This window comes from Sturnus vulgaris, chromosome 3 (genome assembly GCF_052056855.1).
Source record: "Sturnus vulgaris isolate bStuVul1 chromosome 3, bStuVul1.hap1, whole genome shotgun sequence".
Classification (NCBI taxonomy): Eukaryota; Metazoa; Chordata; class Aves; order Passeriformes; family Sturnidae; genus Sturnus; species Sturnus vulgaris.
In genome coordinates this window covers 43,203,503-43,342,041 of record NC_142245.1, presented here as the reverse complement: position 1 = coordinate 43,342,041, position 138,539 = coordinate 43,203,503, and the positions used below count along the sequence as shown (strand labels likewise).

Genomic DNA, 138,539 nt, shown 5'->3' with positions numbered 1-138,539 from the left:
TAGAGATAGTCCCTCTCACTAGGGCTACAGCCTTCTTTTGATCACTGAAAATCAAAAGCCAACAGAAGTGTAGTAATAACTAGGAAGAAAACATTTCCCATTGAGAACATCCACTGGATAATGACATACCACATACCAGCACCAGAAAAATGTCTTGCATTTTGCAGGACAGAGACCAAAAGTGAATGCATCACATGAAGCATACACCTTATAAATTTATCCAAAGCAGGAATCTGTTTCCCTCTAAGGACATTTATCCTACTTAATAGTGTGAAAATGGCAGATGGGTTGCAGAGCAAGGAAAGCACAATCCATCTCCTACTCATTTTGTCATGGGAGAGAGCAAAATGAAAATAAAACACATGATGATTCATGAAGAATTTTTTCAGGAATGGTGGACATTATTTGAACCCTTTTCTTTAGAGAAGCAAATTAACTTTGCTGTGGACAAACATAATGGCAGGTATTAATTTCTATACACAACCACATGACAAGACTTAGTTTGTACTAAAACTCTCATCTTTTCAAATGTATTTTGCACTTCAAGTGGATTTTTTCCTAAAATAAGTTTTCTGCTCAAGTGAATTGTGCAATTTATGTAAATTATGTGTGTGTGTGGAGATGGAAAGAGAGAGAAGGTCAATCCTGTTCCTATAGCCTGAGCATTTTCTGCCTTATCTATGTATGAAATGGTGCAGCTTCTGTCTGTTTAAAGGTTCTACAGTGAAGGAAAAGGCCACCAGCAATAAAGGGACCTTCCTCCCACAATAGTTGGAGTATTGTGCAACAGAACAGATTGTATCAGTTTAAAAAAAAAAATCATGTCCCTGATAAAACAGTATCAGAAGCATGCAGAGATCACGTCTCCCTTCTCTCATTGTTACTCAGCTTCTTTTATGTAACAAAATGCCAGCATGGTGATTCTAATCTAATTCAGCTGCACAAGCACTTTGACTGAAAGTTCAGAGAGGTGTTTTTAATCCTCTCCAACACGACCTAATAGAGGATGGCAAAACAGGAAGCCCTCGTGCGCAGATCCTTCCTCACTATAATGGCAGGGTGGAAGGTGCCATCTGTCACTTCATGCCATTATATTGGAAAGTGCTGTCTCCCCTAAACTCCTTGCAGCAGCTGCTCCTGAAGGCTCAGCTCTTTGTCCTGAGCAGGCAGCTGCCTCTGCCTCCCCCTTGGGAACCGTTTTGTTTTCACAGAATCAGACAGGGCTAGAAGTGATCTCAGAGGTCACCTGGTCCTTCCGCCAGCCACTGGGATGGATAGGCACTCCTGACAGATGTTCTCCCTGGCAGGCAGAGATTCTGGCTCTCAGAGACCAAACCTAAACTGCCTTTCCTAAATTAGGAGACCTATCAGTTCGTATTGCATGTAGTAGCAGTTTGATGCCCAGTTGTTTTTCAACTATGACCATTTATTCAAGCAATATGATGTTGTGAAAATACAGGATTTTACTTGAGGAATCGATTGTGAAGATGGTGGCTTGGTCTTTTAAAAAGTTTCTGTCCTCCAATTTTATTATCCAGGTTGCATTCTTCCTATTCCGCTACCCTCTGCTTAGCCTTGCTAAACCAGTGACACAAAAATCCATCAAATTCCTTGGCTGCAGGACCACAAAGCATTAAAGATTTAATTTTAAATGAATAAGGCAGCCTGCACCTTTTTAGATGTACGACAGACTTTTTGTAAGGACACGGGCACTGGTTAACACACCATTACGCTGAAACAAAAATACAATCAGTGCCTACAAATGAAAGTAATTCAGGGAATGAGAGAATGGGCATGGTGCATTGAGATCTCTGCTCCTGGAGAATAAATGCATCATACAAACTCCTTCCTAATTTGCAAACGAAAATGTAGGGTAAATTTTCATTAGTGGGCACACTTTTTAGCAGGTGCTTATATAAATAAATGTCTGTGGTAATAACGAGATATGCTTGGCTTCTCTAACACTGATTGATGTATTCTGCCTCTACACACCTGCATTCGAAAGCACAGAAAAGAGTATTATTCTCTATGAGAAGAAGGAACATTGAAAGCCTCACAGTCCTGCATTTGCAACAGAAACAGAAAGGACTTTTTGAATGACTGGGTAGTGATAAGTGACAAAAAGTCCTATTGTGTAACCACACAAAGCACTGGAGACAAGACAAGCCTATTTACATATGAGAACTCAGACCTCAAGCAAATCCTATAAGAAAGGACATGAAATAGGATAAAAGATATGCAAAACCAGAATTCCTTCTTCCCTACCGAGATTACTGCAAATTTATATTTCTCTCATTTATCCTTAGGGGTTAATCCTGTATGCAAGCAACTGTGCAATGATGGTCTCCAAAAATACACTAGAATTCTGTTCATAAATGTCTTTCCTCTTCTAAAAATGCACACAAATTATACGTTGAATAGGTGCTATATATTCCATTCTCTCTACAGGTTATATCTATGATACAAGGTGTTTAAGGAAATGCTTCTCCAATTTGAGCATCATGACTAAGTATCAGAAAAAGCAAGGTTATTTTAAAGATACAAGTCAAGATTGTGTATGATTTGTCCAATATTAACAGAAGAAAAAGGAATAGCAAGAGCCTTGGAAAGAATATAGACATGTTGTATCCATATAGGACAATAATCAAATGGTAACACAGCTTTGATATTCTAATGCTATCAGAAATTAATTTTCTGATTTGATATACTATTTTTTTAGCTGATTCTGATAAAATGTCCTTCCTCTATACCGAACTATTTTAATATTTCAGTCATTTGCCTTTAGTGCATCATAGCATATAAGAAGTAATTTTATTCCACAATACAAACAACTTTTGATGTTCTTTAGGAGTAATGGAATAGGTTAAGATGTGGTTCTGTTTAAGCTTGTACTTTACCTGTTCAAAACTTCTCTTGTTAGCTCACCTGTGTATGCAATGTTTGAATTTTCCACTATCCATGAGGCCTTTCAGTACAAATAATTAGTGCTTTGTTATAATCAAGATTCAGGTAACCAGAGATACTGTAAAGGGTTGAGAGAAAAACCCCCAACAAAATGTACTGTCCCTCTCATCCAGATGCTTCCATAACTGAAGTAACGACCTTATTATACCACCTGCTTGTAAATTATTTAAAAGGTTCTGCTGTTTGACAAGTCAGAAGAGCTTAGGCAAGAGCTGGTAGAGCTCAGACAGGCAACTTTATTGTTTGTGACAGAGCCTGGTATCCTGAGCCAAAAGGAGCTCACAAACTCTTGCTCATGTGTCTAGCCAGATAATCACAGGGACATTTCTGACCTGTGGAAGAAATGCTTGTGATTTCTGAAAGTGAGTAGTTAGCACTGCAAGGAGGATTGAACTGCTAACATGAATTTAAGGCAGTGGTTTGACATAGAACTGAGCTCTCTAAGTGCTAACCATTTCAAACAGTCTGCTTCAGCCACTAAATTCTAACAATCCATTATTTGCATGGGATTTCTCATCTCATATTAAACTGAGGAATTCTGAAAGATTACATTCTCTTGAAGACATTATCTTAATAAAGTCTTAGCACAAGTGAGTCTAGAATCTGTGGCAGAAGTTCAGACAAGAGCCAAAATAGTCACAAGTCTCTGTATTTCAGTAGCAGATGGCTTTGTCTTTTTAACTTGCATACCAACCTTATCTGAAAAATGTAAATTCTACTGCTAAAAGCACATTCCTCTGAAATCAGATGCAGGCTTCATTACTTAGGGCTGGTTTTTTCCACATTCATTTAATTAAGTTTTGTGAATAGATGAAATAGAGGGGGCCAAAAATCTAAGGGAAAGAGACTTTTGCAGTTAATATTCATCCCCTCCAAAGTTCCTCTGTCATTAAAACCAAATAGCCAAGCTCACTGCTGAGTGAGTCATGTCAGTGAGAACCCCTTGCTAATCCTCTTCATTCCTTACAAAATGCAATTGCCCCACAAGCTGCAGATACCAGTCGAGCACACATCCAGCCTCACCAAGGCTTTAATCCCTAAAGCACATCTGGTTTCTGTGGGGCCACCTCGACTCCTCCAGACCACCTCAGCTCAGGAGACCGTGCCCCTCCCCGGGTACAGATCCCCCAGGCTCTTTCTGCCATGGCAGAACCCAGCCCTCACAGCAGATGTTGGGTGTTTGTAAAGCTACCTGCAGAGTTAGAGTGGCCAGGATCATAGAATAAGCAGTTAAGAGGCTTTACCACTTAGGGAGCTTGGAAACTCACAGAAAATGTTAAAATCAATAGAAGATGACTTTGCAAATAAGGGAAATCTTTTAACTACTTTGCTAAGAAAACAAACAAGTTATTTCCTTGGGTCATGCAGTGTTGTCCAGAGTTAAACGTAGTGACTTCAAATAAACCAAAGATAATGGATGGAAAAATGTACTTTTGTGGAGTTGTTTTCTGAGAAAATGCATGTAGTATATGAAAAGGAATATGAACCTCAAACTGCTGTGGTAATGTATCCTGTACAGGCAGGCATCACAAAAACAGAGTAAATTCTTTCGAAGTGGCTGAAGGTCACAGAGCTGTACATTGCAGAGAAAAGACCTGTTGTTAGGGTTCCTTTTGGCATGTACCTGATTAATCCTTCCATTTCACACTCCTCCCCAGCAGCCAGTTGAACCCCAGAGTAGGGGCATTATTTTCCTTTGCCCTCAGAGCAATCTAATTCCTCAATGAAAACGGATGGCTTTAGCTAGGCAGTTAAGTAAAGTCAAAGAAAACATGTTCTTTCCAGTTAAGCAAAACTGGGTACCTGCAACAAGTAACTGTTACATTAAAAATACATGATGAGTAGTGTAACCTCAGTCTCTAAAACAGATCAAAAAAGGACATGAAACCCCCCCAAGGTGTCAGCAGCAGAACTAATCAAACATGGGATTTTAAAGAACTCGTGTCCCAGGACCTCAGCATCTTCTTCCAAACTGTGCCAAGCTCCCGCCTCCAGAAACTGTAACATTCCTCCCCACTGCTCTTCCCTTCCATCATCCCACTGAGTCCTGAAGGCAGCACCTGAGGGTTTCCCATGGCCCCTTGACCTATCTGCAGCTTTCCTCCTCACTCCCCAAAAGATGTGCTGAGACTCACCTCCTTCCCACGTGCCCCTCTGGCACCCAGCACCACAGTGCCTCAGCTACTGCAGAGCTACCAGCAGCTGCGTGGCCAAACAGAAGCCAAAAGGGGACTTGTACCTGTGATCCTGTCCAGGGAAGGAGCAGTTAAGTGTCTCTCCTCCTCCAGCTTCAAATTCTTACAAGGTTTCTAAGAACAGAGCAACTTCTGTACTATTAGACCTAGTTTATAGCAAGCAGACTGACAAAATGCCTGGACAGATTTACTGCATATGCTTTGCTTCCTTAGAATGAAGGCTAAATGTGACACAAAACCTTAGGCTTGTAAGTAAGTACTAAGTGTATCAATTATAAACACTATGGGGCCTTTGCTACTCTCTTCATTGCATTTAAAATTTTGCAAACTGTCTTAATTACAAGAAATGGTAAACATATTTTAAAAAAATAAACTTATTCTAGAAGCCACGTAAAATTATTTGGTTACCTATGATTAAGAACTAAATTAATTACAAGTACTATAATAATTTTTGCCTAATTCTTCTCCTACTCTTCCAATTTCATGACTACACCAAATATTGTACCTGAAGTCTCAACTTCAACAAGCATCTAAACTATGCATAAACTGAGTGCAATTTTGCCCCACCTTTATTGGAAAACTCTTCCTTTGAAGCAACATTCATCTTTTTACAAGTTATTCTAGTGATTGCTTACTGCATTTCAGTGCATTAAAGCAGTATCTTTTAGTAATACAATTGTAGTGTGTATTTGAATATCTCCTGTATCTTAGCATGCAGCTGTTCCACAGTCTTGGAAATAACAAACAGTGATTCTGATTTAAGGAGAAGGTCCCTGCTTTGAAGTCAATCTACACTAAAGTCAATACAACTAACAGTGACTTCACCAGGAGCTGAAGCTGAACCTAAACACTCATCTGTTATATGAGCCATAGTATCAGTCACCCATTACTTTTTGGCACCCACTTTCTCCAAAGTGGAGCACTCCTTCCAGACTCTTCTCTTTTTGTAGACTAAGGAAATTTCCAGGGAACTAAACTGTAATGTAATTATGTAGTATGACTCTGCAGTTGTCATAGCAATGGAATGAGGGTGATATGCTGTTGAAGTAAAAATAAAACTTCAAGTATAGCTAGTGGAGAACTAACAATTATTTCTAACTGCTTAACCACATTTATAGGCCCTTTGGAGAAAGGCCAGTGAAGTTACCCAGGGTAGGTTGCCTTCTGAACTGCTGTACTCAGTTTTCCACCTCCAGGCAGCGGGAGCCTCACTGTTCTTGTTTCCTTGTAAACCTGTCTTTTCCTGGGCCTGCTCATTAATGTGTGTGCTATGTGGGACTGGAAAAGTTCCACAGTGCTCACTGGGTAGAGACATTTCCAAGAGTTTCTTTCATTGTGTCCTTAAAAGGTACCCTTAAAAACTTGGGAGTTCAGATGAACTGGGGTTATTGAGTCAAAATGGGAAAGCTGTGTTGGGATGTGGTTTGGAGCACGCATAGGAAGCTTTTGTAGTAACGTGACTCTATTCCGTCTGTGCACACCAAACTCAGACTTGAAGCTGCCTGTAGCAACTACTCAGTATTTAAGCTACACTTTCCTACCAAGCACCTCCCTTTCAGAGCAATTACCCTGCTTCGTGCTGTTATAATGTGGTAAAGAGATACAGCTCAAAACTGCAACACCAGGCATAGAAATCAGTCTCTGGAACAACTGCTCATTGACTCAATAACAAATTTATTCTTTTGAAAACCTTCATCTGGCTAGCCAGCCCTTACGGCATTTGAGTTTTCCTTAGGAATACAGACTATAACTTCTCTCCCCCACAAGATGGTGTTACTAAAAGGGACAAGGTGCTGAAAACTTAAGAAGTCCTTATAATCCAACCTGGTTTTCAGTCCAAATTTTGTGGAGTGATGCTTTATGACTTTTATTCTTTCCTTGGTACAGGGGATATCAGCCAAATGCTCCACGTTGCCCAAATCATGAGCATGATTAGAAATTTAATAAATCATTTTGCTTTTTAATTTATGTAAGAGAAATTACTGTGAATTTTGCTCAAGTCCATTCTCACCACTGATACTATTAAGGAATGGCACTGTCTAAAGATCAGAATCACCAGTTTTAGTAGTAGAAACAGGATTTTCTTCTGAATTCAAAACCAAGTAAAATCCAGTTAAGACAGAGAGGCAGGAAATTCCATTCCAAATTGAGGTAGGTGGAACCTTTTCCAATGTAATTTAAAAATTGCTTTCTTTACTCCAGGGTGATGACTAGTCTTAGTTTTCTTATGAGACGGTTGGGAAGGGGGGTAGGGTTTGTATTCACTGAAAAAGTAAATTAAAATACACACAACATTAAAAAGTTATGCTAAACAGCATGCTTTTTATTTTTAGAGAAAGAGCAAGAAAATAGCAGTACTTCAACAGACTAGAAAAAGCCTCATGTAAATACTAAAAGCACAGCAAATTATACTAAAAGCTTATACATTCTTAAGTCAAAGCATAAAGTTGCATGTAAATATGTGTGTGTATATATATTTATACATGTATACACACATAGGCACACAACTTTTAAGTACAGATGGAACTATCTGAATTATCTGTGTTTTCCTTATCATTCAGTTTAGTTTTGGGTGAATTAAGCAATTAGACCAGAATTAATATTTTAAAAAAATCCAACCACTGCCACAAACTAGATTAAAAACTACACACATACACGATTACAGCACAGTTTTTACTCCTGTGGCCTTTGAATTCCACTAAAATAAGCCAGTTTTAGAGGGAATGCACCCTGGAAATCTCTTGGCTTTTATCACTGAAACATCCTAGCCTTTGTTAAAAACTAACAGAGGAGCTACCCCAGAATGTGATCTCCAATTCTTCCTGCAAACTGCATGCATGCCAGACATGAACCATGCAAAAACCCTTTGAGGTTTAAGCCCTTAATTATTACCTTGTGTCAAGATTCAGGCACTGTGCTTTACAGCAATCTTCAGAATTAAATTTAAGAAACGAGAATTGCATTAGGAGTTGATTTTACTTAAAATAGAGAAGGGTGAAAACTCAGATAGTTGGCAACTCTCAGCTGAATAAGCATTTCACACTGAATTAATAAAAACTTAACCAAGTGCTTTAGTAAGTTCCGAAAACAAAAATAAGTTATATTTCAAAGAACAAGTTAGTATAAAAAGTTTTAACATATGCAAAGTATGTGCTCAAAATACTTATTTTGCATTTTTAAAAAGAGCTGTCATCTACCTTACAGCAACAAAGTTCACCCAGTATAAAATATTGCAATTTGTCCCATTGTGTCATATGAGAGGTTTCCTTATTCTTCATATGATCAAGAACACTTGCACAAGAGTTCATTATTCCAAGCCACATAGTGGCAGACAGACTATGTTTGAAAATGTGCTTTTACTATGCAGTGCAGTAAAAGCTAAGCAAACCATTTCAGAGCAGCGTTTAGCAGGTCAAAGAGCTATGTCGATGCAAGAAATCCAGAGAAGAGTATAAAAGTTAATGCCAGGTGGCAGTACCAAGAAAGTGAATTAGATCAACAGAAAAAAAAAAAAAACCCCTGCTGATAGCATTCACTATCACATGTACAGCTTGTAAGCTAGGAATAAATTAGCTTAAGGAGAAAAAAAATTATCTGTGTAAACAATTCACCCAGTACAGAACTGGATGCAGCCGGTAAGAGCAGAACTAGCTTAGTAGTGCTGAGGATGTGCGTGCATCCAGATGCCTGTTCAAAATGCATTTATCAATGCCACTGACCCCCCAAAAAATCACCTAGAGCTATGTACACCACAGTGGAGGCTTCCCTCCCCCGTTACGAAGTTATTACAACTCAGGAAGTCGCTGCTGTCTTCTACGATTAAAATTCCAGTTATAAGCTACCAATGTTTGTAAGATGAAAACACCCACCTTCCAAATTAAATTGAAAACTCTTGTCAAGCATGTCTGAGGACTCTTCAAAAGTTAAAGTACAGCACTTCGCTCAAGTGGTATTTGCATGAGTAACTTGTACTGACAGCCTGTTAAAATAAGAGAATTTAACACAACTCAGGGTAGCTGGGTGTTCCTCCTCAGAAAGAGGGATCCATACAAATTCCAGTCGTTCTTGTTGAGGTGTGTTACAGAGAGAGAAGGACGAAAGAACCTCAGTTCAATCAGCCTCGAGGGGAATCTTGTTGCTTCTAGAAGTATTCCTCCTCTTCATCAAAAAATCCGTTTTCCAGGGCATATGAGCAGTCTGCATTAGAGTCAGCTTGGCAGGCACCTTTGTATTCTTGAATGGATTCGTACAGGGAGTAGAGCTGACACAGAAGTGACATATCCAGCTGCCGAAGGCCAACCTGAAGGGGGAACAATTCAAACAATCATTATTACAATTGTCTTCCTATGGCAGTATGATGCTGTATATCTTTTGTTGCTAAGCAGGAGGTTCAAGCTTCTTTCCACCTTGAATAGTTGTGAAATACGGAAGTAAAATTCATTTTCTAAGGTGACATATGCCCCATAGGACAAACTGGACAAAAGAACAAGGAACAACGTGATGCAATAGAACAGAACAAATGCAAAGTGTTCTTCAAAATGTTGTATTACAACAGTATGCTTAACTTCCAACAATCACTGCTATCAGAACCATAGCAGATAAAATCATAAAGTCTATATTCCTCATCATGCAAGGGAGATATTATGCAGGGATTCTAATCTCTCTCTAAAAGATTCAAAGAAACTCCTGACTTACTAACTCCAACACAGAAACACTGTGTGTCTTCCACACATCTTTCTCCCACACCATCACAGGCGCTCTCTTTTTGTTTGAAATGGCCTGGAGTAGAAGTTTTAAATGGGACTCTGACTGGTTTTCCTGCTTCACAGCTAATTATTTCTACTCTAATTTTCTTTTCTACATTGACATACATAGGCTTCTGACAAAGCCAGGTATATCTAGCACAATACAGCACACTGCTTTCAGGCACCAAAACTAAAGCAGAAGTGACGCAAGGACAAATGTCGTATCTTGCAAATCTCCAGAGTATTTTCATGTGCCACTCAAGCATAGGCTTGATTATAATTAAGCACCTAATATTTTGGTCCTTAAGCTTCTCAAATATTAGTTCCAGAACAAATTAAAATTTTGGAGAACCACTTAAAAAAAAGGCTGCATCTTTATGTCAGGTACAAAATCAGTATGTTGCACTACAGAGTGAAATAAACCTACTCATTTAACTCAATTCAGTCTCCCTCTCTGACAACAAAATGGAGAGTTCCCTTGACATTGTCACCTATCCAAGTCAGATCAAATTAAAACTAGGTTTTATCTTGCAGCAAATTTAAACCACTACACAATTAGAGATTTTAGAGAAACAGCCATTTCAGCCTTATTTTTCAAGAAAGTGTTAAGCCAACAGACTGCTCCTAGTGAGCCTCAGTTTCATCGAATAAAAAGTTTTTGCCACAACTTATGATAAGAGGAAATAAATAAATAAATAAAGTAAGTTAGCAGCCTTTACTGCAACATGAACACCAGGCTATATTTTACTCAGAATGAGAACTCCTACCTCTCCTTATGTTTCTGAATTCTCAGGACAACACAGTCAGCACACAAGAAAACCACAAGAAGCTATAGATAGCATGAAAACCTTACTTTGACATTGCTGAACTATCCTACCAGTAGCTCTTTCTGAAAGTGAAGAGAAAAAAAAAAAACCAAACTTCATAAAGCACAATGCCACTGAGAAAAACAGGATATGCCATATTTCAAGAACAACACAAATTAGTTGGTGACATCACGAAGCCAAAACATGAAGTCCTGCACAGGCAAAACGGGAAGACTTTAGGACAAGACACGGAACGCTGTGCTAGCTGCCAGGATATTAGAGGTACATCTTTCCACCACCTCAGATTTATGCTACTTTTCTCACCCATTTTCCTTTATAACCTAAATAAACTGTTCACCTCAAGTAAGAAAGGATGCTGTGAAGTTGGACTTAACGCTATGACATACAAACAGGAGATCCACCTGGCACACCTGCATGAGAGCTAAATGTTTGAGGGACAAGACTGCAGTCCAGAACTGTTCCAATAGCAATCAGGAGTGAGTTGAGCCACAAAAGTCAACCTGGACACAGGTGAACTTTGTCTCCCAAGGAAAGTGGGAGCATTTTCACCAGCTGCTCTCCTGTTTCAGCTCCATAAAGGACTTCAGCACTTGCTGTGAAGTAAAATCCTACTGACTGCCAAGCACAAACTTTAAGCGAAAAACTGCTCAGCAGAATTAACATAATAGATCTTTAAACCAAGTGATTATGTTTAATACCTTATTTTTCTGCCACTAATATTGAACAATAAGTCTACTGAGAAAAATGCAGCCTCTTCAAAACTTTCAAGTATGATCCCTGAGGTAAGAAAAGCCTGAAGAAATGTCCAACCCTGATAGCATTAGCACAGTTTTTAATGCCTGCCAAGCTGCGTTGGACTTTTGATAAGACAACCTATAGAATACAATTCCATATAATAATTCTGTTCCTCACAATCACAGCTCTGAAATGACCTCCCCTTTCCTCCCTCCCCCTCCAAAGCATGCAAGTTCATCACTTTCTCAGCTTTAAAAACTTACATACACAGTACCTTGCTTGGTCATGCAGGGAAAGATGCCCTGTGCATTTCTTCCTCACTCACTATGGAAAATTGAAAGCAAACCCATAACTCAATAAAAATATCTTTGACTGCTGCCAAGAAAGAGTGTTCAATATCAGTAATAAAGTGCTTTTATCTTCTTGATGAAAGGCAGCCTATTAGTATACAAGAGTCTCTATAATTTGTACAGGCCACAAAAAAGTACATCTGGAACCAAGGAGCCTGTTGCTTGAAAGGCTTTGATGTGTTTAGAAGCATCTTTTTCTTCAGAAGTATTTTATCAAATTATCATCAAGGATAACAGAGTAGTAAAGGAAAGTTTAAAGGGTAAGTCTGGTTATCAAATGACTTTGAGAAGTATCTCATTTGATTTTCCCATTAGGAAAAAAATAGATTAGACTTGCCTAATAAGTTATCTTTGCTTTTCTGGAAAGGCTTAAGACGACTAAGACCATATGTCCTTGTTTCCTTTTACAGCATTGCAGAAGAAAGCCCCAGCAGTCAACAGACACCCATCCTGAGCTTTAATGCAAACTGGCAATTCTAATAAACAGTTTTAAGAATTATCTCTAACTGCTGAAACACCAGTGGCAGACTAAGATTTCACACTACACTGTCCTTCTAAATCCACAGAAGGACCTTTCTTGTCCTCAATCACCTTTTTAGCCTGAGAAAAATAGTCTTGAACCGGGAGGATTTTCAGCAATATCATATTTTACATGCTTCATTGAGTTATTAGAGGTGGAAGACACCTCTGGAGATCATCCAGTCCAACTCTCCTGCCAAAGCAGGATCTCCTCAAGCAGACGACACATGAACACGTCCGAGTGGGTTTTGAATGTCTCCAGACAAGAAGACTCCATGAGCTCCCTGGGCAGCCTGTTCCAGTGCTCTGCCACCCTCAATCTAAATAAGTTCTTTATCTTATTGAGGTGGAACTCCTTGTGTTCCAGTTTAGGGCCATTGCTCTTCATGCTGTTGCTGGGCACCACCAGAAAGTCTGGCACTACCCTATTGAGACTCACCTTACAGATATTTCTATATATTAATGAGATTCCCTCTCAGTCTTCTTTTCTCAAGACTAAACAGGCCCATCTCCTGCAGTCTCTCTTCATACGAAAGATGCACCAGACCCCTAATTATCTTTGTGGCCCTCCGCTAGACCCTCTCCAGCAGCTCCTTGTCTTTCCTGTACTGATTCTACAGAATCCTCAGCGCGCAAGGCTTAGGCTATTATTAGTCATTACAGCTGCAGCTTGCACCAGCCAAGCACCAACACCCAATTAGTGTTTAATCAAAAGGTGCGCCAGGTCGCCCGGAAGAATTTCGCTCTAATACCGCCGTGCTACAGGATGCAGAGTCCTGGAGAAAACTACACCGAATCACTGCCACTCGGGCTGCACGGATCAGTGCCGACCCTGGGGGTAATTTTTAACGCCAGCCGTTCAGCGTGAGTGCCGGTCCCGGTGCGTGCCGCAGGGCGCGGTGAGCGGCTCCTCGTCCGCACCGGCCCCGGCCCTCCCCCGCCACCGACGGCCAGCCCGGGTAACGGGGGCTGCACCCGGGGCCGGGTAACGGGGGCTGCACCCGGGGCCGGGTAACGGGGGCTGCACCCGGGGCCGGGTAACGGGGGCTGCACCCGGGGCCGGGTAACGGGGGCTGCACCCGGGGCCGGGTAACGGGGGCTGCACCCGGGGCCGGGGCGCCGCTCTGGCCCCCGGGAGGTGGCGGTGCCCCAGCCCGCTCGCCACGTCCGCCGCCCCCGCCGAGCCCCGGCCCGCCCCGCTCACCATCTCCTTGCGGAGCAAGGCCAGCGCCGCGTCCAGGTTGGGAGGCTTGGGCGGGCGCGGCGAGCCCCGGCCGCCGCCGCTCAGCTCGTCTTGGATGCGGGACTTCTGCGCGTAGAGCCGCTCCAGGTCCCGCCAGCGCCCGCTCTGGCCGCCGCCGCCGCCCGAGGACGAGGAGTTCAGCAGCCCGCTCAGGCTCTTGGGCAGCGGCGGCAGCCCCGCACCGCCGCCGGGCCCCAGCAGCCCCGGCCCGCTCATGCTGCAGCCGCGGCCACCGACGGAAGGAGCCGCCTCGGCCCCGCCGCGGGAGGCGCCGCCCGGAGCCCGCCCCGCCTCCGGGCCGGGCGGGGGCGGGGGAGCCGCGCGGGGCCGGCTGAGGGGAGGGAGGGCAGGACGGAGAAGGGGGGTAGCGGGGTGAGGATGGGGATGGGGATGGTGATGGCGAGGGGCCGCTCCGCAGGTGCCCCCGGTCGGGGCTGGGGCCGCTTTGTGTGAGGCGAGGCCAGGCGAGGCCGTGCGGGCGCGGCCTCAGGCGGTGCCCCCCGGGAACAGCCCCGCGGCAGCGCTCCGGCTCCGTCCCCGGGCAGCCGCAGGCAGGAGGGCCCTGCGGCAGCGGGGCTGAGCCTCCCGGCTCGGCCCAGGGAGGGATGGAGCGCAGTGAAAGCAGGCATGAAAGCAGATTAACTCCTACAGCAGGAGGGTGACCAGTTCTTCTGCGGCCGTGGTGTTACAGCAGTCGCCTGATAACGCGACACTGCTCTCCCTTTCCAGCAAGATGTTTCTTTCTGTCCCGGTTTGGGCAGGGATATATGTCTGCTCGGTAGCCTGTACAGTGCCGTGTTGTTGATTCAGAATGAGAACAATGTTGATAATATACTGATGTTTTGATTTTTGCTAAGTCGTGCTCGTCCTAAGGGCTCCTTTTTGTCTCTGTGTGTCTGTCTCATGCTCTGCCGGGGAAAAGATACACAAAAGAAACTGGGAGGGAGCATAGCGGTGACAGGTGACCCAAACTGGCCAAAGGGATATTCACCTTTTTTATTTGTACTTTGTTTTCAATTATTAAACTGTTCTTATCTCAACCTACATGCTTTATTTTTGATTCTCCTTCCCATTCCACCGTGGGGGGAGGGCGGGGGGAAGTGGCTGAGCGAGCAGCTATGGTACTTAATTTCCAGCTGGGCTTAATCCACGACACTTTCACATCCCCATAGCCAAGTTTTGTACCAGAAGTGCTTTATCTTCAAGCATTGCAACTACACAAACCTAGGTCTATCTGCTTTGTGAGTCAAATTTCTCAATCTGGGAGTTAGCTTACTGTGTGTCTTCCAGTGTTATTCACAGAGAGGATTATTGCTGTGCTTTACAGAAATACCCAGATGCTTTCCTGAGAGGACTGTGGAGAGGGAACCATGCTCCAGGCACGGGAATCCCCAAAACTGCCAGTGCGGCCACAGCAATACAACCTCAATGTGCCAACTCTGATTTTGTGCCTTTTATGCTTTCCCCCCTTTCTCTTTGACATGTTTGTATCTCTGGAGTCTCTTAAAAAAAAAAAAATAGGGCAGTTTTGGATTATTCGAAATCCAAACGAAAGCAGGGTATAAAACTGGAGTTCTGGGAATATGCTGCTATGCAAAGCCAGATTATTTAGAGGTGCATTCCTATTCCCATGACCCTGCTTTGTTTGTGGAGTTTTCTCTTCAAGAAATACCCAGATATGGTGATTTTGACTTAAGCCTCTACATACTTTCAGTTTTGTTCCCAGCCTCACATGGCTTTTTCATGGTTTAAATGTCATCAGACTCTGTGACAATTGTTTTCAAACTACTTACAGTTGAGGAAGCTTTTGTAAATCTTTGTTCATGTTCACATGCCACTTTAGGGATTGATTTTTTCAGGCAACCTGTGTTTTTTGATGCTTTTTGCCCTGGAATGAAGAAGATTTTTTTTTCCCCTGTTAGGCATGATGCTACTTCTGTCCAAGTTGATTGTGAAAAGTAAACTAAAGGCATTTAAAACCATCATTATTGTAGATTAACAGTGTCAACCAAGAGTGCCTGACTGCAAAAACTTTGTTGCACTGTACTATCTTTCTGTTAATTAGCAAATACATTTAATTGTTCTCCATTCAACACCCTCCTTTTTTCTCCCAGAAGACAGCTATTTGAAAAAGCTTGTATTATTTTATCTAGACCACCTTAATTTTTTTTTTCAGTTTACCTGATCTCATTAAATTCTGAGTGCATTTTGTTTACACTTGTGTCCTTTAGGCACTTCTTTGCAATGTTTACCATAGTAGAGACTTTTATGCTGTTTTACTGCTCAGCTTTGTAATCTGAAAAAGGAAAAAACAACCACTTTTTGGGTTTTCAGTGACCCTTCTCTCAACTGGCAGCCTTATCTAGCCTTCATTCATACTAAATTCATAATTATCCTTTAAAATCTAAACCTACTGCTTTATTTATACTGGCCTAGTTGTAACAGGGTGATAATGGAAGCTGGAGTCTTTTGCAGTTATGTCTTTTGGTAATGAGGCAAGCTTTTGTTAGCTGTATAGACCTCTTGGTCTTTGTTGGTTCCCAGAATTGAACTACAGAAACATGTTACTTGTCAAAACTGATCTTTGCTAAGGACGTTACCTCAAAAAACCCCACATTAAAAATATATGTTGCTATGTCATAAAAAATTAGGAAGTTCCACGAGAGTGGTGTCCCATAACATCTCCTTATGGAAATGCATTATGGAGTGGATTTAATTTACATTTTCACATATGATGGTTTTCCTTTCCTAATTCACTAGGAGGATACACAATGCCTGTATATCATTTGTGCATCATTTACTAACAACCCTCTCTCCAAATGTGGTGATCTATATGCATTATAGCGTACCTTGAACTGATACATTAAGACTGTTCCCTACAGCCTTTTCTCGAATGCTTTCCCCTCTAATAACTGAGTTATCCACAGATGTTAATGGAATTCCTCGTTATGACAGCCCTGTGTTAGAAGGTAGTATTGTTATTCACATTGGAACGAGGACACGGGGAGCTGAAGGTAGGTTGTGGGTAAAGAACATCAACCTATTTTAAATGCCTGGTTTGTGATTCCTAGGAATGACTTTTCCAGCCAACAGAACTGACGAAAGGACATATGCCTCTGCTTCAAGCTACCCTGCACAGGGCAGGACCTTTACTTAAAGCTACCTTCATTAGAAATTTAAAGTAATATTCCAGAGTTTGCAGCAATGTGGCACGTGTCACATTTGTCAGCTGTGCATCAGGGATATCTTAAAACTTGCTAAACAAGATGCACCAGAGATCATCTGTCAGTATCCTTTTTGTGTTGGGAAGATGTCTCTCATTGGGTTAACTTGCAGTCAGAATTACTTGTCACAGGCCAGTCAGGATCCAGATATCACAAACTGGGCATAAGCAAGACAAATTAATAATTAGTTACACATGCTTTACTCTTCCATTTGCCCCTGTAGTTAAAGTGCCTGCACACACTGTTTCTCATGAGGCCTATGGCTTTTATCACTGATGTGGAGGAACAGAGATCAGACTGTTCTGCAGTGCTTTGGGAATGATGTGAATCTCAGCCACTCGGCAGAAGAGAATTTAGGATTTCCGGGGTATATTTGGAACCTGATACATGATGCCATATAATGGTATATCCAAACAGAAATTAGATTTTCAGCTAAAGATCATTCAATTCTTAGGCATCCCTTTTAATCCGTTTTAAATAAAAATTGTCAGGTCCTAATTATGACACTTTTTTCCCAGGTATATTTTTATATCTCTGCCTAAAAAGGTGAAAACCCAAGTATATTCTAACACCTTTCACAGGGGATTCCAACTAGGCCCCTAGCAAAGTGGTATCCTCAGATCTAGAGCAGAGATCCTCCTATTTAAGCTACCTGAGTAAACAGGAGCAATAGACAGCTTTTACCTTTTTTATAGGTCTGCTACCTCATAGATACCCAAGAAAGACACTTCAGCCTTTACAGGGTTCAGAACAAAGTGCTAAAAACACAAATATGGAGGTTTGGGGATCCGGGCTCCAGCTTAAAGTTCTTGATGAAATGTATTCTTGTGGCTATAAACCCTGGTTCACACCACTTGCTCTCTCAGCCTGCTGCTGTTGCCCTTGTCGTTGGTTTTTCACCAGATCCTGTCCTTGTCCTAGCACAGACCCTGTTCCAAAGCAATGTCCTCTATCTGTGGTCTCCAATGCCACAGTTCCTATCACTGCCTTTTCTTGCTTCAGCTGTCATGCATGGATGCTCGATCTGTGTCTCTGGAGAGGGATCCTGGACCAAGAAATCCCTGGCCTTTTATACCCTCACATTCTGTGCCCCAGATCTTCACCTGCCCTGCTTCTCTGGTCCATTGTCAATTTATGGGGTTCACCAACACCTCATTGAAGTCTTTCTCCATGCCCCCATGGGCAACTCTTATCTTACAGCTTGGGCCAGCCTTGGGGCCCTCCAGGGTCTCAGCCTTATTTGAAGACAACCAGTCTTTGTTTATCCTCTGCTTAGCCATTCATGTTAACAAACAGAGCTCATTTAGAGTTCACCTATGCTCATTTTTGAGCAAGACCCACTCATGCTTAGCTGTAAGCAAATTACAGTTAAACTTATGCCTTTATGCCTACACAATTAATTTCTAATATTCTATACTTCAGTACTCTTGCTGCTGCCTTCCTCAGCTTCTCTGCCATATCTGATGCTACCCTTTAGCCTGCTGCAGTGAGGTCGGACTGCTAATTCTTCCTTTTTCATGGAGAAACAAAAAAAAAAAAAAAAAAGAAAATTTTGACAACAGGAGAATGTGCTTAGGGCATGGGGGGTAGGTGTAACAGAAAGGTGGTTAGGACAATAGATCCAGCAGGAATCAGAGGTTACAGGGAGTGATCTGTAGAGCTCTAATAGTGTGTGTTAGTAACTGTTTCATCACCGATGGCAACTCCCAGCCAGCAATAATGCACATGTAGAGTTTTGTTTTTCTTGTGAGGTTTGGTTTTTTGTTGTTGGTTTGGTTTGATTTGGTTTGGTTTTGGTTTTTTAAGTGTCAGCAACTCAAAACAGATTTCTCTTTCCTCTCTCCTTTTCACAATGAGGATGGTATGGATTTTTGAACTAATCTATGCCCACCATTTAAAGCAGTGAGAAGCAGTATGGAAATCTGAAGAGCATGTGCATGTGGCAAACAGGCAGTTACATTTCTGCAATGATGAGTGGTCTAATTCTCTCTCACTGTATATTTTTTACACTGCAGTCATTTCCAAGTTCTGCTGGTTTTTGTTGTGAAGGGGGAAAAAAGGCTCAAAGTGTGTACTTTCATATCAAAAATTCTGGTTTAGGATTATAGGAAGGATCATGCTGAGGATAAATAAGGACTGGATCTGAAAGTCAAGTTGATGGGACCTCCAGTTGAGGTATCTAGCTGTTTGTTTTCCTGATGATGCCAAAATATGTTCATATCTCTGTTTAACCTTAGATCAAACTACAAATTTTCTCCACAGTACATCACTCAATACACTGCAACACTGGTTTTAAAATCTCCTTATTCTGTGCCCTCACTTTATTAAATTAGATGTAGTGGTATCAGTCTTTTTTTTTTCCTCTACCTCTTCAGCCTCATAGAATCTTCCCCCTTATGTAAACCCTAGGAAAAAAAAAAAAAAAAACTAAAACCCTGCAATTTAGACCAAATTCATGATCCTATTATGTATCCTTGTTTTCAGGATTTCTGTTGTAATTAAGAAAGCAAGCTATTTTAGTACTTCTTATCAGCTGGTAAAAGTAAATCCCCCAAAATTAAATGAGAAATGGCAGGCTGTAGGAATTTATCATTTCAATATTATATGAAAATCCATAGTCATGAAAGAATCCAGCAGTTTGTGAGACAACTGGGCAATAAACTTGCTTCATGCTCAAAGCTCTTAGTGGCTCTGAACATCTTCCTTACATCTCCTTTTGCTATGTCAAAAAAAGCTAAAAAAACCCCAACCAAACAAAAAAAAAAGATACCTCCAACAAACAAACGAAAAAGGAAAATAAGTGCTTTAGGATAATTTTGTCCTCTTTCCCATGAGTTCAGTACAGTTCTGATAAGCATTTGCCTCTTCCAAAAGATGGTTTGAGGAGGCATTTATTACCTGTCTCTGTGGTTAGTTCAGTTTGTTAGCCCCACAACAACTCAGTTCTTACTCTCAACAGTCCGACTTGACTTACAGTAACAGCTTTCCAGAATCTGATTACTGAAAGCAGATCGCCAGGGGATCAGAGCTACAGGCTTTAAGGGTATTTGTCTTATTATCCCACTGACACTGAGCAGACCCTTTCCTTTAGCGAGATCTGCATTGGGGTCAGATCTGGAGGATGCTGTCTAAGCTGGGCTGAGGTCATGTGAGGTAAAAATGATGGGAGTTCTAAATCTGCAGGCAAAACAGCACAGCGGGAAGCAAGCTGCTGAGCAGGAATGGCTGCGGGTGCACAGAAGTGGGAAGGACTTGTGCTTGCAAATTGCAGTGTATTGCAGATTTTTTTGCAATTTGTATCTGCCTCAAAGCCTTTTTGAGTGAGGAATGGTCATTGGTAATTTCTAAAAGAAAGAATTCTTTATTTCTCTGTGAAATGGTCATTTGGAACAAACATGGAAGTTTCTATGTACTATTATGTCAGCTGATGTTAGCAAAGAGATCATATTTCTTGCTTCTTTCTTCTGTGTTCTCCATTAGCAAATGTGTATATGAGATTTTTTTTCCAGGCTGAATATAGAAATCTGTTAGATAACATATTTTCACTAGATAGACTACACTGCTCAGGAGATAAACATTCCTCTCAGCTGTAAATGGCTATAATGCTGGCTGGGGGGTCATAATTTAATATTCAGATGTACCTCTATTCTTTTAAAATGACCTTTCCCCTCTGCAAAACCAGTAGACAGATTTGTGGCTGAACTGAGTTGCTGAATAATTAAGTTCAAAACTGAGGCTGTGAAAAACCCCAGCTTGTCCCCTTCAGCTCAGCTGTGCCAAATGCCATTGTCCCATACTGCCAGCCTGGAGCTCTGCCTGCTGGTTCAAAAAGGCTGCACTCTTCTGCAGCCTCTCAGAAGGGAGAGTGATGAGCAAATTTCATCAGGGCCACTTCCTTGCAGCAGCTGGGGTTGCAGAGGATGGATGAGGCTGTGGTGATGCCTGAGAGCACAGCAGCCAGCCAAATTGAGGCCAGGCCAGTGCTTGAGGGGAACATCCTCGTGTGGACCTGGATCTCCTTGTCTTGTGCTGAAATTGAGCCACCTCTGCGGTGGGACAGGGGAAATCATTTAATGGTGCATAACATTATTTCTAAGCAGTTTAGAGGAGAAAGGTACTCTATGTAATTGAAAGTTCATTTAGGTAGAGAGAATGTAATTACCTGGCACAGTTAGAGGAGCAAAGCTACTATGAGTCTGTGATGAAAGCTGTCATCAGTTGTTTAATGGCCAACAAGTGACTAGAATTTTCGTTTCATATTTCATACAAGAACAGCACATTCAGCAGCCCCAGTGACCCCTAAATTCACTGCAGGGACACTCAGCAATTACTGACTCAGAGGCAGATGTTCTACTAGCTGAACTACAGTCATTGCTTCTTTAGTATGTAGCATCCAAATGGAAACAAGTTTGGGCTTTATTTTGTATGGGCAACCTACTTTTGTAATGGTACAGACAAAGGAATAGCTTTGAAATACTGTCAGTTTAAAAAAATGAAATACATTCTATGCAGCAAATATAATGCTTGAAAATAACTTCTTGATGTAAGTACATGATACCAGATTTTTACCTGGTGTGAACCTGGTAGAGAAATTGTAGCAAAGTTTACTTTTCAAATAGCGTGGAAACAATCTATCCCTTTCTTCCCCCCTTCTCTATTAGAAAAGCCCCTCTCAGGCAGTGCAAACTGTGTGGCTGTTTCTCTGTCTCCTGCCCAAGAACTGTGTGTGCCTGCCAGGAGGGAGGGTGATCCTTATCAGCATGTGCTGAGCTCATGCACCTCTCAACACAATCATGCTTTTCAATTTATTGCAGACAGACACGATTGTCCCAGGCTGACGCGTGGACTGAGAAACCCATCCAGCTCACCAGAGAATCCAAAGGTTCAGTTAATCTTCCCTCTTCGAAGTCCCTCCAGTTTTTCAGAGTTGTCCTTCATTGGTAGAGAACTTGAGGAATAACTGTAATGGTAACAGCTGTCATTGTCGGGTAGGAATTGTGCTGGAGTGCAACAACTCCTGCACACACCTTAGGCACCAGCTGCAACATTGGAGACAACTCACATGTGACGGGATCAAACCATGTAATAATCCAGTCAATTCTTTCTCATTTTACAACTTGGTGCCATCTGGAGCATGGCACAGACAGAGCCTAACCCAGAAAGCAATCGACAGTAAATGTTGAGGTTGCAAAAGGAAACAAAAACTTAAAGTAAAACAAAAGACTAAAACCCCTGCAGGGGGAAATGCGACAGCAAATATCCGCAAAGAGGGGAAGCTGCTAAGTCCAAACATCAGTGCTGGAAATGAGATCAGATCAAGCTGATCCCTAATCAGTCACTGACAGAAACAAACAGGTATACAAATGAGCTAGAGGGAAAAACAAGGATTTATGAAGTATTTTTGGCAGTATTTGGGAAAAAGAAGTCATTCCATTTGGCAAATGTAATCTAAAGGATTCTTCGCTTTTCTCTGTTGAGTTATCCAGGGAAGATGGAAGCCTAGAGAGACAAAAATAGGATTGCTATCAAGTTTATTTATTTATTTATTTGTTTTCACTTGCTGTCAGTTTTAAGGCACATCAATCATTTTATTTCCACTCGCATCTCTAAAGAATGCTAAGGAGATAGAAGTGGTGGAGATCTTTTGAAGATCTTGAGTTTACAGGTTAGGCAAAAGCAACTTCTTCCTTCTTAGTCTCCTTTCTCTCTCAGCTTCTTTTTTAAAACTGTGGCAGGATAAACAAAATGTAATTTATACAAGGCTGCAAACACCTATACTATGAGAAATAAGATTTGGAGTGCAAGGTATAAATGCATTGAGTTCAACTTACTGTTTTTATATCACTTTCAGAGTGCAATTGCTCTTTAACTAATTATGAGTTTTCAGAACATTTGGAATACCAGTGACTTGGAATAACTTTTAGATATCTCACAATTATTGTCAATTTTCAACTGTAAGAAAAAAAAAATAACAGGAACCATCTCTTTTATTTTTCAATGATTATGAAAACTTTTTGAATAGAATGAACATTACTTTGTCAGTGCTTCAAAAATAGGTTATTTGCATCCTGTGGCACTCACTCTTTTGATGAAGACATTTATATTTACCAACTTTATTCTTGTCAAGTCATGCTTTTCTCTGATATTGCTTTGAGGTAGAGAGAGAAAGAGGTAAAGTGATAATTTGATAGTTCACTTTGGTGAACTATCATAGATCAGAAGATAAACAGTAACTCATAAATACAATGATTTTTTAATATTTTCAGAACTGAAATATCTTGCTGTCTCTGCTCTAGCCTTGATTCTGAAAATGAATTGAACCTCTGGCATTCTTAGAATAAGCCCCACGAGGCTTGATCCAAATCTCATGGAATTCAGTGTCAGTCTGTCCACTGTCTTCAGCTGTAGAGAGAATTGGGCTAGAGCCTGTGTCTGAAACAACAGGAGGCCTGTGGTGTTTGAGTGTTGGATGTTTCAGAGAAGAACTGACAAACAATCTTGCTGTCAAGCTTTTCCTTAGGGGACCTCAGTCTTCAGAGCAATACTGATTTACCAAATAGACCTAGGAGGTTCATTATAGTCACATAAACAAGGATGAAGAAAGATGGTGTTATTGGTACACTAGCCTGTGTAAATGACAGTCAGTTTTATAAGGAAAAATGTAGGGAACTTGAAGAAGGTTTTCATTAAGCAGTATTAATAGCAAAGTTTTATCACATTTCACAGACAGACACTAAATGTGTGGGGTTTTTTTTAAGCTGAGGGCAAGAACTTAATGTGTGATTTAAAAATGCTACTTTTGATACTGGCAGCGATATGAGACAATCCAAAGAACTGCAGGTGACCATGTCCTGGGTTACTGATGGACAAGAACATCAGTATTTCGCTGCCAATGGCCCAAGTTGTGCAGGTAAGGTGTTTTTACTCTTGTCCTCACTGGTTTTCACACTATTGCTCCATCTTGCTGATACATTTGAGTGTAGTTCAGCCTTTCTCAGTTTTAATCTTCATCTTCTCAGGAGTTTGTTTTGGGTTGGTGTTGGCTTTCTGGTGTGTTTTGTGGGGGTTTTTGTTTGTTTCTTCTAACAGCCATATAGCATTACCTTTACCATGGCAGACTGAAAGGCCTGGTTTTATGTAATCACTCCTTTTCCTCAAAACATCTCCTAGAAGTGTTAAGTGCACTGCCACACTCATTTGAACCTCAGCATAGCAGTTAGGTTGCATAATGCACTTCTCTAAATCAACTTGAGCAGATGGGAAGGAAAATAGCTTGAGCTAGCTCAGCACAACTCCCCTTGGGCACTTTTCAGATGGCAGTGGAAGTGCAGCCTGGCAATGCCCTACTGTCTTTATTTTGTCCTCTTGAATGACAAAAGCAGCCTAACCTGAACAAAGAATTATCCCCCCTGGCTTTTCCTCTCCCCCCACTGGGAGCACTGTACAACTACACTCTTTTAAATATTGCTTGTATGGTAATTTTCTCAGCCATCACACATTGCTTCATTTCTACTGGTATTTAGGCAAAAAAGAGAGAAGATAAATAAAAAAATTAAGTAAGTGGGATATAAACAAGAACAATATAGGTTAAAAGGTGATTTAAAATAGTGGCATTAGTAAGTCTTTTTCAATGCTTATCAGGTAAGAAGCTCACAGCTCTAAGAAGAAATTAAACCTTGTCTGTTTATTAAAACTCCATGATCATCACTGGTTAATTTATCAAAACCAGAAGGAATGGAACACTACCAAGTGAGGCTAAATGCATTACTTAATTCAACCTCACTGTAATCACTGAAGTAATGAATTTGTGTTTAGCTGGCATCATCTGTTCTCTGGTTATATAAGAACAGTGCAAAAATCAAGTTAGAACTGACTGTTTTGAATGAACCATTAGAGAAAACAGGCTCCATGTTAAGACAGTTGTAACAGAATCCACTGGTTTTGATCAAAAGCTTCACCTGGAAGATTTGTTAATGTGAAATTAATTGCATACATAAGTGTCAGTGGTGGTGTCACAGGTTTTTAAGTACCAGGTCAGCTATTCAGTGAAGGAGGGACACATCCATGAGCTGACCAGAGGTGCTGCTTATTCATGGTGCCCCATGAACAAGCAGCAGGAAGAGCTCAAATCTGTAGTTTAGTACCCTTGCCCCAGAGTAAGCCACAGCTGTACCTCAGAACCTGCCCCAATACCCACAAGATCAGACTTTTCTCCTGCCCTTGCTCTGATAAGCCAATAGAAGTCCCTGTCCTCTTTTTCTTGTACTCCATCCAAGGATTCAGTTCACTTCCAGCCTTCTTCCCTCATATAATTTATTGATGTCTGTGGTTGGGAAATTGCTACTACTTTAAACTTTTACAATTTTCAAAAAGACTACAGCCCTGTGTGCAGGAGTATTCCCTTATGTACGTCCTCTGCAACTTAAATAGTGCTAGACCTAGTTTAGGATGACAGCAAAATGGGCCAAAGAACTGAAAAAGCTACAGAGAGTTTAGGTTGTCAGATTCTTTCTAGTATGGGGACAAACACTGTTAGAAGAACCTGCAGCAGCAAGGTTCTGAGACAGATTTAAGCCCTTCTAAGCCAAGTTGGTCCTGATTTTCCATATATGCAACAGTTGGGTTACCTTGGAATTCACCGGCCCCAATTCCTCCTAGTCCCCTTCTTTTTCCTTGATGTTTCCTTGAAGTTTTATGCCACCCTGCTCTGTATCACGCTTGCATCTTAACCCAGCACTGTCTATTTCCTTCACACTTCTCAAACTCTTTTAAATGAGTCGTTCTGTAACATTTTGCTGTGCTTCTTTGTCTTGCAAACGTTGAATGTATTTTTTCCTACCTCTTTGAAGCTTCAGTGTAATGTGAGGCACCGGGGAGCCCTTCCAGCTTTTATTTTCTCTACAGGAGTCTGTGTTTGGTTTACTGTCTTTGCAGGAGACCACGTGAGCAGCAGAGTTCACAATTGACGTGAGAGGCTCAATTGTGCTCCCACTCTCAGCACAGGTAGAGCCAATGCATTTTTCATCACTGTGGCAGGGCTATCTATGGGTCTTGTGGTTGTTACAGGGTTCCTTTTGGGAAATCCAATGAGGAGAGTCAGAGGAGATGCTGGTAGATGATAAACACAGGGGCAGCTTTGAGGGGCTTGTTTTGGTTGTGGGAAAGAGAGATAATGACATTGAAAAAGAAGCAGTGAAATAAGAAAAGAAGTAAAGAGAGAAGAAAATCCTCTTTTGAGGCTAGGTTCTCAGCAGGGAAGGAGGAGCTCAGTCTAAAGGTCATTGGGGGCTTTTGCTGGAGCAAAATAATGAGGAAGAATAGGCAATTTTGAAGTGTGTATTTGGGGGACTGCCTCAGTGGTATGGTGAGGTGTGTAACCAGTGAGACAATAAAGAAAGAAATAAAAGAAAATGTGGAAAAAGGAAATAAATGTTTCCTGGAAACAGTGCTGAGAAAAATATCACCCTTAAAACAGTTAGTAAAATTGTGAGCACAGTGAAAAGGAGAAGCCAAAGAAAGTGGGAAAAGAGAAAAACAAGAACATCTATGCTGAAATGCATGTAGTGGAGAGGGGGTTCTGCTTCCTCTGTTTTTTCTCAAGCTTCTATTAATGTATGTAGTAAAGAGCTCTTATTATTCCATTCATATGTTTCTTTGCACCTTTCCACATAACTTTTCTATGTTTATGGATATATATCACAGAATCACAGAATATGCCAAGTTGGAAGGAACCCACAAGGATGACCGAGTCCAACTCCCAGCCCTGCACAGGACATATCCAAGAGTCACACCACATTCCTGAGAGCACTGTCCAAACAATTTGTGAACTCTGTCAGGCTGGTGCTGTGACCACTTCCCTGGGGAGCCTGTTCCAGTGCCCGACCATCCTCTGGGTGAAGAAACTTTTTGTAATATACAAGCTAAACCTCCCTTGACACAGCTTCAGGCCATTCCTTCACTGGTCACAGTCCTGTCACTGGTCAGCACAGAGCAGAGATCAGTGCCTGCCCCTCCACTTCCCCTCACAAGGAAGCTGTGACTGCACTGAGGTCTCCCTTCAGTCTCCTCTGGGCTGAACAGACCAAGAGACCTCAGCTGCTCCTCAAATGGCTGCTCCTCAAGGTCCTTCACCATCTTTGTAGCCCTCCTTTGGATGCTCTCTAATGGCTTAATATCATTTTTATATTGTGGTGTGACTTACAGATGGGGTTATCCCATCTTGCATCACTCTGAGAGTTTCCAGAGAAGTCAGAGCCCCAGCAGAACACAGCTGCATCTCACAGTTCGTAGTGTGAGCTGATGATGAGGAGTAGCTGATGGACATTGCCATCACTCTGATTTTCAGCTGCTGGAGAGGTTTCTTGTTTTCTTCAGCACTTATCTCAGCATTTGATTTTTGGCTGCTCCAGAGTAAAATCTTTCATTAAGAGCTATTGGGGATTTACAGACCATGGCCTAGGTCTACTGTGCCACAGCTATGCAACATTTCGGTGAAGACCTCCACTGTGCCATGTCCTGGGCAGGCAAGGACTTTCAGTGGCTTTCAGGGAAAAGTTACAATTTCATCTCTTTCCCCAGGTGTTTGTCTGCAGGTACATGGAAGGATTGGATAGATGGGTACTGTGTTTATTTGGAGAAATACTGTCTCTTCTGCCTCTGGGCTGAGAGGGAATACATTTGGCCATGAGTTATTGTTAAACTATTTACATGCTCTCTGGAGAGTCTTGTACACAGGGTACTCTGTGAGAGCAATAAACAGGTACATGCTACAAAGCCAGGACCTGTAGCAATAGCTCCTCTCGTCATTGACAAGGAAAATGCAAGGGACATTTACTCAGGACTTCACAGTAGCTGCTCACAAAACATTACACAGAGTGAGAGAAAACATCCCCTGAAGAAGCAGATGAAGATGCATTCCTCAGGGATTACTGTGTGATGAGACTTCAGGAGCAGTGGTTAGCACTGGTAGCCAGTGTCCCAAGAGCAATAACAGTTCTTTTGCCGCAGGCACAGCCATCACAAACAGGTAGTTCTACCTCTCTAAAATTGTGGGGGGAGGGAAACAGTTTTAGGCAAACTTTGACATTTGGAAATTAGTCAGCCATCCTGTGTCACTACTGTTTGCCTGCCTATTTGGCAGCAGAGCTGGCTGGGAAAAATGTTTCTCTGATCACAGACGCCTTGGAAGCAAACTGGCAGATCTACAGCTGGAGCGTGTATCAGCATTAACTTCGATCAAAATTTTTCACTATAGAATTCAGTGTAGTGGCACAAAAATAAAGGCTGGGGTTAACAATTTGTCCTTCTTGGCCTTGTCTTGCTTTTTCCCTGGATGAACCTCACACACACCCCACTGAAGGAGAAGTAGTTTCAACAAGCTGCTTGCTGAAGACACACCCCTCTCAGGACTAGTACCTGCCTCCTCCCTGTTCAGTCCCATTCCACAGTTCTCCAGGGCATCCATCTGTTCAAGATAAATTAGTTCCAATCCCAAAATCTGATTTATGTCCTTCTGTAGCCAAAACAAGAATTTGAGGCTTGCCCTTCCTCAAGTTGTTGCCTAACTCGATGTCAAACGCTGCCTTTGCAGAAATTCTCACCTCAGTTAATCACCTTTTCCTTCTTCCTTCCTGTCTCACTGCTGTCTCTGCCATGCCACATGTGGCTCAGGCTCTTATCAGCAGTTCAGCCTCCTTCCCTGCAGAGATTGCAAGGGCTCAGGATGGAGAAAGCTGCAGCTGAGGGATGAGGAAGAGCTGAGAAACAGTGAACCCTTGCAAATGTGAGCGGGAGAGGGCTCTTCTCAGCCTTCTACTCGTTCTCAGACGTGCTTCTTGTCAATCTCACAGCTCTTGAGAGAAAGTGGCAGAAGAGCTCTTTTTGTCTCAGTTTGGCAAACAGTCAGGTAGGGCAGAGAGGTGCATAGCTACAGACTAACAAGTATCTGAAGACACCGGAATAGAGTTGAACAAAGCCAGAGAGAGATTGTAAAAGACAGACTTTCGACAGCTTTGCTCTGCGGTAACCTGAATCATGTTGAAAAACAGTTTTGTGCTGTTGTTGCAATGGAATTGTTCGGTTGTGACAAATATATTTTTCAACTTCTTGTTTCTTCTTCCTCTGACAGACCTCTTTTACAATATTTCAGATAAATTCTTTTTGCACTTCTGTGCTGGAATAATTAAACTCTGAGATTATTCCCCTGAAGTGTAGGACCATGTGGCATCAATCGTGTCTGCCAGCAAGACTTTCCTCTGCTGTAGCAGCAGGGGTATTGGCTCAGCAGTGGTCTGTGAACAGAAGAGAGGCAACATAGGTAGGGAGACACAACACCTGTTATTACACCAAGTGACAGAGCTGAAGAAAGGCTTTTGTATGAAAAGTTGCCCATTTTCTCCAGTACTATGTGCTGGTCTAATAAAAGACAGGATTTCTTCCTGCTAGCCTTGTGTGCTTACATTACCTGTGCTTTGATCAGAGCCTGCCGTTGACTTCAAACACTTCCCCAGGACATTTGCTTGTTTTAATCACCACTGGCTGTTTCTTTTGCTATCAAAGAAACTACTTTTGCTAGCTTTTGATATGGGGAATGCACGATTCTGTAATCAAAGTGATGTTTAGCTCATCCCTGAGCATCTGGAGAGAAACCTTGAACAGCAGTTACTGGCTAAATGTAAAACACGTATTTGTTAGCAGCTATGCAGACTGAGGGTGGGGTGTATATATAGTATATAGTATATATACATATATCCTATATACTATATATAGTTTGTTGTGCTGTGTTTGTATTGCTAGAAGGTGAAGGAAGCTGCTTTTTTTCTATTACAGATTCAAGGCCTACTGTCTTTCCTTTTTACACAGAGATGTAAAATTAAAAAAAAAATAATACAGAAAAAGATTTTAACGTCTTATTTTATAATACCATTCAATTAATGGAGTGTCTTAGAACATTGCAAACCACAGTTTAAGGCTTACAGTGATCTTGTGATTGTCATTGTAATTATTATTAGTGGACTGACAAATGGCTTAGTAAAAATATTTGAAATTTTAAATATTAAAGAACAAGGGACAGGCGGAAGGTGAGTGCCTTTCTCATCTCACTGGGGTCACCTCAGAAGCCTCTTCCAAAATTCCTGCAGACCTCATTCACCCCTAATTCCCTTACACCCTCTCTGGGTTGTGATGGAAATACAGAAAAGCAGGCTGTAATTACTCAGAGCTGATCAAAAGGTATGTGTTATGTATATAGACCCACACAAGAAATTTACATGTAAATTTACATGAAAAAAAAGAAGTTTACAGAAATTTACATGAAATTTACAGAAAAAAATTTCCACTCCTAGTTCGAGACCTCTGTTGTCTCAAATAATGCTTTCACTGATGATATCACCCCCCCATAGGTAAGTAATAGAGGCCAACCTGTGTATCACCCAATTTCAAGCTTAGACTGTCCAGTCTTTGGCCTGAGCAGGGAATGTTTGTCACGGGCACTTGCACCTCAGATTAGAATATTGGTCATTATGGCTTCCACTGAAGAAATGGTCGAACACGCTGCCCTGAATAACAATCCACAAGTGATCCATCTGTTATCAGTGAGTTACTGAGAAGATGAGGAAGACCAGGGGAACGTTCCTCAGCAAGCAAGAGGCAATAGAGAGGACCAGTGCCCGCAATGGGGCCAGTGCTGGACCGTCTCCATGTGCAGGGGGAAGGCTGATCCTGGCTGTGTGCCTGGGACAGGCACCACGGAGAACCTGCAGTCTCACTCAACCCCTGGGCAAGACAGCAGCAGGGGAGATGAAGGGCTCTCCAGACGAGGGTGAGTGGCCTATTTTGGTGTATTTATAGTGTAGCCTTCCTTTGTTCTGCTCTGTGTCCTTGAGGGATGAGAGTCAATTACGAGTGAACGTCAGAGCTAACATCGCTACCCACAGTCATGGTACGAATGAGAGGACTGTCAGCAGGGCCAGAAACAACCTGACACCCAGGAGCAGGTAGGGCAGTGAGTGGGGCTGGGGACCTGCAGTGCAACCTGGCCTTTTGCCAAAGGAGTGATGCCCCCACCCCTTCTCCTCTGCAGTACCTCTCCAGCCCCTCACTGCAGGTGCTGCTGTCACTTCAGGCAGCATTTCCCACCTGAAGCCAGCTTGACCCACCTGAAGGTGTAATAACCTTGCCAGCTGCCTGGAGCAGCTTGGGCACAGCAGGGCAGTGGGCAGCAGGTCCCTGCAGCCGAATGCACCTGTCCCATGGAGGGATGAGCCACGCTCTCCAGGTGGAATTAATTCCAGTTCCTCCATTTCTTGCTTGGAGACCTGTGCTGTGCACAGATCATGAATGGAGACTCCATTTTACCAAATCAGAAAAAAATAAACCCAACGCAGCAGCGTTTGAGCTGGAGATATTCCAAATAGCAGGAACAAATAGAAATCACAGCGCTCTCCTTGTACAAAACATTTGTGTTGCTGTTAAATGAGCCGCTGCAAATGTTGTAATGTTCCACTGATTCTTTGTTACTCAGCAACTACTGTGGTAGTTGAGCACTGAATAGGCTGAGTTTTTCTAGCAGAAAAATAATGAAAGAAAATTGAAATCTCAAGTTTTAGAAAGAGACTGATGAGACTGGTGATACAGCAGGAGGGAAATGAGGAGCAAATGGAAGTTTGGCAGTCTGGAGAGGTTAGAGGTTCACCGTCCTATTAGGAGATCAAGGGAAGGCAAGTCATGAAGCCAAATGGAATAATTTAAAGGAGGCTAGTGAGAAGGAGAGATGGGGACACCACAACATACCACTAGGTCAGAGATCTGCCTGGTTTGGGACAAAGGAGTTTGGTAGGGCTATTATAATCCTAATTTTCCCATTAACTGAGCAATTACAGAAGACACCAACACATACTTTGAAGATACATAATTTCAGCTTGAAATTAAAACTGGTTGAATCTTAGGGGCACTATCTCAAGTTAAAAGGCAAAACAAATTAAAAATGAATATCTGGCCCAATCCCTGCGGCTCTGCCTGTGCAGGCAGGACAGCTGATCTCCACTGCTGCCATCAGGTAAGGGAGCACTCATGCACAGCCCAAAGCACTGCTCCCTGTGAGCACTGATCCTGCTTGGAGCTGCCTCTCTAGAAATCCATGCGTGCTCATCCATGAGAATACAGCCTTGCTCTAACTAAGGGAATTATTTTAGTTCCTCCACCTGCTTTAATCTATTTTTCATCCTCCTCAAATTCTCCTTAGCATTTTTTCCCCATCTGTTTTTTTGCACTTCTATTTTGCACTTCCCTCTGTTCCCTTTATTGGCTGCTGTCAAAGATAAGGTGGACCAGGTTCATTGTTAGGCTGATGCGATCTGGCCCTTTTTAATGTTCTTCCTTGGATAACAGCTTGCTAAAATTAAATCATTTAGTAAAGGGACAAATTAAATCATCAGCTGGGGTTCTTTTTTCTGCGGGTAACATAAAAGGATGTCTGTTGCATTGCATTTGAATTAAGGATATAATCATATGCACATTGCTGAAACTATTATGTTTCATAAAGTGGTCTTATTATTTTCTGCATATTTTTCTTTGTGCGTGAAATCTTTTTTTTCTATTAAATTGCATATCCATGGAGGATTTGGGGGCACTCAGCCAGTCAATCCAATTTGGAGTTGGGTGGTGGCAGTAGTGGACTAAGTCCCTTATCTGTTCCCTTCAGCTGTTTTATTCCTTTGCTATTGATGGAAACATAAAATTAAAAGTGGAATCAACTCATAGGAAGCACGAGCCCAGCAAGAGACTTAGGAGGGAAAAGTTGAGGAGGGAGATTCTGACTAATCTCTCTACAGCTGGCGTAATGTGCTGACAGATTTGATTTTAAATACACATGCAGTAGATTGGGTATTTTACAAATATTGCCATTTTATTTATCTCAGTGGGCATCAAAGCAAGTACAAGAAGAAAATTGAAATCAGATTGGTAATGGTTTAGGGTTTTTTTGAGGAATGTGATTTATGGAATTCTGCTTTCCCATGTGATGTGTACTGGGAAATTATGAAGCTTGAGGAATGAACAGGAGGCCTGAAAGTGGATTAGCCATTTCTACAGGATGATAGCAGAGGCACGTAGAGGAACTCGCCAGTGTTTATACTTGACTCTGTGCGTGCTTCATGTCACGTACAGGCTATGTATGATGAAAATGAAGCTCAAGCACTTGAAATCAGTGGCTGCAATGGTGCAAAGTTTGATGCAAATAAGAATTAGAATATGATGGACCAGACTGCCTGGTATGTCTGTGGGATTCATAGTTCTCTTTGTACCTTTTGATTCCAGACCAGAGAGGGCCTTGCATTTCTTCTACATTAGAATTTCTCAGTGGGCTAAATGGTGACAGCTTCCTACATCTCTCCATGACCCAGATTGCTGGAGCTGCACAGGAGTCGAGTGATGCTGTGTTCTTTATCTTTATGCAAACCTCTCTGCTATGCTTCTGTTTTGGGCTGGCATTTGGCAATGCACACTGACAAAAAAAAAAATCTCTTATGTAAGGGGTTCTCCCCAGGGAGGATCCTCTGCCTCTTGTATCACAGTGACGTGACAAAGAAAACCTCACAGTCAGCATCATACCCCATCAGCAGGCTGGTCCTTCTGCAGTGAGGGCAGGAAAAGGACAATCCTTTGTGCTCCAGGGACAGATAGGCACATCTTTCTTCTCTTGAATAAGGGCTTCTTGGCATAGCCAGTACAGAGGACTGACAGGATAAACCCCACCTCTTTGTAGGCTTCATGTCCTTCAGATCACTTCCCTCTTGTCCATGGGGCTGACAAAGGTACCCCTAGGGCTGGATTCGGTGTGAGGTGGGGAACAAAAGCAGAGCTTTGGAAGGAGGAGGCCTCTGCTTGTGAGATGAGTAGTGGGCGAAAAGCAGAAAAGCTGCAGAGGAGTCAGGAGGGGAAGGTAAAAGATCAAGGGAGTTTCTCTGATCAAGGAGATGTGAAGAGTAGCAAAGGAAAGCAACCTAAGAGAGAGGGAAGCAGAATCTCTGTACTTATGTAAGAATGTTAAAAGATGCTGTCATAGATGAAAGGAAAATGTAGCAAAGGGAAACAGGACAAAAGCAGAATGTCGGTGTTTTTCAATTCAGGAAATGTAACACTAAATGAAGCAAAAGAACACATTGCTGGTGTGAGTGTGATTGATTTGGTTGACGTCTGTTTGCTACCTCCTACTGGGCAGCTCAATGGGCTGCTGAAGAGAAGGATGCATAAATCTCCTGTAGGTGAGGTGTGTTGATGAAAACAGCTTGGCATCTTGTGGACTTGCCTGTTCACTTGACTGATGCTGATGTCTCAGAGCACAGACATCACTTTTTGGATCTAGTACAAATTCTCAGTGGTGCTGCTAGGGGCCATTCCTCCCCACTCCTGTCCTTGTATAGGCACGGGCACCTCCGAATCAAGATGCTGATGCTGAAAGCTAATTGTCCTGGTCTGGATTAATGCTTGTGGCTGCCTGAAAGCTGCTCTAAGTGCAGGAGAGGTGATGAGAACGGGCAGCTGGGGGTGGTGTCAGAAAGAACCTTCCTCTACAGCGGTGACACAGATTTATGGCGGATTACAGTGCTCATCTCATCACCAACTGGCAGGACATGAGTCTCCGTGCACATAAGAGGCCTCTCCTGTCTTGATTCTCTGGTGCACAGCAATGTGGGAGTCCTTGTTTACTTATCAGAAACAAAACTGAAAAGAGAAGGGGGAGCTCAAGGCATCCTCTGTTTCTGCAACCTGTCAATCTGTTTATAACTCACCAGTTATAATCTCCTACATTTTTCTTGGCTCCTATGCAGCTTCCAAGGCAGCTCATTTTGGATGTTCCTGTATAGCATTGCAGTACATAGAGGAGGCTTTAGTCAAACCCACTAGAACTCATGTAAATTTTGTCCCAGTACCTACAGTGAAGGCAGGTTTCACAGATCTCCTGGTCTTTCAAATGCACATTCAGGGCTCACTTGAGCTGCTCGCAGAATAGAAGAGCAAAGCCCATCTCTCAGGGTATTTATAGATCCTTCACTGCTTCACTGCTCAGGGAGATTTCCTCGCTATTTTTCTCTTGCTAAACAAGGACTGCACTTTTCATCTTTTCTTACATATAGTAAAGGAGAAAAGCTACTTGAGCTTCTCTTCCTCCTAAGACACCTTCTCAGTGAGTTACACTTGGATCAGTTCACTATCCCTGTTCACAGAACACTGCCCACCCTTTCAGGGACAAAACTTCACTACCCTCTTTGTGTAAGTATTTTCTTTACATGGGAAGAGATTGCCACATGGTGGCAATTTACCTCCACTTTACAGTTGTATATACAAGTGCCTAACCCAGTCTGGATTCTTTTCCAAATACGTTTTCCTTCAGCCTTTCCTTTGCTCTTAGGAAGCTCTTAGGTGCTTCAAGGCTGAGATTACTCACTCGTTGTTTGGTTTTGTGGGGGTGTTTGTCCCTCTTGTCTATTCCCTCCCACTCCACAACGCTTAGGATGCCATTACTTTTTTCTTCCTCCTTCCATCCTTCCTACCAAAAGAGGATATTGGGATGGGTTTGGATTTTATGTAATCCTTGACTACTTTCTTAAAAAGCTGCGTGAACTTTTCTTTACAGGCACGAATGGAATGACCATAGAGACAGCTGAGGGATCAGGAAAGCATGCCAGGATAGGTGCAGAGGGTTGAGGCAGACTGCAAGCCCGTGCTCAGAACAGCTTCCTATGACCCTCTCTCCTCAAGCTGGCTCAGGGAACAAATGAGGAGCCCTAACCCAATCTCTGCTGTAATGCCATTGGAACCAAATCATCTCTATGAGAAGTTTACACAGTTAGTTTTTAGAAAGGCAGCAAATGTGACACGAGTGCTCTATAACAATCACTCTGTGGGGATGTTAACCCTTTGGTGCTCTGAAATGTGTCCAAAGCAGGCCCCCATTCCCTTCTGTCCCTTACACGCAGCTGCTCAGGGTCCAGCGCTCTTATCCTCTCCCCTCTCAAAAGAGCAAGCACCCCTGAGGATGCTGCTTGCAAGTTGAACTGTAGCACTGAAGGAAAAGTATCTCACTCCACTGCACAAGAACAGCAAGAAAGAGAGGATTCCTGGCACAGCAGGAAAGCCAAAATGTCCCTGGAGTAATTCCAAAGTCTTGCAGACCAATGTATTTTTACAGCATCACAAAAACATGAGATCTTATTTTTCAAGAGTCCTGATTATAGGTTAGTGCCTTCTGCACTTCCTTTTTGCTTTCTTTTAGATATGAATTTATTAAGAAGTATTGAAACTGACCTCTTACTGAAATTTTTCTGTGCCAACCTACCACTTTTTGTTGGCATATATGTTTAAAGCACTATTTTCCTCCCTCTATTGAATTTCATTCTTAAATGGCTGAAATAAATTTAGAAGTGTGGGTATTTGTTGAGCAATGTTTAAGATCAAGCACTATTTTTTGCCATTTAGCCATCATAACAAGCATATACTCAGCAGACATTCTGAATAAAATTCCATTGTATGGAATTGTCCTCAGCTGTGAATTATATTTTTCATGACAGATTTACTCCTCTGACAGAGAAAATTCAATATGTAGCTGTGTTTCTATTACAGATACAGTCTTCTGCTAGCCAACAGATAAGCTTTTTATCAGCAGCCATGCTTCTGTGGCACTCTTCTGGGCTGCTGCCAAGCTTTTCCACCCTCCCTTTCATGAGCAGATCAATGTGCAAATATTTGAAAACCCTAAATAATATAATAGCTACTTGAATGCATGCTCAAAAAAACCCCAAAAAACCTCAACCAAAACAACACAGAACAAAATCAATTTCAAAACTCTTACACCTACATAGTGTACCTAATGCAAATCTACAAAACCAAGGAGCAGGGCTGCCATTCCCAAAGCTCCCTGACCCACGGACCATATAGATCAGCTTTTCCTCTAAGCCACAGTGGAAGCCTACCTTCCTGTGCCTCTTTGCCACATCACCCCTCAGACAGAACATGCAGTGCCAGCTTCAACTGGAGCTGGTAATATTGGGAAGAGGAGTCTGGGTAAAGAACATGACAAAGAATAAGTGGACAGGAGAGATTATACTGTGTTGTGTTTTTCACTATGCATAGGAGCAATGCTGAGGTGTGTAGGGTGTACAGCCACGGGTTAGAATTCAGCCTAAAATTCAGAGGTGACCAGCAGGTGCAGCTGTGTTGTCTACTGTGGTTGCTGAGGGCATCCTCTGCTGATAATTGAGCACCCTGTGTTTTTAACGAGGCAGTGAATCTTTTCAGCTCACACTACCACACAAGCTGCTGGCTTTAGCCCAGGCGCATTTTATCTCCTCTGCTCTTGTGAACTGTTTCTCTGTTCTCCTTCTTGCAGTGGAATAAGAACCTGTGGAGATAAGATCCTTTTTCTCCCCTGTTGCCCTTCAGATGAGAGGCTGTGTGCTTGGAGTGATGCCCATTAGCGGAAGCGATGCTGGAATGCTGGAATCAAAAAACTCCCCACGGAGAAACAGCAGCGGTAAAAGAAGGCTGAATAAAATGAAGTGACCTTGGTGGACAGATATTAAAGGGGAAAAAAAATGGGAAAAGAAATGAGGAAAACTATCTGGAAATGGGTTAATTTTTGAGGGCAATATAAAATATAAAAAAGTACAAGAAAAGGAATGGGAAGTAAACAAAAATGTCACAACAAGCAGAATGAGAAGGCATAAGCAATAAAACAAGAGAGGCAAAAAGATTAATCAAATCTCTTCTTACTGCAGGGTTGTACCACAACTTGCCTTATGGTTTTTTTTAATGCAAATCTATAAATAAACCTCGTTGGCTTTTTTTCCCCATTGGGAGGATATAAAAGATGCTAATAAGTTCTTACAAAGGGTAAATAGTTTAAGGGGATGATACTAGTGATACTGAAGTGTTAAAATGAAGATCAAAGCTAGGACTGCCTGTATAGGGTCTCTAGGTTATCCATACACTGCTGCAGCTCTAACAGATTAAAGACTCATTTGAACATAAAAAGATGAAAAATCATATGGATCACAGCCATTATAATAATGCCTTGATTACAAAACATAGTTAAGGCACAATTTTTTCAGGCTCAGACCAAATAGCTCTTTATGAATAGCTCCATTAAAATTAGTGGAATCATCTTGGTGGGATCTGTTCCTCATCAAGAGTAAGTATTTCCAAGGTCAGTCTGCTCAAGCTCAGTGACATTTTTCTACTCTTAGACCAATTTCCATTCTGACCCCTGGAGTAGTAAGGGTTATAGTGATGTTTTGACGGTTCACTTCCATCAGCAGCAGTGCAGTTATATGGAGAAATACTTTTCATAAGGAGAAGAATCTGTGCTTTGCAACCTAAATTCACCAGAGCTTTGAGTATTGTTAAAGTAGGTGTTAGTTCCAGCGGCAGTCTCAGGTGCCATGGGGATGAAGGTTTCTGCATTGAAACTCTACAACTCCTTGGCAACAAGGGCTGTTCTGGGACCAGTAGGACAGGTAAACAAGTGTAGCTCTCCCTGCTCTCAAAGCCATAGCTCTCTTGGGCATTAACATTTCAGACTCACTCAGCAGGTTAAAAAAGACACTGAATAGTGTAAAAGTCACACCACAGAACAGAGAAGAACAGATCACCTTTTCAATCTCCATTTCAAATGTCACCTACTATAGTGATTTGCTCTCGAGTCAAGTCAGGTTTGTGGAGAGAAGAAAAGTTGTGTTCGAAAGAGGATGTGCTTCTGAGATGGTTTCTTTCTTGACATCTCCCGTGTCAAGTGCCAACGATTCTAAGATTTTACATAAACTCTAGAGTAGGATTGGAAATGGATATGTAAAATTCAGTGTATTAGAACTCTGGAAGTTGCAAGACCCAGCTAAAAAGCAGCAGGTTTGGTGTTCATACCTTTACATTTCCACCATTTACCTGTCTGTTCATTTTTTCTCTGATGTCTCAGACCTGATGCTACTATTATGCACGTTATGATCACTGTCACCTTCCACACAGGACAGGTAAAGAAAGAAGGCAGAAGTCCATGAAAAAGCTACCGTGCCTTCATAATTACCTTTAGGATTATGGCTTCCAACATAGACTTGAAATTTGTAACATGGATTTCCCTATAGGTCTGCAAGAAATCTTTTAGAGTGCATCCACTCCCGCTGCTGACAGATGGTAGAGCAGAGAACAGCGGCTATGAAGATAACAGCATTTCACCCACGGGTTTTTCATACTATGTAATAGCATAAGGTAGCTGTGCAATCAGTGCTGTTTCAGAACACTTCTTGCAGCACTGAGGTTTCTGGCTGGAGGTAGCCCAAACATACAATCAGTCTAGAAATTCTCAATCTCAGCACAGAGGTCAGCACCTAGAAGAAGAAGATACCTAGCCAGATGACAGGCAGGTTTATGTGGGTCATGGCTGTTTCTACTGTGTGCCAGAGGGCAAACCTGCTGCTTTTCACCCTGAAATGGGGAACTACAAAGCTTTAAACCCCTCGGGAATATTTCCCCCCTCAGCTTGTCATGAGAGCGGCTGGATGAGATACAAAAAGGAACTGCAGAGAAGAAAGACTGAAAAAAATTGAAGCTTTAATGTATTCCTACTCTCTGACCCCATTCCTCCTTTTCTGTGCATCAACAGTTTTAATAATCTGGCAAAAGCAAACCCTGAACCAAGAAAACCCTTTCCTAACCAGTGTCACAAAACATTACGATGTTTTAATACGTTATCTCTTCTTCTCTTTTCTTTTTTTTTTTTTTTCGTTTCATTCGATACCACTTAGTTCCTCATTTTTTAAATAGCTGTTCTGAAAAGACCAGTTTGCATCTTAAAACAAACAAAATTAGGATCTGCTTATGGATTTGAGCTTAATATGGTTAAGCCGCTGTTAAACAAGATAGATGAATAACAATAATAAAAATCAGTAAAATCACTCTTACATATAATCTCTTCACTATGAAGTAAGTGCTACATCCACGCTAAGCGTATGTAAACAAAACAGATGGGGGATTTCCCACTGCTGGTTTCTTTCTTCTAAGGGTGGTTATTTTCAGTTCATAAACTCTCAGCTGTCATCCCTGATTTATCTTCGCGGCAGATTCCTGTTGGGGTCACAGGGCTGGGAGCTGGGGCGATGTGGCACGTCCCCCGCTCGCTGCGCTCTGCCGCCCCTGCCAGCCACAGTGCTCGTAGCTGGGGTTCGCGCTTCCCTTTTAACCCCTTTCTCATCCCTCCCTCTGTCAGTGCCTGACATTTTGTGCATCCTGGTGGTGCTCCAGTATGGTGAGAGCCCTGTGAAGGAGAGGCACGAGCTTAGTTTGTTGGTGAGCATCCTCCTTTAATTCGGTGACGGGAGAGAGGGCTACTAGAGATAACGAAACCCCGCCTGCGTTCAATCTGCTACCCAAACAATGGCTTTATTTAAAGATATTAAGACATCGCTGCGTAGAGATCCTTTAAAAAATGTTTTAGCCTTTCCCAGCCGTAGAGAGAGCGACCACTTTATTTGCTGGGAAAGGGCTCTTCCCGCCCCTTCCTACTCCTGCCCTGCCTCCGCCCCCCGCCTCCCTTCCCCATATATTATTACTCTATGCCACCAACGTTAAAACAGTCCCACCGCGCTGGCTGCCCGCGCCCCGGCGGGCGGCCTTTCCGCCGCTGCCCCGCCGCTGCCCGGGCCGTGCGGAGCTGTCTGTCCGCGCCGGGTGCTGAACCGCGCGGGGCGGCAGCGGCGCCCGGAGCCCTCCCGGCCTCGCCCCGGCGCCCGGAGCGGAGGGAGGCGGCGGAGGGGGCGCCGCGGGGGATGAGGGGAGCCGGCGGCCACCCCGCGCCGCCCGCCTGAGGAGCCCGCGCACAAAGCCGCGCCGCGGCCATGGAAGAGGAGCTGAAGTGCCCGGTGTGCGGCTCGCTGTTCCGGGAGCCCATCATCCTGCCCTGCTCGCACAATGTCTGCCTGCCCTGCGCCCGCACCATCGCCGTGCAGACCCCGGAGAGCGAGCAGCACCTGCCGCCCCTGCTCCACTCGCGGGGCCCCGCGCCGCCCGCAGCCGCCGCCGCGCCGGGAGCGGGGCCGGGAGCGGCCGCGGGCTCCGCCGCCTGCCTGGACTCGGAGAGCGCGGCGGGCGGCGGCGGCGGCGGGGACCACGCGGACAAGCTGAGCCTGCACAGCGAGACCGACAGCGGCTACGGCTCCTACACCCCCAGCCTGAAGTCCCCCAATGGCGTGCGGGTGCTGCCGCTGGTGCCCGCGCCCCCGGGGGCGGCGGCGGCTCCGCGGGGCGCCGGCCCCGCCAGCTCCTCCCTCACCTGCCCGCAGTGCCACCGGAGCGCGTCCCTGGACCAGCGCGGGCTCCGCGGCTTCCAGCGCAACCGGCTGCTGGAGGCCATCGTGCAGCGCTACCAGCAGGGCCGCGCCGCCGCCGCCGTCGCCGCCAAGTGCCAGCTGTGCGACCGCAGCCCGCCCGAGCCGGCCGCCGTGCTGTGCGAGCAGTGCGAGGTGCTGTACTGCGCCGCATGCCAGCTCCGCTGCCACCCGGCCCGCGGGCCCTTCGCCAAGCACCGCCTGGTCCCGCCGCCCGCACACCCGGGCGCCCCCGGCGGCGGCGCGGACGGCGGCGGCGGCGGGAAGGGGGCGGGCGGCGGCCGCAAGCTGCCGACGTGCGCCGAGCACGACCTGGAGAACTACAGCATGTACTGCGTGAGCTGCCGCAGCCCCGTCTGCTACCAGTGCTTGGAGGAGGGCAAGCACAGCAAGCACGACGTGAAGGCCCTGGGAGCCATGTGGAAGCAGCACAAGGTGAGTCCCGACAGCCGGCTGGCAGCTGGAGTGATGCCCGGAGCTGAGGTGATGCTCAGCACTGGGGTTTGTTCATCCCAATGCCCCAACGGCGGGTTGCAGTTTGTAGGACATGAGGTTTTTCATGTCCATCATCCTCTCAGACATTTCTCCCTTCGTAACGGTGCCCTTAGGTTTTTGGTCCTTCCTGACTTCCCACTGACCCCACAGCCTCTGCTCAGGGTTGGAAAACACAGACTCCTTCCCATGTTGGCATCACCTTGACCAGTGAGGTTCAACCAAGTCTCAGGCAGATAGCTGGAATTAGCAAGTCCATCTCACTAGCTTGTTTGCCTTCCACAGGGTCCTTGGCCATCCTGTCCTCAGCCTTCCCGTGCTGTCGCAGTGGCAGCAGCTACGAGTGAGGAGACAGGGTGGTTCTTCCTTCTTTTCACCACCTCCCTTTCATCCAGGACTCAGTGCGAGCTGCCACAACCGTATGTCAATGAGGGAGAGTGGCCCACAGCCACCCAAATGTTTTAGACAAGAAAGCATGGTACAGATGATCATGGACACTGAGTGTTCTCCTGGGCTGTAAAACGGTCTCCTCCCACTCTACTCCCAAAGAAGCCAGGAGTAATGGCTGGAGGGACTTTCATGACACAAAGATAAATAAGGAATTTTGGATGGGGACTAGGGACAAGTAAAGCTTTTTCTGATTCACATATCATCGCTGTCTGATTCATGCTTCCCTGAAAGAGATGCTCCCTACCCCTCCCTGGATTCCTTTCTGGAGACTTCAGAACCATTCACTTGGCTACACTGGTATTTAGTGAAGTCTGGTAGAGCTGGTGGATCACTTGGTCATGCTTTCCTTGCTAAAATAAGGCTTTGCAACCATGTGAATAAAGAGCAAGATGTGGCCTTAGAAGTTGAAAATGTATATGAAGTTATTTCTTTCTTGCTGAGGATGATGGACCCTGGAAAAATGATTAGTTAATATATATGAATGTACAGAGGGGACTTCAATACCTGAGAGCTGAGGACAATCCTTTGGAACTTCCTGCTGTGCTGGGGATAAAGGACTTCTCCCACAGCTATGCAAAGAGCCAGCTCTGCTGGCTGCAGGATTCCCTTCTTTTTACTCTCTACTTGCAGTTAGCAGTAAAGAAAGCACAGAGAAATCCTTTCAGACAGTGCAGGAAAGGTGAAAATCAAGACTGGTGTCTTGTCTTGGTGAAAACCAAAGCAGGTGTCATCACCCTTTGGCCATAGTGTGGCTGAGCACAAGATAGGCTGAGGTATTTGGCAAGGCAAAAAATTGACTTTCTAATTTAAGATCCAAAGAAGATGCCCCTTGGGTTCAGGTGCACTGTTTATCAGTGCAAGAAGAAAGACAAACTTCTGAAGGTGTTTCAGTCTGGATGTTTTGCCAGCAGCTCAGCCATCATTACTCCCTAACACAAGTGTTTGTGCAGAGGAGTTCTCTTGGCCCAGAAGCAGCAGATTAAACTTTTGCAGCTGCTGTTCATATCACAGTGTCAGAATCCACTTCTGAGCAGAATTGTTTTGATGAGCAAGGTCTGAGTTCACAGTTCAAACATGGCTGATGTTTTGGAGAGCATGAGAGACCAGCTTGTGATGTATTGTGGTCTACCTTGAGTTAAAACTGTTTGATGCCTTTTGGAACATTACAGTCCAGCGTAATCAAAGTTCAGAATCAGTAATTTTCTCTCTTTCCTACTGTCAAATATTCAAAGAAATCCTTTTGGCTTGTATTTTTACTGCATTTTTGTCTGTGACTAAGGTATCACAGAACATGATTTTTCTCTTGATTTGCATATTCAATCAAAGTCAAAATTCTATGAAAAGAAACCCTCAAAATTAAGTAATCTGGGAACTCTGAAATTATGCTCTTGTGAATATTATATTTTCCAGAAAAATGTGCTTTGCACAAAATAAATATAATGGAACTGTATAGCCAGGCAGCCTAAATCATCAGCTCACACTCATTCAGATAAATTGTTTTGGAATTGGATACTTCTGCTTAGAAATAGTTCTCTGATACAGCAATTTCTACAAGTTTATTACCTGCAGTTACTTTGGCCAAACCATAAATTGCTTAAATTGACTGATATGCCAAATGTAATTTAAGGTTTATGTGTTCTCTCCAGATGCTCCAGGCATACCTGGTAGAGGCAGCAGAAAGGCTTGTTCCTAGACCAAGAAGCCTTCCTTGTGTTAGCCCTTTGTTTGGCTCCTCCTTTGTCTGGGCCTTATACAGTGGCAAATTATGGAGGGTATAACCTTGTTTAGGCAGGGCCTAGACCCTGCAAAGAAATGTGCACTTACCCTCAGCTGTACTGCAAATACCAAAGCTATACTGGACTGGTTGGCTCTTGTTAGTTAGTGGTGCAGGCTCCCCATTGCACTGCTCTATGTAACTTCTCCTACAGAGAAAGTAAAATTGGTGTAAAATAACAACAAAGCTCCAATGGCACAAATCTATGAAAATCCCTTGGTTTAGCTGGACTTCGTTATATTCACTTGCCTAAAAAGTGCATCTGGACCAGTAGTTCGAGGTTATTAACAAAAACTCTTAGTCTTCTGTTGAAGTTTAATCCTTTCACGTCTTCTTAGCAAGCACAGTGGTACTGCAATCACATTTAGGTAGGACTTCAGACTTCGGAATATGAGGAATGATGGGGGGACACATTTCAGCTCTGCCCATTCTAAAGGGTTAATTATACGTATGTACCAGAATGCTAAAAGCTCCCACAGCTGGATAGGTCTGTGAAGGGCAGGCAGGGAGGGAGTTGCAGGCAAGTGTAGGAGTTCACATTCCTGTTTTTATTTCCTGACCTGAAGACTTGTGTTCCCAAAAACATGTGTGTTTTATGAGAATTCAACGCCAGGACAAGCTTATTTAATCAATAGTCAATTTGCTGCTAAAGAGAAATGGAGGGAAGGCAGGCTAAATGAGCATGAACTGTTTGGTTGAAAAAGGACATGGCCATTATCTGGTTCATTTCTGAAATTAGAGGTCTTCCCTGCCCATCTGGGTTTAATTACTTACCCTTGTGTTCTCTGTGTCCTGTAATTGATGGAAATAGAAACTTGGTATCCATCTCCAGCCCTCACATTATTGGTTGCAAGACCAGGTATTAAAGTAAATACCAGGTGGAATAGTGTTTGTTAGGAGTTATTAATTGTCCCAGTCAATGGAGCTTGTTACGTCTCAGTTCAGGCTTACAATAAATATTTCTGTGGTATGAAAGATTGCTCTGGATGTACAAGGCATTTTTAATGGCTTGGTTGGTTTACTGAGGGCTTAGTCATGTAGCTCCACTTGATTTTAATGAGAAGTGCATGACTAAATTCCTCTGATTTGCAAGGTATCTTTTACAATTGCTTGGAAAAAAACAAAGCTATTATCTCTAAGTGGGTTTCACAAATGGAAATCTGGTCTTCTACTTGGCTTCATGCTGCAGTGGAGTTAATGCAACCACAAGTTTTATTGAACAGATTGATTGCTTATGAGCCCTTTAGACAGTGACATGGGTGAGTTTCTGTTGCAGCTCTCAGTGATGGGAGCGTGCCAGGAGCCATGAGTGACTGTGCTGATTGCCATTGGTGTATATGCTGCTTACAATTCATCTGAGGTGGTTTTCTATAACTGCTATGATGCTCACATACTGCTTTTGTCTCTTCTGATCTGGTGAAATGCACTTTGAGGTCATTTGAGAGCTGGCACAGATGTTGGGAAAGTGGAAGTTTTACTTTTGTCAGGACCAACCACTGATTTTGGTTTGAAAGAAAAGAGCTCTTCCCTCCCTGGGACTATTTGGTCAGGACAGTCAATGACAGAGAATGTAATGCTTCTGCCACATATTTATTTCTTGCTTACACTCTAGCTGTTTGGTCATTTGCTGCTTTCACCTTGTTCTGTGTCATCTTGACAAATCAAATGCTCAGATGTGCCCTGTGAGTGGAGCAGAAAGTGTGATCAGAAAAGGTGGGCCTCAAACCTTGGCAAACATGATCACCCTGTGCAGAGTTGACCTCAAGTCCTGATTTTCTGATCTGGCAGAAAACAGAGACTCTTTCATGGACCTGGAGTTTGTTTCTGTGGCCTCCCGTAGAGTTAATATCAAACATCATCATTTCAAGTTTTTGTGCATTTACAAGGGTTTGTGTAGGAAAATAGTAAAGATTCAAATATTGACAAATAAGCACAGTAACGTGTCTTCCCTTTATATTTGTTATGAAATAATTTTGTAAAGCATATTCTCATTTAGAATTTAGCACTAATGTGCTTTCAAGGGGCCACTTTCCAGCCTCTTGTTCCCCAGTCTTACGTATGTCCAGGGCTGCTCCATCCCAGGTGCAGAACCTCGCAGTGACATCAGCCAGATCTTTGAGTACGCTTAGTGAATCCTATTGGGACTCACAGACTTACAGGGATCCATCTGGAGTAGCAAATCCTGCACAAATTTGGGGTTGACTAGAAGAATCAGTCTCACAGTCACATTCCTCCAGCTCAGGGCACTGGGACCCCCAGAATGCACCACTAGGTCTGTCAGGGGCAAAACTTCCATCCTGTCCTTGAAGTTCATCAACAAGCCTCTGGTTTAGCTTAGAGATCTCAGCTGTTAGCTGAAGAAAGGGAAGGTTAGGCCTAGGGTGTGGACTTAAAAAAGACGTATTCTATGTGCCTTACTGGTCAAAAGTTAGAGGAAAGGTCTTTTCCAACTTTGCTGAAACATTCCTCCATTTGTTGAGTTGGAGCATGGGAAACTGGAGCCCCGAAGGGACATTAGTATGAAGTCTGAGAAGGCAGATTTGTCTTCAAAGTCTTAGTGTATCTCAGGATCTACCACATTGATAAGGGTTTCAGACTTGGATGAAAAAGAAGTGTCATTTTGGAAAGCACTTGGGGATTTTTCAGCATGACAGATGCTACTGTGTAAGTGTAAGACTACTACCTCCTTGTATGTGTGGGTAGCTGTCTTACAAAAAGGTGGGTTGACTTATCAAGTTTTTGCAATAAAGTGGAACGTGCAGACACAATACTTGACTGCCCCCACATGCATATTTCACCCTCATTAAATCTGATTACAGTAAAAATCCTAACTATTCTTTTCTAGCACAAACACTTTGTGGAATTAGGAATACATGTAAGCCTTTTAGCACATTATTAATCATCAAATCCAAGGATTACTAAGAAAAACATTTGCATTTTATCACTAACTTTTTCTTTTTTCTCCTCCTTTTTTCTCCCTTGCAGGCACAGCTGTCTCAGGCTTTAAATGGTGTTTCAGATAAAGCAAAGGAAGCTAAAGAATTTTTGGTTCAACTGAAAAATTTATTGCAGCAGATCCAGGTAACTGGTAATTCTGGAAGCAGAATATTATCTGTTTTGATAATACAGTAATCAATAGAACAGAGTGAATAATTTATTTGATGACTTTGTCTCCTCTGCTATTCTCATCTTTCCTGGAATCATCTGACCTTTCTTGGATGGATTTGCTAGGTAAAAATTATTCATCAAATAATGCCTGCAAGCCCCTCTTAGCTTCTAGATTGTTTGCTGTTTGTTGCAAAAAGCTGATACTCAATACTGGACGTCTGAGCTGTGTTGATTAGTGTTTGATTGAATCCATTAGTCATGCTTCTAGGCTCCTCCCTGGCTGCAACTGCTTGAATTTGGCATTGAGGATAAATTCTCATTTTAACATATTCAAAATTTACTGCTAGCTGTTCATCTTACATTTTCTAAAAATGCACTAATTTCTGCAGAAAATCCAATCAACCTACCTATTGGAGTACTTGTAGGAATGTCTTACACATACTCAAAAATAAAAAAAAAAAAGTAACTGCCGCTAAATCAATGTGTCGTTTATTAGAGCGTAAGTTATTTTCATGCCTGTAATTGTCCAGATTTAATAGTCAGAAAAAGGGCTCATAGTGAGTGCAATAATTGAGGGCACAAACCCAAAATTAAACAAGCCTTAATTTCAATCAAATTTAGACTCGTCAGTGCTGGAGGTCTGATGATCCTCAAGGTCCTTCTCCCCCTGCAGAGTGTACCTGGAAATGTGCCACTGTAGTGTGAGCTGCACAGTGCCCAGGAGGGGACACTGGTTTTCTGCTGCAGCAGTTCTCTACAGCAATGGGATATGCATCATCTGCTCTTCAGCAGCCCACTCTGCTGCTTGCTCATCTTTCATCAACAAGTCCCATACTTGTTAGTAACAGAAAACCAAAGCAGAAGTTCAAAAAGTTTATCATTTATTCATTAAAGTACTCCCCTTAAAAACCCAGAGGATGAATTCGTAGCGCAAGAGCTGCCCAAGCTCATGAGTTGCCTTGGGGCAGCCTAACTACCCACCCTCACAGTCTTCCATGGCCACGTGGGGAAGAGGACACGGCAAAATGAGAAACTGGTAAAATTAAAGGACATTAAATTGAAACAAACAGGTGCAAAGCCACTGACTGGCACCTGTAATGTGCTGTGTTTTGGCTGTAGTGGGAGGTTTCTCTCAGCTGACTTACCCATTTAACAGTTATGTAGCTCAACTAGTCTACTCATTTAGACTTTTTTCACTTCCAAGGAGAAAAGAAAGGCACGTCTAGGGAGCATGTCTTCCTATAGGTATGAACAGCTATTTTAGGATGGGATAACCCATCCAAAACAGCAGTCTATCACCAATCTTTCTTGAGTCATCTAGCTCCATTACAAATGTATTTTTCCCTCCTGAAACCTAGAAGTGGCCCATTATGACTATTTATGACTATGCTGTAAAATCCTTTAATGTGTTTCAATAAAATCACTGCCAAATTGCTCTGCATAAGAGAGCTGCTACAGTTGGATCAAAAGACCAAGCCGTTTATTTGATGCTGCTCATTGCTTAAAATGCTAGAGGAGAGCTCAGAAATTATATCCAGCAGTATCCTCTAACATTTAGCCAAGTCTGGGCACAAATCTGAATCTGACCCTCATCTGTTGAGCCAGTCTTCATCCTGAGCCTGAGTGAAACGTCAAATTTCAAAACAGCAGAACTAATCAGCTGCATATTGTATTCCTGAGTAAAATAAGGGTGAGGCATGCCTCCAAGATAATCACTCACACACTTTAACCCTTAAGGAGCTCCCTGGAATGGTTTCCTCCCATGACAAATTGCACTCTTCTCATGAGATGTTCGAGCAGCCTTTGATGACAGCACATAGCAGGGAATGCTCCTGGTAGTCAGGTTTGGTACAACCACACTCTTCAAGGGGAAAAGGTTTAGATGTGTCATGAGCCAATCTGTACCTTTTAACATTTGGACAAAAACAGTTCTTGTACTGTTATTTTGTAGGGGAACAGATGTAGCCTTTGTGCATGGGTTTATAGCCAGACACACATCTCAGAGCAGGTTATTTACAGTAGAAATCTTATGATGGTTGCCACACTCACATATGGACATTTACCCCTCAGCAAAAATGTATTTTAGTAATACTTTTACACAAAGGAGCAAGCAATATGTACATTTTATTATCCTTTCTCAATGCATGGCAGACCAGACAGCCATCCACACTCTTTGTCTCCACTCTGAGTTTGCCAGAGCTAACTGGAACCGTGCTTTTATCTTACCTGGGGCAGTTTGCAAATTCATAATCTACTTTTCTTTTCCCTGCTTTGCAGATGTATTGTTTCCCCCTCTTTTTTTCTGCCTTTCTCTTCTCTGAGGTCACATTTATATCTCTTGGTCTTTTCTTTTCAGATTCTGCTTGTTCCTCATTGCTCCTGTTGCTTCCTTGCTTCTTGTTGCTGTCATGATCTGATTTTCCCATTTTCCCATCTGCTGTAACAATTTCATACTTTCTCACTCGAAGGAGGCATATCGCCAAACACCCCATTTGATGTGTGAGCAGAAAATGAGGAGAGAAATGATGCACTGCAGCCACCAACTGATTCAGGCTCTGTGCACAAACCTGCACTTCAAGAGTAACGGGATGGAAACGGGCTTAAGGGGGAGCTGGGTGTGGTAAAGCCGAGGAGGGAGAGGTGCAAACAGGAAGAATCCAAGACAAACCTGTGAGCAGGAGCTGAGCCGTCTGGTGTCTCCCCACCATCAGCTAAACCCTCGCCCACATCTCGCTGGCAGGGCTAGGACTGCTAGGACTGGGAGCACCTGCCCTGCATCCATCAGCTGGAGAATGGGATGCACGGGTCACAGGCAGGGAAGGGAGTACAGTGCTGAAAATTTTGAACTCAAAATAAAGAAGATAAAGCAAATGAGTAGAAAATAAAAGCAAAAGAGCTAAGAGATAGTAGTGAGTTAGGGGAGTAGAGTGGCTTAGCAAAGCAGTGCTTCTTCAGTACATATTGAAAATCTCACATTTAATGACATTGTTTTGGGTTTTTTTTAAATTGGGATATTTGGGAGGAAACTTGATAGCAGACCTAAACATCTCCTTGGAAGAGGAGCTTGAAAGTTTTCTCCTTCTATTCTCATGAGCAGAAGAGGTGAGGGAGAATCTTCCTTAGAACGGGTACTACAGCGGCAGTTCCAGGGATTTATGTAATGCTTAATTGTTTCCAGACCCTACTAAAGGCTCAGTGTTACATACCTCATGCTGATTTCTGCCTAGAAAGAATTTTACCAAAATGTGAATAGAAACTTGCCTCTTTTTTTAAAAGCTAATCAGGTACATAGCTCCACAGCCAAGTGCTACCTATTTTTAAAAAAGTACTTGAAGCAATACACAAACCTTAGGGCTTTGTACCTCATTAATTTCCTTGTAATAAGGCAGTAGACCAGATTCTGGTCCATAATTCTGTTCTAATTGCTGTGATACAGAGCCAGTGATTTCAAAGTTGCTACAGTGGGATAATTAAAACAGATTGGACCAGAATCCTCTTATGTATGTATGCACTGTGTATGTTACATTTAGCATTTCCATTATGTTGTCTTACATCTGTTGTCGGGAAAGTGCCAGTAAATCAAGGTTTTGAATAAGACCATTTGTGGTGTGGCATCTTACTGTTTCATTTTATAGCATGCAGCTATTACTGGTACAGCTGTAATGAAATCAGAAAGGCAACAAAAATGCTGAGGGTCTTGAAAGGAAATCTTTTCTGAACAGAAAAGCAGGTATGAGCAATAGCTTAAGCTGCAAGCTATGCTTTCATTGATGAGTATGGCTCTCTCTCCTTGTAGGAGAACGGGCTGGATTACGAAGCCTGCCTTGTGGCTCAGTGTGATGCCCTGGTTGACGCGCTAACACGGCAAAAGGCAAAACTGCTCACAAAGGTCACCAAGGAACGGGAGCACAAGCTGAAGGTGAGCACTCCTCTCATCAGCTCAGCACAGCTGCTGATAGATACCTGGTGTGTTTTGTCAGGTTCCCCAGCCCTTCACACCATGAAATCTAGTAACCAAACCCTAAAGTCCTTTAGCAGGTTCCAGTTCAGGAGTTTAATGGAATTGTGCCTATGCACATTAAATGATGGACATACTTCAGCAATTTGTTTAACCAGGCCATCAATCTTTATTTATCTGATGTTTTGGGGCTGTCTCTTGAGAGGTGTTTATCAGTGAAACCTGTGTGTGGTTTGGATTTTGGGACTTTCTGCCCAAGCAAACAGTTGTGATTTTGATATCTCCTCGAATCTTTAAATTCAGGTAAGCCACCTCCAAAAATATATGAGCTACTCGAAATACAGTAAAGAAATGTAGTAAAAGGGCGTGGCAAGCAGAAATCTAAAATGGTTGAATGAAGTGGCAATCAAGAAATATTTAAATAGACACAGTTCTTAAAATGCTGATCTTTATGTGATTTTGAGGTACTATAGTGCCATTCACATTCAAAGTATCTAGGACATCAGGAAAAAGCGGATTATCTAACATAAGTTTGTTGGGGCGGGCCCTGGGGCGGTGGTGGAGTGCCGTGACCTTCTGAACAAGTGTCCTGGGGAGGGCATCCTCTGGGCACAGGCATGTCCTCCGTGCTCACTCCCTGGCAGAGAGTGATTTCAGCTCTTCTGTGAGCTCTCCGCTTCAGCCACGCAGGACAAAGAGATGGGAGCCAGGTGTGGTGGTCCAAGGCGAAGCTTTATTCTTCTTTCCTTGAAGGGATCCAGGGACGAACAGGCTCAAAGGGACAGAGGGAGCAGGATTGATATAGGAAAGCCAGGGGGCGGGGTAGAGCAGCAAACCAATCATCTGAGGGCTCAGGGGCGGTAGAAAGGGGGAAGGACCAATGGGGTACAGCTAATTTACATGAAACAGGGAGGCATGCTGGGAGGAGGGAGTGCCGAAGGGCATAACCTTCAGGGGAGAGAGGCAGAGTCTTTTGCTGAGAGGCTTTCAGCCTCCATAATAGTTAACAAAATCTACCTTAGATCAGCATTCAGCTTACTTGACAAGAACCAGCACTTAGGACATACTGCTGACAGCACAGCAAACCTTGCAGTTTATTCCTGTCACAAGTTGTCCTACAGAACACAGTGCTATTAGACCTAGTCCACAGCCATGTGGCAGCAGAATCAAGGCCAAAATCTGGAAAAATGGGATGCAGCTATTTTATTTCTCAATTCCAGCAATGTCTTCTCAAGCAGAGCAGGTTCAATGATAAATTGTGAAGAGAATGTTAGGGTATGATCTGCAAGAAACCACTCCAGCAGTTTGCCTCTAAAGTGAAGGACTTTTTAAAAGCTGAGATGGTGGGGAAAGTGTGAGTGGAAATGTGAACACTGCAAATGCAGTGACATGTTCTGTGCCCTCTTCGCCCCAAGCAAGCCTAATCTTTGAGCAATTAATCTGCTCTGAAAATTGAGATTCCCTGTGCAAAACATTTTGCCAAGCTAATTATCAGTATTTACTATACAGAGCAAGTGAGTGAAGCTGATGGAGATACGGCAATGGCCATATGGCAGCTAAATTAAGCATAGATTTAACACACTCTCTCATTCCTTGTCTCTTCTGAAATAATTTTTTACAATTCACTGCGAGCTGAGGCAGTCATAGAACTGTACTGATGTTTGTTTTCCAGGTTGTTTGGGACCAGATAAATCACTGTACACTGAAGCTACGCCAGTCAACAGGGCTTATGGAATACTGCTTAGAAGTTATCAAAGAAAATGATCCCTCTGGGTTTTTACAGGTATTTTTCTTCCTAACGTTCTGGGAAGAAAAGAAAAAACAAACGACTGCATTTAACCTAAGTCTAAAAATGTGTGGCTTTGTTAATTAGCCCCTTCCACCTCCAAGGCAGGTTCACCTTAACTCCTATAAGTACTGTCTAAAAACTCAGAGAGCCTGGTGACTACATGAGTGTCCCAGCAAAGAGGACATTTTAACATCTTAACAAAGAGGACTTTAACATCTGCCGAAGGTGGGGAGTCAGTGGTCACACCACTCCCCTAACTCCTGATGTCATTCGTCTTGCCAGCCCTTCCTTCTGGGCTGAGAGAAAGATGCTATGCAGTTAATTATAGTTTTTTTGCAGAGTATTATTTTATTTTCATCTGAGAAACCCAACACAGGGCCCCACAGAGCTCTCTGATTAATTTGGAGAGGTCAGTGACTCGGCAGAGTAGTACTTCTCCCCCTTGTGCTTCTTCTCTTTGCTTTCCCATGTAAAAGAGTTCTTACAACACCTACCCTGTAAGGAAATCTAGTCTGAAGGGGCTTGCATGTACCTTTGCTTCACTGAGATTGTTGCATCAATACCTGTGAAAGCTCCAGGTACTTTTCTTTGCAAAATATGGCCTAGCCAATAATTTCCATAATTTGCAGGATATTGTTTCTTAGGTGCAAATGGTGAAAGTGTCTATTGGTGAGACAGAGCATACAGTGTTAATTCCCCATAAATTATTTTGCTTAATTTATTCTAATATGTTTATTAATTATTTTATTTTGCCCTAGTAGTTTTGTTGCCTCATTTATTGCCTACAAAGAAAGGTACATCGAACAAAATGACCTGCACACAAATGCATGAGTGTCAGAGGTCTGTCAGAGCATCCGTAAAAAACAGGATGAGAATTAGCCAACCTAAGCCTATTAGCACTCCAGACTGATTGTCACTGTCATGTCTGGTCTCAAGCAAGAGAGGGGAATGTGTAGTGTAGATTAATCTCAAGATTACACGGATTTTAACAGGCCGGTGGTTGGACGCTACAGGACAAACAAAACCTTTAGGTCTTACCTACATGCTATCTAGATATATGCTTTGCTTTCTTTCCAGCTTGCTTTCCCTGTAACTTTTGTGGTGTCAGTTTTTGCAGCCCCCCTTTATTAAAAAAAAACCAGCCAAACAATTTTTGGTTTTACTTTTTCCTGGTTTATCTAGTGATGCTTTTGAGACAGCCAGCAGACACTCAGGCACGGCGTTACTTTGAGCAACTATCCTGCAGCCAGGATATTGAGACATGGCCAAGGGATCCAGAAGCCCAGCGACTCTGAGGTTGCAGGAGGCTCTGGGGTGCTCCTCCACCTACTGCACAGACTGATTAGGAGCTGTTGATGCAGGGGCTCAGACAGGAGTGTCCTCAGTAAAAGTAATGAGGAAAAGTATCCGAATTCCTGCAACAAAGGAAAAGTCTGTTATACCCAGAAAAGAATTCTACTCCCTGTGACTTACAGGAAGTTCATTGTCAGGGACTCCAGATACCCAAATGGCAGCTTCACTGAACTCAAGGACAGTTGAGTTCATTGATTTCCACAGAGCCAGAATATAACTTCCAGAAGCATCTGTTGAGATCATTTTAGTTTGACTTTTGGTCTGATTGTCTGTGGGCTGAGCTAGAGCAAACCTTTAAAAATTAAATTCAGTTTTGTTGTAATGGTAGAAAATCCATCATATATGTGAAAATCTATCTGACACTTTATCACCCTCACTGTGAGTAATACACACCTTCCTTACCATTTGATTTTTTTAATCCCTTAGCTTTCATCCACTGAATCATCTCTGCTGAATGGAGAGACTCAAACATTTAAGCCTCTCTTTGTGCAACTTCTTTTTAAACAGGAGAGCAAAAGTAGACCATGCAGATCAGAGAACAGAGTACAGAATTATACGTGGCATTCAAAGGCATGACACACAACATAATCATAACAGGCTTTATAAATGCAGTTTTTACTTTCCTAGCCTGAGATTTATCTTGAAAAGACAAGATGAAAGGATGCAACATAAATGGACCTTGCCCCAAAACGACCAGATCCCATCTCATCTGTTTTGCTGTCTCAATCCTGTTTCCTTTGTGCTGTATCTCACAGGCATTCTGTCATTTTTAATGTGTGCATCTGCCATTTCATTATAAATCTGATACTCTCTTTCAGATTTCAGATGCTTTAATCAAGCGTGTTCAGGTATCTCAGGAACAGTGGGTCAAAGGAGCCTTGGAGCCAAAAGTATCTGCTGAGTTTGACTTGACTCTGGATAGTGAACCTTTACTGCAGTCAATTCACCAGCTGGATTTTATTCAGATGAAATGTAGGGGTGAGCTTTTATGATTTTCCTTTTTCTGTTTTTCATGCATGTGTTGAAACAGTGCTGGGAGGTATGAGGACACCGAAGGAGGAAAGAGGAATGACTGGAATTTGCTGGATAGTTGTAAAAGGTTTTTAGGCAAATTCAGGTTACTGGGTGTTTCCTGGAAAGGTGTGCTCCCCTCACATGTATAATCTTTAAGTGTGTCTGGTATTTCTATCTGAGCTGAACAAGAAATTTAAAGATTAATTCTTCAGAGTAGGGCTTTGAAGATTAATAAGACATAAGCAGCATGAAACTTCATGCCATTTTGTAGCATTCCTATTCAAGATACCAACTTCCCCTATCTTGTCAGAAACAGCTGAAGTAGAAAATAAATATTACACACATACCCACACACACGCTTGAATAAGGAAAAAAAACCCTTTGACTTTTGACTTGTATCTGGACTGTACTGCAAAAAGTGCCCATCTTAATAAAAAAGTCAGGAGGAAGAGATTCACAAGGGGAAAGTTGCTCCATGGCTGTACCACACAAGGGGAGAGTTGCTCCATGGCTGTACCATTCCATGGTTCCAGGTATCTGGATAATTCTGATGGACAAGCTAGAGAGAACTGAGGTTAAAAAATATATCTAAAAGAAGAAGCTGATGAACAGGACATGACACTGACATAAAAAAAAAAGAAATGTAACATCATGAGCTTGTAATGTCTAGTTTATACAGAGCAGGATGAGAGCTGCATCAGAATTAGATAGATCTGTATGTCAGTTGGGTTGAAAGCCATTGTGATCCCTGGGAATGATGTCATTAGCTTCTCCCAGTGGTGATTCAAGCCTTAATTATATATGTGGGTGACAGGATAGAGGCTGCCAGAAGTCAGTGAATGAGTTAAGGATATCGTGTAGTGATGTCAGATGTGCTTTTTTTTGTTTTAAGCAAGCATAAAGAATTTTGTTCATCTTATGTGTTCTCTCTGCACCTAATTCTGCATCTAAGACACCCAAGATGAAGTAATTAGGGTGGATAATTTGGCAGATCTGTGGAGAAACAATGTACAGACAGTTAAAGGCCAGTCTGCTCACCAAGAGCAGACTTTGCATCTTGGCATAAACAGGCTGTGTTAAAGGTATTCGGTAAACATCTGTGAACTGCTCCTTTGAAATGTTGTCAGACAGGCAAGTGGAGTCAAGAGAGAAGGAATATCACTGATAAAAGTCCTCTGAATGCTGTCTGCACTTGTCTTTTTAACTTCAGTTTATATTTAATGTTAGCCATAGTTATTGAGAAATATATTTAATATTAATCTCCCACCACTCTCCTTTACAAACATATAAAAAATTTAATTAAACTAGTCACACAGATTACTGGTTAACCAGAGGTTACCTGAGGTGAGAGCAACTTCGGTATTTGGCTTGTGGACATTCACCTGGCTTTAAGCTTGAAGACTTAGAAAACTTTAATTGAGCCAGATTCACTTGTGCTTTATGAAAGATAGTGTTATCTGCTATGCTCTCATTTATCCTAAGATGACAGGGAAACTCTAGTAGCGAGTTAGACACAGTCTGAGGAGCAGAGAAGACAGGACTTTTTGCAGCCCAAACCTGTGCAGAGCTTCTAAATACCCTTGGGCTTTGCTCCCCAGAGGCAGGGTTAGCCCTCAGGAAGGGCTTTTGCTTGAGCTTAGTCTTGACCAGGAATTATCTGTTGCATGTCCCTCAGGTTGGTCATGACAACCGGTGTGACCATGCACACACCACGCAAAGAATGGTGGAAAGGATGTTAACCTGGTCACCATTCCTTAAGGTGCATCAGGGATGGCATTATTCCCCTTCACACCTCTGTGTGCCCAAGCAGAGCAAGCCACTGACCAGTTCCAAGCTAGCATTCATAGGCATTGGGGATTGTTTAGTATGTAGACATGTATTTATCTTTCTCCATTTATGACAGCAAGTCTATTTCCATTTGAACTTCTCAGTCTGACACAGGTCTTTTTTTCCCTGAAATTTTACTTCTATGACCTCAACCAACTCTGCATTATTTTAGAAACATGAAATGATCTGGGTTGGAAGGGAGCCTTAAGGATCATCTAGTCCCAGCCCCCTGTCATGTGCAGGGACACCTTTCACTAGACCAGGTTGCTCAGAGCCCCATCCTGTCTGGCCTTGAACACTTCCAGGGATTGGGGCATCGATGGTTTCCCTGGACACCCTGTTCCAGTGCCTCATTACCTTCATAGTAAAGACTTTCCTCCTAATATCTAATCTAAACTGTCCCTCTTTCAGTTTGAAGCCATCTTCCCTTGTCCTATTACTACATGCCCTTGTAAAAACTCCCTCTCCAGCTCTCTAGTGGGTCCCCTCTAGGCACTGGAGACCACAGTTAGGTCTCCCTGGAGCCTTCTCTTCTCCAGGCTGAGCAACCCCAGCTCTCTCAGCCTTCCTTCAAAGGAGATGTGCTCCAGCTCTCTGATCACCTTTGTGGCCCTCTTCTGGACCTACTCCAATAGTTCCACATCCTTCCTATGCTGGAGGCCCTGGAGATGGACACAGTACATTGAGCCATTGACAATAACTCTTTCAGTGCAGCCATCCAACCAATTCCTTATCAAGTGAGAGGTCCATCCATTAAAATTCTTGTCTCTCCATTTTAGAGACAGGGATGTCATGTGGGACAATGTCAAACGCTTTGCAGAACTCCAGGTAGGTGACACCGAATCTTCTTCCCTCATCCACCACTACAGTTATTCTGTCATGAAAGGCCACCAAATTTGCCAGGCATGATTTGCCCTTCTTCAGATGCACTATTTGCATTTTCTCTTGCAGAGTGGTCTTGCATCTAAAAATATAGGTATCACACAGTAATCAACCCAGCATTTCAGGAGCAAGCACCCAAACTAGTTGGGAACATGACTTTGCTGACTGTAAGGAGAACCTGCAGTCGCATAGTGATGTTTTGCTATTTATCACCATGAACACTGGAACAGATTGCCCAGAGAGGTTGTGGCATCTCCCTCACTGGAGATGTTCAAGAACCTTAGCAACACAATCCTGTACCAGGTGCTCTAGGATGATCCTGCTTGAGCAGGGAGGTTGGACCAGATGAGTCCCCTCCAGCCTGACCCATTTTGTGATTCTGTGACTTGAATATTTCTGAACGTCCACTTTCACAAAGAAAAATGTGTATGTCTCTTCACGTCTGCTCCTCTTTCTTCCATCATGCCTACATTAGCACAGCAACAAAGGTCATGTTGAAGTGAGTGCTATTAAGTCATTTTACTGGTTGATCTGAGAAGAGCAGATTCTTTAAAGATGTCAGAAAAGGAAGTTTTGGGGAGATCTAGGAGAGCATGGCTTCTCCAACTGTAAGCTGTTTTTTTTCCAAAAGCTTACAATGTATTATCTGTATTACTGTTATCAGTGCTTAGTACATGACTGAATTTCTATTTTTTTTTCAAACTGGCCTCATTCAACCTCATTGAGCTTGCATGGGTCATTTAGAGTGAAAGCTTGCTTGTAAGTAAACATTGATTCACTGTGTTAGACAAAGAACAAAAATGAGAACAAATCACATTACATTTGCTTTGATGACATGTTCATCATGATGATGACATTACTGATGCACTCTCTATAAGCACAGATCTAAAGCTCATCTCAAAAAATAAAGATCATAGGGTTCTTTTTTTTTTTACAGAAGATGCAATCTGAGAGCAAATTACATGTGCAGAGATGTGATAGGTGCAGAAGGCATGCAGCTTAGGCAGTCATGTTGAACCAAAGGGTCTCACTGTGTCCCACACTCCCTGGGCCAGCTGACCTGAGAGACACTCACACGGCTGTACTAGTTGCTGGCATTTTGAGCTTTCCCAGATAATTTTCTCTGTCCTTGTTTTCTTCTCTCTGTTGCGTTCACTGAGTGCCTTGGCACAAAATTCCTGTCCTCTGATGCCTGGCTTCATGTGTACTTCACATATTCTCAGTTAAAGCTATTGGCAGAGGCAAATGCATGTTCTGAGTTTGTTTTGTTCACACAGGTGTAACTGGCAGTCTTGATTGGTTGAAAAACAGGACTAGATAGAAAATAGGAAAATATATAGCTATTCTATTTTTCTGTACCACCTCTGAACATTCATTCACATACCCCTTCTTCTTGACCTGAGTGACTGACTCCTTCCCTCTTCTGCAAACCATGAAGATTCCCCAGACACATCTGCCACAAATCTCTGCTTCTCCAGGCATAAGCTGTACAGCCCTGATAATTAAAGGACAACTGTTTCATCTTAAGCTTTACCTCTGGTTCTTTCTGCTCTATGTCATGGACTCAGCTCCTTGTGGTGTCTCCTTCTCTCCTAACAGTGTTTGTAAAGCACTTGCTACAGCAGTGACTCATGCCATTCCAAGGCTGTACTGAAGTTGTGGAGGAAGTCAAAGTTTTCATGTTTCTGGGAGTCCCATTCTTTTGGTGCATTTAGTCCTGTAAAAATTAGTCTGGGAAGGTGAATGACATCATTGCATCACTTGCTTGTCAAGAGGACAAAAAATAGCATCTTAGAGAATGTACTTACTGTACCCTATGAGAGAACTACCCTGATCAGCCATGAGATGCATTGAGAAATGTGTTTTGAGAACTGCTCAGTTCACAAGAGACAGTCAGTGTCACATTTCTTATCGAAGAGTGACCTGTGTGAAGCACTTTCAAAATAGCAGGACATCATTCAAACTCATTAATAAGTCCCGCTGTGCCAATGCAGTATCATTTCTCCCTTTATATTTTTAATATTTTCCTTCAAAAAATCCCTTGAGAACTTTAAATTGGTCAAGAAGTGGGACAGAACTGTAATTTAACATCTGAGTCTTTTTTTCCTGGCACTTAGCCTGTATTTTTCTTTTCTTAGTCCTATTACATTGCTTGTTGCTGTGAAGTATATACCAATGTCCCAATTATTCAACTCACTTTGCACTTTCCTATGATTTTTACAAGTGTTTGTCTTTCCTCCTCCCATAGGGAATTTGAGATCAAGGCAAATCTCTGCCCATCCACATCCGGTGGAGGAAGCAGGAGGGCAGGCACAGAGAGCATCATGCAGCAAAGCTGCACAGCTGCTTGGCAGGAGCTTCTTGCCTCTCCTTCAGGAGAGTTGTACAGTTCAGGCCAGAAGCTGCCTCAAAGAGAGCAGGAGGCTGATATGGATTACTCCAAAGCCTTGAATATCCAGCAACACATTAAAGAAGCCACTTCCCCATAATACGTGAGACTCTCACACATTGGGCCAGAATTCACACTTCCACTGGGAAGTGGGAACAACAGCACTCTACTGGATGAAAACATATTTTATTCCTAGACAGCATTCCTGTTTACATAATTAAGAGGGAACTATAAAACACATACCCTCCCCCAAAAATTCTGCTTTTTTTTTTTCAGCATTGTGCATTACATGAACGGTTCCTGAAAGCCTTCTATGAATGTTCCTAGGAGTTAGGAGATTTTTTTCAGAGGTTGAAAAGGTTAGTGGTTAATTCAGAGGTGAAGGGGCATTGTCTACTTTGCATCTTATAAACTTCAGGAATTAGGTTTTCGTCCAGTCTTGCCAGTAGGAGTATCAGAAATGGGGAGGACCAGACAAATGCCCCCTGAGAGGGCTCACCAGCTAGCAAAAGTGGCAGGAATGTGGATGGCTGATAGAGCCCTATCTTCTCCCAGGCTCATCAGTCACCAGGAATACATAGGCTAACAAACACAGACAAAACTCTAAACTTAAAATGGTTCACCTAAAAAATCCCATTACCTCTGAATTCCTCATTTTCAGGTTTTTGACTCTTGTCACATTTCTGTGGCTACTCCAGACATAGTGTCTCCTAGAGAAAAGTCTGAACTTTCCATGTGAGAAAACAAACAGGTTTTTATTTATGACACCCTCTGAATCATCCTTAAATATCAAGGAATAGGAACAAGGCTTCCTTTTCACAGAAAAACCTTCAAGAGCTAATTTATAAAGCTCCTTTGTTTCATTCTTCTGGGCTACCAACCATCTGCGTTCACTGTGGTGGTGGATAATGCCAGCGGAAAGCCGTGGTAGCTTCTGCACTGTTTATCACAAGTGTGATGTTGACTTTCATGTCACTTCCAAAGTGGGGGTGAAGCCTCAGCCCTTTCACACAGTGGCATCCATTTTCCCACAGTCTGCTTGGTACACAGAACAGAACAGTCCTCTTTTATCCAGAAACGTAAAATAGGACGAAAGGAACAGCTCAAGGGCTTAGCTCTCACACAGACAGAAGGAAGAAAATAAACTGCAGGGTCAAAGCAGAGTAGATAAAAGGAGAGCAAACTAATATTGTTTAAGCCAATGAATTCTCAGAGCACTCAGTTTCTTCTACGACTTGACTGAGCTCGGCAGAAATGATATTGAGATATTGAATGGTGAAATTTAGCCTTGGGCAGACCAGGCTCTGTGCATCACTGACATCCTACTTAACCTGTGTGGTTTCAACAGTGTATCAGATGCATGCCAGGTCTATCCAGAAGACTAAATTTTCGCTTTAGAATTGCCAGCAAAGAGTGAACTATGAGAGTTTAGTTGTGTTTAGAAGCAGCTGGATAGAGGTCTCTTTCTCACAGAGACACAGCTGAATGTTTTACTCTGTTTCTTTTTATTTTTAAGATGCCGATCTGGTAAACAGTCTCTTGGTGTTTCTTCTGAGCAAGACACTGAAAAGGCATGTTAGTAGAAAACTTTGCATTTGTAGTTTCCATAAGGAGTGTCCAGTGATGCCGAAGTTCCTTTTGCTACCTGAACCATGGGATTTAGATAAAGTTTGCAAACAGAACAATTTGCTTCAACAGTTTATTTTAAGTATGGTTGCTATAAAGATAACATATCCAAGGTGTTTTTGATGAAAAACTAGGGGGAGAGGAGGGGTGGTAAACTAGATTTTTAAAACCCTCCACAACTGTAGTGAAGAGTTGTTTTCCTGCTGTTGGTGGAGTTCAGGCTGTCTCTGGGATGTGCTGGGAGGAGTGGCTGCTCTGCTTGTTAACAACCCAATTCTTTGTTAATGCATTGGGTTCCCTGGCAGCATTGCATCTGCCATGCCACCCCATGGCCTGAGACACCCCCTGCCCGTCCTTTTGGGGACAACGGTTGTCCTGGTGTGAAAAAGAACTCGTCCAGACAGTGACTCCTGGGAAGGAAACCACACATGGATTGCCCAGATTCTGGTTCTTAAGAGACACGACAATCAAGTCCAGATATGCTTCTGTTTACATATTTCAGTGAAATGATTTGTCTAACTGGGTAACAACATTTTGTTATGTAATTTTACTGCCTTTTGTTTCAAGGAAGAGAATGGACTCTCTTCCTAACAAACATCAGCTCCCGTTCAAGGGGAAGGAGGTGAGCAGTTGCCACACTGCTCAGGGCACAGACGAAGGGGGTAGGGCAGAGTTACACTAACCTGTACCCAGTTCCTGTTTCAGTGCCACCTGTCCCATTACTGCAGCTGGAAAAGTGTTGCACCAGGAACAACAGTGTGACGTTGGCCTGGAGGATGCCACCTTTGAGCCACAACCCAGTGGAGGGTTATATCTTGGAACTTGATGATGGAGATGGTGGCCAATTCCGAGTGAGAATTTCATTCAGCATTTATTTGTGTTTCTTTGTATTGTGAGTTTCCTCCAGATACAGATTTATTTCTGCCCGAGGGTGGGGAGAGGGGTAGGGAAGATGTGGGTTGTCAAAACATCCCTAATTCCATTGTGTTGGTGGAGAAAGCAGTGCAGATGCTGCTTAACAGAAGGACCACTGGCTTAGTTAGGAAGTTTGTTTGAGGTTATTCTCAGGGCTCTTGCAAAGAGGGCCTTGAGGTATCCCCAGTGTGTTCCAGAGTAGAAAATCCCATAGGAAGTGGTTCATTGCATAAACCAGAAATTTCTATGAAGCCCCTACTTTAATCTGTAGTCTGTAGCACCCTGTTTCAGCTACTGACATTCTTGGTCCAGAAATGCAACTCAGTCTTTCCTGATTTTCTGAGTAAAAATATGATCCTGCATAAAAATACAAGATTTCTAAATTTTTCCCCTGGGAGTGGATGAGACCAGGCTGGTGGAAGCTTTTTTTTTTTTTTTTTGTCATGCTGTGATGAGATTGATAAATACAGAAAGGCTTCCCAAGTGCTGTCCTTCCAAATCCTCTGGGTGATGACACAATGTGATGCTCCTGGTTGCAGGTGCAGGGTACTTATAGACTCCCATACTTTTTGACACATCCTGATGAACAAATCAGAGAAGCAATTTAATCAGCTTTCTTCCAGCCATGTCTTCCTAGAAGCTGTGGCACTTCCTCCTCAGGCAGGCTTCATGCTCCTGTTGCTCAGGACCAGGCTGGCCCAATGTTTTCCCTAGGGGCTGGTTCCTCAAAAGCATCTGGAGATCATTGTGGAGTACAGCTGCTCTCTCTTCACAAACAGGGAATTTTGCCAAAAACATGTGATGGCATTTCTTTGGGAGCTGCAAACTGGCTCCTCCCTGGAAACCTAAAGATTTCTCAAGCTGAAAATGTCTTGGCATGGATCCACATAAGGAACTGCCAAACCACTACACCCATAGCCAGCAAAGGTACCTGATTTGGACAACCCTCATTAGAAGAGGCAGCAATATTTGCAGGGCATTTTGAAGAGGGCATTGTGGTTTTTGGAAGGTCTCTTCAGTTACTTGGTCCAAGTAACATTTCAAAGGGATTTGAAAAGCTTGGTTTCCACTACTGAAAGTGTGAAAAGGTACTTTTGTGAATGGCTGCTGAGAGCAGCCAGTGTAGTCAATGTTAGTAGGTAAGAGGGTTATCAGTGTGTGATGAATGAAGAGTTAGAATCAGGTGTTAGAATTCCAGTTTCTTTTATCCAGTTTATCCAGGATAAACCTTTTAAACTGATATTCATGTCTGGTGAATAACAAGATTTCAGGCTGGTGTGTATCCAAGCTCATTTGTGTGGATGAGTTTTGCTACTGCCAAAGGTTTTAGGACTGCCAGCAGTGCCATGTTAAGATTTTGGACTGAAAACAATAAAAAAAAGAAAATCTCAATCCTTAAAAATGTAAGGTGATAACTTCTAAGGGGAATGGTCTGCTTGCTGTGGTAGAAACATCCACAGTTTTACCCCTTAAAAGAGAAAAGGCAGGCTTCTCAGCAATGCTGTTTTAATAAGGGTTTGCTGAACTTTTAAATGCAGAATTCTATATCTGAAAGCAAAGATGTTGACTACGTTTTATCAGCATTTGATGAGTGGATTTAAAGAACATCTTTGTTGTAGCAGAGAACATCAACCTGCATAAACCGAAGCAGTGAACAGTATTAAAAATGAAGTGGATTAGAAAATGTGAGAATTATTCAATAAATACATTTTTTTTTCATGGTCAGCATATCTTATGACATGGAGGTAAACTAATTTATTCTATTAAAACTCTTGTCTCCATGAACAATCACCAGCTAACTCAGGACCCAAGAGATTTTGTTGTTTGTAGCAGCCACCATAGTAGCAAAGAGGACAAACACATCCTGCTGTAAACTTAAGCAATTCCTTTCTTATTCATCACATCCTTTTGGGTTTATATGAAAGAGCCTTAATCATCAGAACTATTCCAAGGCATTACTTAAGTCTTAAATGAACTAGAATCTGAGTGGTTTGCTTAGTGACAGGTTTAAGCACTTTGGTGCCTTTGCTACGATAAACCTACAGATTTCACAGATTCAGGGAAATCAGAGATGGAAAGGAATTACCTTTCAACCTGCTGCCAAGACAGGATTTTCTAGGCTTCTTTCAATTCATCATAGCCTGCATAATCTGATCCTCTTCATTGGTCTGCCTAGATGTTCCTCCCTTTGAAATGTTACACATTACAGAAGTACTTGGTGTATGATAAATATATGAGGACTTTTTGGGTGTCTCTGTTTCTAATTACTGTTTCATCATGTGGTGCATGTAATCCTAATTATTAGGAGATAATTTTCTTCTGGATCTCTGTTTTCAGTTTTCAAAATTCAATTTTAAGCTAGGCATGAAATGACCTTTCCAACAGAATAAAACTGCACTTGTTTTTTTTTTATTCTTATATGCCCCTTTTTTTGTCTTACATAAAATAGTGTGTCAGATACTGGGACCACTTTCCAAAATAGTGGTTTGAAGTAGAGATTTAGGATAAGATCTTTTTGTGTTGCCTTTTATTGCTTTACCCTTCCAGCCTCATCTTCACCTTACTTTGTCCAGTCCTAACCATCTGTGATGTCTCCCATGCTGTGGGTGTATTATAGCAGCCATAACTCACACATCCCGGGAAACAAAGAGAAGCTGTTCACTTTTGGCTTATATTTAGAAGTCTTAACCGTGTTAAACTATGTCCCTCATTCTCTCTCTCTCTGTCTCTCTCTTTTTGGAATGTTTAGGAGGTATATGTTGGAAAGGAGACTCTCTGCACCATCGATGGCCTTCATTTCAACAGCACTTACAATGCCAGAGTCAAAGCTTTCAACTCCTCGGGCGTTGGTCCTTACAGCAAGACAGTCATTTTACAGACGTCGGATGGTGAGCTGGGGGCCTGCCACTTCCTAAATGAAAAGCTGCAGCTCTCAGTGGCAGGACACTTTCATCCCTTTACACTCATTAATGTATTTGACACCTACTGGCATTTTCCATTATCAGTAACACTTCAGGCTTCAAGTTGTGTGATTTTAGTTGGCTGTGAAAGTCTAGGATCTAACTAAGATACTTTCTTTAGCGTACAGAAACAGTTATGCAACTCACGGGATATTTTTTGTTCCGCTCTGTCTCCCTTTCTCCATATATCTTTGGGATTTGTCTTTTTCTTCACTACTGCTTCAATTTCCCCCTGCAAGGTTTGATAATACAGAGATGGGAATTCATGCTTGTTCCTCTGTAATTATACTTGACATCCATACGGACATTATAGGAAGTTCATCTTCATTAATGATATTGTAATGAATCAAGAAGTGCATGCTATTATCACTTCCACTTTTATGCTGTGTTGCCAAAATAGGCCAGTATAAAATATTTATACTTTAAGAGCTTTTGGGGCTTTTTTTGTCTTTTTTTTTAAAAAACCCTTCACTTTGATAAACTAATGAAGTCAATCCTAACCAGCATGGACACAGCTAATCTCCATTTCCATTAAAGGTGATCCTGAATCGATTCACCTACATGAGCAGTTTCCATATCATGGAGAAACCTTTGTCTCCTCAGTGACTTTCTTGTTACTGTGTGTGGACATAACATACTACCCTTAGCAGCTAATTTCAGGGGAACAAGTGCAAATAACGTAAAGCACTTCTGAGCTGAAGAGCAGCAGGGTACCAGCTCAGATTAATCATGTGTAGCTGCCTACAGTAACAAGGAAAGATGGTTTTTATTACCTCAGAGTGCAGTGGGGTCTTTACAAGGACAGAATTTTATCCTTCTTACTGAAGTAAAGCGGATAACACTTGGGCACAGACCCTCCTGGTATAATCCTGCCTTTCCTTTTCCCCTTTCCCAGTGGCATGGTTCACCTTTGACCCCTCCTCAGCTCACAGGGACATAGTGCTGTCGAATGACAACCAGACTGCCACCTGCAACAGCTACGATGACCGGGTGGTTCTGGGCACTGCAGCCTTCTCCAAGGGCGTGCATTACTGGGAGCTGCACGTGGATCGCTACGACAACCACCCGGACCCAGCCTTTGGCATTGCCAGGATTAACGTGGTCAAGGACATGATGCTGGGCAAGGACGACAAGGCGTGGGCCATGTACGTGGACAACAACCGCAGCTGGTTCATGCACTGCAATTCCCACACCAACCGGTGAGTGCTGCCTGCGGGCTCTTCTCCTCACAGACATTTTCTCTGCCCTGCATCACAGGCAGGTGTCTCAGCCGGCCATCTAGTCCAGCTCCCAGCTAAATGTAATTATTTTATTCCTTCTTGAAAGTCACTAGTGGCAGTGATTGCACCTTGACAGTCTGTGTTGGTGTTTGTTATCCTCACTGTAATCAGTTTGTCCCTGAGATCTCGCCTAAATCCCCCCTGCTGCCATTTAAACCCATTATTGTGTGTCCCACCCACCTCAGCAGACAGGGGCACAGCACAGTGGGATGCAGGACTTCTCTCATTGCTGGAGGGAGAAAGGTGGTTGGTTCTCCTCATTAGGAGGAATCTTGGCTGCAGATTGTACAATAATTAGGGCACAGGTGTTTGTTTCCAATTCTGACAGCTATTAAGGGTTTTGCTGTAGGTCACACTGACGCAGATCTGGATACAAGGGACTGTTTGGCAGTGAGGGCTAAGTGACAGCTTTCATGCTACCGAGCCATTGTACTGAAGAGCTTTGAAAAGCACCTCAACTAGTACAGCCAACTTAGAGGAGGATTTCAGAATGCCCCCAAGCCACTGTTACCAAGCCTCTCTCTCCCACCACTCAGAGGCTCTGTGTTCCCAATGCAACTGAGCAGTGGAGACATGTCTAGCTGCAGGTACCTCCAGGGATGGATCACACAGAGAGAACAGCTGTCAGCACAGATCCTGTGTTGTGCTGACATGCTTGCATGACTTTCAGTGCTCAGGATAGTTACCTCTGCCTAGTGCTGGCTTCTGTTTCATTGAAGTGATGCCAGACTGTGCAGGGGAGACATGGTTAACTTTGCTTGAAAGTATCAGAGCAGAACTGAAGGTTTCTGTGTCCCATGAGAGGGTCAGCCTTAGCTGAAGGTCAGTTGGGTACTGAGACCCTTGAGAAGATCTCCTCTGAAGAGCATCCCTTGCTTATTTTGGAAAATGGTGTATTTGTATACCTGTCCTATCACAATGGGAGATTGATGTACAAGTAAAGTGACTGACTAAGGATATGTAGCAGGTCTGTGGCAGAGCTGGAATCAACTTCTGTTTAGTTTTCTACTGACTGTCCCAGCAGGTCATCCACTCACTGTTTCAGGCGTTTTTCTTGTTATACCAAACAATTAAAACAAAATTTTGCAGTGATTTTTAAAACACTGAAATGCAGGTGTCTCCTTAAAAAGATAAGGTTGTGTCGACATGCACTGTATCCTAAGGTTGGTTGTAATATCTCCCACTGAATAGTCATTTATACTCTACAGCACACCAGTGCTTAAAGTAAGTACACTGCAATTGCTGGGAATTTTTGTTTGAAACATGGTTTGATTTTGCAGTTCATTACAGACAGATGGAAGAACCCTGTAGCTGGATCAAAAGCTATCTGAAGTTGCTTGGATTGTTTTCCATGGGTCCAAAGACCTTAGATCATGTCCTAAGACAATATAGAGTAAAATAACTCAGTATAATAAATATACCAGAAAGTTGTCTGTCCCTTTAAAATCTTGATTCGATTCAAGGGCGGAAGTAATGTTAAGCTGTATTAATTTTAATGCTCTGTGGAACAGCTTATGTTTTCTGGAAAAAAGCTGGCAACCATTCTGTGCACCACTGTCCCAGAAACCTATTTTATGGACTTGGTCCTCGGCATGCTCTTCTCAGCAAGCAACACACAAGCTAAGGCAAAAGCTTTTTTCTGGGAAGCACAAACAAAACACTTAGGATTTCCAATCATCCTGCTTAATCAGGAGAACAGAGTGCTTTCTGTTGATGATAGATTCCCAGTTTTTACCTGATAAAACACAAAGGCATGTGCAAGGCATGGATAGACCCATGGAATATCTGTTCAAGGGAAGTACACTCACAAAGGGCATGTAGTCTTATGAAATCACACGCGCTTCAATGAAATTAGGTCTAGGCATTATATTTTTAACTGTGACAGTCAACTAGGTCAGTTTTTTAACTCATTAGTTGTAATAGTCTTGTGGAAACAGTTATTGCTGCCTATTTGTTTTTTTCCCACTGGGCACGAGAGCATGGCAGCACAGTATCACAATCCAAAGTGAATTCACTGTCAACTTTTAACCTCTGGGATGCTGTTGTGATAAAAGTTACACCTTAATAATAGTTTCTTGCTTCCTCATGTTCATGAGAATAAATTAGGATAATTAATAAATGACTAGTTTCAAGGGTAACCTGAGGTAGAGCTTGAAATTAGAAAATCTCTAATTTGTGTGACCTGTCTCATTTAGAGGACTTTTCTGTTCCTTTCACTCACAGCATGCAAAATTGGATCTAGCCTGACTCCTGTAATGCTGGAAGGGGCATTAGAGAAGACTCGAATGCATCCACAGAGGGATGCTTTTGAGAACAGGCTGAGGAAACTAGATAAGAAAATACTTTAGGGCAGAGATATAGGATTGGGAGGCACCTTTAAGTCTTGCTGTTCCCAGAAATCTGAGCCTGGGAAAGTCATGGAACAGATCCTTCCAGAAGCTGTGCTAAGGCACATGGAGGATAGGGAGGAAATTGAAGACAGTGAGCATGGCTTTACCAAGGGCACATCCTGCCTTACCAACCTTTCTATGGCCTTCTATGATGGAGTGACTACAGCAGTGGACAAGGGAAGAGCCATGGGCAACATCTGTTTGCATTTCTGTAAGGCCCTTGATATGGTCCCCCACAAAATCCTTCTCTCCAGATTGCAGACACATGGATTTGAGGGATGGACTGTCTGATGAATAAGGAATTAGTTGGATAGTCACATCCAGAGGGTAGTGGTCAACAGCTGCATGTTCAGATGGAGGTTGGTGACAAGTGGTGTCCTTAAAGGGTCCATACTGGGGCCAGTTCTATTTAATGTCTTCATCAGCGTCATAGAGAGTGGGATCAAGTGCACCCTCAGCAGGTTCACAGATGACACTGAGCTGAGTGGTGTGGTTGACACACCTGAAGGACGAGATGCCACCCAGAGGGACCTGGACAAGTTTAAGAAGTGGGGCCATGGGAACCTCATGGGCTTCAACAAAGTGAAGTGCACAGTCCTGCACCTGGGTCAGGGCAGGATGGAGGATGAAGGGCAGCACCCCTGCCAAGAGGGACTTGGGGATATTGGTGCCTGAGAGGCTGATCATGATCTGTCAGTGTGCACTTGCAGCCCAGAAGGACAACTATATCCTGGGCAAAAATTGTCAGAGGGATGGAACATCTCTCCTTTGAAGGAAGGCTGAGGGAGATGGGGTTGCTCAGCCTGGAGAAGAGAAAGAAAGCTCCAGGGAGATCTGGTTGTGAACTTTCAGTACTTAAAGGGGGTTTATAAGAAAGATGGGGACAGTCTTTTTAGGAGGGCCTGTTGTGCTAGGACAAGGGAAGATAATTTTGAACTGAAAGAGAATAAATTCTGACTAGCTATAACGAAGACATTATTTTACAATGAGGGTGATGAAACACTGAAACTGGTTGCTCAGATAGGTGGTGGATACCTCATCCCTAGAAACATTCAAGGTCAGATTGGATGGACTTTTGAGCAACTTGACCTCGTTGAAGATGTCCCTGCTCTTTGCAGGGGGGTTGGACTAGATGGCCTTTAAAGGTCCTTCCAACCCAAACTATTCTGAGGGGTGCTGTATGCCCATTAACAAGAGGCACTAACATTCAATGCAATAGATTTGTTCCTTGGCAAAGTTCCCAAGAGCAGGACTACCAGGTGCTACAGGCAGTACTCCAGCCACTACAAGTTTATGGAAAGAAAGAGATGGAAATCACATTGAAATATTTTATACTGAAAAACAACATAAAGTTGAAATCTAGGGTATTTGCATTTTAGTCTTAAAAGTCCATTGCAATCAGAAGAGTCTCTTCATTGGCTTCAGAGATCTCAAGAGCAGGTTTTTTCATCACATAAAAATGCTACAACTGAATGAAAAAATGCTATCATTGGCAATAGATATCATAAAGTTAAGATGCTGTAAAGCTAGCTAAGATTTATTTTTAAATAATAGTGAAACTACTCTTCTCAATTCCTCAAGCCCATTCATGCAATCATATTCTGCATATTTTCCAAGCTGTTGCTGAAAGCATCTAGGAATAACAGCCTCTACTGCCACAGGCAATGGCATTTTTCATGGTAGCCAAATTCCCCTTTCTGTACTCTGACCTTCCAGGCTTCTGCACAGAACTTCTGCACTCAGGACTCAGTCTTGCACACAGAAATCAAAATGTGCAGGACAAATGGGATTTAGTTGAAAAAAATGAAACAGTGTTGCCTATTTCCAGATTTGGATTGTCCTTTAATAAATACTAAATATTTATTAAGGGAGCATTGCAACAAAAAAGTTGTATTTTCCTTTTACATGAAAAGTTACTGGGGTTGTGTGGGGCAAGTGTCATTAAGTAGCTTAAAAATGCATTGCAGTAAAAGGAGTAGGTTTTTTACATGGTGCCACAGAACTGTACCAGAAGGGAGCAACATCAGTTTGACTATCTTGAGCTATTTGGCTTCTTTTACTGCAACAAAAGCATTTATTAGAAAAGTTATCCTGTAATGCTGTCTAAATGATGTACATAAGAGTGAGGAAATGTATTGCATAAGTTTTGTCATAAAGCAGACTCTCCCAGCTCTCCTCCTAGAGAAAACAACTGGGAAAATAGTCCAAAAAGTGCTGGAGTCCTCCAAGACCTGTTCCCAAGGAAAGCATGGGATGCTGAGTAAGAGCAGCTGTTCAGCCCCAGAGGAAGTCCAGCCTCCCTTGTAGCAGCGTGGGGAAGAGCTCCTGCCTGCTTCTGTCCTCCCTTAATCCTGACAGAGCCAGTTTCACACTGTGGGGAGATGGCAGGGCAGGAATGGGGCAATCTACCTACTGAATTCCTGCAGAACTTGGGGCAGGAATAAAGGGAGAAGGTCCCCATCCTTCTGCTCTGCCCCTGCACCCCTGTGCCTCATGCAGGGGCCTCAGCTGGGTCCTGCCCTTGCCTGGGCTGGAATGTGCAGGCAGAATCCTTCTCCTCTTTAGTGGGGCTGTCCCCAGGGGCTGCAGAGGAGTCACTCAATGTCACTGTGCAGCACACAGCTAATGAGCCCACAAGAAACAAATTAGCTTGTCATATAGGGAAGAACATCATAATCTCAAACATTCAAAGTTGCTGTTTCTGTTTCCCTAAGAGAATCAATGTCATTTAAAAGGATGTAATAAAATCCATTTTAAGCAGAATTTAAAATGTGGTGTCCTACAATCAAAGCTGTTCCTACATAGAGAAAAAAATAAGTAATCTACTTGTAAATAGCTCCAAATCATAGTACTGTTGCTTCCCACAATCTCACCGTGAGTTTTATGATTGAGGGCTTTTAATAAAAACAGTCTGTGTAGTGAGACACCCAGGGTAGGTAAGCATCTCAAGTTTTGACGGAAAATAATTTATCTTGTGGTTTTGGAGAAGAGCTCAGAGAGAAACCTATTAATGTTTATAGGACCAGAAATCAAATCAAAGGAACCTGAGAAGAGAGAATTTTCACATCTAACACCTGTCAGAGTCAATCCATGATTCTTAGGTATACTATTATTGTTTGAAGAGCTTTAAATGAAGAAGTCAGAACACTTTTGTATAATCTACCTTCAGATACAGTGCCAGGTGCCGCATTTGGTCTAAAGGAAAACAGTTTGTGACACCTAGTGGAGGAGAAGAAAATTTCTTACGCTGCATTTTATTCTTCCTAATCATATTCCAATGCCCCCCCCCTTTTTTTATGTTTTGCCTACCTATTGTGATAAATTTTATGATAAAATACCATTAATCTTGTGAATGTTGTGTGCCTGAGGCATGTGCATGGGACAAAAGACAGCTGCTTCCTTTCCTACTGCAAATTATTTGAAATCTGATTTACCCTGAACAAACTGTGTCAGGCTGTAAATCCATTGCAGAGCCCCATGATATCAGCAGAATAGCAGTGCCTGTGGCCAATCTGCATATCTAGTGGATATTTTTGCTCAGTGTTCTTTAAAGTAATACTGAGTTTGACTAACCCCCAAGTCAAAGTATGTTAATGTCAAATCACTCAAGCGTGTAATGGCTGGCTGAGTCTGTCCTGGCAAGCTCTGATACTACAGTAGCTCTCAGCAGCTGCTCCTGACACAACCAATTATCACTGGTATTAATAACTGTGCCTGCACACTTGACACAGCTCCCAGTCCTATAGCTGAGCACCTTGTCAATCAGAAGCTGCACTTAGGCCTAATCAGTCCCAACTTCCCTTCCTCCCCAAAACCAGTGTCTATTGTAGCTGTGCTGGCTCCCTGGGCTCTGGAAATCCGGGTGTCCTTAGAGCTTGCCAAGGTGAGTAATGGAACTGGAAGTCTCTCTCATGAGCTGTCAGCAGGCATATTGATTAGAAATGAACACCTAGCAAAACAGCTTCCTGCTTTTTCATTTCCTGCCATGCATCACTTCACTGTAACAGGGATACTCAGAGGTGCCATGTCTCCAGGACTCCACTGGCTCACCTCCTGATTTGTCATTAGCTGATGGGACCTGTTAGCTCTGGACTCCATTTTCACCTCTTAAATTGCAGTTGCAGGAGAGGTGGATCTAATTTCTCTTTAGGATCCCGTCATTAAACTCCCATGGATGTGGGATAAAGGTGTGGATCAGTCATCACCAAATGCCTCAGGGATAATCATTTCCGTGTGCTTCTCCCCTTGCTTAGTAAAGCTGGCTTGTCCTAGGGAGAGCAGCACAGTGTAGCCCTCTGCCTTCACCAACAATGTGCCTTCGTACCTTAGGACCGAAGGAGGAGTTTCTAAAGGTGCCACCGTTGGTGTTCTCCTGGATCTGAACAAGCACAACCTGACCTTTTACATCAATGGGCAGCAGCAGGGGCCTCCAGCATTTGAGAACATCGAGGGTGTCTTCATGCCTGCACTGAGCCTCAATCGAAACGTCCAGGTAAATCTGCTGCAGCCCAGCCCCACTTACCTTTTTCCACTAAAGGAACTGATAAAGGAGCTGATAGCATCATCCATAGGTAGTACAGATAGGGGTTCTGTCCTGCTCAGGCTTACATCTAGGCTACTCACACTTTTTGAACTACTTCTGCCTTGCCTGACCAATGTGAAGAGTAATGATGTAAAACAAGTAGAAGTACCTGCACACACTAATTGGAAAGCAGTGTCTCTAAAGTCCTTCCCTGCCACTTTGACTAAAAACTATCTTAATTCCTCCTAGATCTCATGTTTGGAGATAATTAATGTTGGCAAATGACTGATGTATGAGCAGCACAGTAGTAAGGAAAGCAAAGGCAACATAGGTCAGAGAATTAGCACAACAGAGAAGACTCAGTCAGATCATCATTCTTGTGCTCTGTGTACAAGAGGTTTTCCTCTTGGAGGAACTGTCTTTAAATATAACACGTTTTTACTTCAAGAAACTGGATGTGGTATAAGAGAGAACCTGTGGAAATACCCAGGAGCCTGAGGAATGAAGGTCAGGCAGGACCAAGACAGCCAGGGTAGAACACTTACCACGTACATGGGCTGCACTGCGTGACCTCTGTCCTGAAGCACTCGGGGTCCCTCATGCAGAGATCCCACCCACCTTGTCCCTAGCAAGCAGCACTTCTGGATACCTTCAACTGGTGGCTAGGTTTGGGAAAAGATACAGACACCTGGCTTCTCAGTCCCAAGGTATCCAGGATGGAAGGGGGAAAGAGACTTGTTTATTTCCAAGATTAGATATCATCTCCATTAGTAGTTTTGATTTTAACTATGACCTGCAGTCCCACAGCCCTTTCCATGTAATTTACCTGCACTTTGCCTTCACAAATGCTCTTTACTGAGGATGTCTGAGTTTTGAATCTAATGTTATTTCTTCTTTGTGCAGGTGACCCTGCACACAGGACTGGAAGTGCCACAATCTGTAAAACAGCCCAAGTTGCCCAACAACTAGTGAAGCCCCCGTCTGACACTGTGCTGGATTCTGTAAGCTTTTTCAGTGTGTTTTGGCACTTTTCAGTAAGTCAGTAAAAAAGCATCCTCTTCCCTGACTTCAAACACTGTGCAGCATGCTGCTCACCAGCTGGTTAGAGCTAGGCCACTCCATTTTCAATTTAGCAGCCATAGCAAGCACATCCACTGGACTGGCACTCGACTGCAGATGGGTACCTGAACATACCTACTCTGCATTGCATCCATACGTACACTCATGTGCACACACACACACGAACACATCTGTAAAGCAAAAGGTTAAATGAGTGTATTTCCTCTCTCATGGCCGGATTTGTGCTTAAATATTAGGGATGCTGGAAAAAATGGGTGAGGCTGAAGGACAATGGATGTTGGAGCAGTTTACCAGCAAGATGAACTGGATTCCCTTGCCACCTGAAGTCCTTAAATAAAGCAAGCATATGTTTTGACAGCTGAAGCAGAGGTTATATGCTCAAGAATTCGTGGTTGTCAATTACATTTGGGGGCTCAAATGGCCATGAATTATTCCTTCTGGCTCTAGAGTGCAGTAAGCTATAGGATAATGCCCCCTTAGAATTCAGTGGCAGAACTTATTATCTACAATGAGAACAAGATTGGTTCCCAAACGCTGCCATGAAATAGCTGGGCTCATTGTAGCTAACACCATGATACATGCAGAATTCAGGTACAGAAAGTCAGAAGAAAAACATCCTTGATGCATTTTAGTGTTTGTTATTTAGGCATGACTGCGGAGACTCTTACAGATCTGATTGTGGTTATCAGCACAACTCTTGAAAAACAGTGCATGGGAGATTCCTTTGAACTGAAATGATAAGAGATTATTTAAATATGGCACACGCAAAGTCTCCCACATTGAGAAATGCTGCTTTCCAGCCTTGATCCTGATGAAACCTGTGCAGCTGTAGTTCCAATGTAGCTTTGAGATCTGAAGCCTTAATTTTCTATTAGATTACTGTGAGCTAATTAATGTCTTGATCCTAATGAAACACATGAGAAAGATTAATAGCAGTAATGCAAAACCTGTCCCTAAGAATTTTTCTGGACTGGGACATAAATCTTTTGCAAGACTTGACCTGTGCCTGGCATCTCCCACAAAAGTGAGCAGCTATTCCAGGTGCTGCCTGTGACAACTGAAGTCTGACTGACAGTGATCTTTTCTCACAGCCATGGCACTGTCACCTGCATGCAGTTGTCAGAAAACCAAACATTGGTTTGCCTGTGTGCTTAGTTTCCTCTAACCTGGTTAGTGTATGCAAGTGTGTGTGTATAGTGGCAATGCATGAGGACCAGATGCAGCAGACTTGGTGAGCCCATGACATCTTGGACTCTAGTCACTCTAACCCTATAGAAGTGTGGTGCTATCGAACAAGAAAAGCATAAACTCTCAAATCCTATCAATGTACTATTTCCTTTTTTTAAATCCTGCTGCTTATACAAATTTTCCTCTTCGAGCATACATATACGCACACGCATATTGTTATCAGGCATATAATTATTAAACCTGAAAACAAATATTCTAACCAAAACCCAGCTTACTGCTTTGCATTAAAACACAGCCACAGGACAAACAGCCGAGGCCTGCCTTCAGGCGGTCTGCCAGCCCCCAGATATCCTGCTGCAGGCTACTTCTGGTCTCTGTCTGGAGCACATCACTCAGGTAGTGCTGAGTGATGGCAAGGCTTCCCTGTGGCAAAGCAGCCAGAATCCTCACGTGGGTCGTCCCACCTCACAGTCATTGTGGGAAGGGAAAGGCAACCCAGAACAGAACTGGGCTATTGCACAGACACAGAGCAGTCTGCCATCCTGCTGCCTGTAACCAACCAAGCATCCTGTAGCCCACCTCTCCTGCAGAACAGCAGCGCACCTTCAGCAACATCAAGACTGAAATAGGAAATAAAACCAACGATGGAAAAAAAAATAACATATGCTTTTAAGTGAGGAAGCAACAGTGCTTCCTTTAAAGTCTGGAACAGATTGTATCAGTAAACTTGTAGACAATGGAATAACTGTGCTATGCTTATCTTGGTTTTGTAAAGAATGTCAGAGACCAACTGTGTTATAATCTTCGGTTTCATTCAATACCATACGAACTCATGCAAGATTTTCTAATTAGCAGGTCTGTTTTAACCTACCTCAGCTAGAGCGCTACCAGACCCCAAATTTCCTCGAGTGTGCTCTTCTGTGAACCTAACAGTTGTAATCATAACGTTGGCTTTGAGTATTGCCAGTCAGAGTAGTGTATGGGAATATTGTACATAAATTGCACATAGTTTTTTATATTGGGAAACATCCTGTGGTAATTTTAATATGGAAGGCACTCCACTTTCACTTTTATTAAAAAAGCCAGGGCATTGTTGTTTTGGCACAGAACCTTTGTCTTTACTCCCAACTTCTGTAAATGAAACTCAAATGAATTTACATCTTTCTGATCTTCAACCATTGCCAGATGTTTAAAATTAATTCTGAACGGGTTTTAGAAGTGTTTGCAGTACTCAGTTTTTGTTTTCATAGTTGCTTTGACGTCAGTTCCTGGTGTATTTGTATCTTGGGGAGAATACACTGACATGTTGTTAATTTCTAATGAACATATGGACATTAGGTAAGAACAGTGAATAGAGAAGCTCAGTTTTTACCCTCTACACATCTAACACTCACAAAAGTAGGGTAGCTACCATTATACCCTCCTTTTAACCTAGCAGAAATGCAAATAAGTTAAAAGGAATACAGTTAGAAATAGGCTACCTGCATTAGTAAGACTACTTTACCTTAGGTCAAAAACTAAACAAAGTGTTTGCATGTGTTGGTTGTGTACACATCAAGGATTTACATTTGGCATGGCCTGTAGCAATAAACCAGTTATCCTCATAGAGTGCACTCTTATGACTCCAGCTGGATACATTTTCATAGTTTGATTAACAGAAATAATGCTTAAGTAGTTAAAATTACTCTAGGAAACTAACAATTCCACACATTAATATTTATGCAGAGCATGCCGGGGCTGTCTGAACACAAAGCAGAGCAGAATTTTCCCTTTGCAGAGCAGCCTTAGGTGGGGAGAGGTGAGGCACTCCCACTGCTCTGCTCAGGCTGGAGGTACTTTCCTTCTCTGCAGGCAAATTCCCCAAGGTCCATCTCATTATAAACCCAGCAGTTTGCATGTTCTTCATCTATAGTATCTCTTATGCCAGTTTTTGTTTCCTCCAAATCCTTTCTTTAGGAGAGAGTCAGCCTTTAGTCCCTGCAGAAGCTTTGTTGCTGACTGTCAAGGGAGAACCCAGAGAGCAGAAGAGTGGCATAGATACCCAAGGGGACTACTTTGTGTGCTCTTCTTCCTTTTGTTCCCTCAGAGTATTTCTGCAGCTCTCTGGGGCTCCAAGCTCCTCTGGCACCTGGACCCACACAAAGCTGCCTGTCATGGGACTCTTTAGCTCCTAGAGGCCAGGTTGCTTCTTATAAGCAGGAGAGCAAAAGCCTTTTGCACTGGGATAAGTCCCATCCACTATGGTACAGAGCCCACACGAGGTAGCTGTAAATTGACTTAACATTTAAAAAAACCCACCAAAACACAAAACCCACAAACACAATCTCGCCTTATTAACAAAACAAAGTTTGACTTCTGCATACACCAATATGGAACCTCTGAACAGCTGCAAAATTAATACAGCACTTGAACTTTCTGTCCTGCAGAGCAACAAAGGACTCTCAGTTTTCACCTACCCCTGGGAGCCCCAGCCTTAGCCTTTTGTAAACCTTCTTCCTGGCTCTTTCCTCTGTGAATTTCCATTAAGTTCAGAAGCACTGTCAGACTTCCCAAGGCATGCAATGCTATACAAATTCCACTTCCTTCTTTTCCCTCATCAACTTGAAAAATGCTCACAAGATCTCTTACTAAGACTTAATGTCAATATAAGCACACATGTAGCTGACAATCCCTTGCTCCTTCTGCTGTGGAAAGGTATGTGCTATAAAATAAATCTTAGTGAGGACAGTAGCATACTGTGATGTATTACAAATTTGGAAAGCAATTTGGTTTCTAAAAACATAGAAAAGATAGGCAAACAGCACTGTCACCTCTTATTCTTGCCTATGCACTTAACATACATAGAGGAAAATATATTGGACTGAACAAAATAAATTAAATAAGCATGAGCTTACATTTATCAGAGTTTAAGAGGAAAAGTATTAAATGTAATTTATTATATGCATAACGTTCCATCATGTTGTAAATAATGCCATGATAGTGTATTGCTGTAGTTTGTTCTTGGCTGGTGATAGAGTTCTGTGGTAGTGCTGTGTAAGTTGTTTTTATTTTTTTTTTTTCCCTCAAAGCATAGTTAGCAAAGATGGCAGAGACCACCCCACACTCTGGTTTCCCAGTTGTTCTAGAGCAAGAAGAAATGTGAGATGCAACCTGGGAACAGCAGCTTTCTGGTGCCATCTAGCATGTCCTTTGGTCATAAAACAGAAAGATGAGGAAGGAGAGTTGTTAGACCTTATCTCAGGCCTTACGAGCTTTGCAGCATTCTGCTTAAATAGCAAAACCAAGAATTCAATTTTGAACCAGGCAAGATAATATGAAAACACCGAGCATCTTGGCTAGATCAACTTTGGAAGGGAGATTACAGTTACAAATCAACCACATCGGAAATGTAAAGGGCACTTGTCACTGAAAATTACCAGACAAAGATGGAGAGTCCTTCCAGTGTTTTTTTTAGGAAAAAAAAAATGAGCTGCTTCTAGTTTTTACTGACAACATTTCTGGTGGTTCCTCTGCCCAGCTCAACTGAATGCTGCACACACACAGCCAGGTGGAGCAGCAGCCTGAAGCACAAATCCATCATTAGTAAGACACACTTGGTCTTCTCAGGTGCAGAAGCCCATATGCAAACCTCAGAGACTGTATGTGTGGGGCTCCTGCATCTTTGCACAATACAGGAGACAGACGGTGTGTTTCACTGACAGAGGCACTCAGCAGCATTTTCCCCTTCTGTTAAACGACCTTTTTGTTACATTTTTTATTGCAAACAATTCCAAGCAGAATTAATTTAAAAAATTATTTTTATGCTAATTGGAGAATTTCTAACATTTTCTTGTGAAGCAGTAGATAGAAATATTCCTGGATCCTGATTGCATTCCTTTATCCTTTACCTCCCTTAAATGTTGTCAATAAAAACACTAACCTTCCTAGGTAGCATGGTGAGACGACATTACGTGATGAATATTAAAAATAAATGCATGAGGTAAACCTGCTGTTATTTCTGATTGTTATATGAAGCATGAGTAACACTAATTTAAATGTTGGCAACTAAAAAACTGCAAAGGAATCAGAAAATGGTGTTCAATTCCGGTTAAATGAAAGACAAGAAGTTGTTTCTATGTTTTCTTAAGTTTTTTTCTTTATTGGCATTTCCCATAGCTTATATGAATTTGGAGCTGGTGAAATATACATCTCTGCTATATGTGTCTGTCACCAGATCAAGAGGAAAATACAAACTTTTTATAATTTTATACAAACGTTTGTATTTTTTGAATTAGAAACAAACTGCTTTTTGTCTTTTGGTCCAAATATAACTTTGTGTATTATTACTATTATTACCCTTTTGGAAAACCTGACATAAAAGTTTATGCTGTTTTACAGTTTCTAAATAAATTCTTAAAACATTGCCAACAAATCCAGCATCAGTACCCTATTTATTATTACAAATAATGATTTAAAAATATTATGCCATTACATAGCTGAGGCATTCATACAGTTGCATGACTATCTCCTGCTGTTGATACTGCTTTGTTATCTCAGTGAAGAATAATCCAGTAAATGGATTAAAAGCCAAGAGTGTCCTTCCTCAGAGCAGCCATCTGTGCCTCAACTTCAGCCATCTCCTGATTCAGGCATGAAACACTTTCTCAGCACCACTCTGCTAGCTCTGGCTCATGATGGTTACAGAACACCTGGGAAATGACCCGTCTCCAGAAGTTTCTAACACTGGAATAAGCAGAGGCTGGAAAGAACCATAGCATCAGTAGTTTCTCACTAGAAAGCCCTTTGGGTAAGTGTAAAAGACTGGGCAGAAAGCTTGTCGGGGCAGGGAGGACTTTGAGAGCTGGTTTGAAATGAGCAACAGTCTTGGAGCTGCACACAGAGGTACATCAAGGAGATGGTCTGTGAGGGACTCAAAAATGCTTCAGAGGCAGCACACGCAGCCCCTGCAAAATGGCACTCACAAAGCTACACAGCCTCCAGAGATGTCTGTCAGTAAGGCAGAATAAAGCATTCTGACACGGTGCCAGGGTAAGAAACAAGAACCCAGCCAAAACAATCAGGAGAAAGTACAGACAACAGTGTCAAGACACATCAATCACAGCCTTCCTTTTTTTCTCCTGCAAGAAACACACCTTGTCATCAACTCCTTTATGGCAAAGGGTTTGACTGGAAAAAGATTATCACATGTGGCTTAACACATAGGGAAATAGGGAATACAGGTAACTGCAATAGGAAAAGGCATGAGAAAGAGAGCAGATAAGGAGACATCCTTGAGTTCTTCCTTCATACTTCCTCTATGCAACTGCAGAAAGAGGGCAAAATTAGACAAACCTTTCTCTCCTCTTCCCATAATCAATATTATTCAGTCAATACTGGCTTTTGTGTATCAGCATGTGCTCCAAAACCAACACAGCTTGCTGTGTACACTTGCACACTCTGTTCATCACCAACACACACCAGCCCAGAGAAACACTAGGTGCAACAGGTTCTCGACACTCTCATTTGCCGATGTTGTTGATGCATCTAGTAACAAAACAGAACTGAAAGTGCCATGTTTACCTGAGCACAGCATTCCAAAAGAATGTAGCATGCCTAGCCCAAAACACCTTGGAGACATGATATGAAAAAGCATACCTATCTCCATGTAACAGAAATCTTTCATAATGCATACACACGTTAAACCAAGTGTAAAAACACAAAACTTTGAATAAACTCTTAATTTCCTTCCCTGGAAAGCTTTCATGTTCCACTGTCAACTTGGCATTTCAGTTTTCAACTTTTTAGTTTAAGAACTGATTTTTAAAAACTTTTTACAGATCTTACAAGCTCAACTGCAAAAACTACACTCCATTCTGACCAAGTTTCACTACCAAATAGCTTTTGGGATCTATGGAGATGGAAAGTGAACATGATGAACATCAAAGCTGGTGGAGAACATTAAGTCCCACCTTATACACAAAGTGAGCTGAACAAAACTTTATCAAGTGAGCAGCAAAAAATAAGCTCAAGGATTAATCAGGAATTATAAAGTACAGGTTATCCCACAACATCCAAAGCCTATCTGTTGCCTCAGTAAGTCTTGATGCTCTGTACTAAATTCTTAGTGGTTACACCTTCACACGCCATCATGATTTGACATTTCTCTAATGTCAAATAAGTCATTAAGCCTGTAACCAGACAGGAATCTTAATTCCACTTTAAATCTGCAACCAATACTAAGAAGAGATCAAATTATGCAATTATGAAATGTGATAACAGCATTTAGCAACCAAACTCTGCACACCCCTTCTCTTCCTACATGGCTCTAGAAACACTCCCGCATTTTATCTGGCACTTGATCCCTCCAAGCCCTCTCCCTCCTCTTGGTCCTCTCTGCTGGCAGAGCCCTCCTCCAGGACCTGCAAGGTAGAAGGTGTGGGTGGGGGAAGCAGTGTGCCAGAAAGCATCCCTGTCTGTGCTGTAGCTCTCCCTATCCCAGAACACTTTCTCATCCTGGGAGGGGGGCAGCCTCTGATGGTGCTGTTCTGTTACCTGCTGCAAGCTGACACAGACCTTGGGGTCAGGGATCACCTTGCCCAGGCTCCCAGCCCACAGGGGTACCAGTACACCTAGAACATGCACTAAGGGCTGTTTGTCCTTCCCATGTACACATCCTTCACTGCCAGAGCTGTTCCTACAAGCTCATCTCCTTACAACACAGAACAAATTCTGTCATTTAAGTTATCCTTATGTTTGTCTCCCCCTAAAATACTGAACGTTCATTTTGGAGGTGTTACTAACAATTGCCATTTCTAATGGATGGACCTTAAAAGCAACAAAATAAAATATTTAGCTACAGAAGACAGTGTTGTTCCAGAAACACCAGACTGTTGAAATCCAAATAGCACCAAAAGGCAGTTTTGGTAAAGATTTCATAGAAGAGCCTGAAGAGGTATGGAATCAAAACAAACACAAGTTAACAGAGAAAAACCAGTAGCTACTGAGTGTCCACACTCATTTGGCTCAGTCTTACATGGTTTTGTTTTTAAAAAACACCCTACCAAGCCTACAAACCACGATTCCAAAGTGCTTATTTGGAGATCTCTACAGAGATACACAAGATGAGTGTGTAATGCTTGCATGGGACAAAACTTCAGAAAAATATAATTTTCATACCAAAACAGGTAATTTTGAAACATTAAGAGGTTCTGCTGGACAGAAAAAATTATTGTGCAATTCCACTATCCACTAATAATCCATAAGGATACAAAAACAGATTTATGTCCAATAAATGTTTGGGGTACACTTACTTCCGGTTCAGAGCGTGTAAGATAGTGCTTTTTCCATATTCCTTCCATATGAAAGTAAAGCTATGTATGTCTGAATACATTAATTTATGGTTTAAATTAGTATTTTACTTGCAGCCAATAACTTGACTCTACATGAAGAAATGTTTTCTTTAGCACATATTGACTAATAAAAATAGTCTATATAACCTTCTTAATAAAAACTCTAATTTTTATTTATAAATGAAATGCCTTTATTTATAAAGGCAGAATAGTACAGAAAAATCCTCCAATAACAAATAAGATTAAAAAATTAGGATACGGTGGATAAGCAAAAGGCCCCAGAAGTCTGTGTTCCCTTATGTGAGTTCCCTTATGCATATTGTCCATTTCATTCTGTATCATGAAATTTATTTGCTAACTTTAGATGATTTAATTTTCTTTATGTCATGGCTTTGCAGAATCAAGGTCCCATTTCTGAATTTTCCAACTTGTCCTGCAGGCCAAATGCTAGGCACTGATTTCTTCTTTTTGGCCTTCCTGAAATAGGGAGAGGAAAAACAATGATTAAAAGAAACAGCAGAAACACACATAAATGCTTAATATGATGAAAAAGTCACCTATTTAAAGCAGTTTGGTATTATGGAGTATCAAACTATAGTACGTAAAGACTTAAGAACATTTTTCCTTCATAGACATGCAAAATTTGCAGCACATTACAGCATTATTTACATTTTTTAATGTTTAAAACCACAAATATTTTTGGATAGAGAAGGAAGATGATAGACTACAGAGGGAACCTGCTGCACTAGGATTAGGAAATGTAAGCTCACTTTCAAGCCTCTCTATACTGTAGCCTGTGCTTCACAGAAATTTTTTCGTAGCAAATGGTGTCTCATGAGTCTGCACACAGGGATTTTTCATCCCTCTGACCTCCAGCTGCAGTTTTAAGACATGTTAGAGCAGAACTGACATACTTCCAAGTAAAGCTGTGGAACTGAAGCCTCTGGAACTCCTAGGCACAGAGCAGTGTTACCAATTTTTGAGGAGCTCAGCAGTTGGAGAATTTTGTTGCACTGAGATGCGCATGATTTCTGAAGTAATACTGTGCAATTACATTGGGGAGATAACACTGGGGAGACCACGTTAAAAACACCTCACCTCTCCTTCTGTTCTTTCTGCTTCTTCTTCTTAAGAGAATCACCTTTATGTTCCTGTTTTTAAAGACACATACTTTAATGGAAAAGGAACAGAGCATATTGGTTGAACAACCACCTGCACAAACAGCACGCAGTAATAGCCTTTCCTTCACACAGCAGCAGGCACTTCAAGCAAGCTGGGAGACCTTCTGACAGAACAAGTGATGTAACACATTATGGAGCCACTGCCAGGAATGCCCGGAGCCCTTGCTAATGCCTTACAGAAAGCACAGCCCACTCACGACCAACGTGCCCTCCTTGCCACGTGCAGAAGCAGAGGCTTCCTTCTCGGGCATGTGACAGCTCCTAGGGTCAGAAGATGGACTTGCTAGCAGGCAGGTGTGTCCTGTCACCCAGCTGAGGGCAGCTGTCAAATAACAGGGTTCAGCTGTGACTGGTCACACACTGGATGCACTTTGAGCCACATGACAAGAGGAGAAGTAGGTCCCTGGGTAAGAGGGTGACAGGAAGCTGGCTGATAGAGCAATTACCAGCCCCACCAGCTTGCTCCCACCTACATGAGAAGGCTCCACAGGGAGGCAGAGAGTAGGCTTAGAGCCAGATGGGCTGTGCTAGAGGATGGATGCAACAGAAACCTCACCCTTGCTTTAAATAATGAGTAAGATCCTAGATGGAATTGTGCTGATAAAAAAGCAGTTGAAGATCCGGCTCTCTGTGGTTAGACAACACGCAACAAACTTTATTTTTGGGGACCATTTTGTTTCCTCTTAAGAGGAAGGGATAAAAAAACCCTCCTGATTTTGTGTCATCAATCCATCAGCTTGGAAGGGAGAGGGAGTGAAACTGACCACAACACAATCCTAATTCTGTGCCTTCATACTGCACACAACCAGCTTTTACCAATGAGATTACTCCTGTGGGAGCCGGGAATCCCATCCACAGGGAGCAGCAGGTGTCAAGCTCGGGCACTCCTTCTGCACCTGAGGCATTATCTGTCAGGCTCTTGGGCTGGCTCCTAAATGCTGCCTTCCAATACAGAAAATTTCACACAAACCTTTTCCTCATCAGCATCCTTCGCTGCTTTTTTCTCTTTCAGTTTCTCTTGGTAAGTCCTGTAGTTCATATGTGCCTTTTTGGGGGGCTGTAACAAAGATAGGGAGGGTTACCACTAATTAAATTTTCAAATAGGTTGAAAAATTATTCACACACTTTCACAGACAGTATTTTTCAGGTAGTGGTGCCAAAACATTAATAATGCTTATTAATTCCTTTTGGGTGAGAGGAATGGACTTAAGGGATGTAAGGTAGACACAATTTGTATCTTGGTGAAGACAGTAGAGAGAGAGACAATAATGCTCTGTGATCAGTTCTACAAGGTTTACACACACTGAGCTAGGAAAAAAACCCATTTCCTAAAAAAAAAAAATCTAAAAATACTTAATTTTTTCTTTTACACTAGTTATGCTAAACTAAAAAACCTTTTTCCATCTTTAACTCACTGGGAGAATAACGTTTTAAAAAGCAAGCCCTTCTCTGCAACTATTTATTTTTGAATGGCGTGATTAAAAATTAGCAAATGTTGGTTTTCAGCCTGATCAGTCATATTTCATCTATATTACTTCCCTGTTAATACAACCATACTAGTTTTCAATCATCTAAGAGGACAAGACAGAATAGATGACGTAAAAGCAAGGATGAAGTGAGAGAAGGGCCATGGCAGGGGATCTTGTGTTTTAAAAGAGTAATATCAAAGCCCCTTATGTTCTTTACTGCTTTTCTGTGCTGTAACAGCTGGGTGATCTCCAGCACAAACCAAGGGACAATTACCTTGGCTCCCAGCATGATAGCACGCTCCTGTTCCCAAACACGTTGCTCCTGCTTCTTGTAGCCAGTGATTCCAAACTTGTGCACTTCCAGGCGGGCCTAGAACATTACAGAAAATTGCAGGCATTTCACAATGTCCAACTTGTAAAGTAATGGCTGGCAGAGTGCAGCAAAGTCATACTCCTGAGGAAATCCTGGCTAATACTGGAAGTTGGCACACTGTAAAATAAAACTCAGTTCAGAACTATACTGCAGAGCAGTTAACCACTGTCCAACTAATCTCTGGATGGTGACGACTGTCAGGGGGACAATTTTCAGTTCTCATTTCACATAAAGTAACACATGGAATGGATTTCCTCCATGTAAAAAATGAGCACTTAACCACTGAGAAACATGGATGGGCAGATGGTGAAACGGTTTGACTACACACATAGGTAAACACTACACAAAATACCTTGGCAAAACCACTAATGAAACCATATATTTTTTTAAATCAGTGATTAAATCTCCACTCTTCTTAGCAGTACAGAGGTCCACGCAGAATCTCCAGTGAGAGATTCCACTGGATCATAGCACATCCTGAGCAGAGATTAGGCACATAAAACAACTTGCACAGATCTGTAAACAAATTAGTAGCTAAAGTGGCCAATGCTAGTTTATACTCATGCAAGAACAGATGAGAATAAAAAGACAAATGGAAAAAGCCATTTGTTGTTCCAAAAACAGATGCCAATACACCTTTCTTTCTTCCCAAATGAGATGCCAGATATTTAACACCATGGGGCTGAAAGAACTATGCTAAACATTATGGGAACTCAAGTACCTTTACACAGCTGAAATACAGCGATCCCCCTCAAATTCTTGTTGGAATATCAGAAAGGTCACAGATTGTAACATGCCTCTCTCCACATGGAGAGTTGACTGCTGCCAACCTGCTCCTCCTTCGGCATGGCATGTAGCCAGAATTACCTATTAGGAAATCCTCAGCTGCAAGAGATAGCCATTTCTGGAAGGGTTTCCCATTAGTCCCACTGTAGCTTTCTCAAGAATACACATACACGTAACTGTACACAAGTGACATTGGACTGATCCTACCGACTTACCTTTTCAAAGTTAAATTCTTGTCTGACTGCATTTTTCTCTTCATTCACTACTTGAGTCTAAAAGCAAAACAAAACATTTAAAATTAATATGACAAGTAACACCAGTTTAAATGCTGATTGGGATAGCTTTTTGAAAAGCAGTGAAATGTAAAGTCAGTTGTATAGAATATTACACAGGTTTCCAGCAGTATTTTTTCCTAGCTTTACTATCTGGATCTATTAAAAGAGACAGTTTCAATGGCATTTTTCTGCCACATGTGAACTATGCATCACTCACATCTCCATTTCCAAACCTGTACCAACAGCTAATGGAGGACAGAACATGAACTTTAAGTAAGTTTTTTTTCAGACAGCGCAATGGAAGTAGTGCATGTACTCACAGCTGGGGCAATATGCAAAACAAGCTTAATTCCTAACTGCATGGACATGTATTACTGTCCATATCCAACATCACTAATGTCAGAGAACCAGCTCCAAAGGGTGCACTGTCAGCAAAAGGCAGAATTCACTTAGTGCAGGCTGACGAAAGAACTTGCTCAAAATGAGCTCACTGAAAACTACATCTGTTCTACTCCACGATTTACACAGAAACTTTTCATCTGCAGTTCTCAGTTTGGAGGGGGACTCTCCAGTGGGAACAGACTAAATCCTAGAAAGAAAAGCACAAAATCCCCAGGGAGAGAGTTCCATGCTTGCTTGTTACAGGAATGTCCCACGTGGGACACTGGGAGCAGTTACAAATGTCCCAGGGTTATTTTAGACTGTCTGCTTTCTGATTTCAGGGAGGATGTGCTGAGGCACCTCTATGAGTGGAAGCTCTGCCTACTCCCAAGCATGCTGATACCGGCAGGCAAACAGCCATCCGTTCAAGAGATTACCCTGTTCACCTTCCCAGTTTGCTCCCAAGGGTACGATCCACTCAGAGGAAACAGGAGTACTACATAAGCATTAGAGCTGAACTGAAATATGTTTCATGCATTTCCTTTTCACTCTCCAGGACCTCAGGGCATAGTGAGTCACAGGTTCAGGCCCAGGGCTTACAACAGGGCTTCCCTCTGCATCCACCACAGCCAAACTCCTCTCAGCTCTGTAAAGGCTTCTATACTGAATTGTGATTTCAACCACAAATAAATGCGGTTATCTTCAGAGCTTTGTGCTAACAAGCCTAACACCAGTATTTTCAGGTAGAAAAACTTAAGCTATATAAAGCAAGAAAATTTTTAGAGGAAAACATGCTGGAAAAAGTACAGAACTTTATGGATTCAAACAACCGCTTGAATCTCTTGAAGTTCCCAATTCCAAGTGATCAAATCCCCAGTATCAGTTAAATCTCTCTGAATTCAATCAACCCCTCTGCTCAGCTTCCAGGCAAAGCTATCCAGACCTCGCTGTTGAAGCAACTCAGCTACAGTTTTTGGTAGTGCAAAGCAGTTTAGCAGCGACAAACCAAACCAGAGGACTGAGATCTAATGCTGTCATGCCTTCCCTCACTGACTATCCAACACTGATCCTCCAAGACAAATGCTGCTTGTCAATGGCCCAATGCTGCTGTGATGCTAGAGAAGTGGAGCAAGTTTTGGCACCTCACATCCACAGTTACTGACAGGAACAGAGCAGCACACAAAACTCCTGGGCACTGAAGTAACCAAGAGGCTTTGCTTTTAATTTCTTTCGCTTCTTGCCATAACATCAGGCTTATCAGCAAATCAATTTGTTTTGCTGAATCAAATACAGGATTCTTATCCGGAGATCTTCTGAAATTGCAAAAAGTGGTCTTCAAGTCCTGCCCCCCCATTGCTTCATCCTTCCCCTGCTTCCAGCGGCCCCACTGGGAATCAGCAGGACTAGATGTCATCGAGCTGAGCAGGCGGATCGCCAAAGCATCGGGATTTCCAGGCAGCTGGATCAGCAAGAGGGACAAACAGAGCTGGGCAGGGCAGGGGGCCGGTGCCGCGGCAGGGAGCGCACCCCGCCCGTCCTTCGGGAAGGGGCGGCTCGGGGGCGGCTCGGGGGCGGCGGGGACCCCTGTGCTCTACCTGTGCTCCGCCGGCGGGCGCTGCCGAGGGCCCGTGCCGCTCCTTCCTCTTCCTCCCGCGGAACACCACGACCTCCACGGCGGGCGGGGCGGCGGGGGGCTGCGGGGCAGCGCCGGCGGCGTTCAGCTCGGCCCGCAACTCCCCGAAGAAGCCGCGGGCCCCGCGCCGCCCGCCCGCCGCCGGCTGCGGCTCCCGGCTCTCCTCCTCCTCCTCTTCTTTCTCCGCCGACGGCGGCACTGTTCTCGCTTCGCTCTCCTTCGCAGCGCCCCGAGCGCCGCCGAGCTCCTCACCTGTGCCGAGCACATGCCGTGGGTCAGCTCCGCGCCGCTACGCTCCAGAGCGCCCAGGCCCGGCCCCACTCCCCTCCCTTTCCCGGCCCCCAGAGAAGACCGCGGTGCCGGCGCAGCGCCCGGCCCGGCCCCGCGCACCCACCCAGGTCGTAGAGGGCGCCGAGCACCGCCTCCAGCCGGCGGGACGGCTCCCGCGGCCCCATGGCTGCTGCCGCGGCGGACGGGCGGGCGAGCTGGGCCGGCGTATGATCCCCGGCGGCTCCCGTCGCACCCGACATGGCGCCGCCCATGGCGCGGTGCCCCCGCCCTACGCCGCTGCACCGCACCAGGCAGCCGGGCCGGGGCGGCGCGGGGCCATGGGCACCGCGGGAGGCGGTGGCGGGCGGCAGGGCAGCGCGGCGGGGTAGGGCGGGCGAGCGGGGCGCGGGGCGGCGCGGCGGAGCTCGCAGGACCATGGCGACAGCGGCGGCGGCGCCCGGGCGGGCGCGGCGAGGGACGCCCATGTACTCGGTAGGCGGCAGCGGCGGGAGCGGTGCTGCGGGGAAGGGGCTGCTCACCTCGCCGCGCCGCGGCGGTGCCGCTCTCTCTGAAGGGGAATGACGGCGCTCGGCGCAGTCTGCCCCTCCACCCCTTACCCCCGGTTTGTGTCCCCGGACGAGGCCTTTCCCGAGCCCCGGCGGGTCTGGACGTTTCCCCTCACCAGTTCCCCTTCCCGCGTGCTCTCCTCTACCTCGGCTGCTCCTTCCCTATCTGTTGTGTCAGTCGCGACAGCCAGAGCTCTCGATCCGAGCACCGCGGCTCCCCTCAGAGCTGCTGCGGAAGGCCCGCCGGGTCGGGGAAGGTGGAAGTGACACGGAGGCAGTGTCCCGGAGCGGCTCTCTGCGGCGGCAGCTGTCCGGGCTCCGGGCGCTCCGCACGGCTTCAGCCCCGCAGCAACCTGGCCTGCCAGCCATGGTGAACTCAGCGCTCTCGGGGAGGCTCTCGTGGGCATGGAGTGGCCGAAGCGGGTTTTCCCGTGTTATAGTGAAAATTACTTTATTGACCTTGTTTGTCCCTGCAGCTTCTTTGCTAGCCTCGGACAAGGAGGTTTGAGTGTGGGGTGCTAAACCCCACCTCTCTACAAGCGTTTGGAGGAGGGAACTAGGGAGAGAAGGAAACAGCTCCTTGTTTCGGCAGAGATTCCCAAACTTCTCTTCTGTGTCTTGTCTGCATGCTGGTATCCCAAGGGCATCGAGAGCACCATTGTTACATTGCATATCCTAGTTATATGGAAGCTTTGTTTCCATACTTCACCGCTGTCACAGTAACAGTGCATGTCACTGAATTTTCTGATGTCCAGGTTTCCAACAATGTGTTTTCTAAGTGTGTTCTCTACCACCTGGCAATTGAAGCTGGAGCAGCAGCTTGGCTATAATGTGTAAAAGCACAGTTACAAAGCTTTAGTGTTTTGTAAAGTGTGTGGCTTGGCTCCCTCAGTGCTCCTTCAGAACAGGGCGTGAAAATAACTATTGCCATGGAGAGAAATCAGTTGCACGTCAAGTCTGAAAACATCAGACAAAGAGTAGAGGCAGAGAGGTGATTTTTCAATGGGCCATGGCCCTTAAAAAACTCTGCTCACCAGAGTTGCACTCTGGAGCAGCTGTAGCAGTGTAGTGACTGCTGATGTGGCTGATAGTGCCCGTGCTGAGGGCTGCCTTTCTTTGTCTGGATTTCATGTAGTTGCAAATTGCAGGATTTGAACTTTTGTAACTGACATAAACGTTGCTGAGATTTTCTGAGCAATGACTTGTCACATACTGATCTGAGTAGGTGGTACTTAGAGTCAAATAATATTTTCTGCTACTATTCTGAGCTATCCTTTTTTGTTACTATAGAAAATAAGGGATTTATTTCTGTTTTATTTTTAATCCAGGGAGTTGATATAAGGTGTCAACAGCAACAGATGGCTAATAGAAACTATTTCCAGTCATCTTAACAGAGCTTACTCATCTCTTGCAAAATACTAACCAGTTGAAAGCTGAGAAAGAAGAGAGGTTGAAAGCTGTAATGCTAAATCATACGGGACAAAACCCCCTAAAAGTTTTACATTAATAGGGGTTTGGGTTTAATACCTGTATGGGATTGTTCTGAAAGTCCTCGGTGAGTTTGTTCTGCAGTTACTGTGAGGTAATTCTCTAAACTGCAGCTGTGGAAAGAAAAGTTATACAATGTACTAAGTGAAATTATAGTAGAGAGATGTTCTCCAAATTTGTCTGCCCTGTGTGGGTAAAAGAACTTGAGAAGGTCAAACATTATAGTAGGAATTGTGCTCTCCAATAAAACAAAATTGACTTTTGATACAGATGAGGCTTTGAAGGATTTTTTTGTCATTCTTAAGTGGAGATATTCCCGATTTGAGTTGTTTTGTTTTGTTCCACCAAATTACCTTATGGTGATGAATGGACAGGAGCTAAAAGTTTGCTCTCTACTAAATGTCAGCTGCTCTGATATTGTTGCTGATGTGGCTCTTGTTGGCTTGCTGTAAAACCTGATTCTCTCTTCCAAGGTTGAAAAACCACCTGCCACTGCTGGGCATTTTGCTTATCTGTTGCTGGTGTTCCCCTGTGTGTTTGCTGACCAGGCTTTCCACTCAGCACCAGAAAAGGTCACTGTAAGAGCCCATGAAACATGTTTTATCCTTCATTATCAGACTGGTTCCTCATGGGTCATACATAGATAGAGGAGGTGGAATGAATGAAAAGGTTGCCAGTGCTACGCTTCAAGTGGTACTGTGGAAGAAGACGTAAGCATTTTTATTTTTAGTATCTTCAAATAAATATACTTGGTCATAACTAGTACTTTTATATTTTTGTTTCACAGAGGCTTACTCCAGTTGTCTTACTTATCTGGTGGCTGTTGCTGCTGTTTTGAAGTTTAGAGAAATACGATTTCAGTCTTGGGAAGACTGAGGTGTCATTCATACAAACTGTAGTGATGTAGGAGATAATAAGAGACATCTCTCTCCAGCGCAAGGGTCTGCTGGCTCAAAGGAAAGAGTTTTTTGTTTCTGATTTTTTTGCAGCAGGATGGATCCACAATTAGTTCTTCATGTCTTGGGATTTTTTTCCTGCTTAGCAGTGATACTGGTTACTCGGAGGCTGTGCTCTGTTTTTACCTACGTGTTCACCATATGGCTGACAGTGAGGTGGTTTGTTTGGTTTTTTTTTTCATTTGTTCCTGCCTGGTAATGTTTCATGTACCTTACAACTAAGCTTTGTGAAAGCCACAAGTCACCAAGGCCCCCGATGCAACTTTTAAGTAGCTGGGATTATTTTCTATGTGTTGATGATTGGGTTTTTATAATGTCAATTATGACATTGTCTTAATGAAGCTGTGAGAGTTGGAATCAAAGTTCTTATAGTTAATGCCTATTAATCATAGAGAGAGGCTGGAGGCAAGGCACTTCAGCTTTAAAAGCCCATGTGTTCTTTCAGCTTCTTCCTATTGGGTGGAATTAAGTAACATGGCATAGGGTGATTTCGGGATCTTTGCAGTTGGAAGGATTAGGGTGAGGGGTTTTTTTTTGGGGTGTGGGGGGGTGTTTGTTTATTTTGCTTTTTAGTTTCTTTCTGGATCACTCTTCCAAGCAGATAGTATTGGTTCCTGCAGTCACAGAGTGTAGAATGCAGACATTATTGAAAGCTAAGAATAAACCCCAAATGTTGCAGAAGTATTGCATATCGTTATTTTGGTGCTGTAGCAAAGCAAGTCACCAAATAGCTCAAGACAGTGTCTCATTCTTCATTTGTATGTTCCCAGCAGAAAGAGCTCACATCAAAGAAAAGAGATGAGTTTGAGGATATCTTGGAGGAAAGACGGTTGTCCAGTGACTTGAGATACGCGATGAAGTGTTACACCCCGGTGATCTACAAGGGGCTTTCACCTTGCAAGCCAAATGCTATCAAAAGTGCTGTTCTCCAGTCAGAGCAAGTTCAGTATGTTATCAAGCAGGTGAGTCTGGACAATGAGCTCTGTGGATTGAACACAGCCAAGCTTTGTGTGGCAGCAGGGACAAAGAGATTGTTGCTGACCTCCTTAAAATGATAATTGTAGTTTGGAAGATAGTCCAGTAAATAAATAACTCTGTTTTGGCAGGGAGAAAAAAAGAAACAACCTGGAGTTGCCACTAAAACTGTCAGGTTCCTGAAACAGTGTTTTGATTTTGCATATACAACACTTTGCCATTAATTTATCCAGTGTGACCGACTTTTTTTTTTTTTTCTTTCCCCTCCTAGTCTACTGTTCTCACCACAGAGCAACATTGTAAAATATATTAGCACTTTCCTTCTTAGCAGACATTTTTGTACTTTGAGGGTGTCTTGTAGCAATTCTATAGGTTAATGATGGATTTATGAACAACTCCTAAATGCTACTTTCACTAAAATGAGAGTTGTATTTCACAGAAAATTCTTTCAATTAGAAACACTGTTTAAGATATAACCATATTTTTGTTTTTACACTAAGGGCAGCTACTGCTTTATAACAAAGTATTTTATGGTCAGGCTGGCTGATACTTTGCACTGTGTTTAAATGCCTGAAATAAGTGTGTGTGTTAGTTAGCAGGTTAATTAATTTCAGTATCCATAAAAAATAATTCCAAGCGTGTAGAAATGCATAAGATGTTTTAGTTAGTCCTGAGTGGCAGGCTACTGTAATTTTTTCTGTTTGTTTCTTTTAATGGTTAATGTTACCTGTGATACTTCAAAATGTGTTATAATGTGACAAAGTAAATTATGTCACTCTACATCACAAAGTAGCTCTGTTTCCGTTATGGATTGCTAAGTAGTATGAAAGCCAAAGAAATCTTTCAACTTTAGATGCACTAAAAAAATTACTGAAAGAAAATACTTTACAGAGGATTTGACGGAAAGATGTTTGTGTGATGTTTTCCTCTGAAGTGCTTTTTTGATAGAAAATGATTTTGATGGATATTTTCTGGGCTGGCATGGAGTTGTTGAAGGCAGTTATCAGACCTGCCATTACAGCCTGGTTACCAGCTTTGCACTAGAGATTAGTGGAAGTTTCTAACTGAGAGTGTCCTGGGCAATGTGCCCAGCAGTCTATGATTAGGGTCCCTCCTGCCTGGGCAGGGTTTGCACAGCTTTTCACAGGCGTACGAGAATTTGTTCTTGAGCCAAATTGTTGAGGTTACTAAAGTTCAGTGTGGGAAGTTAAGGTCATTTGTTTGTTTTAGCTTGCTAGATGTGACTGGTCTGGTTTTTTGATTTCTGATTTTGGGAAGTTCTTAGTTCCATAGTGGATTTGCCCTTAAATCACACAAGTGAACTGTATGGTAAGCCTTTTACTGGTGAATGAGAACAGAATCCCTTCCTGCTGAATAACAAGAAGAATTTTTTGGCTTCCTAAGCAAGACTGATCTTTTCAGGTTTAAGTGGAAGCCTTTTTTGGCTCCTTTAAGCAGCTAAAATAATCAGTTTAAACTACATGTGGAAATACTTAGGATGATGGGTAATGCATTTAAGACAACACAATTGAGCTAGTAGATATGATAGTAAGGTATATGGAGGTAGGTTGGAGGAAGTGGATTTTCTCATATGTCACAAAATGGAAATAATAGCACTGGCTTCCTGGCAGAGATGTGCTTTTTTGGAGGCTTTTTCTTCTGCCATTCCTAAAAGTCATGTTCCTTATTCCATAACAGTAAAAGGCTTAACTTTTCATTTAAATATTTCTAGATTCAAGTATCAAATTGGAGGGATGGCCATTATTTACGTCTATTTCAAGGAACTTCAAAAGGAAATATGCATGGCAATAGAGGAAAGATCATTGATATGCACAGTTGGTAGAGACTTGTGTGCTTTGTATGCAATTCAGCTTTCCATTGCCAAAGGAATACTTTACAAAGAAATGGAAGTGTTATAGGGCTGAGGTTCTTTGGAAACTGTAACCCAAATGCACTTAAAATATTAATATTTTGACTGTCTCTATAAACATAGGCTTCATTTTACTATTGAAAGAAAAATGCACAGAGCCTTCTGCAGACTGATAATATAGGAAATATTCTTTGAACTTAAATCTCGTCTGAATATGCTACAAGTTGAAACATTCATATGATGAGTTTGGGGGGAGGATTGTTGTACACTCTCCCCCCTCCATTGACATCTAAGCTTATTTTGGTTTTTGAGCAGTTTTAACTTGACTTTGTCATGTTGGCTGGCATCGAACGGATTCTGTGTGATTAGGTCCATGCATATCACGTGAAATAAAATCTTGTGGACTATTGCATTAGTTCTCCCATAGTCGCTATGGCACATTACAGTGGTGTGCATGGGCAAGGAGAAGGGAACAACTTGTCACTGCTGTTTTGTTTCTCCTTAGTTAGCAAAAGAAATGGGAGAATCACCCGATATTATTCAAGAAGAAGCCACGGAAATCCTGGATGAGATGGGCCACCGTATGCAACTAGGAGCTGTCAGATTTTTTGCCTTCACTCTGAGCAAAATATTTAAACAGCTTTTCCAGAGAGTTTGTGTGAATGAAGAAGGAATGCAGAGAGTGAGTACTGGTGGGAGGAAAAAGTTAAAATATTTTCAGACCAGTCACTTGGACAAGAGCTCTAATCATCAAACAAAAAATGTGAAAAATACCCTCTGGAAAAAAAAAAAGACTGCACTCACTTTTGTTTATTAGTGCATTTCTTAGTAAATGTGGGAGGAAAAACAGATGATATGTAAGTATTTTAGAGGCAAACAGCTATCAGGATTTTTTGTATGTTTTCCAAATGCTTCCTATGGTAAGCAATACCATGTACTTGTGATTGTAAGATCAGCCACTGAGAGTGCTTTATATCTGATATTATAAAATAATAATGCATTTAGCTGAATTTGGGATCACAATATAATATTACATGGCTAAGTGGATTGGCAAAACCCTCATACAACTGAGAGTGGTGAAACACTGTGCACCTCTGAGGCAGGAGAGCTTTAGGTTTGCCTGTTTCCAGGAACTGTTGTCCCCCTATTTCATTTCAGGATGTTGCTGTTCTGAAGTGTGCAGTGCATTCCGTGGAAGTCAGCAGTGTCAGTCCTGACAGCCCCTATTTGGTTTCCTATCCCCATCAAAAGGGCTTGGAATTAGACTATCCCATTATGGGGTGCCCCTAGTTTTTGAGTCCTGTGGTTCTTGTGAGCCTCAGGTTGCTACTCGGGAAACAACTGCTCCAAATTGCCTATGGGATTTGTGCTGAAAGAAGTATCGATTGTGTGGACAGAGAAATGACCCTCAAGCAAATGGGGTTTTGTTTGCCTTAAGCCCTGTGCAGATCTATATTTGCAAATTTCAACAGTCAGTAAATATTGGGACGTTATTGTTTGCATTGTTCTTTTTCAGTTGCAACATGCCATTCAGGAGCATCCCGTGGTGCTGCTGCCCAGCCACCGAAGCTACGTTGACTTTTTGATGCTGTCTTATTTGTTATACACATATGACTTGGCCTTGCCTGTCATTGCTGCAGGAATAGGCAAGTATGTTTTTAACAATGTTTTCAGGATTCAGTGAATTGGTAGCATTCTCTGGTAGCTGCAACTGTAAGTAGTTGTGCTTAACTTCTGCTCCAAATATATCTTGTTAAATCCTCCTTGGGTGAGGTGCTTATAATGTCTGAAAGCTTCTCATTGGTGCTGAGTCCTGTCAAAGGTGAAGTTTTTCACAGCAAGTTCACCCAGAAGTACCTCGTGTAGACCTGAGGCTGGAGCAAAGATAAGGGTTGTGAAGAATACTTCTGTTTGCTTTCATATCCTGGTAACAGGCAAAATCTTGCCCAGGTGCTACTGTGGATGTAGAATTTTTGTGATACATCATATAGTTTAAAGTGTAGTCACAGCAGCCAGATATGAAGTACCAGACACCTCATGCTTGTTTCTGATGTGACTGATTCCTTTGAAGTATTGCAGAACTTTGTGACATGCTGAGAACAGAGCTGGCAGGGAAGTGGTATGCCATATCAGAGATGAGAATTTTGGGCATACTTAGTTGTAAAGCAGATGAAGCCAGTATATTTGTGGGAAACAATTTTTGAGAGCTTGAACCAGTAAATGTCTTCCAAGTTAATGTGCTTTTTGATAATCTGGATGCTGTCAGCTCTTAACTTAGAAACCTGATCTTGGAAGTTGTGGATATCAAATAGGTCTTCTAAGCAGGCAGAAAACCAGCTCAGGTCTGGTGCAGCACTGTAATATGCACAGGTGAGCTAGCAGAGATCTTAGAACCTACTGCTTGCTGTAGTCTGCTTTTCAGTCAAGAAGTTACGAAGACTGTGAGAACATGCTTGCTATGGAAGATGAGATTTCCCTGGTCTTCGAGCTTGCTACATCTGGGTGATGCAGGTTAGATTCACAAGTCAATGTTTTACAGCTGCCTTCATCAAAATATTGCAGCTTACCTGTTGAGTATTGTTCAGGATCTGCTCACATGTTGTTACAGGTTTTGGTGAGAGTTTTGGATCTCAAAATAGTATCTTAGTGATACTCTTAGTGTAGCTTACAAGGATTTTTTAAACGATTAACATGTTTTGAATGCTTTGGGATCAAAGTTCTCCTAAAGAATTAGAGGCTTGTAGCTTGATGCTGCCTGCATGTGTGTATTATTTTAAATTCCTCTGGAGAAAATACAGTTCTCTATGGTTGTATTTCCTAACTGCATATCATGTTAGAGGTTCACAAGATGTGGTTTACAAACTCACTCTCAAAGCAGCACTTGTGCTGAGCAGAGAGACTCCCCTGATAGAGGAGAGTTAGTGCTTTTGCTTTGTTAATTATCTCTTGGCTTCAAGCATACAGATAGATCTGTGGGGATTAGCTAAGGGAACGTAAACAGTTGCCAGTAACTCTGTAGTACATCCTCATACAGTGTATTAGCAGGAGTCTAGATGGTGCTGGAATGATGTTTCTGATAGCTGTGACATCTTCATGACAGACATTGTCAGTGTTGCACTAGAAATGTGAATTTATTTGGCTGAATATCTGTTCTCCAGTTTTCATGGATTGAGGTGGCAAGGAGGTTTGAGTGGCACATTGCCAGCTGATGTGTGGACTTGTTTTAAATGCTTCCATAAGAACTTTGTTAACATTGTGTTTTTCTCCTGCTTTTGACAAGTTAAGAATTGACTATCATTGTTTAAAACTGAAAAACCATAAAATCATTTTAGTTGGTTTGGTGTACATATCCCAAAATGATGAGTCAGGATCATAGATGGTCTAATATAGTTTAATTGGCTGCCTAATTTCTGTGTCTTCTGGGATACATTCAGTAGGAACTGTGAGTGAGTGAGACAATGCATTTCAGAAGCTTAGTCTTTATTATCGCTGAACTTTGGCCATCTAAATTATGAAAATAAATTGCTCTAAGTGAATGCAGCTTAAAAATTGGGAAGTATATTATAATATGCCATTCTTGTCTATAAAAGTCTTGCTAGACAATTTGAAAGCAAATAAATGTGTTGGCAACAATGGAATCCTTGAAAGAGATCTTCTGTATTCTGGTAGTCAGCGTGCTGGAAATTTTGTGTTGATTCTGCTGGCTGATATTAATCACTAAATTTTGTGTGTGTGGTTTTGTTTTTTCTTTGTTTTTTTTTTTCAGATTTCCTAGGAATGAAAATAGTTGGTGAGCTGCTACGAAGGGCAGGTGCCTTTTTTATGCGACGTTCCTTTGGTGGGAATAGACTCTACTGGGCAGTGTTTGCTGAATATGTAAAAACAATGTTAAGGGTAAATAACTTGCTGAACTCTCAAAATGTGTTCTTAAGAAATACTCTGTTGGAACAGTTCTTGTGAGATACGCAGGATGTCGTGGCTGTGTGATTGAAAGTCTTCATGGTGATTTGATTAAGTGCTTTTTACCTCAGATTTGCTGTAGATTAAGACCATGTGTGCACTTTATTATTATTACACAGTTCAGTAAGTGATAGACAAATGCTCATCAGTTGCTTTGGATTGTGTGCCCATATCTCATGACAGACTGACTGTTTTCATTAATTAAACTGTATGGTGCAGCAAATACAGTGGATGAATGTAGGCTTACAGATGAAGCTAGATATGTTTGTCTTTCATGAAAAAAACAACTTACTTACATTTGAAGTACTTAAAACTATTTGAGGATAATAAAGAAGAAGTGTTTTTTCTGACTAGCTTTTTTATTTGTTTGTTTGTTTACTTTTGAAGAGTGGCTATGCCCCAATTGAATTTTTCCTTGAGGGGACTAGAAGCCGCACTGCCAAGACTCTGACTCCAAAATTTGGTACGTTTATTTAAGATTTGGAACTTTTAATATTATTAGCGTGTGCATTAGTGGCTATGTGCTTGGAAGTTCTTTGGATAGAAAAGGATGTTAAAGTAGAGGGAAACTGGGGAAGTCTGTCAGAGTATGGAAAACACCGTGGCTGGGTTCCAAGGCCATACAAAGAACAGCAATACACTTCACTTGTACTCTACTGCTTTTGCTCCCTTTGCCCCTTTGTATACTAAATTCAATAACACTTCACCCTTTTCTTCCTAGACAATAGGCATCCTCTGGCCAGCAGAGAAATATTGTAGTTCTAACTGTAAAAGTAATGGGGAATCTTTAAAAAGAAGGTGCTGTTTAAGCACAGAGTACAGTGCTGCTGAAAAGAGCACAAATAGCTGTCCTAGAGTGTTGCTTTCATTTACCCTCTGTTTTAAGGCTTGAGCAATGTCTTTTGCTTCTGCTTGCTTGAAGAGATTACAAGCACAGTGCACACCACACAGCAGTTTCTAAAATGCAAAGCTATCCTTTTCAAAGTTAAATTGCAGTTGCTTTTTCCTCTTTGAAAGAGACAGGTGATTCATGTTTTGTTTTTTTTCCCCAATTGGCAGGTCTTCTCAGCATTGTGATGGAACCCTTTTTCAAAAGTGAAGTCTTTGACACATATCTTGTTCCCATCAGCATCAGCTATGAGAGGATATTAGAAGAATCTCTCTATGCATATGAACTCCTAGGAGTCCCAAAGCCCAAAGAATCTACATCTGTATGTAAATTCCTTAAGAGCAGAACATAAGCAGACCTATACACACCCTGTGGCACCGGAATTTAAGTTTTCCTCTTCCTGTTTTCATAGGGGTTGTTAAAAGCCAGGAGAATCCTCAGTGACAATTTTGGTACCATACATATCTACGTTGGCCAGCCAGTATCCCTTAGAACTTTGGCATCTGGGAGGATAAATCGGTGCCCATACAATTTGGTTCCCAGGTACCACATCTTTCCATGGTGTATGCACAGGGAAAACATTTGTTTAGTCTACACCTATGTGAACTAAGATGTTCTCTTGTTCTTTGTTTTCATCATCTCTCACCTCCGTCTGACTGTTCAGACTGCTGAACCTGTTTAGTCTGAATAGAGGTTTACTGTGCATGTGACTGGGTGTTTCTGAAATAAATTGTTACTTGTGTGGCTTTGCTCTGTGTTGAGAAGAGGCCACTTTAAAATTTAATGGTGATGCATGAGCCAGGTGAAGCTCTGTTTCCTGAGAATGTGGTGCTTTTGCCACTTAAAATGCTCACCTTTCTCTCACTTCTTGCTTTAGTCCTGCAGGCTCTTAAGTGACCATGTGTCAGGGAGCTGTAGCTGTGACTGAATTGTGTTGCATTTGCATTTTTTTCTGTAAAACATAATGCTTTTGAATTTTGTTTGAAGACAGCAAATGTACAGCATCAGTACAGAGGTCTGTGCTTCAGCTACTATCATGCAGCTACTGATGCTTTGCTCTATAGTTCTGTTTTACATATCACATAGAATCACCCTGAAGAGGTAAAACTGTAAAGATTTACCCTGCTGTAAAGTTATGGATCTGGGAGCAGTATGGAAGAAATAAAGAAGGGGGGTGATTTATATTCGACTTTTTGAGCTCTTTACCTTAAATTGCATTGCTATTTTCAGGCATCTTCCGCAAAAGCCATCTGAGGATATCCAAGAATTTGTCACTGACGTAGCTTATAAAATGGAGCTCCTGCAAATAGAAAACATGGTTTTGAGCCCGTGGGTGCTAGTTGCTGCTGTCCTGCTCCAGAATTTGCCAGCCATGGAATTTGAACTTCTAATAGAAAAGACTCTGTGGCTTAAAGGCTTAACACAGACTTTTGGAGGATTCATTGAATGGCCTGGTATGCAGAGAAAGTGTTATTTCTGTTCCTCTTTTTGCTTATGAAAGCTAAATTATATTTCTGTGGAAGCAATATATGGTAACAGCTTTACAGAATTCTTAGAGTTATAAATGGATTTTAGAATATGCTAAAAATCGTACTGCAAACTGACATGTGTTGACTTAACCTGTTGAAGATAATACTTTGAAAAACAGGTGTAAACAGAACAGATGTTTTACTGTTGTATCATGAAGTGTGGCAGGAGAGGGAAATTATAAGGTATTTTATTAGAATACTGAGGTTTGTGTAGTGTCTGTTTTTCTGAACTCTGTGTAAGTCACAGGCTTTTTCCTGTGGGTTTTTTTTTTAATTTATTAATCTGTTTTTAAACTAAGGGTTTGCCTTTATCTCATGTTCACTCTTTGCAGTAAGTGATAATAACACAACCTGATCTGCACCAGTTAACTCCATGTAATGCTAGATTTCCTGCTTGGTGCTGACTACAGTATAAGTTGTTACTGGTGCAAAGAACTAGCAGAAACAAATGGGTGGTGGAAATCAAAACTCTCAGTTGTCTGTTTATTTTTAAATTTCACTTTATCTCTGTAAATAATGATGAGTTTTGAAGGAAAGACTTCTTTGGTGGCTTTATTAATATACTTATACACACATCCCCTTTTATATATATATATATATATATATATATATATATATATATGTATAATGTATATATTGGCTGCTGAAAGGTTTATTGTTCTTTCAAACTTTCTGTTTGAAACTTCCCTCTGAGAGCCAGAGTGACACAGGCAATTTTGGAGCCTCAGGATGTAAGTGGTAAAGCTAGCAAAGAACAGCATTATGTAATGCAAGTACATTTAGCTTTCTGCTGTAGGTAGCCTTAAACCAAGGATCTTTGCTTTTGTAGCCCTGTATATAATCAAGGATCCCTCTCACTACTACAATAAAGAAATAGGAGCAGGCTACTGGTAGAAAAGAACTCTGTCACCTCTGGGGAAAAAAGCCACTTCTTTCAGGGATCAGCACTACAGGGAGTGCATGCAATGTTTGCTTCTGCCAGACTGGTAAAAGCAAGAATTTCATGGCAATACTTAAACAACATTTAGAATCTTACTACATAATAAACTGAAAAACATACCACATTCAGGTTTGCTTATTTATTTTGTTTATTTTCTTAACAGCAGCAAGTAAGCATTTGCTTTAGTAGAGTTGTGATGTAGTCAGGGAATAGCAAATAGACATGGTAATGAAATGGAGGAATGACAGCAGCTGAGCGGATTTTGTTGGACTGTGCTAGCTGTGCTGAAGGCATCAGTTCTGTAGAAACTGGGTTTGTTGTTTTGGTTTGGATTGTCAGTTTGAAAGAAAAAATACGTTTTAAAGGGCAATTTGCTGATGCCAGGAACTACATGTACCCTCTCCATTCTTCGGTCTCCAAACAGCTGGTTATTTCTGCCTTTGTCATGCTGATTGGTTGTTACAGGCAGAACATTTGCAAAATTTTCTATTCAAAACAGGAACTGTAGAATTACTTGCACAGACTTCTGCTTCCTATTGCATTGAGAAACTTGGGAGCTTTAGCAAAATTGGAACAAAGTAGGTTGAAGGAGTAAATAAGATGCAAGGAGACACTACTTACAATCTGTATTAAAGAAAAGGAATATGATGAGTCTTTTTCATCAGAGGCTATCTTGATTTGAAATGCCTGTGCTGTGAACATGTAAAGTGCATTTTAGCATTCAAATGAAGTTTTTATTGCTTGCTTGTCAAATTGATTCCAATTTGATGGAGGGAATGTTTCTCATTGAGTAAGTATGTTACGTAACTGTATTTATGTCAAGAATTTGTATAGATTTTAATATGGGATGAGGCCTTGCTTGTTTATGAGAGTTGATGAAAAAGATTATAAAAAGACCTGTTCATCTGATTCAAAACTTGTAGTGTTGGAAATGCTTAAGCAGAAGTATAGTCTCCATTTTCTTACTAATGAATATGTCCATCAAACAGATCTATCCTTTTTATATTTGGAGGCTCAGACTACTTGTTCCAGAGACAAAGGAACAATTTGTAATTGTTAGTAAGTGGATGAATTTGAAGTGTTTTAATTATAGAAATGTCTGAAGTTTGCTCTCTCCATGTCATACTACGCCTAGTTTGCCAGTATCTGGTATGGGTTATATTGGAACATCTCTCTAACTGAATGTTTGGTGTAGTGTCTGAAATACTGGTGCTTTTTAGGCTGCTTCAATAGAGCTAGGTTCCCTTCTGCAGCTTCCTGAGTGTTGCATTTTCCTCCTAGATAACCTGTGTGCCAAAAAAGCAGTCCTGTCTGGCCTCACCCTGCATTCCAACATCGCTGGCCTTGTCGATGGCCATGTGGTCCTGAACGACAAGGGAGGGGAAGATGGAGCCGTAGGGGAAATCGTCTTCAGGCGCGCGCTGGCCGTGCTCATGTGTGCCACGTACAGGAACCAGCTGCTGAATGTCTTCGTGCGCCCGGCCCTGGTGGCAGTCGCCTTGCAGATGGCACCCAGCTTCAGAAAAGGTACACTGGGGCTCTGAGAAGCTGCTGGATTTGCTCCTTGTGCCATCAGCTGGGAGAGGAGCACGAGGTTCCTGGGACTGCTAGCGGGAGCTATCCAAGACTGTTATACTTGGGATAAGGTGCATGTGTTGGGAGGGCATGGGGATGTTTTGCTTGCCTTTTTTTGTTGTTTACCTTTTTATCCTTTTGTAGGATTTGACTGTGGCATTTAATGCATGTTCTGAGAAACTACAAGCCCCCAATCTTTCCTTTTCTTAACAGTTGAATCAAGTGCTTTGCTGTTATGTTGTGGTTTCTACCATTGCATGTATGCTTTAAATGTCAAGTCCATATTTTATTTAAAGTAGGTATTCTCTTAAGGAGTAAATGGCTCTTCACTTGCATTTACAATATTTCTTTCAGAGGAAGTCTATAGCTGCTTCAGCTTCTTGAGAGATGTTTTTTCTGATGAGTTCATCTTTTTTCCTGGCATTTCATTGAAGGTAAAACATCATTTATACAAAAATACTGATAGTAATGCAACCAACTAAAATAGCATCTGATTCTAGAGCTCTGTCAAACAAGTGAGAACTTTGTGAAAAACACCTACAGGGATATCACCTTGATCTGTAAGTGGGAGGGAGAACTTAAAAGGGGGTCATTATGTTGGTTGCAAAATATTGTCTGAATCCACAAGGTTGCCGATGCAATTTTTCCCTCATTCCAGTAAAAAAACTAAAAATAATGAAATTGCCCAATTCTGAACTGTTAAAATGAACTGTAGCACAAGTTTGGCTTTTTTGCATAAAGCTAACAGTCTTCCAGCACAGATCTGAAAATATATATTAAAACAGTGTTTTCAATGAAGTGTAAATGCTGTCAGGGGTACAGACTGTGAAAGCTTTTGAAGTGAGAGCTTTCCTAATGGCGTAATAGTTTCCCTCTTAGAGTCTTACAGAAGCTTTACTTGCATCCTTTTTTGCTTGAAAAGAGTTTTCCCTCATTTTACCTCCTGCCCCATGCAGCCACCAGTCAGACAAAGCCAGTATTGTTCCTGCACACTGCCGTATTCCAGGGCTTAGTGTGCCTGTGTGCAGCCTAGCACAGCTGGATGCAGGCAAGCTGGGAAAACTGCAGGCAGCCCTTGGCTCTCTACAGGACTTGCTCTGTCAGTTTGTACACAAGCTTGTTCTGGTCCAGCATGCTTGAAATGCAGGTGGAAACAAGTTTATCAGTAAAAAAAGCTGGTTCAGCCTCACACTCAATATAAATTGGTATGTGTAGGGTTTTTTTTGGTTTTAAACTGATCACATGTGATTTTTATCAATGCTAAGGACATATATATGATGGTGATCTTTCCTGCATTAAAAAGAGTGATAAGTATAATTTTCACAAGAATATTCAAATCTTGCAAATGTATTAAAATCTCATCGATTTTTATATAGATGAGAATTGGGCCTTTTTAAAAGGCTGATTGGCACTGTTAAGTTTTATTTGTTAGCAATTGTTGCCTCTTGCAACTTTTTTGTAATAGCAGGGAGCAGGAAGGTGACTGGCTATGACTGACTTTGCTGGAGTTGGATGAAAGAGTTGCTGTGGTGCTAAGGGATCTTTTACCCACCCACTCACCCCATTATTCATTCATGTGTCTGTCATGTCCTTGTCCCATCCCTTTGTGTTAAGTGTCCCCCTTTTGCCCATATTGGCAGTAAAATGGTTTTGTCCTTGACATTTTCATATTTTGTAACTTTCTGGCTATTTTGTTTTCTGTTTGATAGAGGGCAGGTCAGTGATCTGTATTATCATTTATTGCAAACAGTGGGCATGAAATAAAGGCAAACCCTTAGTTTACAAAAAGCTAAATAAATAAAAAACACCACAGGAAAAAAACAGCTCAGGCTGGCTGTTGGAAGAGCAGCCATGGCCACTTTCTTTGTGCCAAGACCTGTTGTGCATTGAGGAACTGCTGTGTTTAAGAAAATGTTCCCACTGCCTTTTTGTAAGGATATTTTTGGTAGACAGGAAAATTTTGGTTCAAGTCTCTTTAAAACTGAGTTCAGAAATGAAAGTGGTGCCCTGTTGTGGTTTCAGTTGTTGATTTTGTGGGAAACAGTAGCTGCACTTCTGTAAGTGTTAAAATTTTAGTTATGCATTTCTCGCCCAGGATTTTGAGGAAGGATGTTTTCTACTCACAAAATGTGATGCCATTCAAACGAGTCAACAGGAGATTTACCCTACTGACAAAGGAAGTGGCACAGTGTCTTTCTTATCAGCTATGTTCAGACCTTTTGTGGAAGGTTATCAGGTATGTTGTCCTTCAGAAAATGATCTCTTTTTTTTTTTTTTTCCTGTGTTTTATAGGGAAAGTAAGTGCTGTGTTACTTCTGTGTAAATAGACTGAGAAATGCAAATGTTAAGAAATAGCAGTAATAAATCTTAAACACCACCCTCCCCCAAGGATCTCAATTTTAACTTTTGGCTCAGACTTGTCCAATTTACTAAAGCAGTAACTACTGTGTAATGTGATGGCTCACCGTGGGTTTATAGGATTCATAGGGAGTGTGCTGCTACCAGCTTCATTGTTCTTTTTTACGAGGAGCTCTTGCTTAATTCGTTTTATGTGGGCTGTCCTGCCAGGTGTGGAAATGAGTTTTTATCTCCTATTTGATAGCTTTTATGGGAGTCATTAATTCCATCCATATCTCTTTAAATTCTTCTGGTTTTTCCAAGGTTTTAATAAGATTAAACACTTACATTCCTGTAGTAAGCAATGCATACAAACCCAGAAGGCTAAAATCTCAGGTAAGTCAGTATAAGATTGGTGAGACTGTAGATGTTTAACATAGTGGAATCTAGTTAGTGATCTGATGTGTGAGGTGGGTGGAACTGTATTGATGTGCCCATTTTTTCTCCAGAACAGGTATTGCTTTAAAAAAATTAATCTGTTTTTGGTTGTAAGAACAAGAATATAATGTCTAAGGTAGTTATTATAGAAATACTGAGTCTTATTTTAATATTGGGATTCTCTTACCTGTAAAACAGTAATAAAACTTTCAGATGCCCTATGCAATGGTACCTTTTGAGTTCCTCTCCTATGCTTTGCAACGTGGAATAGTATTACTTAAAAGGACATGTCTGTTTATAATTCATTACAAGCTGACAATCTAAAAGAAAGGAATGCTCATTTTCTTGAAAATGTTAGTTAATTTTCAGATACCTCTCAAAGGAAATGAAAGAAGCATTTACCGAGAAGCAGTTTATACCCGCAGTCCGCAACTTTGTTTTTCAACTTCTCGAGAAGGGTGTGTACAGCTGTTACGATTTTACAAGAGTAGCCTGTTAATTGAAAATTATAAAAATTTTAATTATGTTTCTACCTTCTCCATAGGGAGTACACAATGTTATGAAGCACTGTCTTCTGACATGCAGAAAAATGCCTTATCAGCTCTTGTGCAACTGGGTGCAGTGAAGAAGAAGAAAATGTAAGTAATGTTAGATTTCTGCTGTATAGAAATCTTAGTAGCAGTTCTTAATGTCTGAGCTCCTAGTAGAACAGCAGAACCCCAATTGCTTGAGCACCAGAGATTGACTGGATTTACTGGAGTCATGGAGAAGACCCAGTAATTCCTTTTTATACATGATGTGGAAGTGGAATGGCACGCCCTCATAGTGGAAGGACTCCTGTGGAACCCAACAGCAAAATTCATTAACTCACTAGAATGTTGTTTCTCATTCCCTTTACCTTTTGGTTTTCAACTTTCCTCCCAAGGCTCTGGTAAGAAAAAAACAGCACTGCTTATTTGTAATACTGTGTGCTACAGTAAGCCTTGTCAGGCAATAATCAGGAATACTGCTAGTTTTGGGGAATTTCAGCACTGAACTCATCTGAAAGCAATTTAACTGAAAGCTTAATCATTCCAGTCTTTTTACACAGTTCATGGCTTATAGGCTTAAGATTAAAACCAACTTGTTGCTGTATTATGCATTATTCTGTTATGAAATAAATTTGTGTTGTGATGCTTCTTACTGTGTTTAAAAGTATGGTCATGGAAGTCCCCAGTACAACAAGTCTCTGCAGTGTCTTGAGTGTTTGACAGAACAGAGTTGGCAGCTGATGAGCTATTTCCTTGTACCTCTGTTCATGAAATGCATAGGCTAAGATACATGTCTGTACGTAATTCCTGTTTCAAGTAAAAGGAATAAATTAAGTGCAACAGAATTTGGGGACTGAACAAGAGAAAAGATAAAGAAACCATGTTCTTCAATAGAAGTCTGACATGTCCTTAAATTTTATATGTATGCAGGTAAGATAAAAAAAATCATGTAATTATGAAAATGTTTTAATTTGGATTATTTGTGTAGAAATGATTGTAATAAGAAATATTTGTTGAGTAAACTTTTTTTTTTATAATTATAGGCCCAATGGATTCACATACAATGTAAATCAAGAGGCTGTTAGTAAAATCCTGGACATGTTTGGTAAGTGTTCTCTAATTAATTTGAAGAGAGCTTCTCAAGTTTTACTTTGGACAGTGCATATGTTAGATGTAGTGCTTTTTCCCTAGTAGTTCCATAGATTTAACTGCATAAAAATCTTAGTAATATTTTTTTTACAATGATTTTTCTGGTGTCATTAGTTGCAGCTTTGAATCTCCCTTCTTTATTTCACGTACTGTGCAACCCAGTGGCCGAGGGCAGTAAAGTAAGAAGTAGTTTATTGGTGGTGTTTACAGCATGTTGATCAGAAGTATTTAGTGTGGGTTTTTTTGTTAGATGCTCGGATACCTGTACAGAAACCTGTGGCTGCACGACTCTGAATGGTTCCTGATGCTGTGAGTGGATGTAAGCTCCTGCTGAGAACATGGACCACTGCCCTGCTGGAGCAGAGATAGGAACGGATGAGGTTCCCCTCTTGCCCAGCCAGCCTGCAAGCGTGGGAGGCACAGAAGTGTTTCTTCAGCTGGGCAGCTCTCCATTACCACTTCAGAATTGCTGCTGAGGGGCTTAGAGGTGTACGTACATCCTCACCATGTTTTGTTTTTTAAAACAAATTAAACGTTGTCTCTTTTAAAAATAAACATTTAAAGAGACATGCACAGCAATGGCTACCTAAATACATTTTTGTAGACTTGGTAACAAGGAATGTGATTGGTTTCAAGTATTTCATGGATGTGAAAATGTAACAGGGAATTAAAAGACTTGCTATTAAAATTAATATTTAGAAAAAGATGTTCCTGGCTGGCTAAATTCAAGGCAAGGCCCTCATGAATGAAGAGCACAAATCAAACCTTGGGCAATAACCAGAACTGATACACACGTTGGGTGGGTTTTGTGTTTCGGTATTTTGTGTTTGGGTTGGTTTTGTTGTTTTTTGTTGCGTTTTTTGTTTGTTTTTTTTTTTTTTTTTTTAAGACAGCTTGGCATTATTTTAATTACTTAATGAACGTTATATTTAAACATTGAATTAAAGCACCGTTGACAATGTGTCTGTCGTCTCTTCCCCGCGTCTCACCGCTGACTGCGCTGTCTTCCCGGGTATCGATTTTTCCCAGTCCTCCGACACAAAGGGGAGCCCGGGGGGCGGGGCCTAGGCCGGGGGGCGGGGCCGAGCTGCGGACGCTGCCGGCCGGGCGGGGCGGGGCGGGCCGGGCCGGGCCGGGCGGGGCCGGCACAGCGCCCGCCCCTCTCGGTGGCCGGCGGCCCACGGGAAGCGGCATGGCTCCCGGCGTGGAGCTGGGTTTCGCGGCGGCGGCGGAGGGCCCGGGCGGTGCCTGGCGGCTGCGCAGCGCCTGCTTCCCCAGCAAGGTCGGGGGCCGGCCGGCGTGGCTGGGCGAGGCCGGGCTGCCGGGCCCCGCCGCCCTGCGCTGCGGCCGCTGCCAGCAGCCCTGCGCCTTCCTGCTCCAGTTGTACGCGCCGCTGCCCGGCCGCCCCGACGCCTTCCACCGAACCCTCTTCGTGTTCGCCTGCCGCAGCCCCGCCTGCTACCGCCTGGCGGGCCCGAGCGGGCCCTTCCGCGGTGAGGAGCAGGGACGCAGGCAGGGATGGGGCGAGGGCCGCCGGCCGCCGTCCCGCTGACCGGCGCCTCTCGCCCGCAGTGTTCCGGAACCAGCTGCCGCGGCGGAACGACACGTACTCCGAGGAGCCGCCCCCCGAAGAGCCGCCCCCGGGCCCGGCCCCCGCGCCCCCCCGGCGGCTGAGCAGCGGCGCCGCGCTGTGCCGCGTCTGCGGCTGCCTCGGGCCGCGCAGCTGCGGGCGCTGCCATCGCGCCGCCTACTGCGGGCCCGAGCACCAGGCGCTGGACTGGCGGCGCGGGCACCGCCGCTCCTGCGGGCAGCACGCCGCCGGAGGTGGGTCCGCGGCCACGGGGGCAGCTCGACACGCGTGCCAGCCTGTGGTCAATACTGCACCGAGCTGCCGAGTTGCAGCTTTTGAGTTCTGTCTGGTCTGCCTTCCACACCACTGGGACTTAGAGAGGTTGTTCAAAGCAACAGGACGCCTGTTGCAGTTTTCCACTGTCCTTAACGTAGCAGTGTTTTCTTACCTTCAAGTCAGGTCTGGCAGTGACGTAAATCTTTCTCGCTCATGCAATGTTTCTGCTGTGTAGTTTGCTGTGTAGCTTTTGGGGAGAAGGACATGAAATACCGAGATGACATTGTGAAGTGGTATCTGTCTTCTGTTTTCTAGATGGCTCGGCAGATGCAATTCCAGAGCATAACGAATTCCTTTTTCCAGAATATGAAATTTTGATAGAACCTGAGGAACCAGAATCTCCTGCTGACAGCAATGATGATGAACAAGGAGCTGAAAATACATCAAAGGACGCGAAAGAACAAGAGGAACTTGGAGCTGCAGGCGTTGCAGGTCAGAAATAAAATGCTGCCTGTAATTTTTCCCTGTGATGCCTGTTATCACATCTTTAAAATATCAAATACTATTTTTAAGCGTTTAAACTACTGGTGAAAAAAGGCTAAATGCGCAGTCATTTGCAATGCTAATTTGTTGTAGACATCCCATAATATAAGCTGCTTTTATGGGAGAGATTTACTAAGCTCTGACCCCGGGAGCTGTTGAAGCAGCAGTTGCTGCACATAGCTCGGAGTTACACTGTGTCCCTGTGTGCTTCCAATAGGTAAGGAACAACTCAAGTGAGAAGGACAAGACTCTGAGCATCTGCTGCTGGATGCTCTTGGAATTAGGAAATTGTTAGATTGTCCTGGCTTGACTTGGTTTAATATGTCTTAATTTATGGAAGATAAAATTTCCTTCTCTCTGCTAGTATAAAACTGGTTTGAGGATATTTGAACTGACTTAGCATTAAGCAGTTGAAGTGCAGGCTCCTTCCTCCCTCCTCCTGCTAAATTCATGATGGTTTTGCTGTGACCACGCTGGCTTTGAACACACCCAGAGTGGAGAGTCTGTGGTGGTGCCAGGGAAGAATGCTGGGTTCCTGGTGGTCCCTTCCTGTGATCCAAAGCTGTCACAAGAGTGTTTAGTGCCCCGAGTTGATGTGTTTGTTGGAGTGTAACAGATACGCTCTTCAGTGCTAAAAACTGAAGTCTGGCACATGCACAGCGCATGGAGCCTTTTTCAGATGTTGTATCCTGAAGGTTCTGTAGTCCTGTGATACCTGCTGGGAGCCATAAACTTTGGTAGATTAACTCCTTCCCTTTCCAGTATTCCAGTACTGTTTAAAATGCAACTAAAGCTAGTGAATGGACCTATGTGTGACTGAATCTTAACATGCCATGAAAAGAAAAAAAATCTTAGATTTATGCCAGGAATTACTTATGAAGCAAAATTAATTTACATGTGCTAATACTGTTTTTAAATTTTAGTGTCTTGTATTAGCCTGTAACTTTTATCATTCTTTTTCTTGCTTAGATGAAGCGTTTCAGTCCTTAGATGAAGAGACATTGGAAGCAATGGCAAAACATGAGACTGAAGAAGAAAAGATCTTCCAAATGTTTAAAAAACAAGTCGCTGCTGAACCAGAACAGGTCAGAACATGGGGCGGCCTTTGAATGTAGCAGTTCTGACACAGCATCCTGCTGCACCTGCAACATTTCACTGTCTTTTGTACCTAGTTAGAAATGGGGATGCCTCCTTATCTTTCGTATACCTAACCCACACACTCTCATCTTCCTTATGTGCTGAACTTAATTCGTGCTGAAGTACGAGTTTAGCACCTGCTCATCCATCTTAAACAGCCGCTGGTTAGGATGGGATGGCACGAGGGTGCTGAACCCCCCACAGCGTGGAAGGAGCCACCATCCTGCGACCAAAGGGCATGGGGAACCACTGCACTCTTCCCCAGCCTGTGGCCCTGGTTAGCCTTCCTTCTCAGCAGAAGAAAAACTGCAGAGAAGAGTTCTGTCCCTGTCACCAGTTGCATTGGGGGTGGCTTGGATTTTTTTAAGGAATTAGTGATGGCTTTAAAATTTCCACTATTTAAAACAGAAATCTTCCCCCCCGCTATTTCTTATTACTGCCAAAGGCTAAAAAGCTACATTGTAAAACAAAACCGTGGTCCCTGGTTTCATTCAGAGAAGACACAGGCCTAAATCAATCGAAGTGGTGAAGAATTTCTCTCCATGTTTTGCCTGGTAGCTGAGGGGTTAAGGTACACACTCAGAAAGTAGCAGACTGAGTCTTTCCTCCTCTGCTTTAGGTATATGCCTCACTCTCTCTGACCATCTCTGTACTGACTGATCTGTCCTTTTGCTGATATTGCCTGATTTGCTAGTAATGGAAAAATAAAGGATATGTCTGAAAATACCTTCTTGAACATTAGGATAGTCTGCTTGTATTTAGATGTAGAACTACAGACAGAAAGATCTGGATTGCATTCCTGACTGTGTGCTAATCATCCGTCTGCTCTTTCTCTCTCAAGACTGTAATATAAACAACGTTGCATTTCCGGGTCCCTTGATTAGGGAAATACAAATCACTGCAAATGATCCCTGGATCGCTGAAAAGATGCGATATGAATACTTGCATGATTCATATAGTTAAGAAAACTCATATAAGCAACCTGTCTTATTTAGAACGCTGCATTTGCAAATATTTTGCCATAGTTATTACTTCAAAGAACTGACCTTTTTCTGCTCCATCTACAGCTTTGTCTGTGTCACTAAACAATAATTTTATACCAAGATTAAAGGACAGTCATGAGAACTTAAAACTTCTGCTGTATTTCAGATTATTAGATACTGCAGAGGAGAAGAAGGTCCACTCTGGGTGTCAGGTGAAAATAGGCCTGAAGAAAAAGACATCCCAAATTGTGTATGTGGTGCCAAAAGGAAATTCGAATTCCAGGTATGTAAGTTCATTTAAAAATAATACAGGTAGTGTGTTTCAGACTGAGGATCTAACTGTGTAGGAACTGGCATGTAATTCCAGCAAGAAGGTTGAAGTTGCAACAAACTAACTATGCTAAATGATTGTATAGAGCCTTTATTTACTCTTTTAAAAGTGCTTTTTCACTTCATGATGCACATTACAAATAAGTTTGTCTGGAAGTATTCAGCTGTAGAATTTTGAATGCTAGAGATGTATGTATGGTGAACACAATGTCATGCAAAGCCAAAACATAGTTACTAATGGAATTTCAAGTGGTGGGAGGCTCACAGATCAGGCAAGTCTTATAAGGTCAAATAAAACTTACCTAGAATTCCAAATTAATTTTATTTGAGCTGCCATATACAGCTTCAGCTGTGATTTTGGTGTAAGAGAATATAAATTCTTACACCAAATGCAGGACTGTTCTTCAGAAGTGGGGAGAGGGGAGAAGTCTGTGGCCTGCCTCTAAACCTTTTGGTTTTCCTTGAAGATTATGCCACAGCTCCTGAATCACCTTCAAGTTGACAGCCTCGGAGAGAGCATTGACTGGGGAACGCTGGTGGTGTACACTTGTGCTGACAGCTGTGGTGGGGCAAACGAATACCTGGAAGAGTTCATATGGAAACAGGACTATTCCATGGGCTGTACTTTATGAAGTTGAGTCATCCAAATGGAGTACTTGATTTGTTGCACTGCATCTCTGCACCATGCAAACAAGTAGTTGAAGTCACTGATAACTGTGCATCTTGTAACATGATAAAACTGCTGTAACTAGACCTTGACAGCCTCTCTTGTGCTCCAGAGGAGCTTTTACTTCAACCTGATAATGAAGCCAGATGCATTTGTTCAGAAAGCTTCATTTCAAATCTCTTTTCTGAAAGTTTATTAAATGAAGATGAAAAATTTTTGGATTGGTGAAATTATCTTTTGTTGGTAATGGAACTTCAGAAACTTAAAGGACTTTAGTCTTGTCAGGATTTTCATTGGGCTACTCAAAAATTAACATTCATTCAAAGAAAAGCAGATTACTGTAAACCCACTTGAGTGCTTATGTTGAAGAGCTGTACAGGAGTCAGCTAAGACAAAGCTGCATAGCCTTTTGCTGTGGAACTTAAATCCGCTTCCCTTTCTCAACAGGTACACTAAACCTAACTTGGGAGTTTGTCGCACGTTCTCACTGAGTGGTTGTTTGAGATAACAATTTTTGTGCATTTTTTCTCTGACTTAAAAATATTAGCCCCATGCAGTAGTTTAACTCAGCTACCTGGTGTAGAAGCAATTTAAACCAAGTCAGCCCTACCAGAATACATTTGTCTTGTTACACACTGCCTGTAGCAACATATTTTCAGAATTGTACCTTAAGCCTGCCATCACTGGTAAAGTTTAAAAATTAGTGTCCTCTGCAGGGATTCTTCTACTATAGACTGCCATAGAGCTGAGGCAAGATAAAAGTGAAACCAGAATGCTGAGCTTCACTGTGGTAGTTGCTTAACTACTCCTATGGCTATGGCTGTATTTGCAAAAAAGGCTTTTTTGTGTGTTTCCTATTGAATTGACTTCAGTTACATATTCCCTTATCCTCCCTCAACCATTCTTGGCTGCTTACCTGAGACTCTGTGGGGCCCACTGTGGGGTTTTTGAAATCATTTAGATGTTGAAAGTACTCAAATAAGCAGGCAGAGAATGGTGTACCTGGAAGTGGATTTGTTATAATAGAACTTAATTTCTAGCAGGGTAGTTTTAAGCCCTGGTCCATGTTGTGAAAAAGCAAAGTTAAGCCACTCTAGTATGGCTTGACTGATTTTGTTGAACACCATCCTATGGTTTCTTAGGGCTCCAAGCTTTCTGAAGAGTTTTGCACGTAAATTGGTAATAGTTCAGGTCCTGCAAAAGCATGGAAAGCCATGCAGTTATAGTCAGGAGCTCTCAGGAACATTCACGAGCTCACAGCACAGAAAGGAGCAGCACTGAAGGCAGCACAGTGTTTGAGTATATCCTGCACAGCTACATTAATAAACAGCATTTTTCTGGTAAGACCCATGAAACCAGTCATTGAAACACCTGGAGAGACACTGGTGTAGAGAGAAGACTGAAGATTAAAGTCACTCAGGATTTGCAAATAGAGCAGTATTAAAGCCAACCAATTTTGTCTGGAAATGAAGCATCAGCTCAGTAATGAGACCATTGTTTACATTTGGGTTAGTTTCAGATAAAAGTTGTTTGAAATAATGTGTAAGTCATAGGAGGTTACTATTACTGGAAATTCACTGAAGGAAAAAAAAAGTTTATTTTTAGTTCTTAACCCATTAGGCTTTAAGCATGGTTCAGAAGGAAGATTATGTACATACTGACTCCAGTTGGAAGGGCTTTGACATTTTACAGGAACACTAATATAGTGAGGCTGTCACAGCTGGTAAAATACAAAAGTAGTAATTTAAAGAAATACTAGAAGCTAAGCAGAGTCTATTGTTTCAATTCAGTCAAGGACAGCTATTTAAGACTTGCCTAAATCCCATCTGTTGAACATAAGGCAACACATACTCAAACACACGCTTCTTTAACCAGTCATCTCTTCTGCTTTAACACACTGGAAATATTCAAGGTAGATATTGCCAAGGATGTGACTGCTGGTATGCAAGCCAGATCACTGCTAAGATTCTCTCAAAACAACATGTCACTTAATAGCAGTGCATCTGCTATTAAAAAATTAAATAATAAAAAAATTCAATGTATTTCATTCTACCAGCTGGGTAATTTTAAAATTTATTAAGACAGTTCCCATAGTTGTATAAACAGGGTTTATTGTACATGTGGAGTTGAAGAAGGAAAGAGAAGAAAGGAATATATTATATATATATGTACAGTGAGCCATTTTAATTAATAAATTTATTCTATCTTGCTTAATACTGGAAAGAGGGAATGTGTCTGGCACCAAAGAATTTTAAAATTGAAAAAATTTAAAAGCTAAGGTTCTGAAAATTATAAAAACCATGGTCTTATGGAAGGAACTTAAAACATATATACATGGCAATTTAAGTGGTTTATACACTGAGTGACACAGTTGCATTTGTCTTTAAACCAACTTACAGATTTTCTATTAATAGAACTGGCATTAAAACTATTTAAAAGCTAGAATATAAATAAAAGTTGGAGGGGCTGCTCCAGAACAGCCCAGTAAAGCAACTCACAGTAACTCAGTAGACATATTTAAGAATACAGTTCCCCTTGAGCATCAGGGAAGTAGGCACTAACTGGGAAATAGTCCAAGTCCTGGTGTTGCAGTTGCACTGGAAGTCCATTTCTTGTTACTGCTGTGCCATACACAATACCTTTTAAAATATACCCCTGATTTCTCTGAAAGGTGTAGAAACTGTTACGTTGTCTTTCTGAATCCCTTTAAAATAGGATAGATGTTTTCAAATGCTTCATAGATTTCTGCTCGTACTTTAGCACCTGGAAAAAAGAAGGGATTACGTTAGTTTGTACCTTTTGCCAAATACTTAATTTTGGCTTTGAGAATGTATATTTGAATGCAACTCTATATAAAACCTACGTATATCCATGAATCTCTATTTTTACAATCCTTTTTAACACATTTCATAGAGAGCTTACATTACCAGCCTTCTCTGTTTAATCTGACAATTGCTGAAACTTCCACTAGCATCTGTCACAATGATATGTTGCAAATGGAATTTTCATATACATAATTTCCACAGGAGACCCAACAACAAAGCACAGCCCTGTAGGATGTTTGTGCAGAAAGGTCTAACTGGTACACCTTTTTTTTGGGAGTGTGAGTATCAGGGGAAGGAAGGTCTGGCAATGGAGACCACTGCAGAGGACTGCATTTCCCCACACTGCAGGGACATGACCCTTCTTTTGTCTGTGGATCTTGTGGGTTTTTTCTCCATAGTAAGACACAGCTTACGAGGAAGGGAGTAGGTCGAGCACCCAAGGTTCAGGAGGTCCTAGATCTCAAGTATCTCCCCTTCTTTGGCTGCTGTATCATAGAGCATGGCAGCAGCCTGCAGCCAAAGAAAAGCTAGCTCAGTCACACATGCTCAGCCACAGAAAGAGTCTTTCAGATTTTGCATTCTTACAGCTTTTTGGGCACCTGCATACCCGACTAGGGTTCATGATCACTGTTGCTTTGATCTAGCCAAATGTGCTCTTGCTGTGTGCATTCTCATCTGTTAAAGAATATAGTGCAGGTAGTTCTGTGTGCAGAGGCAGTGCTGAGCTGCAGGCTGAGCTCTGGGTGCAGGATCCCCAGGCAGGAAGCCTGCTGAACTGCGGAATCTTTGCATAACAAAGCCTGGTGCTGAGCCCTCAAGAAAACCTGGTCTGACTGTGTGAGTGGGGTATGTAGGGAGTCAAGCAGGGCACCTGTTGGCTTTGCTGGAGATGCTCACTGCAAACAGGCTTTGGTCCTACTGTAGCTGGTGTGGCTCCGACTGCCAGAGTGGCTGCTGGATGGCTGCACAGGGAAGTTTCCTTAACATCACCATCCATGGAATACTCTATTAACTCTCCTTTCTCAGTACTGTCATGTCTAAAGGAAAAGTACCTGGCAGTTTACGTATCCCTGTGTGTTCTCTGTAGTACAGTCCAAATCTCACCTCTTGGAGTAAGATACTGGTTTTTTTCACTTACCAGTTAGAACCACTTTTCCAGAAACAAAAATAAGCAGAACAATTCTTGGCTTAATCATTCTGTAGATTAAGCCAGGAAACAATTCCGGCTCATAGCTGTAAGAGAAAAGAGTGAGAGTGTTTAAATGTGCTTACAGACCCATGTTCCACGCTATCTTCTGGGCCTAGTCTAGGACTGGGCAGAGCAGATGCAGACTTCCCTGAAACTTGGGGAGGGTAGCACGGAAGATCATTTTGACACGTTCACATTGGGCAGCCTCAGTTACACCTGAGGCAGTGCAGAGATAGGAACAAAGATGCAGGCTTCCCTGTGGTGCAAGGGAATAATCTAAACAGATGTCACTTTCTAAGATGGTATGCAACAAGAATGAAACATAAGCAAGCCTTTTTTTACCTGCTGAACTGCTGGTGTGTGAGTACCAATCCTTCCAGTCTGATGGGAAATTTCACATCACAGCTGCCCACCATATTCTGAATTTTAAAATCCAAAAATTTTGCAGGAAAACCCAGTTTCTGAACAACTCTTGCATACTTCCTTGCTGCCAGTCTGGATTGTTCCTCACTGAAGTGAGAAAAGGATATCCATATTACTGCCTCAGTTAAGTATTACTTCAAGCAAACAGCAGTAAATCACAAATACCTAACCAGGGAAAAAAGACTGTGTGGAGGGAGAGGGGAGTTCATATGCAAAATTTTTACATCTAAAATTAACAACTAGCACTAACTGCTAATTTTCATGCTAATTTTGGTAATAGACTCCTGGACACCATTAGTGTTGCATTTACTGTTCATGAGACACAAAACAGTAAATTATAAATCCATACATTTTACACTTTTAAACTATTGACCTCGAACTACTACTGCTAGAAAATACGTATTTCTATAAAAATCTGTCAACTGGCAAAATCTACTGCTTGATTCAGCCATTCAGGCATTCAAACATGGGTTTAACACAACTGCACAGCCTTACCCACTGTTGCAGAACTCAGCTTGCTTCAGGTTTGTAAACAGCTGAGGATTTGTTTGTTCTTGATGCAGAGTAAGACAACTTGAATTTCAAGTGTCACCAGGCAGAGAAAGTGTTTCCCTATACAGATCTATTCATTCACCTCTGCTCAATAGTTTATTCCTTATGGACTTCTTTGGAGCAGAATTTCTCTCCTGCCCACAAGAGTTAAGCTTATGTTTAGTTTTCAATTCTTATGCTTCAATGGTCATGTTAGGAACAGATCAGACTACAGGAACCAGAGATTTGGAACTCCTGTCCTGTGATGAATGAAGCTATTCGAATATAAAATCCTTCTGTCATCATCCTTACACTTTAAGCAGTTCCAATGCATAGTTGCTGAATTTTTAAAATTATTATAAAAAGCAAGTAACTGCAAAGCCAAAAAAGAATATAATAACCTCTGCAAACCAGTTTATCAGACTGAATGAAAGTATTTCAGAAATAGAACTACCATTTTCCCATAAGTTAGGAAGTCTCTTCAATCATAAACAGGCATTTTCTGTAGAAATGTGTATAATCTGAAGGAACTGTGAAGCAAGACTAGTTGTACCGGTACAACATTGATGTGTATATATAAATAAGCATCATGGTACACGAGAAAACACAGCCTGAATTAGTTTGCTTGTAATGCCTAAACATACCTTTTTGCTCCTGTGCACACCATTTTTCCAGAGCTGAATATCAGTGCAGTAGTACGTGGTTCTCTTATTCTCATAATAACAGCAGCAAAACGCTGAAGTGTGAGCATTGAGACTGTTAGTGACATACTGCTGTCATCATTACATTAAAACCAAATCTGCATCATCTAAGCAGCAAGTTACACTGTAGTGCAAGGAAAACTTAAGGTCAAACATACTTACAGATCACTCAAAGTTTACTTGAAATGCTTAAACCGTAAGTACCTTCAAGCACATACACTGAGAGGTAGAGCCAGGCAGGAAGGGTATTTACCACTGCATACCTATTCATCTCTCATTACTATATATGCAACATACTAATAACGCTAACATTTGCATCAGAGCAATAGAAACAATTTTAAAAATAAATTTACGCCATGTGTATTGAAATGTTATCTCTTATAAGTCGGATGGAAGACTATCCAAAAAAACGGACAGTGTTACAATACCAGCAAACAGAACAGCTAGAGATCAAAGTCCTGTGTAAACAGAAGTCACCTCAGCTACCACAGTAGGACACGGCAGCCTGATTAGCTCTATCTTTTTATCTTAAGTAAGCATTTCCAAATATTCTTAAATTCCTTGAAGTAAGAGATACTAGAAACTGATGTGGGCATGCATACACACACACACACAAACCCCTGTTTGTTATATTTAACTGGGAACAGCTCACCCTGCAGTGCCATGAATTGTTCTGCTGACATAACCAAGGCGGTAGCGTGGGTTACCCAATAGCACGTTTGTCAAAATATGACAAACAATACAGCCAAGCAACATCTTTCTTTGATAAATCAATGTACTGACTAAACGTCAGGAGTGTGTTACATAACCCTTCTATCCCTCTGCCATGGAAAACAGTGTTTCATATTGATTATTCTAGCCTACAGGTTTTACACAGCCACCTACCCCCTACCTCAGGAGTTACCACGGCATGCTCCAATTTTTGCTGCATTAAGATCTTACTCACAATTATGTAACAGCATCTCTGGCGTAAACATACAGTAACAGTCATTTATCATATATGCCTGCATGCGTGCTTTAACCTTTGAGAGCAGAGTTCAGGTCAAATGCAGCAAAACACTAAATGCTAAAACAAAAAAACCCACACAAACCCCAGGAAAACTGAAGCCTTCCCAAGACGAGCCAATTCAACTATGTGACATCTAAAGTTTTATTAGTGTCCAGCTACTGTTGTTGCAAAGATAACATTTTCGAGAGAAGCCACCCAAAAAAACCCATGAAGCAACATTATTTTTGTCATTCAATGCTTGGCTATTGTTCAGATTTCCCAAGCTAAAAAGAAGCCATTTATTTACAACCCCACTACTATTAAGAAGCAGCAGGCAACTTTCAAGCCAATATGCAAAAAAATCAAATTAATTTTGCTCCATTTTAATGTTCCACCAAACTTAGCCATCAGAAGTAATGGAGGAGATTATGAGAGAACAGAGGGTAAGCGAGACTATGAAAAATAACCGAATGCCCTGCGACCGTAAGAATTCCAGAGGAGCAGCTAGGTGGAGGAAACCACAGCTCTGGCAAGAGCCCAGGATTTGAATTCTTCTTTCCTTTCTCCTTGTTGGGAGATAGGGAACAAGATTTCATCATCAGACATTTCACAGTAATATGCAAAAAGAGCTCACTGATCACTACAAACAAATACACCTATATGAACAGCAGCAGAGGCCAGCCCTACGACAAAAAACTTGGCCAGGCTATTACACTGTTGGTTAAGTTTTTTCTAAATGTAACAACTTAAAACCTGGTGCACAGCACAGCTACCTCAGCATAAAAATGCTTTTTACTTATTTGAACATGCCAAGTTTATTAAGATTTCCCTTTTAACTACAGCATAATACTGTATAGATAGCAGGTAGGCTTTTCAGTCTACTGCAGCAGCCTGCAGCCATAACCTGTGCCTTTAATTTATCTGTTATAGGATGAACTCTTAATACATTTCTCTTACCTTGGGATTATATTCAGCATTTCGGGCACGAAGTGCAATAGTTTTTAGGTCAAGTTTGCAACCAAGATTCACTGTGGACACAATATTCCTAAAAACAGATCAGAGAAATATATTAAAAAGACAATAAGGAAGTTATATGTCTTCTTCATTTTTAACCAAATCTAGTAAATTTTATTTTTTTATTATTTTGTTTCTCCAAGCAAATTTGAGTGGCATCTTTCCTACTAACATGAGCACTGAGAAGTGTTTTGGCTCAGTGGAACCTCCTTTTGTAGGGCAGAAGCTCCTAAGGCATCATTACTGATTCCTCCTTATCTGTCAGCTATTATGAAAAGTGTCCCATGAGAAGAATCTCTATTTCAGTTTGGCAGGAAAAATTACTGATGCTGAGAGCCCTCACCACAATCAGGGAAGCTGATGGAAACAGGAGAAAATGAGCTAGTACTGTCTGAAATTTTCCTTGCTATGCCTTTGAAGGAGGAGGGCACAGAACTTAGTGGGAATGACTCAGGAGGTAAATGCACTGCCAGGAGATTGAATAGCAGGTCTCCAGAAAGTGTAATAAAGTTACTAGATAAAAAATTTTGTTTTCTGGGAAAACCCTGAAATTTAAAGGCCCTCAGTGAGGGGGGAAAAAAAAGAAAAATATGATAAACTACTCTTTCAATTCACAGTATCAACTATTTCTCTTTGTCCCTTCCATAAATTTCTGAAATTGTCTCTTTAAAACTGAAGTTCACTGAAAATACTTCCATACTTAAACTTAGAACTAGTTCTAGGGATATTTCCCTTCTCACAAGCTCAGTGTTAGCCATGCATTGGAAAAGGGAACATTATGAGCTCCTAAAGTGCAAGGAGTTAAAAATGACGATGGTGTTAAATGAAGACATGTAAAATCCTCCATTGGTATGCTCCAAAGATGTACCGTTGACAAATCACTAAGAAACTGTTTATATTACTAAGTGGTTTAGTAATGAAGCTAAGCTAAAAATAAAAGTTAAAATTACTCATATTGCTACAGGAGACTCCTAAGTTCTCAGGACCTCCCTTCCCACCAAAATGCAGTACCTAATTCCTGATTTGACTTTGGTCCTAAATCTTTAAAGGTCTGTCTGAGAAAGGACATGATGCACTAACACATGGGGCACTCACTGTAGTTGTGGCACTATGCCAGAGCTCTCTGACGCCGGTGTTGCAGGAGTTATTGGAGTCATTGGAGTCATTGGAGAGGGGTACAGAGGTGTGGTTCCTGGTAAAGGGGCTGTGGTAAGAGTCTGTGAATGGAAGAGCTGGGGGGTTTGACCAGATGTTCCCTGTGTTGCTTGCTGTGATGTGGATTGCTGTGCTGCTTGCTGCTGCTGCTGCTGCTGCCGCTGCTGTTCCTCCAATATGGACAGACTGTTGGTGCTCTGCACAGGCTGCGGTGTCAGTCCTGTGCCATACGGCATCATCGGGCTGAAAATTGGAATTCCTGGAGTCATTGCACCCTACAGAAGAAAACATGACATGAAAACCACAGATCATGATGACTCCATTTTGTTTTTAAGAGACAAAGTTTTCAGAAGGAGCCTAAAAATAAATCTATGTTAGTTGAGTTGTTCATACCAAACCCGAAGCATATAGTAGTAAATAGTTAAAAACAAAATCCTTGGAAATGCAGCTGTTCTATAGAATAAAGTACTACCCAAAGGAATCGAGGGAAATGACATGCTTCTAGCACTATCTTGCAAGCATATCTCAACTTTGACCCACAATTTAACTTGAAATTGTCTGATCATCAACTGTACCCTGTACCCCATGCATCCACAGCCCAGCAACAATCCATTATGTACACAGTTTAAGGAGCAAGCACCAAAATTAAATTAATCTTTCCAACCTGTCTGTCATGTTTCAACTTAAGAGGAACCCCATTAAGAAATCCCATACATATTCTTATGCTCTGTGTATAAGAAACCACGTATTTCTTATACTTCTGGATATAGACACCAGTGGTTTCGAAATTCTGCTTCATATTAGTATTATTTGATACCTAGCAGAATTTTTCAGATCTGCAACCAAAAATCATGAAGCTAGATGCAAGAAAGAGAAAACATGTTCATAAAGGAAATTCAGATCATAGTTACATCTTAAATAATTTGTTTTTACCTGAGGGGAGGCTAAGCCTTGAGCGTAGGGTGGCAAACTGTTGTTCTGATCCATGATTCCAGTTATTTCTTTGGTGAGGCCAGAAGTATTTCCTTCAATTAATTTAAATAAACTTCAAATCCTAGAGGTTTTTTAACCGTTTAAAACATTCCAGCGAAGCAGCTTTTAAAGCCAAGCTGAAAGTGTTAGGAAAACATCAGCTTCAGAGAAATATGTTATGAGTCTAAAACACTAACCAAATCCTAGAAAGGAAAAAAAACACAGTAATATCTTGAGAATAATATCTAAACACAAACCCAAAAGCAAACCTATCAGCTGCTGACTCAGATAAGAGACACCCACGTACAAATACATATAAGAACATTCACGCGTATGCACACACACATGCACAATCCATAAAAATAACCTTTTTCAGGCACACTCCATAGAAATTTTGCAGTATGATTCTGCTGAAGTCCCTGGCAGGCTACCTGACTCACATGGGCAGGCCTGTGTCTAACCAAACCCTCCTGCACAAAGAGCTCAAGCTGTTGATGCTCACTCTACTCCAAGCTTCCCTTTAGCTGCAAAAGCACTGATTTTTTAGAATTTAATTCCCATGACTACTAACTGACAACCTTACAAGCCACATTGCTTGTTAAGTCTCTTCCTGGACATTTTAAGGCTTGGGCTTTCAAAATTTTTTTTCTCCTATGAGAAAAGCATTGCCACTCAAATCAGAGCTAGAAAACCTCTTCCACCCAATTCCATAAAATAAAGCACTAGCAGATTTCAAACTGTAATGACATGCATTTCATGAGGAAAAAAGAACTATTTCAAGTATACAAGTGAAACACGTAATGACTTTCTTTTATTTTTAAACTATACTTCTGTTGCTGTGTTATGGAAATAAACCACGGAAGCAGAGAATTTAAATGTTATGATACCAATGATATAAAATACTATCCCATTAATTTGTAAGTTTCTTAACTACTGCTGAGAAAAGCTCAAGGTCATTATCAGGCCAGAGGTAGGCCACCTCGAAATCTGAAGACAGCCTATTCAGCCTCTTTTTTTTAAGATGTAAGAGCTTAGAATTACATTAATAGTTACACTGCAGCTAAAAAGACATGCTTTTTTCCACCCACGACCATAAGATAATATCTTTACCCTCACCAAAGGTATCAAGCAGAGCACCCGGGTTTTTATAACGCGGATATATTAGAAGCCTAAACATTTATCCTGGAAGAAACAAAGTCAACTCCTCGACAGCCGAGCTATTTAGTAAGAAGGCTAGAGAACAGGCAGGCCAAAACCTGCAGCCAGGGCACCGGCTAGGCAGAGCTCCTTCCTGTCTGCACCCACTTAACGCCGCTTAAGCGCTCAGATCTCCGCTACAAACGTCGGGCGACGTTTCGGCCGAGGGAACAGAGTCCAGGAGCAGGAGACAGCCCGGAGGAGGCCCCGACTCACCCCCGAGGCCCCTTTCGTGCTCCCCACCAGCCACACAGCAGCGCTCGGCGTGCGGCCACAGCCTGCCCGCGCCCCCCGCCCTCCTCGCTCCCCATCCAGCACCGGCCCCGGCCCCGCGCAGCCCCCGCCGCTCTCGCAGGGTCCCGCTGCTGCCCGCGCCCACCCCGCGCCCGCCCCGCTCGCCCCCGAGCCGCGGCGGGGGACAGAAAGGCGGCCGCCGCCTCCGCGCCCAGGGAGTCTCTCCCCGCTTCTCCCGCAGCGGCTCAGGCCGCCCCGGAGGTGCGGAGCGAGCCCGGCCCGCGCACCGTCCCCGCCCTCCGGGCCCGGCCTGCCCCGCACCATCGCGGCCCCACCGGCCCGTCCGCGGGCAGGGGGCGAGCGGCGGCCGTGGGGGAGCGGCGGGCACTCGGTACCTGGCGCTCGCTCCGCTCCCGCCGCGCTCAGCGCCCGCCGGAGCCCGGCCGCGCCCCGCCCCCGCGCCACCGGCGCGCCCGGCGCGTCACTTCCCGCCGCCAGCGGGACAAGAGCCGCGCAGGGAGGAGCCTTCAGAAACTAAACAAGGGCAAGGGCAGCGTCCTGCACCTGCAGAGGCGTAACCACAGGTACACACAGGCTGGGCCAAGCCGATGGGAAGCAGCTCTATGGAGAAGGTCCTGGGGCTCCTGGTGGACAACGGGCTGTCCGTGAGCCAGCAGTGCCCTTGTGGCCAAGAAGGCCAGTGCTATCCTGGGGTGGTTTAAGAAGAGCATTGCCAGCAGGTCGATCCTGACGCTCTGCACAGGCCTGGTGAGGCACATATGGAGTGCTGTATCCTATTCTGGGCTCCTCAGGACAGGAGAGACATGGAGCTCCTGGAGCAGATCCATCAGGGTACTACAGAGATGATTAAGGGACTGGAGCATACACTTAACTATGAAAGGCTGAGGAGCCTGAGGCTGTTCAGTCTCAAGAAGAGATGACTGAGATGGGACCTCATCAATGTGAATAAATAGCTAAAGGGTGGGTGTGAAGAGGATTCATCCAGGCTCATCTTGGTGGTGCCAAGCAACAGGACAAGAGGCAGTGGGCAGAAATTGATGCACAGGAAGTTTCACCTGGCTATGAGGAAGAACTTCTTCACTGTGCAGGTGACTGAGCACTGGAGCAGATTGTCTAGAGAGGTTGTGGAGTCTCCCTCATTGGAGATGTTCAAGAACCATCTGGATACAATCCTGTACCAGGTGCTCTAGGATGACCCTGCTCGAGCAGGGATGTTGGACCAGATGAGTCTCTGTGGTCCCTTCCACATCCTGTGAATCTATGGGGGTCCCTGGCAGTGCACCAGGCCCTCACAGAGGCTGTGGTTCCTCACCCTGGAGCTGTACAGAGTTCCACACTGCTGCGCTGCCACCTGCGGCTCTTGCCACTCTGTGTGTAGTGCCCATGGAGACTGCAGCCACCACGGCTGTGCTTCCCAAGCAGGGCAGCACTCTTCTCAGGAGCACCACATGTGTCCCCTGCATCTCACTGTCCCCACCCTTTCTCTCTCCCCTAGTACCTCTTCGAGCTTCTGTTCCAGTCCTTCCCGCCTGGTTCCACTCGTGCCACAGTGCCTGGCACCACACCCCATGGCCCACCTCGAGGACCTGGTGAGACCCCATCTGTGTCCAGCTCAAGAAAGACCTGCACCTGTCCAGAGGAGGGCCACCAAGATGCTTAGAGGGATGAAGCACCTCTTGTACCAGGAAAGGCTGAGACAATTTTTATGATTCAGCCTGGATAAAAGAAGGCTTCAGGGTGACTTACTAGAAAGGTGGGGAGGGACTTTTCACAAAAGCATGTAGTGACAGGACAAAGGGGAATGGCCTCAAACTGAGACGGTTTACATTAGATATTAATTAGGAGGAAGTTCTTCGCTGTGAGGATGGTGCGATACTGGCACAGTATCAGGGAAGTTGTGGCTGCCCCATCCCTGGAAGTGTTCAGTGCCAAGCAGGATGGAGCTCTGAGAAACTTGGTCTAGTGAAAGGTGTCCCTGCCCGTGACAGGACTAGATGATCCTTAAGATCCCTTCCAACTCCAACCACCCGATGATTCTATGATTCCCGACTCTTGCTCTTCACAGCGGTTCCAAAGGCGCTCTCCCCTACAGAGCAGGAGCCACCCTGCTGCCCACCCGCCCAAACACGAGGGGTGTGCGATGCCCTCACCACAGCTACTGATCACAGTACCTGTGTGTTGATCACAGCACGGTACTGATCACAGCAGCCTGCGTATTCCCACGAGCGGGCACACAGCTGGCAGGGCAGCGCTTGGACAAGAGCGGATCCCGCGGGCCCAGGCACACACCTTGCCGCAGGCTGGGCCGGGCGGGCCCCGCCGCCCTCCCGCCAGGCCCGGCGCTCGCCGCCCGGCAGAGCAGCCGAGAGGAGGCGGCGCTGCCCTGCCAGAGCGGCTCCGCTTCCGCCTCCGGTGCCGCCATTTCGCCGTGAGACAGCAGCGATCGGAGGCCGCGATGCTGTCCACCGCGGGATACGGGCCCTCCCGGCCCGAGGCGGGCTACGGGCTGGAGGCGCCCGTGCAGCGCTACCGCTTCTCGCCATACACCTTCAACGGAGGGTGAGGGACCCGGGCAGGCAGCGGGCGGGACGGGGCACCCTCGGCCCGGGACACGGGGCCCAAGGCGGAGCGGCGCCAGAGTGGGGCTGTCTCGCCTTACTCCTGCTTCTCCTCGGTGCTCCGTGCGAGTTTATCTCCCCTGACGGTCCTCTTTGTTGGGAGAGAGGGGCAGCACAAGGAGGAGCTGGGCTCAGCCTTGCCTTGAGATCTTGCAGCCTTTCAGGGTGTTCTTGCCTGTCCGTGTGGCTTTTGGAACACCCAGGGTCCCTCAACTTCGACTGGTGCAAAAGTACGCATGTTTTGTTCCTCAAAGGGAAACAGAAACAATCCCCAGAGGATTGTTTCTTTGTAGTGGCTTAGGAAACCCAGGTAATGGTCCTGTTACAGAATCACAGAGTTGTTAGGGCTGGACGGGAGGTCTGGAGATTATCCAGTCCAACCCCTGTGCTAAAGGCAGGGTCACCTCGAGCAGGTGACACCAGAACGCGTCCGGGTGGGTTTTGAGTGTCTTCAGAGAGGACTTGAGCTCCCTGGGCAGCCTGTTCCAGTGCTCTGCCACCCTCAACATGAAGAAGTTCTTTCTCCTGTTGAGGTGCAGCTTCTTGTGTTTTAGTTTATGGACATTGCTCTTCACTGTGTTGCTAGTAAACGTGTTACTGGATTGAATGCTACCTTGCTGTAACTGCTAAAGGCAGGTGATATTTTACACACCTGAGTTGGTGGCATGATCTGGCCAAGTAGTTTTTTTTATTATGACGTCTGCTGCTTTTTAAAGAGCATCTCTTTGTTACTTAATGGTAGTAGACCTGTGGTGATCACAAAACTAGTTGTTACGAAGTAATAACACCAGATTTTAAAAGTGACGTTTATTTAAGTGTAGTGATACTGTTGCTTAGTATTTTGCTTGTTTTAGAAGGATGAGTCATTATCAGGCATATAAAACACCCCGTCCGTTGAGTCTGGTTCTTTCCTATTGCACAGTCTCTGTTTTACCAAGTTTCCATACAGGGTAAATCAGAGTAGAGGGCCACATGCCTATATTTTCTTTAGTCTGTCTGGTGTCTTCATCCTTTGGTGTTGAGTAGGGATGTGCAGAGTGGGAAACAGCAAGGAAGATAAGATGGTTGACAAAATGCAAGTCTAGGTGTAGAATTACTATCTAGTTTGTTTCTGTGTTGCCTAAGAAGATAGTTGTGCTGAAGGTCATGACTTATCAATACTCTTTTTACTCTTTTTTAAGGACTGTGCTGGCAATTGCTGGAGAAGACTTTTGTGTCGTTGCCTCTGACACGCGTCTGAGTGAAGGCTATTCAATTCACTCCCGGGACAGTCCAAAATGCTACAAGCTGTAAGTCCAGATCTGCAAGGATTGAAAAAGATGAAAAGTCTTTTGTATTGCTGACCATGTCACCTGCCTACTGCTTTAAACAGAATTCTTAGAAGAAAAAGCACAGTAACAAAGTAGATTTTGGAGTCTTGGTGACCTTTGCTGTAATGCAAGATGCAATGTGATGTTGTAAATATAGCCAGATTTCTTGTTTCATGCTCTTCAAGTTAGCATGATGCAAACCTTAACATGGGGGTTTTTTTGGCTGGATATTCAGAAAAATTTTTAACTGTAGCAAAACTTAATCCTATGACAACTCATTCTGCTTCATCAGGAGTTCTGGTGATGGTATGCAAGTGTGCCCGTGCTGCCAGTTGTACTGTATCTCTCTAGTTAATTACCTGGCACCTTAGAGAGGTGTTTGTTTTAGGAGAGGTAAACCTATCAGTAGTTCCATAATTGAACTTTCTATGCTCATTTTATGCTTAGTTTGACTCACCTGGGTAGCATCTCCTTGGTTTGCAGCTACACGTTATTTATGTTCATTTTATTGCAGCAGGTGCTTGCCTTGTCGGGTGTCATCAATTATGTAAACATTTTTTTTTCTTCTGGGTTATTGTTTCTTTTTCTAATTTGATGACATGAAATCCAAATAACTTGGGTTTCTTCTGGTTAACTTGTTACTACTATATGTGTGATTCTCTGATACTGTCCAGATGGAGATTAGTCTGGTACAGTATACTTACTGCACACGGTGGCTTTGTGTAATTCCAGTGACAGGCTGAGAGAAGATGTTGTTTTAAGATGTTTTCTGAATGACTGCTTTGGGCTGGTCTGTGTGTGTTAGTGTTTCTAGACTCTCTTCTATTTCCTAGCATTAAAATTTCAAGCGTGTGTTGCTGTGGTTAGAGTTCATAAAGCATTTCAGAACTGAGCAGAGCTAAGCTTCTGTAGTGCATCTGCTGCCAGATAACTTCTGTTTGTTCTGGCACGGAAGCCACTAAAACCGTAAATGTCATGTAACCATCATACAAGCTTAATGCACCCCTCAGGTCTGATGGAGTGAAAATTGGGCTGAATGATAGGATCTGTGGCTCCCCAGTGTAAAACAACAGATCTTCTGGCAAGACTGAATTGCTACAGCTGGAGTCAGGGGTGCATGAAGAAATGGAGAATTTCTTTTTGTCAGTCTTACTGACAGCTGAAGAAGGAAGCGGGTTGAAGAAAGACATCTGCGTGGTCCTGCATTTAATGAGTCTTCTTCAACATGTAGGTTGCAGGTGCCTTTTGTACACCACAGATCTGTTACTACATTTTAGACAACTGTTTTTGACAGCACTAGAAAAACTGAAAATATATTTGGTGTTTTCATAATAACCTACTGTGTAAGAAATTGCTGTAGTTCACGCTAAGTCTAAAATTGCAACAAAATTTTACGTTTTTCAGAACAGAACAAACGGTCATTGGATGCACTGGTTTCCATGGGGACTGCCTTACCCTTACCAAAATTATTGAAGCCAGATTAAAGGTAAGTACATATCTTACTGTATTTAGAAACTTAGATTCTTAATATTATGCTTGAGACCAATAATATGATATGTTTTAAATATAACTTCTACTGGGTTTTTTTTAAAGTGTTTGTTATCATAACTGTTTTGCTAGTGAAAGATCTGTTAAAAGATCAGGGGAAATTGGTGATGTGTTCTTATTAAGTGTGACCACAAATTTACAGAATGTAAGAGCTGGGAGGATATTGCAAATGAGGCAACACCTATTACAAAAATTTGAAGATATGTTAATATTTGGCTTGTAAAGAGGCCTTACTTTTTAGACCAGGGTGTTTTCACTAATTGTACTGGTTAAGAATTTTGCTTAGTGTTGGATTCTGTAGTGAGAAATTACAGAAAATGTAATTCTAATTGAATGTCAGCTTTAGTGTTTGACTTTCTTCTCGGATGTGCTCTACCACTGGCAGATGTACAAGCATTCCAACAACAAGACCATGACTACAGGGGCTATTGCAGCAATGCTGTCTACAATCCTGTATTCTCGACGTTTCTTTCCCTACTACGTTTACAATATAATTGGTGGACTTGATGAAGAAGGTAAGACTTTAAACAGGAAAAGAAAAAGAGAGGCTGCATTTCTGCAGGGTGGATAGCTATGCCTTTACATCTCAGGTGTACTGATTGAGTAACAAAATTTGTGTTCCTGTTCCTAACACCTGCCTTTAGGCATTATGGTCCTTACACAGATCAAATACATATTATGTATCTGGCTTGTTTCTTGGTTTTTGTTATTCACTTGTTTTTTCATTTCTGAAGGTCTGAAAGTCTAAAAGCTATGTTATAATTATTTGATTACAAATAAAATCTCTGAAATTATTCCTATTTTTTTCCTACTGGAAAATTTTACAGCTGTTTTTCTGGATTTTTTTTAATTGAATCTTTAAAGTAGATGTCACCAGTAAAATCGTATATGTTTCCCTCAGACCTGTGAGTGTGGTAAAGACTATTTAAAATGAAGGCTTACTCCAGAGACAGGTTTCTACCAAGTTATTTCTAAATGTTAATTAACCTGTAATGAAAATCATGACTTCTACACAGAAGCTGTAGTTTAATGTACAGCCCTTCTAGAACTTACTGGGCTCATGTCCAGTAATTTGGTTAGTTGCTGAAATACTGTGTTCTCTGGATGTGAGAAGGAGCTCATGGGTGGTCTTGTTTGGATAATTTTAGCCATTCCCTGCAGTTTGTTTTTACCATTTAGTTACACTGCTTTCCCAGTCTTGCTAAGACATGTCTTTGATTTGTGGGATCTGGCAGGGGATTAGTCTGCCCTGCATAATGGTAAATCTCAGATTATAAGGGAGCTGAAGCAGCTGATAAGAATCAGAGCGCAGGTTTGCTTGCACGGACTAAATTTCAGTCCAGCTAGATAGATTTTTGATTTGGCTGGCTTTCTCAGGACTGTTGAGCTCCTGTGCTCTGCTGCCAAGGGCACTGGCTAGGTGATTGAATTTGGGTGCAGCCTGTCTGAACAGAAAGGCGGGGCTTGGCCAGCTGCTGCATTCTGACTGGCATGTCCTCGGGTGCTTCAGAGCTACAGTGTGTCTGTCTGATACTGGTAGAAGCCAGTAAACTTTGCACCACTTGGTCTGGCTGCAGAGGGAGGTGTTCAAGAGACCAGAGCATCATCCCTGGTTCTGGGAGTGATGCAGAGGCATCCAAGCATGCTTTCTGGAGGTAATTCAAGAAATGTATCGTTCAGGAAGGATGTCTGAGCTGCTTGTTTGTGTTAGCCTTAGAACCCCTGAGGCTCTTGGTGCTGCACTACACTCTAGCACATTTTTCTGCTTTGATTATTTTGTATAAGCACTTTTTCTGTGGTAAGTACTGTAGGAAACATCTGTTGAAACATGATTGTGTCTTAAATAAAGAAAATAACCTTGGATATTGTACCAGGCTGCAGCCATAGCGAGTCTTCTGTAAAAAGCATCTGAACATACTCAGTGTTGTTTGGTAAAGGTTTACTGGGATCTGCAGTGTTCCAGATGCTGCTTATCCAGAGAGCTGATTTTGTTGAAAATGCTTGTCAGTATTGATCATCTTCCTGAACTGTGATTACATACTGTTCTTTTTTTTTTTGCTCAGGGAAGGGAGCAGTTTATAGCTTTGATCCAGTGGGCTCCTATGAGAGAGATTGTTTCAAAGCAGCTGGATCAGCAAGTGCCATGTTGCAGCCTTTGCTGGATAACCAGGTAAGATAGCTTGTTGGCTTTTATTTTGGTTTGTTTTTTTCCTTATCTCAGTAAACATTTGTGACATTCAAATTAGTGTAGCTTTACTTCTGGAGAATATTACTTTTTGTGAGAAGTTTTAAATCTATTATCCAGATAGGATCTGGTAATCCATACATTTATAAATTATGTGGCTTTACTTTCTCAGGAGAAAACCAAGTTTTACTTTGGGATCTGTTCAGGTTTTTAATACATTATTAATAGTGGAGTGCCTGTTTAAAAGACAGAAATATTTTAATTGGGGAGTTATGTTTATCATAGAAGTTGTTTGAAGGGGATTTTTTCTGGGTTTTGTGAGTTTTTTCTTGGCTGATAACATAAATATGCCTGTTACTTAGTATGAAATAACACCAAATTAAGAAGATAGAATTAATACATACATTTTATCATTTAACATACCTTGTTTAAGTCTTCAGTTTTGTACAACTTAGATACTATTTTTCAGTAAGAGTGTTTTTACATAAAAATGCTGGAAATTTATTCAGCTAAACCTGTCTGAAATACTTGAGGAATATTTTTGTATTTAGTTGAAGCTGTTAATGATTGAATGGGAGAAATACCAAAGCATGTTTTACTCATTTTAATTTTTTGACATTGACTAAATGTTGGCATTTAGTCACTTGAACCTGATGTCAACACAACTTTTGTGCTTAGAAAAGTAGTAAGCATTCTTGACTCTTACCAGATGAGAAAGGAATAGAATATTTCATTAAAAAAAAACCCAACTTTATTAACTGAAGGAAATTCATTCTGCAAAAACCGAGTAGTTTTAAGTAATTTTTTATTGCTTATTGGGTTTCAGGCAAAACATGTGACTCTTGTCCTTTAGCTGTTCGGATGCTTAAGTTCACACTTCCATTTATGAACTAACTTATATTATTTAGTAGGACCAGATATGCTACAATATAGACTTAGTTTTGGAGTCTAGGTATCTTAGGGAATATTTGCTTTTAAGAAATGTTCCTAACTACAAGTGACCAGAGAAAAAAAGGCACATGTGCAGTTCTGATATTGCCAACTTTGTGAGAAGTTTGTGAAGAATTAGATCAGATCCAAATGTTAATTGTGATTTTCTACATGCCGAATGAGCAGGAGGAGCTATGCTGTATGTTGGACCTACTTATAGTTAATTTTCTAAGAGTATCCATTTTGGCAAAGCTCTCAACTATTAACTGTGTGGAGGAATAGTCTTTCAGCTTTGGGGTTTTTAAAATAGACAAGTAATTTCTTCTTTTTAATTCATCTAAATTTGTTCATTCTAGTGCAGAGACTGAAACAGTTTTTACAGATGGATAAAATGCATTTTCATATTTTCTTAGATTGGCTTCAAGAACATGCAAAATGTGGAACATGTACCTCTGACCCTGGAAAAGGCTTTGCAGCTGGTTAAGGATGTCTTCATTTCTGCTGCTGAGAGAGATGTGTATACTGGGGATGCACTAAAGATTTGCATTATTAAAAAAGATGGAATTAAAGAGCAAACTCTCCAGTTACGAAAAGACTAATTCAGTTCACGTGTAAGCAAGTTATCTGGGATGTACAATTTACCTGTGTTATGAAGTCATTTGTCTTATTAAATTTTTTCCAAGAAGTTCAACTACTGTGGTGCTGAATATTTTCTGTCTTTGTTAGAAGTTGTGGTTTTTCAAAACCAGAGCAGTTTATGGTAAGGAAAGCAGCTAAAAGTTACAAGTCAGTTTCCTTCATCTCATCTTAATCTATCGATCAGTCTAATTCTAATGCAAGTTTAATCTTCTCACAATCTCTTATGCTGCAGTATGGGGGAGTATTAAAATTTAGGTTCACAGACTATTCTGATAATTCTTTCAATTCAGCCTTGGTTTAGCAGGTAAAAAGCATGTGCTCTGTTCATGCTGCCTCCTCTGCACTTCATAGCTTGCTTTTCCTGTCTTTATTTCTCTGACATGCTGTCCTGACATTTGACTTTGTGTACTTATTTGCAAAGACTGTATGAGTCATCTGAAACCAGTATTACTCTGTTAGAGGGAAGAATGTTAAATGGAATCGTTCACAGTTTAGTCCAGGGCTCTGTATCTGGGGTCACTTCTGCGTGTTTCTGGTCAGTGCCCAGAATTTGAAACATTGTCCCCATGAGGCTACTGATGGAAAATAGAATGGAGATTCCTGAGTGCCTTTTAATGCCTAGGTCCTTTGTTAGCCCTACTGCTGCTTTTGATTCTTGGAAAATTGCATCAAGTGTAGTTTGTTTGATGTGGTGTATCACACTCCTGGAAATTGGCTTCAGTATTAGACCTTTAGAAAAACAGCTGCATCATTAAGGACAAGATAATTTTTTCTTGTCCAAGAGTCCTTTCACAGTCTGTAGCTCTTCAAAAAAGGACATTGAAGTTATCTCTTTGCTTCAGGTGGCATACTAGTTCCTTAAAAGAACAATTTTGCTGACATGCTTGACCCTCCTGTTAACATTGTTAGTATGTGACTGGCTGATTTCAGTGCAGCATTTTGGGTGCCATGCTTTATTAGCTCTGGGTGGTCTTCTCTAGAGACAGCAGTCTCAGGCTTTTTAGACAGTTTAGACAGTGGGTAGCATTTTGAACCTCAGTAATCGAACAACTAGTGCTTTTAAACAGACTGGCTGTGTTCAGGAAATCCACCAACTTTCCCAAAGTGTTTGTGAAGGCACTCGACCACTGGGTGCCAGTGTTGGGCCAGGTAAGGAGGGAGCAGCTCATTCCTGGGTAGTTGGGCAGTAGGAAAGGCACTCGGCATCTCAGTCTGAGTAACGCGGTGGCTGAAATCACTAGGTCACGCAAGTCAGAACTTCCAGACGTATTCAGGTGTCTTAAGAGGATATTTAACATTTTCAAAAGTCATCCTAGATGGACAAGGTTGATTGTATAAATGACTGTAGTCGTATGCTGTCTGTACTGAGCAAATGGCACACAATGCAGTAATTCTGAGAACAGAAATCCTGTGCCTATTTAAAATACAAATCAGCATTGAACTAAATACCTGCTGTATTACATCTGTAAAATTAAGTTAAAACACCTTAAACTCAGCTCTCTTTGATACCAGATTTATGTTGAATTGCTCAAGTGTTTCACAATAGGCTGTTGGAGCTTTACACAAAGTTGTTGTAATCTACTGAAACTAAATAGTGTTTCAGTTGCAAAGAAAAACAGAAGAGGGCAACAAATTGACATGCCTGCCTTTGGAACAGGTCTGTTTGCAATATACAAGGTCTAAACAGTGAAGAGCAACAAAGCAACCAACAAGGGGAACTATGCAATTTCTGCATGAACTGATTTATTGTTCTTGCAGGATGCCAGACGTGTAGGAGAGTTGCAATGATTTAACTCAAAAGTATTGATAAATTTGGCTGCTCTCATATTTAAGCCTAGATTTTGCATCCAAAGTAAATGCATGTTGACAGATTTTAGGAATTACTGGCTTTAGTTTGATGTGGCTAGACTTGCCTCTGTAAATTCTATCAGAAGGTGATTAGAATTTTCAGGTGTCATTTGCAGTTTCAGAAGAGGTACAAGAGCAGGTACCTGTTTTCCTGACACTGTGTCAGTGCCATCCTGTTGGTGCACTTGCACCGATGCAAGATTGCCATTTTGTCTCCTTTTCAGATTTCCCTGCAGAGTACATCTAGCGGAAGAACTAGCAGGGAAAGGAAACTTTTTCACTGGCCCGTTGGACTTAAAATATCAAGTTTCTTTCACCAAAGAATGTAGCACTATACTCACTCCCTTTGTGGATGAGTTTGGAACCAGTGAGATGGGGAGGTTTGTTTCCCACATTTTTAACTTTCCAGTTATGCCCTGGCCTGATGCCATCACTGCTTGTGCTCTGAGTGAGGAGTGACAGGAGATTTGCGAGTACCAAAGTGTTCACAAGCCATTCAACTAGAAGTTACTTGCTTATTAGTATTAAAACATCCCAAATGCCAGATATATATTATGGATTAAAGGCCTTTTTTTTGGTTTGTTTTTAATCTGCCACATTCCCTAGCTTAGTTTGTGAAGATTGTCATCACCTCAGGATGAAAGGTGGGAAGGCCCCGACTGCAGCTCTCCTTAGTTCTATGCCTGTACTTCCCATGTATAAATCAGCTTAGTATTCATCTAGCACTGTGTCTATAGTGTAAATAAACAGTTTATGAAGCGTTTTGAGCCTTACTTGGTTACAGAACTGTCTAGGCAGGCTGCAGAGGTGCAGCTAGGCAAAACAATTGTAACAATGCCACTTAGAGGTGCTAGAAGCAAAGGGCTGGGTTTGGCAGATCTACTTGGACGGGGATTAGACATCTGTAATACCATTTTATGTAAGCGAAAGGAGGGAGGGCAAAAATGTTCATCTTGGAAACCTTTTATTAATTTTAAACATGTTGTGTGTACCTTTCGAGAGAGGGGTGCGCTGCAGGATTGGAATAACCTTGGAGCGAGCACTTTTAGCTCTAATGGTGTACAACAAGAGCAGGAGCAGGCAGCTCCACTTCACCTGCAGCAGTACTAAGGGCTGCCCTAAGGTGGCAATAGCTGCTTGCTGCCGCAGGCCCCGGCACAATTCCCTGCGGAGCGGGTGGAAATAGCCATACATACTTCCCAGTGTCCCACTGAAATGAGCTTTGTGGGACTGTTTGTTGAGGAGATGGGAGGCTTTATTTTGATCTCAGCCAAATGGCTGCATACTCTTGCTTGTGTAAGGGACTGGAGAAGGTCACAGATAGCCTTAAAAACTAGGTTTGTAAAGCAAAGTCTTCTTTACTAATTTTGGATGTGTTTTCAAAAATGTTGTTTATGGATCAAATTCATTTTATGTACCAAAGAGGGGGCTTGGTACTACAGAAGGTGCTTGACAGGACATAAATATTGTGTACATGCTTCTAAAAGCTTAGTTCACTGCATCAGTCAGGGATAAGTTTAATTTTCTTTTAACTAAAACCAAGACTTTCTCAAGGCTGAATCATAAGATGGTGTTATATAAACCAAGTACCAAGCTTTCTTACTCTTGGGTGATGTTTTTCCTTTTACGCTGAGATA

General features: G+C 42.5%; 7 protein-coding genes and 1 long non-coding RNA gene across 16 annotated transcripts; 4 read left to right on the top strand and 4 right to left on the bottom strand.

Annotated features, from left to right (window-relative positions):
- Positions 1-7,461: 7,461 nt before the first annotated feature.
- FAM89A (family with sequence similarity 89 member A) lies at positions 7,462-13,824 on the bottom strand. Its single transcript, XM_088161482.1, has 2 exons — positions 13,540-13,824; positions 7,462-9,459 (listed from the first exon to the last, which is right to left on the bottom strand). Exons 1-2 carry the CDS (start codon positions 13,792-13,794, stop codon positions 9,301-9,303), a joined length of 414 nt encoding a protein of 137 aa, XP_088017608.1. The 5' UTR covers positions 13,795-13,824; the 3' UTR covers positions 7,462-9,300.
- A 7,376-nt stretch (positions 13,825-21,200) lies between these two features.
- LOC148224308 (uncharacterized) lies at positions 21,201-41,372 on the bottom strand. Of its 2 annotated transcripts, none has more exons than XR_015802324.1 (2): positions 41,119-41,372; positions 21,201-29,092 (listed from the first exon to the last, which is right to left on the bottom strand). It is a non-coding gene; the product is annotated as an uncharacterized LOC148224308 (long non-coding RNA). The 2 variants fall into 2 exon arrangements; XR_015802325.1 differs by having other exon boundaries at positions 21,201-40,104; positions 41,119-41,167.
- Positions 40,685-80,581, top strand: TRIM67 (tripartite motif containing 67). Of its 4 annotated transcripts, none has more exons than XM_088161478.1 (11): positions 40,685-40,812; positions 40,927-41,608; positions 46,875-46,970; positions 50,794-50,916; positions 52,628-52,738; positions 54,916-55,069; positions 62,541-62,686; positions 65,500-65,638; positions 66,606-66,909; positions 73,710-73,872; positions 74,806-80,581. In XM_088161478.1, the coding sequence occupies exons 1-11, from the start codon at positions 40,685-40,687 to the stop codon at positions 74,869-74,871; spliced, it is 2,112 nt and encodes a 703-aa protein (XP_088017604.1). In that variant the 3' UTR covers positions 74,872-80,581. The 4 variants fall into 4 exon arrangements, with proteins under 4 accessions (XP_088017604.1, XP_088017605.1, XP_014729910.2 ...); XM_088161479.1 differs by having other exon boundaries at positions 62,529-62,686; XM_014874424.2 differs by having other exon boundaries at positions 40,685-41,608.
- Positions 80,582-83,649: 3,068 nt separating this feature from the next.
- On the bottom strand, positions 83,650-90,136 carry FSAF1 (40S small subunit processome assembly factor 1). Its single transcript, XM_014875419.2, has 7 exons — positions 89,991-90,136; positions 89,559-89,848; positions 87,523-87,579; positions 86,423-86,518; positions 85,650-85,736; positions 84,597-84,649; positions 83,650-83,975 (listed from the first exon to the last, which is right to left on the bottom strand). Exons 1-7 carry the CDS (start codon positions 90,124-90,126, stop codon positions 83,846-83,848), a joined length of 849 nt encoding a protein of 282 aa, XP_014730905.2. The 5' UTR covers positions 90,127-90,136; the 3' UTR covers positions 83,650-83,845.
- GNPAT (glyceronephosphate O-acyltransferase) lies at positions 90,110-110,029 on the top strand. 4 transcript variants are annotated; one of them, XM_088161475.1, is made up of 17 exons: positions 90,110-90,358; positions 93,650-93,838; positions 96,227-96,403; positions 97,238-97,367; positions 99,488-99,615; positions 100,069-100,144; positions 100,741-100,892; positions 100,983-101,113; positions 101,801-102,024; positions 104,321-104,566; positions 104,969-105,048; positions 106,710-106,850; positions 107,276-107,347; positions 107,748-107,847; positions 107,934-108,027; positions 108,963-109,024; positions 109,319-110,029. In XM_088161475.1, exons 1-17 carry the CDS (start codon positions 90,125-90,127, stop codon positions 109,360-109,362), a joined length of 2,280 nt encoding a protein of 759 aa, XP_088017601.1. In that variant the 5' UTR covers positions 90,110-90,124; the 3' UTR covers positions 109,363-110,029. The 4 variants fall into 4 exon arrangements, with proteins under 4 accessions (XP_088017601.1, XP_088017600.1, XP_014730894.2 ...); XM_088161474.1 differs by having other exon boundaries at positions 93,647-93,838; XM_014875408.2 differs by lacking the exon at positions 107,276-107,347.
- A 216-nt stretch (positions 110,030-110,245) lies between these two features.
- PDCD2 (programmed cell death 2) lies at positions 110,246-114,789 on the top strand. The gene is made up of 6 exons (XM_014875431.2): positions 110,246-110,561; positions 110,641-110,892; positions 111,230-111,406; positions 112,427-112,542; positions 113,744-113,860; positions 114,375-114,789. The coding sequence occupies exons 1-6, from the start codon at positions 110,261-110,263 to the stop codon at positions 114,537-114,539; spliced, it is 1,128 nt and encodes a 375-aa protein (XP_014730917.1). The 5' UTR covers positions 110,246-110,260; the 3' UTR covers positions 114,540-114,789.
- A 1,842-nt stretch (positions 114,790-116,631) lies between these two features.
- Positions 116,632-126,281, bottom strand: TBP (TATA-box binding protein). 2 transcript variants are annotated; one of them, XM_014875442.2, is made up of 8 exons: positions 126,199-126,281; positions 124,334-124,509; positions 123,341-123,675; positions 122,189-122,276; positions 120,187-120,278; positions 118,931-119,098; positions 118,538-118,632; positions 116,632-117,337 (listed from the first exon to the last, which is right to left on the bottom strand). In XM_014875442.2, the coding sequence occupies exons 2-8, from the start codon at positions 124,385-124,387 to the stop codon at positions 117,258-117,260; spliced, it is 912 nt and encodes a 303-aa protein (XP_014730928.1). In that variant the 5' UTR covers positions 124,388-124,509; positions 126,199-126,281; the 3' UTR covers positions 116,632-117,257. The 2 variants fall into 2 exon arrangements, with proteins under 2 accessions (XP_014730928.1, XP_088017606.1); XM_088161480.1 differs by having other exon boundaries at positions 124,334-124,575; positions 126,199-126,279.
- A 1,749-nt stretch (positions 126,282-128,030) lies between these two features.
- PSMB1 (proteasome 20S subunit beta 1) lies at positions 128,031-135,106 on the top strand. The gene is made up of 6 exons (XM_014875454.2): positions 128,031-128,383; positions 129,624-129,731; positions 131,157-131,238; positions 131,686-131,815; positions 133,364-133,470; positions 134,829-135,106. Exons 1-6 carry the CDS (start codon positions 128,280-128,282, stop codon positions 135,012-135,014), a joined length of 717 nt encoding a protein of 238 aa, XP_014730940.1. The 5' UTR covers positions 128,031-128,279; the 3' UTR covers positions 135,015-135,106.
- The last annotated feature ends 3,433 nt before the right edge of the window (positions 135,107-138,539 follow it).

What these genes read in the sequence shown, in the direction of transcription:
- FAM89A (XM_088161482.1), bottom strand. Translation starts at nt 13,794, where the DNA reads ATGAGCGGGCCGGGGCTGCTGGGGCCCGGCGGCGGTGCGGGGCTGCCG. An exon ending in CCTTGCTCCGCAAGGAGATG is followed by an intron (nt 9,460 to 13,539) that starts GTGAGCGGGGCG and finishes TTCCCCCTTCAG; the next exon opens with GTTGGCCTTCGGCAGCTGGA.
- TRIM67 (XM_088161477.1), top strand. Translation starts at nt 40,685, where the DNA reads ATGGAAGAGGAGCTGAAGTGCCCGGTGTGCGGCTCGCTGTTCCGGGAG. An exon ending in CATTTTACAGACGTCGGATG is followed by an intron (nt 65,639 to 66,605) that starts GTGAGCTGGGGG and finishes CCCCTTTCCCAG; the next exon opens with TGGCATGGTTCACCTTTGAC. An exon ending in TGCAATTCCCACACCAACCG is followed by an intron (nt 66,910 to 73,709) that starts GTGAGTGCTGCC and finishes TTCGTACCTTAG; the next exon opens with GACCGAAGGAGGAGTTTCTA.
- GNPAT (XM_088161474.1), top strand. Translation starts at nt 90,125, where the DNA reads ATGGCGCCGCCCATGGCGCGGTGCCCCCGCCCTACGCCGCTGCACCGC. An exon ending in ATGTAAAAACAATGTTAAGG is followed by an intron (nt 99,616 to 100,068) that starts GTAAATAACTTG and finishes TTACTTTTGAAG; the next exon opens with AGTGGCTATGCCCCAATTGA. An exon ending in AGCCCAAAGAATCTACATCT is followed by an intron (nt 100,893 to 100,982) that starts GTATGTAAATTC and finishes CTGTTTTCATAG; the next exon opens with GGGTTGTTAAAAGCCAGGAG.
- FSAF1 (XM_014875419.2), bottom strand. Translation starts at nt 90,126, where the DNA reads ATGTCGGGTGCGACGGGAGCCGCCGGGGATCATACGCCGGCCCAGCTC. An exon ending in AGGATGCTGATGAGGAAAAG is followed by an intron (nt 84,650 to 85,649) that starts GTTTGTGTGAAA and finishes CTTTAAAAACAG; the next exon opens with GAACATAAAGGTGATTCTCT. An exon ending in CAGAAAGAACAGAAGGAGAG is followed by an intron (nt 83,976 to 84,596) that starts GTGAGGTGTTTT and finishes TCCCTATTTCAG; the next exon opens with GAAGGCCAAAAAGAAGAAAT.
- PDCD2 (XM_014875431.2), top strand. Translation starts at nt 110,261, where the DNA reads ATGGCTCCCGGCGTGGAGCTGGGTTTCGCGGCGGCGGCGGAGGGCCCG. An exon ending in CGGGCAGCACGCCGCCGGAG is followed by an intron (nt 110,893 to 111,229) that starts GTGGGTCCGCGG and finishes TCTGTTTTCTAG; the next exon opens with ATGGCTCGGCAGATGCAATT. An exon ending in TGGAGCTGCAGGCGTTGCAG is followed by an intron (nt 111,407 to 112,426) that starts GTCAGAAATAAA and finishes TTTCTTGCTTAG; the next exon opens with ATGAAGCGTTTCAGTCCTTA.
- TBP (XM_014875442.2), bottom strand. Translation starts at nt 124,387, where the DNA reads ATGGATCAGAACAACAGTTTGCCACCCTACGCTCAAGGCTTAGCCTCC. An exon ending in AAGGCTTAGCCTCCCCTCAG is followed by an intron (nt 123,676 to 124,333) that starts GTAAAAACAAAT and finishes TTTCTTCTGTAG; the next exon opens with GGTGCAATGACTCCAGGAAT. An exon ending in ATGCTGAATATAATCCCAAG is followed by an intron (nt 120,279 to 122,188) that starts GTAAGAGAAATG and finishes CTCACACTTCAG; the next exon opens with CGTTTTGCTGCTGTTATTAT.
- PSMB1 (XM_014875454.2), top strand. Translation starts at nt 128,280, where the DNA reads ATGCTGTCCACCGCGGGATACGGGCCCTCCCGGCCCGAGGCGGGCTAC. An exon ending in CCATACACCTTCAACGGAGG is followed by an intron (nt 128,384 to 129,623) that starts GTGAGGGACCCG and finishes CTCTTTTTTAAG; the next exon opens with GACTGTGCTGGCAATTGCTG. An exon ending in TTATTGAAGCCAGATTAAAG is followed by an intron (nt 131,239 to 131,685) that starts GTAAGTACATAT and finishes TACCACTGGCAG; the next exon opens with ATGTACAAGCATTCCAACAA.